The sequence below is a fragment of the Mesoplodon bidens genome, assembly GCF_964165515.1.
Source record: "Mesoplodon bidens genome assembly, chromosome: 4".
NCBI lineage: Eukaryota > Metazoa > Chordata > Mammalia > Artiodactyla > Ziphiidae > Mesoplodon > Mesoplodon bidens.
In genome coordinates this window covers 161,370,255-161,511,677 of record NC_138160.1, presented here as the reverse complement: position 1 = coordinate 161,511,677, position 141,423 = coordinate 161,370,255, and the positions used below count along the sequence as shown (strand labels likewise).

At 45.6% G+C, this 141,423-nt stretch overlaps 2 protein-coding genes across 2 annotated transcripts; one reads left to right on the top strand and one right to left on the bottom strand.

The window, feature by feature from the left end:
• Positions 1-78,941: 78,941 nt before the first annotated feature.
• Positions 78,942-84,209, top strand: LOC308617055 (uncharacterized protein C5orf58; the record flags this gene model as incomplete). Its single annotated transcript, XM_081233717.1, has 3 exons — positions 78,942-79,016; positions 79,796-79,889; positions 84,058-84,209. The coding sequence occupies exons 2-3, from the start codon at positions 79,796-79,798 to the stop codon at positions 84,207-84,209; spliced, it is 246 nt and encodes an 81-aa protein (XP_081089843.1). The 5' UTR covers positions 78,942-79,016.
• Positions 84,210-86,456: 2,247 nt separating this feature from the next.
• LCP2 (lymphocyte cytosolic protein 2) lies at positions 86,457-130,598 on the bottom strand. The gene is made up of 20 exons (XM_081232338.1): positions 130,386-130,598; positions 126,278-126,340; positions 121,355-121,401; positions 113,463-113,528; positions 113,008-113,039; positions 112,368-112,405; positions 109,560-109,755; positions 107,281-107,378; positions 104,819-104,885; positions 104,634-104,717; positions 101,281-101,306; positions 101,145-101,164; positions 100,945-101,052; positions 99,533-99,584; positions 96,563-96,684; positions 94,449-94,498; positions 91,012-91,106; positions 90,325-90,402; positions 88,629-88,784; positions 86,457-87,187 (listed from the first exon to the last, which is right to left on the bottom strand). Exons 1-20 carry the CDS (start codon positions 130,461-130,463, stop codon positions 87,065-87,067), a joined length of 1,599 nt encoding a protein of 532 aa, XP_081088464.1. The 5' UTR covers positions 130,464-130,598; the 3' UTR covers positions 86,457-87,064.
• Positions 130,599-141,423: the final 10,825 nt, after the last annotated feature.

Genomic DNA, 141,423 nt, shown 5'->3' with positions numbered 1-141,423 from the left:
CAGAAAGGGGGACTCCAGCAAAAGCAGAACCGCACCCAGGATGACCTCCTCCGCAACATCAGGCCTATCTTCTCTGCATGATGCTCTGTGGTCCTACCGAGAGGAGGCATGAGGAGGTGGAAAAAGATGACCAGCTGTGGGACGCCTTCACTTCCCCAAGTTCCCAAAAGGTTTTCCACCTTCACGATGATCTCATCCAGCCAATGACAATGAAGCTACCGATGCCGCTGTTGCTCCCCACACCTCCCTGTTCCTCCCTTCAGACAAAGGAGAGAAATCCTGATGGATTTCTGTACCATTTAGTGCTGAGTCACCATGATAGAAATATCTGGTATCAGCTCACACAGAGGAAGCCCCCAACCAGAAGATCTGGTTGATCTAAGTCAACGTTGGCTGATACTTAGCATGCGCCTGCCACTCCGTCCTCCCTCGCCCATGCAGACATCAGAAATCGATCATGGCATTCCTTCCACTGAGCTCTGAGAAGGCCAGTGTATTCATTGCCTAGTGCTGCCTTAACAAATTGCCACACGCTGGGTGGCTTAAAATGGCAGAAATTTATTCTCTCAGAGTTCTGGAGGCCAGAAATCCAAAACTAAGGTGTCAACAGGGCATACTCCCTCTGAAAGTTCTAGGAGAGAATCTTTGCTTGCCCCTTCCAGTTTCTAGCATGTCCAGGCTTCCCTTGGCTTGTGGCTGCATCACTCCAATCTCTGTCTCAGTCTTCTCGTGGCTTTCTCCCCTTCTGTGTGTCTGTGCTTCCGCTCTTCTCCTTCCTATAAGGATACTTGTCAATGATTTTAGGACCCACTGGGTAATCCAGGGTAAACTCATTGCAAGACTCTCAACTTAATTACATCAGCAAATGCAATTTTCCAAATTTTCTAATCCTTATTTTCTAATAAACTCTCATTCACGTGCTCCAGGGGTTAAGTTGTAGAACTTTTGGGGTGGAGGGAGGGAGCCACCATTCAAACCACTACAGTCACAGAATCTTTCCCAGTATAGTGTTCAAATGAATTGACCCACACAAGGTGATGTTGGCCCGTGAAATGAAATCGTTTTACAATCTCTGGTCTAAGTCAAACCTGGTGATTTGATCGAACTATAAATGTTTGTGGAGTGCCATTTATGTAAGAGCCTCAATGCTCTCAGCTGTGCAAGGGGCCATGGTGAAATCTAAGAGAGATACATATCAAAAAACACGTGGCTGGCACAGGATGGGCCTTTAGTAAATGTTCATTGGCCTATCCAGGCACCTTGCTGCATCCCATAAAATATAGTCTCTGCCCTGAGGGAAAAACCCTGGTAGGAACTAAACCTCAGGAGATCCTAAAGGGATGAAGTTTCCCATGAAGTTTCCTTTCCTCCCGCTGCAATCACATTTAACAGCGGTCTTCCCCAGTCCTTACTTTGATTCAACAAATATATTTTAGCTGCTACTCTGGGTCAGCTCTGTGCCAGGTTCGGGAATAAAATGTCTGACGAGCCCTCATGGGACAGAGCCCACTGAAGGGGACAGGCTGGGAGGTGGGCTCTGAAAGACTACTGGGGCTCTACTTTAGACAGGAGGTCAGGGAAGCCTCTCTGAGGAAGAAAGAGGAAAGACAACAGGGTTTAGCCAAGCCATGAACTGAGGAACGATAGACCGAGAACTTGGTGGAGCCGAGGCTGCACCTGTGCTGGTCACCTCTGTACCCCCAGGAGCCCAATAAGGAGGTGTGAAATCACATTTAATAGAAAGGGGATTGTCTAACCCATTTTACAGATGGGAACAGCAAGGCAGAACACCTAAGCTTGCACTGAGGGTATGGATTTCTGTGGATGAGGAAGGCCTGGCACACGCTGACAGCCAGCTTGCAGAGGTGGCCCCTGCTGTCCTACCTGCCCCACCCCCCCGGTATCCCTCAGCTAGGCTCCTCCCCATTGGCTCAGTCTCTCTGAAGGAGCTCCATGCCAAGCCAGGGTGAAGGGAAGAGCGGGAGGAGGACAGGGAGGCCTCATTTCAACCTGGTACAAAGTGAATTCTTTATGGAAAGAACCAGATGAGCAGGTGGCCTGGGATGCTGAAAAGCTGGAAGAAACATGCCCAATTCCCAGCAAGAACGCCAAAGAATCATTCTATTGGGAAATCTCTCCCCTGCTGTACACTGGCCCTACCAGACAGACCCTTTCCCTGGGGCGATTTCTCCCCATCAGCCCTCACTCTGTTCCCTACCTTGATGACTCTTACACATCACTCAGGCTCAGCTCCCCCACTGGGTTAGGCTCTCTTAATACCCTGTGATTACCTCTCCTACACTGCCTTCAAGATGCACTGTCTTGTCATTTTCCTGGTGAAACTCCCCTGGCCAGATGGTGACCTTGTTGAGATCAGGGATTCTAGCCCTCTGTTGTATGAACCCAGCACCTGAATCGGGCTTACAAAGATACCCAACATAAGTTTGATGAATAGGCATGTGAAGAAAAAAAAAAAAAGAATCAATCAACTAATCAATCAATCAAAATTTATTTGTAAACAGGTTACATGTAAATATCAAAACCACAATTCAGTCCCAGGCCCGCTTCCTCCTGAACCACACAACCCGTAAGCACCTCTGTCCTGCAGGGATGTGTGGGCTGCCGGAGTGTCCAGTAGGTCCAGAGGGAGAGGAGGAGAGTAGGGGGTGAAGAGAGATGCACATGACACAGGGATGGGTTCTGGGTGGAAATGCACTCGTTCTTTCATATTTATTGAGCACCTCCTGTGTGCCGGGCACTGTGTTAATGCAGTGGACCCTGATGTAAGACATGGCCTCTGCCCTCAAGGACTTCACAGTCAGACTGGACAGGTACACTGACGGGTGCTGGGAGGGGTGAGGGGGAGTTTTGATGCAGAAGACAAGCCCAGACCAAGGTCAGCTTTGGGTAGAAACTATCCCACAGCTCAGGGGCGTGACCTACCCTAGATCCCCCAGAGGCTTCTGGGTGCCAATCATAGTGTGCAGGTGACGTCTCCCTGCCCAAGACTACAGCACCAACTCCTGCCCGAGTTTCCAGCCTCCCAAGTCTGCAGATTGCAGACTTGCCATGTGAGGCAAGTCCTCAAAATAAAACTTTCTCTACCTCTCTTTGGATATGTATAAATCTTAGGATATATGTATATTATATATACATTATACATATAGATCCAATTAGTTCTATCTCTCTGGAGAACCCTGACTGATACTGATTTTGGTATCCATATCCACACTGCCCCAGAGATCTTTCTAGAACACAAGCTGCGTGGTGTCCCACTCCTGCTTAAACCTGCCTTTAATTCCCCAAGCTCTGGGATAAAATCCAGGCCTTCCCAGGTGACTTCTAAGGGTGGAAACCTGGTTGATTTTCAGCCTCCGTTTTCCCAGTTCCCAGGAACTTCCTCTCCCCTCCCCTCCTGGTACCCTAGTCTTCAGCCAGCTGAGCAGTGGGGAGATACTGTGAGGACAAGAGCCCAGGGAAAGGCTCTCAGAGGCAGACCTCTCTCTCTACACCCCTACCATTCCTCTACCCACCACCAAGCAGGCCTTCTAGAACTTTCTAGGACACAGCCGCAATGAGGGTCTGGGCCTGGACCCTCTGGATCCAGTCTGAGGTCACAAGTGTACAGAGCTCAGGAGAAGGCAGAGGGAGCCCTGTTTCTGCCATTCCCTCCCCGTGGGCAGAGTTGGAGCCAAGTTTGGCAGAGCTCCTTGGCTTGGCTTCCTTGACTCCTGCAGGTGGAAGGCCCCTGAGCAACTGTGGTTCCTTCTGGATGTCTTGACCAACCCAGAACCCCAGCCTCAGTCCCAGTACCGGATGGGCACCCACTGGTGGTGATTGTGAAAAAATAAAACACAGGGATATCACACAGGGCTCAGGCTGGGGCCCGTATAAACCCCACACCCTGGTGCCAGGGAACGTGGCCTTTGGTGACTGCCAGAGGAAACCCCTGTCCCACTGAAGCCCAGCCTCTCACCATGGCTTAGGGGTTGCTGACTTCCCCCAGGGATGTGGATGGCGCCCCAGAGCTCATCCCCAGGTGGGGGTGTTTGGGTAGCAGACTGCTTGAGCACACAGGATTGGCTATGAAAGTCCCTGCAGCATGAGACACACCTCCCAAGAAAAGCCTTTCCCTTTGGAATCTCCTGGCCACGAGCACTCTTGCTGGCGTGGTAGCAAGAGGTACATGAGAGGTGAGAATCCATGCATTCAATCAGTCAGTCCTGATCCCCTGCTATGCCCAGGTACCGTGGACCTCAAAATAAAACACAGCACCTTCCTCAAGTAGACTTCCGAGACAGACGCTGTTGCTCTAGGGCCTCTATCCACAGCACCGTGAAGCTCGCAGGAGACCATCTGCCGCAGTTTTCAGAGCTCCCCAGTGCCTCTGGGGACTCACCACGTACCACATCTGTGATGTCTCCAATTCGCCTTACACACCGCCCAGACGATCTTTCTCTAGCACTGTTTTCTGGATTAAATCAAACTCCTTCAGTGCCCACTAAGGCTGGTCTCTGGACGCCTCTCCCTCCTCCTCACTCGCACCTCCCACCCAGCTCCTCATTTTCCCCTGGGCTTCAGCCAAGCAGGGCTCTGGGCAGACACTTGAACAAGCACACTTGCTTCATACCATGGGGCCTTTGGACTCACAGTGTCCTGCCTGGAATGCCCTTTCCCTGCCTTGCCCACCTGGCAGTTGGAAGTTATCCCCTTGTGAAGTCTTCTCTGATGTCTCAGTCACAAAACCAGTACCCCTAGATGGTAGGTCTCTGTCCATAAAAGCAACTTCCAATTCCTCACCATGTTTGGCTGGTTGGTGAGGCCTTGTAACTGAGCAGGACCCTATGGGGCCTTCCCCGGACAGACATCTCCCCTATATCCTCTGCTGTAGCTCTTCTCTGAAGTACTTAGATAACAGTATCTGATGCACACTTCCTGAGTTGATTTACAGATGCTAAAACCAACACTAAATGGAAGAAATTAGCTACTTGATGATCATGAGCCCCCAGACCTACTGGTGCCTATGGATTGATAACGTCAGCCACCCTGTTACCTCACCATCAACCAATCAGAGAATTGTGCATAAACTGATCACCTACCCTATGAGCACCCTCCCTCACCTGGCTTCTAAAAGTACTTTGCTGCAACCCTTCGGAGAGTTTGGGGTTTTGAGCACAAGCCACACGTTCCCCTTGCTTGGCCCTGCAATAAGCCTTTCTCTGCTCCAAACTCTGACATTTCATTTTGTTTGGCCTCACTGTGTATTGGGCATTTGGTAACAGCCTGGCAAGTCTTGGCCAATGCCCACCCCTCCCCATCACCAACATCTCACCAGTTACCCTGGTCCTTTTTTTTTTTTAGAAGGTTTTTTTGTTGTTCTTCTTTTTAAATTTTTTTAGAAGGTTTTTTTTGTTTTTTGTTTTAATTTTTGGGCTGTGCCACGTGGCTTGCGGGATCTTAGTTCCCCGACCAGGGATCAAACGCGTGCCCCCTGCAGTGGAAGCATGGAGTCTTAACCACTGGACCACCAGGGAAGTCCCACCCTGGTCTTCTTAAATGCCAGCTCTTTGTTATCTCATGGACTCCACATTTTCTGTTTTCTCTGCCTGTAACGTTTTACCCCAGGAGCCACAAACTTTAATTTTTCAGGTTCCAGCTTCCAGACCCGCAAAAGAGAGATTCTCCCCCACCTCCCTATTGAAATGGAGTCTCTTCCTCTTTCTTCTTTATCTTCGCACACTGCTTGGTTTTCTCATAATACAAACACAATTGCAATAATTTTGTGGACTTTTTCCTTTGTCGACCCAGTTATCGCCTTCCTGTCCGCTGGACTTTCGATTTCATGAACGGAGGAGGTCTTGCTGATGATCCTCACCATTGTATACGCAGCCTTCAAAAAATCGTGCTTAATAAATATTCATTGAAGTACTAGTGGTTATGTGAGTGTACACATATGAAGGACTTCACCTAATATGTGTGCATCTTACCATACGTAAATTACACTTTAATAAAATATATACAAAGTGTACTGAATACTTATAAATGCATTAAAAATGATAAGTGAGAATGCACGAATTTGCCTATGTATCTTATTAATTTTATTTGCATCACTGGTGTTTAACACAGAGCCTGGCCCAATATTTCCTCCATTCCCGTGACGTAAAGTGGCCAAATTCAGAGCACATTACATTAATGTGATCTCCCTTTATACTTCCTCTTGGAAAGTCATCATTAAACCAGAGATGCATCTTAAAATAGATGATTTGTCTTAGAACACTGAACATAGAAAACTCAGTTTGTTGAAGTCACTCACTAAATGTTGAACAAATTTGACTTGAAACGCAATGGGATAAACTCTTAAGGGAGTTGAAAAAGAGGTTCATAGGGTACGCCTCTTACCTTATTCACCTGTGTAAGAGAAACAGACCCGTGAAAAGGCTGCAGAGAGTGTACTAGTTAAGGCCTTGGGATTGGATCACCTGCCAATGAATCTGGGCTCCACTGCTTGCCAGCTGTGTGACCTTAAGCATAGTGCTTAACCACTCTGAACCTTGTTTCCCTCATGAAACAGGAAGTGTGATCCCTATGCCACAGAGCCCTGGTAAGGATTCAATGAGATGATGACTGGGAAGCTTGTAGCTCAGTGCCTGGCAGACAGCAAGCCCTTGATAAATAGTGGCAATTATTAGCAGTGTTGTGCTCCAGCCCAGGCCCTACCCTGGTCCTCTGAGCCCACAATCAGTCCCCTGTGAGCGCCACATAATTGTGCGTGTTTGCAGGGAGGGCCCAGAGCACAGGGGAGGAAGAGAAGGTACCTGCCCCCAGGGGGACTCTCATCCTAGAATTCTCTTCCTTCCCAGCCCAGCGAAAGTTGTTTCCTCCACTCTGTAGAACTTCACTCCTCTGGGATCCCAGCTCTGGGCCCCAGGGGTTCTGGGAACAGAGAGGCACAGTCAACAACCTTTTCAGTTGTGCCAACATCTCTTGTACCTTCAAGTCCCTGGACTTCAGAAACCAGGGGAGGATATCAGACTCAAAACTGGAGCCAGCCCACGTGGCAGCCTCAGCTCTCATGAACACCCTCTGTGCATCCCTGTCTGAGCATCGCCGACTCCCTGGAATCCCAAACCAGCCAAGGCCATTCACACTAGTGAGCCTTTGCACACGCTGTCCACAACACCTGACGCTCCCAGTGCATTCCACCAATGGCCCTTGGCTCTGAAGTGGGATTTTATCATTTCCCTTATTTTACAGGTGAACCAGCTGAGTCCCAGAGAGGTTTGGTCACCTGACGCAGGTGACCCAGGGGCTCCTAACTCCCAAGGGCTGCAGGTGACCCCCCTCCCCACATCTTCCACCAAAATAGTAATCAAGTGTCCCCAGAGAGTCCCATGTGCCAGGCTTCACGTTCACCATCTCACTCTGAGGTCAGTTTTATTCTCTCCAGCTTACAGGTAAGGAAGTCCAAGTTTAGTCACTTGCCTGGGAGCACGTGGTGTCAGGTGGCAGAGATGCCCTGCAACCCTAGCCCCTCAGGATCCAACTGACTTGCTAAACTGATTCCTGGGGTGATACCGTGGACTGGCATCCTGAATTGGAGACATGCTCTTTTGGGGTAAAAATATCAAAGAATTAGGACCTCAGGAGGAGCCCCGAGGAAGGTGGACTTCCCTGACCACCCTGGCCAAGTACACTTTCCTCCCTGTCAACACTTCCATTGTCGTTTATAGGGTGTAGTAAGATTCCCAGGGCCCAGGAGACATGGAAGGACTGGGAGTTCTCAGCCTCCTCCAGAGCTCCTCCCATCTCGCCCACCCAGCGGACACTCAAAGCCAAGACCTCCTGTCCCAGTTTTCAGCCCCAGTGACGCCAGACAACTTGGCCACTTTGCCATCCAAGCTCAGTTCCTTAGAGCATCAGCTCTGGAAACGGCTGCCTACATTCAAATCCCAGCAACACCACTTGCCAGCTGTGACCCCCTGGGCAAGGGACTTAATCTCTCTGTACCTCAACACCGTCACCTGTAAAATGGAAATAACAATAGTATCATGGTTGTGATAATACACGAGACAGTAAACCCTCAAAAAATGTTAGTTTGGATGTGGAGGTGTGTTTTGTTTTGTCTCTCCTGAAATGAAGCCAAACACTCATAAGGATTCTTGCTTTCTTCGGGCGGCAGGAGCTGCAGCCAGGCGGCTGGAAGCGGGGATATGGAAACAGGCCCAGGGCCAAGTGGGGACAGCGAATCCCATCCAAGTGTCCCGGCCCAGCAGGGGAGGGCCAGCCCGAGATGGGGAGGCTGCCCGCGCAGACCTCTGTGCCAGGCCAGTGAGTGAGCCAGACACCTATTTTCATTATCAGGCCCACATTCCTGGGATTCCTGGGTGAACCAGGCACTTATTACAAGAGACTCAAAGCGCCAAAGGAAAATACTCATTTGAGGCCCAGACATGGATTTTTCATTTTCATAATTGGCCGTTGGGTCTGCACGTCCCGGGGCGGCAGGCGGAAGCGAGCTGCTGGACAAAGTGTCTCTGTGGGAGCCCAGTCGCCCGTGGGGGAGGGCGGGGCCGGCACCGCCCACAAGGCCCTCCAGAGGTCATGGCATCCATCCCCCTGCCTCTCAGCCTGACTCATCAGCACCCGGGCCAGAGGGACAGGTATCTACTCTGCTTTGCAGAGGGGGCCAGGAGGCTTGTGAGATTCCCTCCAGATGCTCACACACTAGCCGTCTGTCTAACTCAGCGTCTCAACTAGAAGGTGATTTGTGCTCCCAGGGGAGACGTTTTTGTCTGGAGACATTTTTGGTTGTCACAACTGGAGGAGGAGGAAGAACGGATGCTCCTGGCCAAGGATGCTGCCCGGCATCCCACAAGGCACAGGACAGCCCTGTTCCAACAACAAAGAACGACCCAGCAGCCCTGATGACAAGTGTCAATCCATTGCGCTGCAGCTCTTGTCCACTTTTTCCCAATTAGAGTTCACGGAGGTGTAACAAGGGGAGAAGGGGAAGTCACCCAGGTGCGTCTTTTAGGAAGGAGAGACAGGTGTAGGGTGGGGAATAAAGACCAATATACATGGTTGCCTACCCAATGGGTGCAAGGTGGAGATAGACTACAGGGGATTTGGAATCCAGCGGACCTGGATCGGCGCACAGCCTCCATTCCCCAGCTGTGGGGCTCTGGGCAAGTCACTTCGTGAGTTTCATTCAGCCTGACCTGGGAAATGAGGTCAGCATTGCCACCTCACAGGGTGGGTGTGAAAATGAGCGGTGGTGACGTTGGCCGAGTACCTCGTGTCTGCCTGGAGCATGGAAGTTCCCCACATATGCCGACCTCCTCCCCTGACTCTATTTCCCCTTTCCACAGCCTTCCCGTTGGCACCTTCTTTCCCCTGTGGCCTCTGCCTCCCTCTCTCTGCCTCTCCAAACCCTCCCAGTGCCCAGGTCACTGTACGTCTGGAGCACCTATTCCGCCCTCACCCTCTGGCCACCCTCCTAAGCCAGCAGAGATGCCTGCCTTGGCCACGCACTGGCTTCTACGGGTCGTTCCTGGCTCTAGGGTTATGGGGGCATATTTGGGAGTATGTGGTATGTGTGAATGACATGTATCTATAGATTTGCACATGTACTGAGCGTTTTTGTGTGTATGTTGGTGTGTGAGTGTGCGTTTCTGTGTCTTGTGTGGATGCATATGTCCTGGGACTGCCTCTTTCTTCTTTCGTTGTCTCCCAGTCTCTGCAGGATACTTTGCAATATGCTGGACTCATTAGCTGTAGAGGGTCCTTAGGGGAAAGCTGGAGAGATGGATGTCTCCAGATTTCAGAGCAGGCTCTTTATTCCCTCTCCCCTGAGAAGCATGCCCAGAACCCAGGTTGTCATACACCATCCTGCCTTTCCCCACACCTTTCCATCCTCCTTTTCTGAGCACGGACTCCCGGCCAAGCCCTGTCCTGGACACCTGGATGGAGAGATGGTCACACCCAGTCCCTGCTGAAAGTCAGCTCTTGTTCCAGTGGGAGCTCTCAGGGCTGCTGGTCAGCCAGGATGTACCTGGACAGCAGTAACCTACTTTTAAAAGGTTGAAATACTCCTTAACGTTTGGCAAACAGCCTCTGCCCTGAGTCCCAAAGGCCCCCTGATTCCCACGATCCAGGAAGTGACGGGCTAACCCAGGCCCTGCAGGGAGCCTCCAGGGACCCTGCTCCTGGGCTGTGCCAGCCTCCCTCCATCAGCTCTGATCAGTTGGTGCCTCTGCCATACCAGCTGTTAAATATTTTCAGACACTCCCAGGAGACAGAGGCCTCATCATGCTGCAAATCACTAAGAGCACCGAAGCAGATGTTGAGCAGCTCTGAGAACACTGAGGGCAGAGCCACTAACGGCCGGCAGGATTTCAAAGAAATCTTCAGAGGAAAAAAAAAAAAAAAGATTCTTCTCCAGGATCTTGAAGGATGAATAGGAGTCTGCAGGAAGATGAAGAGAGGGAAAGCCTTACTAGGTGCAGGGAACAAGAAGTACGAAGGCAGAGAGGTGTGTGGAAGAATCTCAGGCTAAAGGCAACCAGTTCCTCAGAACGCGGAATGTGCGGATGATTGGAAAAGGCAATGAGGAGACTAAATCGGAAGAGGCCTTGAATGCTGAGCTAAGGAGCTGTAGCTATGCTTGGCAATCTTCAGGCCTAGGACCAGCTACACAGTTTGGGGGTCCAATACACACTGAAAATGGGGGGGCGGGCCTTGTTCAAAAATCATTAAGAATTTCAAGACAGTTACAACTCAACATTAGAGGAGAGTCCTTCTAAGCCCAGGGCACCACATGACTGCCTGTGAAGGTGGCAATGCCCAAGGCCACTGGTCTGAGCTGATGTCCTGCCTGGGATTTAGGAGATGACAGCCTGAGCCCACCAGGCCTGAGACAGGAAGCAGGAAATACCTCTGCAAAATTCTCCTGGCCTCATGGGAGATTAGCCCCTTCCCTTTGCAGAGATCGGGTTACCATTCCAGATGCACTGTTTTCAGAGCCTTAATTAATCAGAGAGGTTTGTGCCGCACTTTTCTCTTTGTGCACTAATTCCTCACCCAGCTGACCCTGCCGCTGTATAAACACACGAGGCGGGTGCCCCCGGAGGACCCAAAAGCCTGCTTCCCATAAGCACTGGCTCCAACCACTGCCCAGCGGCTTGGGGACGTGCCCAGAGTCACCCAGGCTCCATCTCACACAGGGCCCCGCTGGAGGGCTCAGAGGGCCTTCAGTGGCCACCTCACTAGGAACCAAGGAGCCCAGTGACTTGGGGCAAGTCACTGGAACACTTTGCTAACTTCACCTTCCCAGAGATGAAATAAGCCACCAGATGGGAGAAGGAATCAACAGGGGTCTAACTGCACTTTGGATGCAAATAGAGGCCAAAATCAAAAGCTCCTCTTCTTGAAGTTAATAGATTCATTTGGTTAAAAGCTGAGAAGCATTTCACCACAACCTCTGTCCCCAGCAATCTGCCCTCAGTATTTGCATATGTTTTGAATGAAAATTGTCAGGACCATGCAAACTAGACAGCTAAATGCATCTTATCTGATGGCTGTCGGGGAACTTGGGGGGAACAGGCAGGGCTTAAACAGGAATCGGGGCTGAGGCTCTTGTGTGGGTCTGAGCCTCAGTGATAGTATCTGTCTCACCCTGGGCTGGGGCTTATGATAAACTGCCCTCTCCATTTCACCGGCCTCTCAGTGACTAACAAGCCACCTGCTTGTGGTGGGACCTGGGAGAAGGAGAAACGATTCTTTATTGTTCCTTCTGGTTCCACTGAGGTCAAGGGCAAGGAGCAGGGTTAGGGTACCACTGCCCCTAAAGAGGGTTTCCATGCCTTGATCCGTTACTCCATTAATCCTGAAGTACTTCATTCAGCCATTTCATCCTTCACCATGTGAATCTTTCAACTGTATTCACAAATAATACCTATCTTTAGGGGGGGAAATCCGAAAGGAAATATATTCATTTTTTAAATTGATCACATCATATACATCACGTAAGTTCTCTGCAGGAAAAAGAAATTAAAATGCTGATACACAATGTGAAAGCAAGGACATGTGATCCTAAAGCTCCCAACATTCCCCTGCCCAGAGCATCACCACTATTAGCTCCTGGAGGGGTTGTATGTTCTCTCAGACTCACTCTGCGCATTGCTGCACAGAGAACTCTGTCTTCCTGGCACTTGGGTGTCCCTGACCTCCCTAGCTCCCGTCCACTGATTGCCAGTGTCCCACTCAGGTTCTTGTGACAGCCAGAAGCTCCCAGTCCCCACCATTCCTGCACATACCCTAGGCAGGGAAATCGGCAGTCCCAAGCTCAGACGTTTTTACCAAGCATCTCTCTTGCACTGTGCTAGGCCCGGGGCAGGCTGCAATGGGCAAGATGCAGCTGAGAGCCAATACGCTATGTGTCACAGCTTGCTGGGGTTTGGCTGAGAAAGCAGCCACCCTCCCATCTTCCAGTTTCCAGACTGGGATTTGCATTTTGCTTTCTAAAGACCCTTATGTCCCTTAGCATTCCCCACGGCCCTTCTTCTTCTTGCCCACCTGCAGTTCCCAAGTTTATCATCACAAGCGTAAATTGCTTTTGTAACGGGGAAACACAGCACACTTTTTTTTTTGCTGTACGCGGGCCTCTCACTGTTGTGGCCTCTCCCGTTGTGGAGCACAGGCTCAGACGCGCAGGCTCAGCGGCCATAGCTCACGGGCCCAGCCACTCCGCGGCATGTGGGATCTTCCCGGACCGGGGCACGAACCCATGTCCCCTGCATCGGCAGGCATACTCTCAACCACTGCACCACCAGGGAAGCCCAGCACTTATTTTTTAACAAAATTTATTTAGCAGGTATTACATGCCCGGTACTTGGGCAAGCACTATGTGAGAGGTAATAGATGTAAAAGAAACATCTTCACATCTACTTATAAAAAAAAGACTATCTATTTTCATTTCAAGCTGCTTAATACACTCAAGGGTTAGAGGAGAAGGACAAGAAATGCTGCATATATTTTAGAGGATGATTCTCACGTGGCAGGATTGCATAGGGAAGTTTTCCTGGGGCATCGATAATATGATTCAGAGAAGTTACCTCCCGCCCTGGACCAGGAGGTTGTACATGGCCTGTAATAAAAATAATGACAATGAGATAAATGGCACCATTACACTTACCAGGGGCTTACACATATGCAGACAACAATGATGATGGCAAGGCTGTTGAAGTAATGAGGTTAAGTGATATGATCTATGCCTGACACACAGCAAGCGTTCAGCAGTTGGAAGCTGCCATGTTTATCTTCCTTCTTTCTAGTAAGGTATTATATTTCCCCTTTTATCTACGAGAGCCCTGAAACTCAGTGAGGTCCACATCCCTACTTTAGCTCACAGCATCTAGCAAGTGGGGGAGCTGAGATTTGAACCCAGGTCCCCCGAGAACCAAGATGAGTTGGTGATACAGCTTTGCCAGAGTTTCTTGGCTAAATTATAGAGAAGAAGACATCAGCCCAGCTCCTCCTCTTAATTTCCAAATTGCTTTGATAGGCTTGTTTCTATAGACCTGTTACTCAGCATTTTCCAGAAATGATCTGATTGCTATTTCTCACCCCCTTTATTACAGTTTGAGAGGAAAGTCCTCAGATGGTGACCCTATCCTATCTTGCTTTAATCCAACCCTAAACACGGTCAGGCCTGCTAACTTTCCCCTGATTTGTTTTTTTCCCAAGCTCTCCCTGTTCCCATCTAGATCAAAGCCCAAATATTGTAGCCTAAATATTTGTATTTAAGTATGCAGCCTAAATATTGAAAGATGTCACTTGGGTGTATCCAGCATTGCTCAATTTGTTTCAACCGAAATCTTTGAATATTAGTTTAAGAGAAGGAGAAGCCAATATTTACTTTCGTCTGAAGGTCCTTCAATTATTGAGCTCATCATACTCTTCAAGAACTTTCATTTAACTCTCCAGCATAATTCAAAAATCTCTCCTAGTTTTCAGAAGAAGACACCCTAAGGTATGATGGCAGACCCCTGACTGAGTTTGACCCGTGAAGTTCTTTAAATATGGTCAATGAAGTCCCATCACTCAAAAACTGAGACATTTCACGTAACAACGTGCATTTCCTGCTTCCATTTGAAAAAGATCTGGGGAGATTTGGAAGGTCTAGAAATGCTAGGCCAGAATTCTGAGCCTCTGGCTAACAGCTGCCCTCTGTAGACAGACATGTGTTCCCCACAAGGTCTGCTTATGTCATACATGTTACCTCCTAGGCCCTGCTACAGTGGCAGGCCCGGCTCTGCCACCTACCTCACCACGTGACTTAGGACAAGTCACCCAAGCTCCTCATGTGATGCTGCACAGACAACTGAGTCATTTTCTGCTTTCCGGCCCTGAACTTCTAAAAGGAGCTTCAACTGTTTGCATTGAACAACTCATCCAGCTCTCTCTTGGCCAGAACGCAGTGCCCTGAGACCAGACATGTCTGTCCCCTGTGACACTGAGTCCCCTGGAGTGGAGAGAGGGGTGTCACCTGTGACCTCTGTGTTGCCTGGATTCATATTTTCAGGCTTATTTCTTCCTCCTAAACAAGAGGCTCTCGTTTTCTTAGTTGAAAAGCCACCAGAACCAAGCTTTTCCAGACATAGCCCCAGGCTCAGAAGGGTTCTCGGGTTAGTTCCTTGCTTCCAGGCAGGCCACCAGAACCCTTTCAGAGAAGACTTTTGGCTTTGCTCCTATTAAAAAAAAAAAAAGAAAGGAAAGAAAGTAGGAAAGAAAGGTGGGAGGGAGGGAGAAAGGGAGGGATGGGGGAAAAAGGGACTGTTTTGATTTAAAATAAAACATTTTTTGCAACATCGACATAATTTAAATGTTAATAAAAACTACAAAAATGTTTACCTGCAATTCCATCACAACAGCAAATAAACCCTCTTTAATCTTTGTCTGTATACACATAAAATTTCACCATAAAAATAGTTTACTTTTGCTGAATGCCTGTTAGATGGATTGTGCCTTTGGTGTTGCATCTAAAAAGTCAGCACCAACCCCAAGGTCATGTAGATTTTCTCCTATATTATCTTCTAGAAGTATTGTAGCTTTGCATTTTACATTTAGTACTATAATATATTTTGAGTTAATTCTTGTCAAAGATATAAGGCCTGTATCTAGATTCTTTTTTGGCATGTGGTTATTAGGTTTTTCTAGCACCATTTGTTGAAAAGAATTTTTCCATTGTGTTGTCTGGGGTCCTTTGTCAATAAATCAGTTAACTATGTTTATGTGGGTTTATCTCTGGGCTGTCTATTCTGTTCCATGGATTTGTGTGTGTGTGTGTGCGCTTTCATTTGCATTAATGTGTAAAGTTATTTATTTATTTTTAAGTTTTTATTGGGGTATAATTGATTTACAGTTTTGTATTAGTTTCAGGTGTACAGCAAAGTGACTCTGTTATACAAATATATATATTCACTCTTTTTTTAGATTCTTTTCCCATATAGGCCATTACAGAGTATTGAGTAGAGTTCCCCGTGTTTTAAGTAGGTCCTTGTTAGTTATCTATTTTATTTCGTTTTATTTTATTTATTTATTTATTTATTTTTTGCGATACGCGGGCCTCTCACTTTGTGGCCTCTCCCGTTGTGGAGCACAGGCTCCGGACGTGCAGGCTCAGCAGCCATGGTTCACAGGCCCAGCCGCTCCGTGGCATGTGGGATCTTCCCGGACCGGGGCACGAACCCATGTCCCCTGCCTCGGCAGGCGGACTCGCAACCACTGCGCCACCAGGGAAGCCCAGTTATCTATTTTATACATAGTAATGTGTATGTGTCAATCCCAATTTTCTGATTCATCCCTTCCTCCCCAACCCCCTGGTAACTATAAGTTTATTTTTTACATCTGTAACTCTATTTCAGTTTTGTAGATAAATTCATTTGCAGTCTTTTTTTTAGATTCCACATATAAGAGATATCATATGATATTTGTCTTTCTCTGTCTGACTTACTTCACTCAGTATGAGAATCTCTAGGTCCATCCATGTTACTGCACATGGCATTATTTTGTTCCTTTTTAACGGCTGAGCAATATTCCTTTGTATATATATACCACATCTTCTTTATCCATTCCTCTGTTGATAGACATTTAGGTTGCTTCTATGTCCTGGCTATAGTGAATAGAACTGCAATGAACTGTTCAATGTATTTATTTGTCTGTTCATTCACCAGTACCACACTGTCTTGATAACTGTAGCTTTCTAATAATTCTTGGAAACAGATAGTGTCAGCCTCTGACTTTGTTCTTCTCTGATATTGTGTCAGGTATTTTGGGTCTTTTGCTTCTCCATATAACTTTAGAATCAGTTGTTGTTGTTGTTGTTGTTTTTATTTGATATTTACAAAATAACTTGCTGGGATTTTGATGGGGGTGACATTGAATCTACACAGTAAATTGGAAAGAATTGACATCTTGACAATATTGAGTCCTCCTATCCTTGAATATGGAATATCTGTCTATTTATTCAATACTTTTTTTATCCTGAAGAACCAGAATCCAAATTAAAACAAATGCAAACAGAATTGATATGATGCACATGGTTAAGGTGGGGGAAGAAAAGGACTCCACACAAAACTGATCAAGGGTCTCTCCTTGACCAAACTTTAGATGGACTCCTCTGAGCCCTCTTTTTTGACAAGGCCTCATCCTTGGACCTTGTCATTGGCCTGCCTAACAATTCTGCTGAGTCAATTTAGCAAGAATTCCCACACAGATATCTGATCACCTCTGATATCTGATCAAATTCCTCAACTCCCACCCTTGATGTCTAAGTCTTTGGCCTGCCTTCAGTACGAATCCTATGAAGTCCTTTTAGGAGGAATTCTCCTACCCTTGATGTCTTCTCTTAGCAATTTTCCATCCTCTGTCCCCCTACTCTGTTGGTTGGCTATACGTCTCCAGCGGTCTTCATTGTATTCGGAGTAGAGCCCGATCTCCCTCCTCTATTGCAGTAGTCTTGACACCTAACCCAGGAGATACGTGGTGAGCACTGCACAGTCCAGTCTTTGTTAACTTCCAGAAGCCAGCAGGCTCAAAGTCATAAATGTCAGGGTTTGGCGGTGATGGGGGTGGGAGTATTATTGGTACCCAAGGGGTTTTAATTTATGGAGGTGACTGAGTGGCAGCACAGAGAGGTCTATGCCATTGAAAGAAGACTTTTATTATTTACATTTCCTGAAAGGAGGGCCCATGCCATGCCAGCCACATGGGAAGAATCACGTTTAGGTCAGGAGGTAAGCAGGAACAAGGGGAAGGCCTGAACCACAGCCTTTATTGGGGTTTCCACAGAAAAGGCAAGGCAGAGCTAGATAAACAGTTTAAGGTGGGCCAGTGTCAATGATTCGGGTGGGCTTTGGGCTCAAGGGGTGATCTTAGTTGTGATACCTGGCCCTGGGATGATTTAGGGCAGAGGAAATATCAGCTTGGTGTGTGAGAGAGAAGATGGTGGATGAGGACTCAGTCTTGGATCAGCCAGCCTGCAAGAAAGGCCAGTTCCACCCAAAAATATGGCCCCGTGTTGAATGGATGCTGAGTAGACGTACAGAATAAATGCAAGAAAGCACAGAACTGCGGCATGTGGGAGATGGTAGGGAAAGGATTATAAAACAAAAGTAAAAGGCAAGCTAAAATGCCCAAATCAGAGTGACGTCCCCTGTAGGTTCCTTAATTCGCTCATTTGCTGAATGGGAGTAGAAGTAACACCTCCCTCAACGTTTGTGGTGAAGAGTCCGTAAGGCCAAGCGTGTTGAATGTTTGGTACAGCTCCTAGTGCCACAAACAGCTCACCAAATGCAAACTCTGCAACAGGCGTGAGCGTGTTGGATGGACAGCTATGCTTTAGCTTAAGTTCAGTTAATAAGAAAAAAAATACAAACTTCCTAAGGGAAGTTGTGACGCTTCACATCACAAAGCAAGGCATCCATGCTTGTTGTTGTCACTGCTGCTGTTTTGTTTTAACTCGCTAATTCCTTTGGTGGGTTTCCAACAAATGTGCAGAAAAACATTGGACACCAAATATTTCACAGCCCATCCTAATACGTCAACAAGGCCAATTGGCTTTGCTGTAGAATCAATCGCGCGGGCTTATTTCATGCTACACCGTGGCAGGTAACAGTGCGCCTCAGACTTCGATGCGTATAGGAATCACCCCCCTTCCCCCCTCCCGCCCCGGGGTTAAAATATAGATTCTGATTCAGCAGGTGTGGTGCAGGGCCTGAGATTCTGCACTTCTACAAGCTTTTGGGGTGATGCCACTGGTCTAGGGCTCATCCTTTGAGCAGCAAGAGATTGAAACACAGCAACTTTGTCTTACTGGGAGGTCAGGCTTCCCTAGAACCTGAAAAGGCCAAAGGAGGAGGGAAAGACATTGACAAGTACTCCATGGCTGTCGTTAGTTCCTCCATGTTGGTGGGTGCTTTTAGCCCTCAATCAGAGCCAGGGGACTCTTACTTGACACACAATTGGCACCATCAGTGCAGAGGGCTGGCTCTGGATCTTCACCCTGCTCCTAAGTTCTGAACTTTTAAAAAGGCACGGGGAGACCTGTGTTCTTTTCAGCTTTCAGTCAGCACTCCAGGCCCTGCTGGGATTAAACAGTCCAGGCCCCGAGAGACAGAAACCCAGCATTGTTTACTCTGGGTTTACCCTGGGTCCTGGCCTCAGCCACTGACTTGGTGTGCGAAGCCCCTTTCCTCCTCAGTCCTCAGTCACTCCACCCATAAAATACAGAGTTTTGAATGAGGTCCGTTGTCTCCAAATGTGGGGTGTCATGAGAATCACCCGGGAAGTCTGATAAAATCCTGACTCCCACCCCGACCCAGATATAGATCTTTGAATATTGGTGGCAAAGTGGGTAGGGAGAGCTCAGAACAGGGTCTGCTGGAATGCCGGGGGTGGGGGGATGCAAGGGGAAATGCAGGTGCTGGAAGAAACCAGAGTCATGGGGAGGAGGGGCGACAACCCTGGGGATTATGACAGCCCCTCCCTTCTACACGCCTCCACACTCCCCACCCATCACCCCCACCCCTGTTTATACCCGTTCCCTCCCCTCTGAGGTCTGGGGGGCGCTGGGCCACTCATCTTCTGTTTGCTGTAAACACCAGGCACTGCTGCTCAGGCTTCCACTACACCTGTCTTCCACAACTCCCTTCTGCACCCTCCCCTCCCCAACCTGCAGCCTCCCTCTTGCCCTAAATCTCTCTTCTCTGACAGACTCTGGAGGCTGCATTCTAGCCCTTGATCCACAGCAAGAGAAGCCCAGAGGCCTTAGGGTCCGTTGTACCAGAAATGGCACATGCTGCTGTGCACAATCCCTGCACATTGCAGACATACCTCCCTCCCTCCCTCCCTCCCTCTCTCTTTACTTCATCCCCGCTTCTGCATTAGTCAGGATCCTTAGTTACAAGTGATGGATACCCCACGCACACTAGCTTTGGGGGTAAAAAGTAAATAAAAGAGCAAAACAGAAAACCATTGACTCACATATCCAGGAAGTGCCTTCAGGTCTGGCTGGATTCGGGGTCTCAAATGATATTGTCAAGGCTTGCTTTCTCTATCCCTCTGGGTCACAACAATTTTCTCCCATCAGATTGCTTCTGACGATCTACAGCTCCTACTTGATATTTTCTCAGCCTATTTAGCTTGTAGAAAAAGAGGTTCTACCAGGCCAACAGAAACGATGACGCACACACGCCTTCTCTTTTCTCTCCTCCTTCCATCCCTCTCTCCATTGCTTATTCCAAGATGAATAAAACAGGGTTGCTATCCTCTGTCCTCAAAGGCCTTACAATCAGTGGGGAAGAAACTGGCCATATACCAATAGCTTTGACATTTTATTATTAGGACCATGGCAAAAGTATGTACAGATTCTGAATAATTTTATTGGGTGCCTGGTAAATGCCAGTTCTGCATTCCCCACTTCCATTTCTGTAACCTGAGCTGGCTCAATACCGTGTGCAGTGCCCAAAGCAGGAATTGTTGCCAGGATGTAAATCATGACATGGGAATTCAGCCTGGGCCACTTGGGTCCACCCAAGTAGAGTCCCATGAAGTGTCCCAAGCAGGGGACAGGGAAAGGTGGGAAACCGGGGAACCCCAGTGGTTCAACCTTTCAAGCAGGTCCTAGCAAGGGAGAGAAGGGACAGCGAGAGGGGAGGGAGGGTCAGAGGGACTATGGCAAAGCTGGCCATAAACAGGGGTGGGCCAGGACTCACATGCTGCACCCATGCAATATCCGAAAATCAAGAGCCTCCTTTGTGCACAGACCAAGGATATGCAACAGGTTGTATGGGATGGGGTGGGTGCAGTTTGGGGGGAGATGGTTGCCAACTTCCATCAGATTCTCCAAGAAGCTAGCTATAGCTTCATGATAGATCCAGAATCTCACAGCAACACCCCAATGCTGCTAACACCCAAGTTCAAGGTCAGGTCCTGGGTAACAGTCCTACCTCTTCACCTTATCTCCAGGCCTCAAATCCAAATGTCTTCTCTCAGCCCTCACCTGACTCTAAAGCCCCCACCCCAGCCTGAGTTCAATCCAACCCTGCCTCCTAGCTGTGTGATCTTTCTAAGCCTCAGTTTCCTCATCTGTCAAATGGCCTGGTAATAATATCAGTTCACATGTAGGAAATGCTCACGGTGATCTAGGCACCTTTACCCAGCATATCTTATGTCATCCTCACAATGACCCTGTGGGGTGGGTACTTCTGGAACCCAGGTTCACAGCTGAGGAAATTCAGGCCTGGAAAAGTAGCTGTCCTGAGGTCACAGAACAGGATGGGACCAGGGCGAGGTAAGACCTCTGACCCCCACAATCCCCATCTCCGCCCCCCGCACCACCATTTAAGGAGGCCCTCACTCTCAGATGCCAACCCTGCACCTTCACGACCCTGAGAGTGGGAGCCTCCTTAAACGGAGCGCCCCATGTACCTACCTTGCCTCTCCCTAGTGCCGGCCCATCACAGAGCAATACATGCAGGTGTATCTGCTATCACAGTGCACGCTCTCAACTCCTAGGGCTGCTGTATAGCTTGAAGAGGATGCATTTATTAAAGCACCCTGCACAAAACCTGGCAAGAGACAATGCTATGTAGTGTGGAGCTAAACTAGGATTAAAATCCCAGTTTTACCTTCTAGCTCTTTCTCTTCTCATCTGACTCCTATTTTGCAAACTGGGTTTCTGAGTCTTCCAGCCCAGCGGAGCCCATGGAGGTTTTACAGGGAGTCCCTTCCCCCAAACAGGCATTAGACACTGAGGCCCCAGGAGTTGGGGCCAGTGGGAATCACTCCCTTGTTGAGCCAGGTCTCTAACTGCCACCAGCGTTTCCATTAAAACCGGTTCACCTGGCTCCCAATAAGACAAGCAGTCCCTTTCAGGAGCTAGCACTTGGGCAGGATTTCAATTTTAGTTTTCCAAGTTTTTATTACCTTACCTTTAAAACATTTATTGCCTTGCTAGTTTCCGGCCGCAGTGCCCAGGCACAGAGCTATGAGAAATAGGACTGCTGAATCCTTAAATGCTTGGCTGAGGGAAATTTCCACCCTCCCCGCACCCTCCCTGCAGGGTGGGCACCCCCAGGACACACGCACCAGAGGTCTGGGCCTGGACACCACAACTCAGCTGTCGTAGATGCCCCCAGAGGGTCAGGAATAGGTGGTCTGAGGGCTGATGGAGCTAATTCTCAGGAACAGAGCTAAGCCTTGCCTGGTTCTACAAGAAGTCACAGCCCAGAACACTGAGAACCAAGACAGGGCAGAAGAATTGAAGTATACTAAAGGCATCTACAGACCAGACCCTCCGGGAACATTTAAACCCCACTGCCGCTGTGGGTTAGGGATCATCACAGCCATTTTGCACATGAGAAAACCAAGGTTTGTGAAGTGATCACTTTGCAGTCACACAGATGAAGATGGCAGAATCAGGATTTGACCTAAGTCAGCCTACTGGCTGTGCAACCTTGAGCAACGACCTTGCCCTCTCTGGGCTTCAGCTTCCGTATATGTACAATGTGGCATGAATAGTACCTACCTCAGGGAGGTGCTATGAAGCTTAAATGAGATCACCCTGTAAAGCCAGTGGCACAGTGCCAGGCATACAATAAATATCTCTTGAACGAACAAGTGAGGAGAAGAATCAGGGATTGGAGAGCAACTCAGCTCCCGCCCTATTTAAAGCCCTGTTTTTCACCTGTCATTTGTGAGGCTTATATTGAGTCTGGAACATGGCAAGTTTTCCAATTTATCTCCATGATTGGTTGAAAACGTTTGTCCGAGACTGTTTTTCTGCACTGAAAGGGTTTCTCCAACCCTACTTGTGAACATTCTGTCTGGTCAGCGGCCACCACCTGTGAGAGGCCTCTGGGGTCCCCCAGATGGATGTGGAGGCCGCCTGACACTCTCATGTCAGAACATCGCACGTTCTAGTTAGCTGTGCCTGTTCTCCACTCCTCTAGAGAGACTGTCTGTTGCTGGAGACAGGAAACCACACCCCCAGCCATGACAGTGGCCCTGGCAACAGCTTGCATCCCACGTGCCCTTGAGGACAGGCCATATCTGCTTGGCTCACCGCCGGGACATCCATTTACATCCTGACTTTCAGATGCTACTGCCTGGCCTCTTAGAGAATCTCAGTGATATTTGTGGAATAAATGGAACCAAAAACGATTTGGCCATAAACGTGCACCTTACTGGTTGTTCAGTGTGCAGGCAATGACAGGGCTCCAGCTGGTATACTGCCACCCTACAGTAACTGCAGGTACCTCCAGGATCTGTGCCCAGAAGAGGGGACTCCACTGACCTGCATTTTGTCAGGGTGTGAGGTCCCTGGAGCCATTTGATTGGGTTCCATTGAAGGAAACTTGGAAAGGAAACTAGGGAAGACATATGACCCTCCCCTGGGTCTCTGCAGGGAGCCCCTTTTATGCGATGTCCCCTCAGGGTGCCTCTTCCTCTTCCTTGAATACACACGTGCCCACAGCCTCTCTGAGAGAACAGGCTGAGCCTATATTTTCCTGGTCACATCAGTGCAAGTAGATCCTGTCTGGTGAGTAAGAAGTGCCCTCAGGAGGCTGTCTGAGGTCTGGTGGTGCCCTAGGACTGCTCTGCTTTGTCTATTGCTGTCTGGGCTCCATAGGAACAAGCTTCAGGCTGCCGCTGTTCAGGATCCCACCACCTCGAAACTATGAATGGGCTCTTCCCCCAAAGCTGAGCAAGCCCAGGCTGACTGCAGATCACTTGCAAAAGGGTGAAGTTCAAAGGGATGTCTGGGGCAAACGGACAGAGAATGTGGTGGGAACCAGGTGCCAGATATGAGCAGGTGGAACCTATAAACACGGGATCCATCTGAGTGGTTAAGATCTTGAGCTCTGGGGTTAGAAAGACAAGGGCTCCCCCACTTGGCTCCACCACAAACCAACTATAATATTTTGGGTAAGTTCTTTAATAATCTTTCAAAACCTCAGTCCCCAAACTGTAAAATGAGGATAGCAATAATACCTTGCCATGACAAATTTTAAGGTTGAAAGGGCCAAAGCGTGTTAGTACCTGGCACTAGAAAGATGCCAAGTCATATGGATGCTGGTAGATCTGCAGAGCTTGTGTTAGTCTGTCATCTGTCTCACTGATAGACTGGACATATTACGGGGCAGGAACCCAGGTGACTGAGACAAGGCCAGGCTCATGGTAGATGCTCATCAATTAGTTGCTGGATACATGGCAGATGAGGCAGAGTGGAAATTGCACTTTCTGTTGTTTGGTTATAGTGTCGATTTATTCTCCTGTCTCCCTAACTAAACTGAAGTCCTAGAGGTTACAGATAAACCCTATTCCTCTAGTATTCCCAGTGCCTAGCACACAACCTCTCTGAGTCTCAGTTTTCTCACCTGTATAATGGGAATTAAATCCCTACTTGATAGGGTTTTCTGAGGGTGACATGAGCTAATGCATGTAAAACACTTTGCATGGTGCCTGGCATCATGTAAGAGCCCAACTGTGATCATCACCAGCTTACACAAAGGGGTCATAGCCAGTGTCCAGAGCTGAGCAGGTGCAGGAAAAGGTCAGCTCCCTGACACTCCCAGGGTGGCGCCATCTGAGGTGACTGGTGGACAGGCTTAGAGACTACTCCCTTTTTACTAAATGCTCATCTCCTAGACACTAGGCACCATGCAAAATGCCTGACAAGCAGGCGCAGAGCAGCTAAGTAACTTGCCCGTGACCAGAGAGGCACTAAGTGATAGAGCTGAGATTGGAACCTGAGCATCTGGCTCCATGGCTGCCATGATTGAACTTCACTATTCAGCTTCTCCAAGGAGGGGTTTCATGACCTCAACACTATGGGCATATAGGGCCAGATCATTCTTCATTATGGCGCTGCCCTGTGCATTGCATGATGTTTAGCATTATCCCTTCCTCTACCCACTAGATGCCACGTTGGGACAAATGAAATTGTCTCCTGTTATTGATAAATGTCCCTTGGGTTGAGAATACCCATTTGAAACCACTGCTGTAAGGGCACAGCACCTTTCCCCTCTCCTCAGCCCAAAGCAGCCCTCTCCCCTTCGGCACCCCAAGGCCATGTCTCCTGGATGTAGCGCCTTCACCGGAAGCGGAGAGCCGTTCCAGCTCCACAGACCTGTGGGTGACCTGGTGAGTCAGCCCCTCCTCTGAACATTTCTTTGTCATCAGAAAAGACCCCCAGGCTACCCTGGTGGCGCAGTGGTTGAGAGTCCGCCTGCCGATGCAGGAGACACGGGTTCATGCCCTGGTCCAGGAGGATCCCACATCCCACGGAGCGGTTGGGCCCGTGAGCCATGGCCGCTGAGCCTGTGCGTCCGGAGCCTGTGCTCCACAACGGGAGAGGCCACAACAGTGAGAGGCCCGCGTACCGAAAAAAAAAAAAAAAAAAAGACCCCCAACATCCACCCAATTGCCCAGTGCAGAAGTGTGGGCATCACCTTTGACCCTCTCTTCCTCCCCACCGCCGTTTCATCCCTCTTCCAGTCTTAGTGGCACCATCTCTTAACTAGTGTTCAACTGCTTCCCTATCCATCCCTTCCTCTTCCTCTCCACCCCCTCCTCAGCTGCTTCAGGGCCATCCTCTCACCTCTGGGTCAACTTCCCCGCCTGTGTCTGCCTCCTATCCCACCCTCTCAAATCCATGGTGATCTTCCTTAAACATAAATCTGATCACTTCCCGCCTTAAGTGTTTCCTGAGAGCATCTTCTGCTCCTGAAAGAGATGAAGCGAGCACAAAGCCCAGTGAAACTGAGAGCTTTGGGGTGAGGCAGAGATGGGCTCCTATCAAGACATGTAGCTCCCTGCATGTGACCACATCACAGGGGTGACCTGTCCGTCTCCCACACCACACGGTAAGCTCTGCACAGGCAGGACAACTCGCGTTCCCTGGTCCTCAGGACCTGCCACACAGCCGGCACTCAGCAAATGCTTGTTGGATGGACGAGCGAATGGATGGACAGAAACGGGCAGATCCATGTACAGTGCTCTAAGCTGGGGAGCGCAGTGTGAGCCCATGGCAGGGGCTCCAGAAATATTGGTGGGGTGGCCAACTTCCTGCCCCCAAGTAGGACTCCATTGTACAAAGATGAGCGCCCTTCCTATAAAGTCATTGCAGATCCAGAGAAGAAGATGGGAGAGTGAGATGGACAAGATGCAGCAGGTCGTTGGCCATGTGTCTGGCAGTTCTCCCTTGAGCCAGAATTTTCTTACAGGGACTCGTTACAGGAGGGGGTGACTTCCCAAAGAGCCTGGCCCTGGAGACTGGGGGCGTCTGATGGTCTTTATTTTGGGGAAAACGCACGATAAGCTTAACTGTGTTTATCTGGCCGGCACAACCTCACTCTGTCCCGTGGGTTTTCTTGACGGGCTGGGGAACAGGTTTGTTCTAGCAGAGGAGCTGCTGGGGCCGGCAAGGGCGTGTCCATGTGGAGCACACCCGGCACCCTACTCCCTAGTACTCCTGCAGCACCCTCGCCCTCCCCTGCCTTTGCCTGCGCCCCAGGGAGGGGGCCAGCCAGCCAGAACTTGGGCCTGGGGACAGTGACAGCTGCACCTGCCCAGAGCCAACAAGATCTGTTCCCCTGGATTTTCCATGTCAGTGATTCCAAGATCAGGTCTGATTGCCCATGAGCCTTCTGAGGCCTGTCGGGGCAGAGCGGGGGGCTCAGAGTAGCCGTGGGCCTGAGCTGCCTGGAAAGAGGCGCTCCTGAAGGTGGCAGGTAGACGTGACCCTCCCACCCCGCCCATGCACGCACCAAGAAAGTAAGTAGTAGGAGCAAAGGAGCCTGGCAGGAGACAGAACCTAGATTAGGGATCAACTGAGGCCAGGCCAGGTGGGGAAAGGGGGACACTTCCTGCTTGTTCTTAAGCCAGGGAGATGCTAACAGAATGGAAATTCATGCTCCAGCCCATAGCCTCTAGAATTGGAGCCCAGAACCTTTAGGTCAAGGCAATTTAATAATAGTTTCCAAGAGGACAGGTCTGGAGTCAGAGAACTGGGTTCAACTCTAATTTCTTCTCATACCACCTGTGTGACCTTGGACAAGTCCCTTTACCTCAATGAGCCTGCACTTCCTCATCTGTGAAATGGGGATTTCTGTGAGGACAAATGAAACAATAGATTAGGTGCTCAGCACAGAACCTGGCATATTGTGGATGCTCAAGGCAACCGGTTTTTGTAGTAAGAGATTCTCCGTGCTTATGTCCCCCATCCTTACACAGGGAGGGGACATGGATGAAGTACGCAGTCTGGGATGAGGAGAAAGGGGAGAGGCTGGAGAGCAAGCCTCTGCTGGGACAGCGACTGCAGCAGGAGCTTCCCTTGGCTACATGAGTCCATCTCTCACGTGGAAGACAGCTGCAGAACCATATTGGTGGAGTGGTATTCTTCTTTGCCAGTTGTGGCAATTTCTATTGATTACCCTCCCAGCAGACATTCTCCTGAAACCCACACCCATTTCTTCATTGCAGGCAGAGCCACTTTCCGTTGTAGAAACTAGAAATGCTAGACATTGTCTTTCCCAGGCTTCCTTGCATATGAGCATATAATCTGTTCATGGAAGGAAGCATACTTCTTTGGCTGGCCATTGATGTGGGTATCTGTGATGCTGGGAGCTGCAGCTGCCATGTGGCAACCATGTGGGGACAGTCCCAAGACCAATGTGCAAAGGATCAGAAAGATGGGAGGAATTTCTGGAACTCTCATGGCTCCAGAGTTCTTATAATGAGAGAATAAATGAAGTCACTGCTCAAGCCACTTTTGCCAGGTTTTTTATTATTTGAAGCAAAAAACATCCCAGCACCAGACTTTTTAAGCTTGAGAAAAGCATCTGGACCCACAGTGAGTCTGGGACTATACACCAGCTGTTCCTAGGGCCTCCTACTGCCGTTCTCTGGCCTGAATGAAAATGGCAGACACTGAGACATCAAGGAAGGCTGCTGGATCTGAGGCCACACCACAGCCCCGCATCCCAGGCCTCCAGACAGAATTTGGTGAGTTACCAAGATCTCTCGTGTCCCTCAGTGTGCTCACTCCTTCCACCAACAAAGCAGACGCCAGGGCCTACAAAGTGGCCGGCCCTGGAGGAGGTGATGAAGATGCACAGCTGAAAATACATGCCTCTACTCATCTGTTCATTCATGCGTTTAATAAACATATCCAAACCTTCAATATCCCTCAAACGTATTTTTATAAAATTTGGTGTTTGCTTTGCGATTCTTTGGAGTATGCCCCTCAAATTCCAATATTCCAAAGTAGCCCATGAACACGGAAATTTTGGGAACTACCGTATTGCACAAGTCACTGACCCTTCTGGGCTTGTTTCCTTCTCTAAAAGAGAAGCTAATATAACTTTCTCACTGGAAAGAGAAAGTTATATTAGCCTCTCTGGTTCTGACCAAGGATCAATGAGCAGTCGTGATTTTTAGAAGCCTTCAAAGGCAGGAGGGTGTAGATTGCGGTCCAGCTTCATCATTAGATCAGATGCTTCATCATTAAGATCATCATTAAGATCATACTTCATCGTTAAGTATGTTATACTGAGCAGACCTGGTGTAGAATACTGGCTCTGCCAATTACTGATGGTAAAGTCCTGGAAAAATTATTTTACCTCTCCTGGCCTCAGTGTTCACATCTGTAAATGGGGACACACAGTGCCTACCTTACCTCTCAGAATTCATTGCACTTAGCTATGTAAGTTCTTGCCACAAGCAAATGCTCCACAAGTAAGAGCTATTTCTGTTGCCAGTGGTGTTCTTGTTACTGTTAGGAGATCTCCAGCCCTTTTTTTTTTTTTTTTGCGGTACGCGGGCCTCTCACTGTTGTGGCCTCTCCCGTTGCAGAGCACAGGCTCCGGATGCACAGGCTCAGCCACCATGGCTCACGGGCCCAGCCGCTCCACGGCATGTGGGATCCTCCCGGACCGGGGCACGAACCCGTGTCCCCTGCATCGGCAGGCGGACTCTCAACCACTGCGCCACCAGGGAAGCCCTCTCCAGCCCTCTTGAAACCTTTTCCATAAAAGCCTCAGAAAACTCTTCTGATAAAGTTCATTTTAACTTAAGAGTTAGGCACACCTTCAGGTAAGGGAGGAAAGACTATCTCCGCAAACCAAAGAAACTACAGGAGAATTGGAACGTCAGAGCAGAGGATACTGTAAACATCACCCTGATCACCACCTCATGGAGCTCTGGGGAGGATGAAGAGAGGTGATGCAAGTCAGATGGTGGGTGGTTAGTGGCCAGAAGGGGCACATGAGAACTGTGTCAGGAGTACTGGGGATATTCCCCTTCTTGATCTGAGTGCTAATTGCACAGGTATGGTCAGCGTGTGAACATACATTGAGGGGAACATTTATAATTAGCACACTTTTCTGAAAGTATGTTATACTTTCAATGACAGGTTTTCAAGATTTAGTCCAATGCCAGTGTTGAATACTTCTAACTATAATAAATGTTAAATATTGGTGCTCTTGTCCCACTGCCATGCCCTCAGTAGATGCCTCATCAGAATCTTCTGAGTTCATGCATTTGTTGCTTTCCAGAGTTCTGGAAGGGCAGACGCTGATAGGGAAACTGAGGCATCAGGTCCCAGAGGCTCAAGGTCACAGGGCTCCCAAGGAACTGAGTCAGGCAGAGCCCAGCAGCACCTCCCTTCCCACAGCCCCTCCCCTCCTCCTTCCGTGGCTGCCTCCCCGCCCGCCCGGCTCGTGTCTGCACCTAGAGAGGGTGTGGGGACCCATTAATTCCTAGGCAAATGGGCTCTGGGCGTGTGTGTAGGCGGGGGTCCAGGGACAGCTCAAACAGGCCTGGGCCGCCTAGTGCCCTGAGGCAGCCACCCGCTGGCCTCTAAATGACAGTGTGGAGTGTTTGGCTGTTTGCAGGGTAAATAGGAGGGCTGGAGCGATGACTGGGCAGGAGGGTATGCACCTCTGCCAATCCAAAATAGAGAGCGAATGCCGCCGGGTTCCTCCTGCACCCGGGGGGTCGCCGAGGGCCAGCTGGGGGCCAGCCTGGGCCAGGGGCTGCTGTTAGGGTCAGCACCAGTCGTCACGAGAAGGGGAGGCTTGGCTTCATCCGCCTCCACTGCACCCTCCATCCTGGCAGCCTCTGGCTGGGCTGAGACAAGCAGTGTAGGGTTAAGCCTTGCCTTCCCAGGAAAGAAAAGGGGTGGGAGAACCTGCTGAGAGAACCCTGGGGGGTCTCACTCTGCCTCCGTCTGTCTCCCCAGCATCTGGCACAGTTCTTGGCTTTCCGGCTGAGTGGCAACATGAGCAAATAAATACAGGTGCAAAACCAGACTGCGTGGGTTCAAGTCCCGGCTCTCCCATTCATCTTTCTATGGCCTGGGGCTAGTTATTTAACCTCTCTGTGCCTCAGTTTCCTCAACTCTAAACAACAGTTGTGAATATTCACCGCCCAGTAACTTCAATAGCAGGACAGTGCACTGGGATGCCAGACTGTCTCAGGAAAGTCTTCGTTATTATTATTAAACAACATATAAATATTTTCTCATTATTAAAAAAAAAAACAGATGACAAAAAAGATAGAGTTTGTCTCCCCTAATATCACTCCCCTTCTCAGGGGCAGTATTACCTGTTAAAGGTAATGTCACATTTTTCCAGACCTTTTCCTGGGGAGACTCTCAAAGCAGCCCCATGGGCCGGCTGAGGGCCCCAGGCTGGTCTGAGGGACAGAGGTCTTGGGCTGGCCATCACTGTGCAAGACAGATCCTCTGGCCAAGAGCATTTCCCCAGAGGCCGATGAGCATGGAGGTCCTTAGAGCAGTTTTGAAAGCTTCATGGAAAACACCTGGGCATCAAGGAGGACGAGCACATCCAAGGCGATGCTTCCCAGTAGCAGATGGGCCCCCCACCGCCCCCCGAGTCAGAGCCGCCAGCTCCCAGGCACAGGGGGTGGTGCCTCCAGTTCTCCCTCAAGCCTTCACAGGGTGTCAAGGAGAAAGTCTCGGTAGATGCTGGTAGGTCTGACTGTCTCTCCAATGCTTGTTCTGCTTTTATCATCTTCACTTTACAGTAACCTATTTATGGTTAAGCCTTGCTGGTTTACCATATGTAACATACGTGATATAGGTTTACCATACCAAATATAGATTTCCTCTTAAAGTTTGTTTTGCTTTTGGTTTTTTTCTTCTAATTTTAAACAGCAAGAGGATTTTAATTGAAATATTCAATAAATAATGTTTTGGGTGATTGGCAGAAATGGCAAAACTCATTCTGATGGGAAGGAAAGGGTTGAATTCTGGCACACACTGTCTTAGATAAATGAGGATGGCCTTCTCCTGAGCAAAGCCCTGAAGAGAGTTGCCCAGCCACAGTGGAGGCTTGCACCAAGGCCTGGGCAGCCCAGGGCAGGACTTCTGGGGAGTGGGCAGCCTGACATCCACCGGGATGTTGGAACCAAGATGTTCTAAGTTGACCCAGAGAAGGCCCGAGTTAAAGTTAGCCCTGGAAGCCTCACTTAGACCTGTCAGGGTGAGCCAGAGGAAAACCAGAGCAACACCTAGGTTTTCTCTCTTTGAGCAGTGCCTGGGGACTGAGGTCAGCCTGGCTCAGTGGAAGGAGCACGGAAAGCAGAGTTCCAGCATCAGCACCATTGCATCAAATTGCTGTTCCCCCGGGGAGCCAAAGGGGCAGGCTCTAGAATTAGACTGTCTGGGCTCAGATTTCTTCTCTTCACTTTCTGAGTTTGTATCCTTCCACAATTTACTTGTGGCTCAGTTTCCTCATCTGTTAAATGGGAATAATAATGGTTCCTATCGGTCTTTGTGAAGATTGAGATACCTAAAGTCCTTGACAGGGTCTAGCAAGGGTAAAGCTAAAACTCAATAAATGCTAAGTGTCTTACTATTTCTATTCTTATCATTCGTATTGTTTTAAAGCAGAAGTTTCCTAGCGTGTTAGGGCCTTTGGAACCATCCTGCTTTGCCTTGGAGTCAGATGGCCTGCGTTTGCACCCAGCTCAGACTTTGGGGATGTAATCTTAGGCAAGACCATCACAAAGCATTTAAGCTTAGGTTCCTTGTTCATAAAATGAGGTTGATCCCCGCACTGCAGTGTTGTATCTGGATTCAATGAACTGGAGTCTGTGTATGAAGATACCTAGCATGTTGCTGGACACGCAGCAGATGTCTGACAGGTGATACTTTTCTCTCCTCATTCCCCCAGACACACAGGAGCATGCATGCTCACACACACACACACACACACACACACACACACCCTCCTATTTTAGTCTTGGCCTGAGGCTGACAAGCCCCACATTAGTGCTCAGTGACAACTTTGGCTTTATCAGCCCCCTTAGGGGTATTTGCATATGGGTAGAGACATGAAACACTTCCCATTTCCAAAGAGTGAAATGGTAGGATTACCAGACCTCCTTCGAGCATTCATTTCATTCACTGAGGACATGAGTACCTTCTAACAACTTTACTTCATTACAAAATAAATAAATAAATAAATGACACCCGTTTAGAAAAAAGCAAACAATTCAGAGATGAATAGAAGTGAATTTAATAGACTCTTAAGCCTTTTTCCTCCCCCTCAAGTCTCCCTTCTGTACCCCACTTGCAGTGTTGACAGCTGGTGTGCGTTAGGTTCATAGAAGTATGTATGTTCACCCATAGGAGTGAGAGAAAAGGAAGGAGGTTTAAAAAAAATCATACTATACATATGTCCCTGCATACATTTTTCACTGAATGTATCATAGCCATCTCTCCAGACGAACAGAAAGAAAAAAAGTTCATTATTTATCATAGACGCTTAATCCAATACTGTGGATGTACCATAGTTTATTCAGCCTCTCCCCTATGGACGTATATTAGTTTTGTAGGATTTTTCCAGTTTCCTCTCTACAAATTCAACCAATGTAGCAATAATCATCTATGTCCGTGTATCCTTAGGAGTTTTCATTTCTACTGGTTAGAGACCCAGAAGTGCAATTTCTAGTCAAAGTGAAAGTACTACTTGCACCCTTATTTGTGGGCACAGAAATTTGTTGACTAAAAAGCAACAACATTCTAGAAAGCCTGGAGATTTGGTGGGAGGGTAGGGTCCACATCTACTAAATACCAAACACTTGCCTCTATGAAATATCTCAAAGTCCTCCCATTAATCCTCGACTGGGGGAGTATACATAGGGAGTACCCATCACAAGGACATGGAAACAGAGGCTAAGAGAGAAGAAAGCGCTTGCCCAGATTGGGGGCTTCTGAGATCTCAGCCCCACTCCAGGGAGCTGAAGAGCTGTTACCTCCTCTTAGTTGACCCTGTGGGTTGAGCCATAAGCAGAAGTTATCCGGTGCAGGAAGACCTGAAAGTTCCCAAAGGTGAGAGGGGTCTGCTGTTGGGGTATCTTTCTGCTCAGGAACAATCAGTGTTATTAACTGTCTCTGTCTTTCCTTCTCCCTGTTTCCAATCCATCAACCTCCTGGCTAAGCATCACCTTTGACGGAAAGACAGAAGAAATCTGCCTATCTAGAACACCTAAGGATGCTTTTCTTATCTCTGCAGGCTGGGGAGGAAGCTGATGCTTTGCTGATGACCTGTGGGCCCCACCACGTTGAACTGGTAGGAAGTTCAGGTGGCAGAAGGAATGGCTGGATCATAATGGGAACCTTGGCATTTCTGAATCTACGGAAGCCTGAGGGAGGAGAATCCTTCAGGCTGAAGGAGAATCCTTCAGTCTGGGCCATGGGGCCTGGAAAGAAACTTCTGGCTTCTAGACATTCAGATAACTAATTTGAATAGTGAAGAAACGGAGGCAGACAGATTAGAGACAGAATAAGGTGAGGAGACACAAATGACAGAGAGAGACCATCTGATTTACCGGAGCTGGAGTCAAAACGTTTACGGGGTCATCACAGGGATCATTCAAATGGGCTATTTGAATCTTATTTGACTAGTGGGATAGTCAGTGTGGTCAGAGGGTCACCCCACACTGCCCAAGACAGCACACAGCAGTTGTCCTAAGTGATGATTGACGTCTGTACTGCATATTCGGGTTCCCAGAGCCTTCCTCTCATGATCTCATGGAATCCTTGCAAATTTCCAGTGAGGCCACAAGCAGGAGATCCATTTTTCATACAAAGAAACTGAGGTTGAAAATCCAAGGGCAACAGGAAGCAGAGCTGGAAGGACCTGCTTCCAGGAAGCTGGAGGAGTCTGAAAACAGATTGGCAGGGAGCCTCAGACTCAGACCCTCCTCCCACCCTACCCCTTTTCCTGCCAAAATGCACAGAGTTCAAGCTTAGAACCACACGGACTCTGGTCTGATCAGGGGGATGAGCCATCTCTGGCAGAGGCCAGGGTGAAGAAAAGAATGAAAGGCTTAGTTCTCCTGTATCACCAAATGTTTTTAAAAAAAATCTTAAGTGTTTCAGTGTTTGATATAGGCCAGGCCCCGTGGTGCAGAGTCCAAGGCATGCACCCCTCTTGAAGGCCAGGGACATCTTGGCTCCTTTCCTTAACTATGGGCTAGGCACAGACTAATTCCTTCTCCAACACATGCCTGGTTACCTGGAGAGTAAAAGGGCTCATGCTTTAGAACCAGGCAGCTCTGAGTTCTGATTCTGCCTCAGGCACTGGCTGCTGTGTGCCATTGGGCACGTCACTTCACCTCTCTGAGCCTCAGTCTGGGTCATCATCTGTAAAGAACAGACGAAGGAAATATTGTGAAGGGGAAAATACATCGAAAGATATCCCAGAGCGCTTAGCTCAGGGCCTGGCAAGGGGGTGAGCAATAAACAGCTGTATTCATTCTTTCTGTGGCTCTTTTATGAGGTTTTCCTGTTGCCAGCACAGAGCAGAGGCTGTCAGATGTGAGCCTGCACAGAGATCCCCTGGACAGCGGGCCCAAACAGCAGATCTTCTGACTCAGAGGCCTGAGGGAGGCCCAGGAATCTGGCTGTTAGGGGACCCTAGAACTACACACTGATGGCAATTTCCTTAGGCAAAGGCCAGAGGGGTCCAAGCACAGTCCTAAGAAATGTCCTGGGCTCTGCGTAGTCCCTGGTGGCTTGAGAAAGGCTCCTTCTGATGGCCTCCAGCCTGATGCATCCCCAAGCACCCCCGATCCCTGGTCCTGCCACTCCCCAGGCTATACTGGCCTCCCTCACTGCCTGGAGGGCTGAGGTGTGCCACGTTTGATCCCTGTGGCTCGCCGGGAAGAGGGGATCGCAGAAGGAGGCCAAGCATCCTAACTCAGCACCCCTCTGCTTCCCCCTCTCTTGCCCCCCTCAGCCCTCACTCCAGCTCCCAGCACAGGCAGTGTGGGCCTCAGCAGGTCAGCCTCCTCCCCAGGGTCCCCTGGATCGCCTCTTGTGTGCCCTTCCCAGCTGGCCACCAGCACAGTCCAGCCTTGCACCCAGCCTGGGTTTCCACGGCTCCTGCTGCCCCCTTGAGGCCAGTTCCTGCAGCGTTGCTCCTGAGCCCTGACCATACTTTGAAGAGGCTGGGAAAAGTCAGCCAGGGACAGACAATCCCCAAGGAGTGAGGGAGGTCAAGAGGGTAGTTCTGCTCCTGCCCATGGCATCACTCATTGACTGGATACCCAGAGCCCAGCCAGAGCCCACCTGGATGGCCATGGGGTACAAGAGAAAGGATCTACCTCTTGGGGTGGTTCTGCACTCCCCTTGACCTCCCTATCTGTACAATGGGAATAATGATGCTGGTACCCCTACATGGCCTTTGAGAGACCTTGACCAGTAGGAGATAATAATGATTGTGAGTATGGCTAAGTTTTATGCCCTGCCTCCCAGCAAGGTCAAGGTAGCCTCCACCATCACCTCTGCATCTCTCTCCCATCTCTTTCCTTGTTCTTCTCTCTCAGGCTTTCTCGGTTCTCTGTTGCCTTGAGTCGAGTCACTTGTCAGCTTCTCCAGGTCAGCTGTCCAGCATCGTTATCCTGGCACAGGGTGCATCCAGGTCTTTGCACGGAGGAGGTGTGCCGCTCCCCAGATTGAAAAGGACGGGGTGCTGACCCACAGAGAGCTGCTCTGGACCTAGCCAGGGCTAGAACCATAGCCCAGTCTTACAGGCTGCTCCAGACTCTGCGTGAGGCAGAAATAGAATATTTCAGGTTTATGGCTAAAGGAGACTCTTAGAGCCTCACCTGCCAAGTAGCAAGAATGGCAGCTCTCAATTATTAAGCATCTACTGTCTTCCAGGCATCAGACAATGTCTTCTCTCACCAGATCATCTGAAGTAACACTGAGGTAGGGTAGCCTGGTCCCATTTTACAGGTGAGAAAACCAAGGCTTGAAGAGATGAGAAGCCTTGCTCAAGTTCATACAGCTACAAGATGGGAGAATGCGGGTCAGCCTCCCCATCTGCCTGGCTCACAAACTTCTGTGTTCTTGCCCTCATGGGTCATGTGACCCAAACTGCCCAGCTATGGGAGGCCTGTGTTCCGCTGTGGAAGCAGTCACCATGCACAACGCTTAGGAGTCCCTCATGCCTCAGTCCAGGCTTCCTCGATGGCTGGGGTCCTTCTGGATCTTACGTCACCCTCTACAGCTCCTCAGCCACCCCAAATCCTGGAAAGGCCTTCTGGATGGAGTAGGTCCACTCTGTCAGGACCCACAGAGGCAGTCAAGGGCTCTAGGTTCAAAGTGCCTGAGTGCTTGCTCTTCTGGCCTCAGTCAGTTACACAGACTACTGGAGGATCCTTCCCAGCACAGCTCAGGGCCTCCGATTTCCTGGCTCTGCCACTTCCTAGCAGCATGGCCTTCCTGAACACTGGTGCCTGCACTTGGGAAATGGGGATCATAAGGGTACTGACCTCCAAGCGTTGGCAGGGGGATCCAGTGAGCTAAGACCATCAGGTGCTTACCCGGCATAACCTCTGACAGGAGGTGGGTGCCTCCTCAGGGGCAGCTGTCATCAGTACTGTCAATTTGCTGATCATCTCATGCTGATCTGGAGTTTTTGTTTTTGCCAAAGATAGAATGGAGGGACTTCCCTGGTGGCGCTGTGGTTAAGAATCCGCCTGCCAATGCAGGGGACACGGGTTAGAGCCCTGGTCCGGGAAAATCCCACATGCTGCAGAGCAACTAAGCCCGTGCACCACAACTACTGAGCCTGTGCTCTAGAGCCCGTGAGCCACAACCACTGAGCCCACGAGCCACAACTACTGAGTCCGCGCGCCCAGAGCCTGTGCTCCACAATAACAGAAGCCACCGCAGTGAGAAGCCCGCGCACCACAACGAAGAGTAGCCCCCGCTCGCCGCAACTAGAGAAAGCCCGCGCTCAGCAATGAAGACCCAAAAGCAGCCAAAAATAAATAAATAAATTTATTAAAAAACATAGAATGGAAAAAATAATTTGTGATGGAGTAATAAAGATAACTTCGTAGTTAGCCAAGGTTTTTCAAAGCAAAGGGCACGTGAGGTCAAATAGTAAACGAAGTCTTTGCTCTTAGAAAGGGAACTGCTGCTCTGAAGTACCTGGGTCCTAACACAGAAGTGAGGATCTTTCCGAAATGGCTGTTCTGAAATTTGTCCTTGAGTCTGCCAGAGGTCACAGGAAAGGGACAGGGCATTGTGCTATTTGAAGGGTGGTTATGAAACCATCTCTTGTGACTGGTTCCCAGAACTCTGCTCTTTACTTTGAACTCTGCAGACTGCAGGTGATGTGGAAATAGCCTTGCTCCTAATTCTCCATTTCCTTGTTTCTGCAGCAGTCCCCACTCTGCCCTTGGGCACGCTGCAGCCGGGAAAGCTGTCATCTGGGCCTGGGTAACAGCTCCTGTGCACAGCCAGCCAGCCGTATCACCCTGGGCAAGTCAGATCACGTCTCTGGACCTCCTTCTCCTCATCAGTAAAACAAGGCAGTTGAACTAGGTGGTAAGTTACTGACACCTTGAAATTCTTGGATTTCTCTTCAGTAAATATTAAACTATTGCCTTCTCTTCCTAGCCACAAAGAATTCAAGTGTATCTGGATCATCTCTGCCCAATCCAGGACCTATTACAGCAGAAAGGACTTAGTAGCCCCAAGTTGGTAATTAACTGACTGAAAGAACATGGCAAGCCACATCTCACTGACCCTATTTCTCCACCTTAAAATGATCTAAAACCTCCATCATAGGGCTGTTGAGAGTGACAGTACATATAAAGCCCCTAACACATAGTAGGCCCTCAGGAATCCTCTGTTGAAGGACAGGGCCCCTGTAGAGGTGGTTTGAATGAAGCTACTGGCTCACACAATGGAACGCTGCTCCTGCTACCCCAGCAAGTTGGGGACATGTCTGTCCCCATCAAAGATCCAGGTTCCAGCAAGACATGCTTCATAGCACCAGCCAGCACACCCTGAAGGAAGGAGCTCTATTATTTTCTGTGATGAGCTTGGACATAGCTACAGATTTAAGCCTATTGATGCAAAAACACTGGTTTGTTCTTGAAATTAGAGTTGAATTCTTTACCCAGGAAGAGAATCTTCAGAGAAGCCAGTTGTCCTCTAAAAAAAAAAAAACAAAAAAAACCCACATATATTTTTTTTCAAGGCTGGATGATGAGGTAGGCCCTTCCTCTAGTGTTCCAGCACCATCAAATCCAAGAAGGTTCAAGATAGAAGGCACCTTAGAGGACTCAAGCTCAACCCCTCATCTGACGAGTAAAGAAATTGAAGATCCAGAGAGAGAGAGAGAGAGTCCCAGGTAATGCAGACAGTTGTTAATATGGGATGGGATGAAATTAAATGAGCAAATTAACTGTCACTGCACAGTACCATATTTTCTGCTTTGAACAGCACTTTCACGCCCATGTGCACACTTAACGACCCCGTGAGGTAGAGATCAGTATCTCTGTTTGACAAATGAGGAAATTAGACTTCACAGTATTGCAGCGATCTGCTCGTGATCACCTGGCCTTTTCCCCTAAGTCCCTGTGGCTGAACCAGAACTTCTCTCCATGGCTGTGGGAAGTGTTGGAATGATTCTGAAGGGAGGGAGACATGCTTGGGCTCCCAGGGCCCAGCATGTCAGCCTGTAGGATTCGAGGGGAAGGCTGTGTGTGTCGGGGCAACTGTCGAGTGTGGGTACAGAGTGGTTACTCCCATGCCCTGGGTCAGGAAAGACGGACTACGCCACTCCCGAGTTTTGTCCGCAGGCCCAGGCTCATAGCATGTACCAGAGGTGTCAGAGAACGTGGCCTCTGGCTTATCTGAGGAGACAGAGCTAACGCCCATGAACCAACTGGAAAGAGTGTCATTGAGCAATAAAAAGGAACAAACGACTAACACAGCAACGGGGAAGACACTCAGGAACGGTATGTTGAGTAGAAGAAACCAGGCTCAAAAGAATGCTTGTTGTATGATTCCATTTATACGAAACTCTAGAAAACACTCATCTATAGAGACCTGGCACAGAGGGAGCGAATGGAATAGAAAGGAATGAGGTGGGAAGAGATACAGTTGGGTTTACATAGATAGATTCCTTGACCAGAGGGACAGGGAGAGATGATCAGGATTAAGCCTCTCCCAAGGAACTACCCAGTTTTGGAATGAGTGGAGGCCCTTAGGCAGAATTCCTCTGCTCTCCGCTTTGACGTTTCTTGTTCCTCTTCCTGAACTTCCATTGCTTTCCTCTCGGCTCCCCCAGACTTCTGACCTTGGCCTGCAGGCAGTCAGTCTGCCCACACCTCTTGGCTTTCACTGCAGAGGTCCTTGGGCCTCTCCCAGACCCCACTGCCCTGCTCTATGTGTCCTGACCCTCTTCCCTCCAGCCGGAACAAACTAGCCCCCCTCTGTCACACTCACAGCCAGGGAGGAATCCTGCAGCAAGAGACGTGAACTGCAAACTGGTGGACGAAGTTGCAAGATCCTGCACGAAAGGATGAGTCTATGTTTCTCTGATGTTCTTTCAAACAGATTCATTTCTCCTTTGATGTTCTCATGAAAATTCAGATTTTTCTTTCTGGCAAGACCATATGCTGAAGTTTAGAAGAAATTTAGATTAAGCTTAGAAGGGAAATGCAGCGGCTTGTTGGGGTAAGATCATTGGCTTTGAGATGACATAAATGTGAGTTCAAATCCCAACTCGGCCACGTCTGTAAAAGCCTGACTTTCAAATAGCAGCCCTGGCACACAAGAACCGAAGTGATGACCACAGCAATTCATGCCGAGGATGTTTGCAAAGCACCTTCCTGTGCAGGCTTCATTTAATCTTCACAACGACCTTCCTGTGTAGGTTTCATTTAATCTTCACAACGACCCCATGAGGCAGGAAACGTTTACAGAAGAGGAAACTCAGGCTCAGACCCAACATGATTAGAAATGGAGGTGAGTTTCTCCCCAGAGGAGGAGGTGGCTTTAAAGCTAAAATTCACAGCCCCTCTGCCATATCATTGTGTTTTCATTACTTTTGATAGCCTAACCTCTAGGAAATTACTTTGCATCTTGTGTCATGAAGGGTCTATCTCCTCAACTGGGCTGCCATTTATTTGATTAAAGGATTTGCATCTCCTTCACCTCTGTATCATCACCCCCTCCCCACATTTGAGCAGTTCATGAAATAGCAACCGATTGACATGAACAGGCTTTGGAGAGAATTTTTCAACAGCCCAGCTATCTTTCCCTCTCCACCCATTAAAAAAAGTCATCTTAAATATGAATGTTCCATTATAAAAGTAAACATATCAAATGCAGAAAATTCAGAAAACTATAAAAATAAGGAGAAAAAAATAATTTATGATCTAACCACGCAAAAGTATTATTTTGTCCTGTTTCCAATCTCCCTGTGCAGAGATTTTTATTATTGCTCTTTATCTAAGAGACTATTCATTATAAATGTTTAATTTTTTTTACAATAAAAAAGTATATTTGCACATTGGAAAAGGGAAAAGAATCCTGAAAAATAATACAAGTTACTCAAAAGATTACAACCAAGAGATAGTTAATGTTAAAATCTTTGGCATATTTTGGCTTGACTTCTCCACATTTCATTCTGAGGACCCCAAATTGCAGAACGGGGGGCTCCCAGGCCTGGCTGAGGTTCAGATCAGCCAAAGAACATCTCTGCAATCCATGAAACCAGAGTGCATAAAGCAGAGGTGTTTGTTCAGCTGTTTTAATCTAATGTTGAATGTGTAGGATTATATAGGAAAGTATAGGATTTCTTATTTACTATTTTTTTATATATACACAACAGGTTCTTATTAGTGATCCATTTTATACATATTAGTGTATATATGTCAATCCCAATCTCCCATTAATGACTACTTGATAATTCTATCATATGGCTGAACCCAAAGTCATTTAACCAGTTCCGAGTGGTTGGGCATGTTGGTGGTTTTCGACCAGTCATGTTTGGAAGCACCAGTGAAACCAACATCTCTGCTGCCACCTCTGCTAACAGGCTCTCTGGTCATTGACTCAGAGGTAACCAGGACAGCCACATGGGTGCTTGGATTCCAAAGGCTGAGTTTCACCTACCTTCTGTTATTTTCGGTATAAGCCTGAGTGCCCATGGATCTGAAAGAGCCGATGGATTTGATTCATCTGGAGGAGCAAGTTTCTGATGAGGAAATGACTTTGTGGGTTCCCCCTAGGAACCTCCAGCAATTTTTCTAGAGTGTCAGCTTCTGATCTCCCTTATAGATGGATGCACAGGGATAGAGAGGGCAAAAATGTAGAAAAGGAACTTTTAAAAAGGAATATGTTAAATACACTACCATGTGTAAAATAGATAGCTAGTGGGAACATGTGGTATAGCACAGGGAGCTCGGTGCTCGGTGCTGACCTAGATGGGTGGGATGGGGGGGGAGGTTCAAGAGGGAGGGGATATATGTATACGCAGAGCTGATTCACTTCACTGTACAACAGAAACTAACACAACATTGTAAAGCAATTATACTCCAATGAAAAAAATGAATATTTGCACATGAAAAACATTCCAACATTTCAGAGGAAGAAAAGGAAAAAGGCCACAAAAAGTAATCTCTCTCTCACACCCAGATTCCCTATTACTTTTCCATAGGCAAATATTGTCCATGGTTTCTCATGTCTTCAGGAACTGTCTACACTTACACAATCATTTCTCTATCTTTCCACCTATCTATTCACTTGTCCAGCTATCTTTGTTCCATGTACCTATATAGCTAGCTACTCATCCACCCACCCACCCATCCATCCATCCATCCACCCATCCATCCATCTATCCATCCATTCATCCATCCATCCATCCACCCATCCATCCATCTATCCATCCATTCATCTATCCATCCATCCATCCATCCATCTATCCATCCATTCATCAATCCATCCATCCATCCATCCATCTATATAAAAAATCAGGAATCTTTAAATGAATGTTAACCACAAATAGAGCAGTTTAGAATGGACTTTAAGAGGTAGCACCCTGGTTCCCCAGCCCAGCTACCCACCTGCTTTGTAACATTAGCCAAGATACCTTACTTCTCTCTGCCTCGATTTCCTAATATGAAAAGATGAGTTCCCTAATACCTCCCAAGGGGACTGTGAATGTGCCTTGGAATGTGGAGACAGGAAGGCCAATGCCAGAGTGGATGGAGAGTCTTGCTCTCCCAAGACCTGCAGGGAGGAAGGACATCAGTGAGGTTTTCCACCCAAATGAGTGCACAGAAGAAGAAAGGTGAAGCAAGGTGGCCAAGGGGAGTTCACCCTTGGGCACAGGTTGGTCACATTGGCACCCCTGCCTGGTGGAAGGGGACAGAGTGATCTTTCATAAACATTACCTCACCTGCTTTGTGGGAGATAAGGTGTTTGCTAAACTTTGTGGGAAGAGCAGGACCTTCCGCGTGACCACAGCCAGGACGGTTGCCTGCTCAGACCGGCTGCCGGGACCTCCAGCTCAGCTTGCCCAAAATACAGGAACCAGCAAACATCACTGGGTCTATTTAGTGTAAATAGAGGCAAATGCTCGGGAGATAAAGGACAAAGAGGTCACGGCTGGGAGAGGGACAGTGGCCTCCTCATGAGCCAGTGTCTGTGAACACCTTTGCAATGTGGGGTTCAGTCTCCTGATGCGGCATTAGCTCCCTCTGGGGTTTGCATCAGGGCCTCTATGTGGCCTAACCCCGTGAAGGGTGCCCCCTGGAGTTGTGTGTTGGGGCAGACTGGCATGTACACATCAACGTGCTCATTGGTCCTTGACTCTTTGGAAATTCTATTGATTTGAGAAGTCTGCCACTGTCTATGCTGGCACTGGGCCCATCCATGTTTGGCTTTCGCATTCTGTGCTTCCTAATGCCATTTCTTAATTATGATTACACAGCTTTAGTACATAGATTTGATGTTAAGTAATGACCCTAAGTAAGAGTGAATTTTAATTAAGCTTCATTCAGAGCCTGCCTCTGATTGCCAAAGATTTGCAGCCTGAGAAGGGGAAAGCCTGCCTGCGCACAAAACTTTGACCTTTGTGCTCCTGAGCTGTCTCGACCAGATGGGTTTGCTTGATTTTCTGGCCTCAGGAGCACATTTCTTCACCACGCTGCAGGGGATATTAACTACATTCCCACCTTCCCTCCCAGCCAACCGCAAACTCAGAGTCCAGGCAACAAGAAAACAGAACAAAACTATCCCGAGTGTAGGGGGACTGCAATGCCTGAGGCTCAACCCAGAGGTCAGCAACTCTTGGGGGAATATCACCCACTTTGCCCACCTTGTCTGAGGAAATAAAGCTCACTCACTGTTCTCCAATTCTCATGATACCCACTCTACAGATGAGAAAACCAAAGCTCTCAGAGGCTAAGGCTCACGGCTAGTGGGGGTAGAGGGAAGACTAGAAATCAGATCTGGTCTCAACGCCCGTGCCCTCCTCTGGTTAGAACACAGCCTTCCAGTAAATGGCGAACATCTATGAGTTTGGGAGAAACCAACTTCCTTTTATTTCCTATCGGGCCACTTAAACCAGTGTTTCCCAAACTTTAGGGTACGTACGCCATACAGGTGAGTTTTACCACATCCGTAAACACAATCATGTACTTAACAGTGAAAAACAAACTCATTTGTTTAAAAAAAAAAAAAACTTTATGTACTACCATAGAAACTGCTATCAAGCAAAAGTTCTCATAAAAATACAACAATGAAAAATGAAACAATGTTATTAAATCCGAAGCAGAAACTGTTACCTTCTAAAAGTCGAAGACTCAGGCCTGGTTTTTATCTAAAAAAAAAAGATGAGAAAAATGTCAAAGACATGAGCATGAAACGGAGACTTTGTCCTTGAGATAAACAGAAGGCTTGAAAGAGAGTTGGAAAGATAATCGTTATGTCACAATGTGACTCAGTCCTATCCAGGTGCCACCTAAGAAGGACTCAACTGCCCCACACTTTCCAAGACACTGATCTAGGCCTTTAGCACATGGTTCCAGGCTTTGCCTCTGAGTAATATTGCCCCTCAGCTGCTCCACGGATGACAAAATTCTGGCCGGAATTTTCACTCTCCTATGCCCCAGCCCTGGCCCAAGGATGAGGTATGGATATTCCTTTGGTGTTTCAAATGCAAACATAGTGAAATCAAAATGCTCTCCAGGCCGGATGGCGGGGTGGGCTCAGCTGCAGAGGACAAGCCTGACAGCCCTGTCCTGAAGGTCAGCACCAGACCCGTCTCTTTCAGGATACTGAAGTTCCCACCTTATCAAATCACCCACTGAAGCTAAGTTCTAAAACCATTTTGATTTTTCTAGAAGGAAAAGGTAAGTGAAAAATTGGATTCAATTACCTTGAAAAAAAAGGGGGCAATTTCACTCACAAATTACATACTTAGAAGTTCAGTTTGAAAACAGCAATTCAAATGAATCCCAGGCCAAGTTAAAAGGGGGGGGGAAAGGAAATCATTTATTAATCCCCTTCCATCCACTCCTTCTGACTGATTGAATCTTCCTTAGACTCAAAAAAAAAAAAAAAGATAAATGGGCTTGAAACAATTAAATAAGCACTTTATGACTTTAATAATCCAAGCTGCAGAACTTTTCCATTAAAAGTTGGGTATTTAGAAAACCTAACCAGTCTAGTGACCCCCAAACCACCGTGTTTCAGGTGTTCTTCTAAATGGATCTGGAGAAGGACTCTCTGCTCTTCTCCAAGGGATTTGAGGTGAAGTTTCAACCAAACCCTTTAACAGAGCCAAAGACTCTTTTTATTTTTTTTTTTGGTGGTACGCGGGCCTCTCACTGTTGTGGCCTCCCCCGTTGCGGAGCACAGGCTCCGGACGCGCAGGCTCAGCGGCCATGGCTCACGGGCCCAGCCACTCCGCAGCATGTGGGATCCTCCCAGACCGGGGGCACGAACCCGCGTCCCCTGCATCGGCAGGCGGACTCTCAACAACTGCGCCACCAGGGAAGCCCGAGCCAAAGACTCTTAGATAAACCTGCCCCAATCTGTTCCCACTTCCTACACCAGGAAAATTTCACTAGAAAAGAAGATACCTTGCTTGAAGTAGAAAAACAATATGGAAATTAACTTATGCCAGACAACCATCATTCTCCCATGAAAACCACTACCCAATCTTTTTTTCTTTATGTTTTTAATGCCTGGCATTGGAGTGACAGTTGATGGTTTCTTAAGGCATACTTAGCATATTTTCTCCTGCCATGAATAACGACAGCTGGAGCCAGACTGCTCAGGGGTTGAATTTCTCCTCTGCAAGTTACCAGCTGTGGAACTTGGAACCTCAGTTTCCTCATCTGTAAAATGGGGATAATAATAGCACCTACCTCATATCGGATTGTTGTAAGGATTAAATGAGAGCATGCTTAGCACAACGCATGGCACATAGTTAGTGCTCAGTGGACAGTCGACAGTTGACATTAACCCTGGCTCAAGCTTGTGTTGTGGTTTATCTCAGCAACTACTGACTTGCCTGTTGGGAGAAGACGCTCCTACGCTCAGAAGTATTCAGAAGACCTGCAGGAAGGTGGTGAGCGACTCAACTCCTCTGTGAGTCTCTGAGATGCTTCTCTGTCCTCATTTCAGTTTTCTGCCCACCACGTGGGCCAAAAAGCACTGGCCAGAAGCAGGCGCGATCGTTTTCCTGAGGACCTGGCTGGAGGGATGGGGCCATATGTAGCACATGAAAAAGGCATGTGCTCAGACCAGCACTGTCTTGGAAATCCATTTTGACTGTGGATCCAAAGAAAATCCTTCCAGGCTTCGTGCAACACACCAAATCCTGCACACACGTATGCATTTCTCTCTCCCTATGCATATCCCCCGCACATCTGGGCAAACACCCATCCCCGCACATGACATCTCATGCACATAGCTGTCCAGCCCTTAGATAAAATGTGCTGTGTCTCCTCAAGTGAAGCTTAATGTGCCTCAGCCTTGGGATTTATACCAAGCAATAAAATCCGCAGAATAGAGAAATGCAAATAGATTGTATAATATAATATTATCATTGTCAACACAAAAGACTTTTATTTACAGCCCCCCAAAAGAAAATACACTGTAGTGTCATTTGTTTCAGGGAATGCAAAAAAGGTTTCAACAACTAACAGGGCATGTTTCTGAGCAAAATATGCCCCATATATGATGTCGGAACACATATTGTCAGTGGCCGCTCGTGTGTCTGTGTTCTTGCAAACAAACCCGTGGAGTCGAGTTAGAGAAGGTCACTTCCAGCCTCTTTGAACCACAGGCCGCCTGCCTTGTCCACACACAAACCAAGCAGCGCAGATTTATGTGGCGAGAGAGGGCCTCTGAGGCCAGCCACACTCGATGAGCGCATCTCAGGACGAGGTGTCTGAAGCGTTGCTAACTTGGCTTCCTGAGAAACTGAAGGGGGATGTGAGAGAGGCCAAGTGAACGGGGTTCATGCCTTGAGCCAAGGGAGGCGGTAAAGAGGAAATACAGGAGGGCAGACGGAGGCAGTGACTCCATCTCTTCTCTGGGCTGCATCCCTACCAGCTGAATCCCCACAGTCCCAAAAGCTAGAGATCCTTCCATCATCGCTTTTGTTGCACATGTTACTGACCTCTAACGAGACCAGTTTTTTTCATGGATTTGGTTAAAAAATAAATCTGTTATTTTATTTAGGGATTTGGGTGTCCTGTGAGACCTGGTCACAGTGATGGTTTCATTTCTGTCTGAGACGGAAGGGTGTCAATTTATAAAGATTTAAACAGTAATAATTACCTGAAAGGCATTTTATGCAAAAAAATATATATTCTAGCTGTTTCACCCAATAGTGCTAAGAAATATGCAGGTATCATTAGAGCCACTTTATAGATGAGAAAACAGAGGCTTGAGAGAAGTAAAGTGCATTATCCATGGTCACCCAGCTTGTAAGAGGAAGAATTGAGACACACATTCAGGTCTGTTTGACTCCAGAGGTCATGGTCCTGAACTTTACCCTAACCTGCCTGACCACCCATTACGAAAGCCTCAGCCTGTGCTGGGTGCCCCAACAAGGGTACGTCATTCAATCCTCCCAGGTGAGGTAGGCATTATGGTTCCAACACACGGATGAGCAAAGTGAGGCTCCAGAGAGGAAAAGCATTTTCCCAAGTCACGCAAATGTTATGGAGCTTGACTGGGATTCAGACCCTAAGCCCTGATTCCAAATCCTGTGGGATATAAAATGAGAGTTTGAAGGTGTAGTGATTATACCTTCCCAACCCACCATGCTCCCTATCAGTCCTACATGTTGGGTGAGTTTCACGGGTAATCAAATCAGTAACCTCATTTTGCAACCTACGATTCCTATTTTTTTACTTGCAGCTCATTGGACAAGGAAGGTCCCCACGTTTGAGAAGACAGTTCAGTAAAGCGCTCTTGACCATCCCCAGGGTTTCTGCATCCAGGGTGGGTTGGATGGGTCATAACAGCCGACTCTAGTTAAAGAAGGAAGGGAGGAAACCCCACCCCAGAGAGCAAGCTGATCTCCCAGGGGTTAAATGCCACGACCCTTCTAACTCAGTCCTGACCCATCCATCACAGATCCCCTGGTGACCTTCCACCATGTGCCCCAAAGTCAAGACAGAACTCAAAGAATGGTGAGTTCTGTCAACCTGCTTTCAGTGGACCCCATCATCACAGGGAGGCCAGAATAGAGAGGACTCACTTAATCAGGCAACAGATATTGGTGACCATGAAATTGGTGGCACCATGTCATGGGCTGGGGATTTGGTGGAGAGGAGCACAGTCACATTCTCCGGTATCTGGGACTTATATCCTAGTCAGGGAAACAGATAAGAATCAGGGAAACAGATAAACCAGACCAGCTATCAGATGGTGCTAAGTGTAAGAAGACAATAAAACAGGGGGTGTGATACTGGGGAGTTTGGGGGCTAACATTAGATGCAGAGGTCAGAGAAGGCTTCCCTGAGGAGCTAACACTGACTGGGACCTGACTGATGGGAAGGGGCCGCCCTAGGAAGACCTGGGCATCCCGAGCAGCCCTGGGGAACTCTGTTTGGGGCGGTCACCCGTCAGAGTGTCCATGATGACAGGAAGGTCACAAGAATCCCCAGACTCTAATTTCAGTCCACAACGAATCACATCCCTCTGCGAGCACCACGGCCCCAAACCCACACTGCAGCCACACACCCACAGCAGCAGCTTGTTTGACCAACAGAGTAGTGTTCCAAAACACACTCAGCGAAAACCTCCCTGGGGAGGTGAGGTCTCCAGTTTCTTTCTTTCTTTCTTCCTTCCTTCCTTCCTTTCTTCCTCCCTTCTTTCTTTCTTCCTTCCTTCCTTCCATCTCGGCCATGCCTCATGGCTTGCGGAATTTCAGTTCCTGGACCAGGGATTGAACCCGGGCCAAGGCAGTGAAAGTGCCGAGTCCTAACCACTGGACCGCCAGGGAATTCCATCCAGTTTCTCCTTTAAACAGTAAACATTTTGGGAATTCAGAGCTTCTCACAGGATGTCACCTGCTGTAAGGGCCTGCAGTTAATTTCCACACCTGCCTTATTCAGGATTCTGCATGAAATCATAAGGGAAAATGGAGGCATAAGTTTTCATTGCTGATAGAGGCTAGCTGGCATTTGCAAAGGGAAAAGCTACTGGCATTAACTGAACACCTTGAGCACCAGCCTTGAGCTGGATACTTCACCTGTGTTGTCTCCTTCATTCCCAGCAGGAAGATATTAAAAGATGCCCAGGATACTGAGTTCTCTGAGAGGCAAAACAACTTCTTGAAGGTCACGTAGCAAGGAAGTGTCAGAGCCAGAAAAAATTACCCTATATTAGATTAATTACTAATGCGTTACTGATTACATTATGTTAATTGCATTAGTCCAATGTATTGATCATTAATCCAATGTATTGATCAATCATACTAGGTTCCAGGCTCCTTGTTAGATGCCTAGGCTCACAGATGATTTCACTGAAATCTCACCATATGTGATTACTATTCCCATTTGGCAGATGAGAAGATTGAGACTCAGGGAGCTGGAGTAGCTTGCCCGGGTCACTCAGCTCCTAAGTGAAAAGCCAGGATTCAAACCCAGGTATCTCTGATTGACACCCTCTCCCTTTTTTTTTTTTTTTCCCAGAAAGAGAGACTAAAGAGACTCAAGTGAGGGAAAGATAGAAATGTTCCATATTAAAAGAGACCAAAGAGATATGACAACCAAATGCAAAGTCTGATTCTAGACTGGTAACTGTACTGAGGGGAAAGTGTTATTTTGTGGTCAACTGACAAAACTGGAATGTGGATGGTAGATGAGATAAAAATTCGATATTGAATTCATGATGTTGGTGACTCTGCTATAATTATGTAAGAGAATATCTTCATCTTTAGTAAACATACAGTACAGTATTCAAAGGTGAAAGGCCATGATATACGCAACTTGTTTATACGTTTCAGAAAAAAAAATTGTGTATGTGAGTACACGCATGTGTGTGTGTGTGTGCGCACACACGCATACAGAGAGAAAAAGCAAATGAGGCAAAATGTTAACAGTAGATGAATCTAATAGGTTTATTTACTTTTCTGTAAGTTTGAAATAATTTCCAAATAAAAAGTTAAAAAGAGAGAGAAAGAATTGCCAGATGTCATAATGAGTTTGTGGTTTTTTCCTGAGTCCTTCTCCAAGGATTTTCGACCCTTTTCTGTATCCTAATTCTTCGCCTCTGTCTGAAATGCCACCATTACTAATTCATTCCTTCAGCTTTACATGTCCAATTTAAAAATGCACGTATCTTTGAGTTATGTGTCATTCAGATCTTAAGGAGATTGAGCTGGAAATGTTAATACGCACCATCATTTGTTGAGTGTTACATGCCAGGGATGGTGATAAGGACTTTGTCTGTGTTGTCTCACCTAATCAACTTAATAGTCCCAGACGCCATAAAAGGTAGGCACTCTTACTCTCCTCATTTTAGAGACCCAGAAACCTGGGCACAGAGAGTGTTGTAACTGGCCTCAAGCCCCTCAGCAAATAAGCAACAAAGCTGAGGTTTGAACTGAGACATCTTTAAAAGCGCAGTCTTCCAAACAAGTGAACAGTTTGCTTTCACAGCAGAAGAAACTAGATACCAATTAATACAGGAGCTTGCATTCTTCCCAAGATGCACAGCTGCTTTCCTAATCTCTACTCAGTGTCCCAGGCACTGCTCTTATGCGCTGGGACAGTAATCTTCGTTTTCTGGAGAAGCATCTTTAGAAAGGTATCATGAATGGTTCCCTGCCATAGGACATCAGCTGGCTTCTGAGCAACCACAGGGGATTTAGAAATCACTGGCAACTCACCAGGTGGTGTCATTACCATCTCCAGGCATTCTGACTTTCCCAGGGTGGTCTCCTTGTCAAATGGCTGGTCCCACGGTCAGACCACAGCTCTTCATGAGTGAGTTGGGAAAGGCTGACTTCTGCGGCTGATAGCTCAAGAGAATTCCCCTTTGGAAGGCTCTCCACCAACCCAGGAATCAAGTATTAACTCTTACAGAGCGTATAAGTTCCTGAAAAGTCAGTCCTTTACTTTCCAGTTTCATGTCTTACTGTGCCCTCCTTCATTCCCTGTTCAGGTCATACTAAGTTTCTTCCACTTCCCTGAAAGTGTCTGATTTTTCTCACCTTTGGGCAAATGCTCTTTCCTATGTCCAGAATGCCCCTTGTCCTAACTCCAACTTTTCCTACAAAATTCTGGTTTGTTCTTTTTGTCACAGCCTAGATACCACTTCCTCCAGGAAGCCTTCCCTGAATTCTAGACTAGAGTAGGTGCCCCTCCTTTGGGGTCTCCAGGCACCAAGGTATTAGCTTTTTTTTGTTCCCTATGAATCTCTTTGTAAAGGCCCATCTCTCTCCCTATATAGGCTCTTTATCGTCCCATGAAACAGGGGCTATGTTTTGTTCCCCCAATTTATTGTCCATAGCTTAATACAGAGTAATGACTCAGGAAATATTTGGTCCATGAGTAAATAAAGGAAGGAGAACTTTAATCTTAACCTGAATTTCCATATGCATTGATGAGGGTTTTGAGTTAAGGCCATGATTCTCTAATGCGAGAAGTAGTTTGGAAAACTAACTCAGGTCCTGGTCAAGCAGACCTGCTTTTGGGGCCCAGATCTCTGTGCCTTTAAGTGAGTTACCTAACATCTCTAGGTCCATTTCCTCATCTGTAAAATGCACATCAGCTCTGCATCTGCCTCATAGTTCTATTATGAGCATCAAACTTACACCCATGGAGCTTGTCATCACTGTCTCTGACCCTGGCAAACCCTGGGTAAGTGTAGGCCATTAGGATTGTGATTTGTTATGTTATTATAAGTATTATCATGATTATTATTGTTAAAGCCATATTAGAAATAAAAGAAGCAGACATAGACATTCAGCTGGCTGCTACCATGGAAACCTGGATAAACACCCAGAAGTGTAATTGACTCTTCCTCCAGATGTTGGATGTACCGCAGCATTGGGGGGGTCTTGCCTCAAGCAGGATCTACCTCTGCAAACAAGGTTTCTGTTTCCTTTGTCAAACTCAAACCTGATTAGGGAAAAATAAAGCACATCGTTTCAAATTCCCAGTCTCTGGTATCCACAACCAAGACAGATGTGTTTTGCTAAATCTGGTCTGCAACCTTGAGTCAGGCAAGATGATTCTTGGGTCCTGAAAGTACATTTTTTCAGGTACATTTACCAATAAAAACTGGGCTACCAGCTCCAGAGACTTTAGTCCTATGAGCATGAATGTTGCAGCTGGAGAGACTGAGCCTCGAGAGGCAGCAATGCACTGTGGTTAGGCACGCAGACATCAGACCCCAGCCCCACAGCTTACTAACTGCACCATCTGGGGCAAAAATTACTTTACCTCTGTGCCTCAGTTTCTTCATCTGTAAAACTAGGCTAATCAGAATATCTATCTCAGAGGGTTTCGTAAGAGGATTAAATGAGTAGTTATTTGTAAAGGGATTTGACCAAGGTCTCATACTAAGTGTTTGTTAAATAAATGCCAGTACTTTGTGGTCAATTCAAACAAGAGAGAAAATTACAGATTGTAACCTCAGAGCCTTGGAGACTATGGATGTCTGTATTTATTTCTGCATTTTTGTTTCAAAGGTGTCTGCTCAGGAGGGCAGGAAAGAGTCAGGAAGAAAATCCTTTTTGTTCTGCCTGTATAGTTGGCAATTCCTATGGGGGAGAAATCAATGAGAACTTGATAAACAGTGTGCAACCCTCTCTGGCAAATCCCTATAATTGATTCCACTAAGATCCTTGACTTTCAAGTCCTCTATAAAGGAGGCAAAAATAAACACAGACTTTTCTCTAAGCTAGGAGGTAAAATTTTATTTCCAATTAAAAAAAAACTTTAAAAAAAGACCAGTTACATCCAAGTCAAAGGTAATTTATTTTATTACCTTTGGGGTAAAATAAATATTACCTTTGAGGGGTTGTTCAAGTATAGAATAAGATAGCACTACTCATAATAACCAGCAACAAGTGTACATTTAAAGGGCATTTTAAACATCTCAAAACATATTTGCACATCTTACCTGCCCTCCACATAAGCCCCATTCCTTCTGTATTGCAGAGTAAAGAGCACACGGCCCAGAATTACATGACTTACATTATTCTGTATGAGCTTCTATTCATAAGCAAGTGATTTTGTGTTTCTAGGCCTCAGTTTTCCTGTCTATGTAATGAAGATAATGTTCCTTACCTCGTGGTGTGTATTAAGCAAGTTTTAAGTGAGTAAGCTATGTGAAGCCCCTGGCATGGTGACCGGCATATATTGTTAGTATTTATTGCATCACACAATAAAATGTGAAGGTTAGATTATGAGAATAGAATGTAAAAGTTAAGAGAAAGTGCCTCGAAACTTTCACATGAAGGGTATTATTTTAAATGGGATTCATATTTTAAGGAACAATGGTTAAGTTTCTAGGTATGATAGTGACATTAGGGTTATGTTTTTAAAAGAGACCTTTCCAGATTGTAGCCTCTAAATACCACTAACTATTAAAAAGAACCAGGGCTTTGTGGGAAAAATGATAAGGACTGATTCCAGGTCTAGGAGGAAGTGTACAAGATAAGCCTGGGACATCTTGTCAGCCAGGGAGCCGTCAAAGACCACCAGGGCTGTGGCAATAGGACTCAGGAGCCAGCTTGAAGAGGCTCCCACTGGCCAAAAAATGGGACAACTGGAACATCAGTAAAGGCTATAACAGCAAAGGATTGAGAAATATCAACTATGCTCAAAGGTGAGTTTGTAAATGATACTGGGAAAATGACCACTTTGGGAAGATACTAGAGAGCCAACTTTTTTATTTTCAAAACTGATTCACTTTTGAGTGTATTTGGAATTTTTCCAAAATAAAGTTTTTAAAATGGGATTCATAATTCTTTACCTAAGATTATACTTGGCAATATTGAGATCTTTCCAAACAATGACAAGAGGAGGAAGGCTAGAGAATAGCATTGGCAGGTGATGTTTATTATTCTCAAAAGGCTGAAAACATCAGATCTGGATAAATGGGATATGGCAGGTGAGTATGTTTAAGCAATCCTTCCAGAAGAGGAAGGAAGGTAATATTTGATTGGGCCTTGAAGAACGAGTGTAAGTTTGTCAAGCAGATAGGAACAGGAAGGGTGGTCTAGGCAGAGACCCTGGGGAGGGAGAAAGCTTGAAACATTTGAGAGGGTTAAGCAGCTGGGTGTAGGTAGAGCCCAAGAGGCTAGGCAAGAGACAATTAATGATGGCCTTTGAATATCATCCTAAGGATGGACTTTCAAGTAAGCCAGAGTTGAACCCTGATGGCCCATGGACCAATGGAAAGTCTTTGAATTGTTAATGTGTTTTAATTGAGCCAACATTGAAAGAAAAAAATTCAAGAGACTTCACCTAAATGTCTAAATTTCTTGAAAAATTGGAAGATCTGGCAACATCATATCCATATTCTCCCATACAACAGTTGCCTGGCATTGAGGGGTGGTTGCTGTCTTTAAACAGGCCATGCTTTCAAGTACTAAGTCTCTCCCATCCTCTGTCTCATACCCCATAAAAGGCCTATTATCACCGTAGTTTAACTGGAGATTTTTTCCCACAATAGGGACTATTTATCTGTAACTCCTTTTGTCGTCATCAAAAGTGAGAAAGTGAAATGTAGACACAGAGGTCTGTGCATTTCAGTAAAACATCTGAGAGAGTGCATTCCTCTGTGGCAGTGAAGACAACTCTATTCCTGATCTAATATGCAGAGTGTAGCGGTAATGAACGAACATAACTCTGGATGCCAGAGTAACAACAACAATGGCAACAATAATAATAACACCAACTAACACAGTATTATCATGAACACCCACATGCATAAGATGCTCTTCTACTGCTCTTCAGGCATTGCATCATGTCTTCCTTATGAAGACCTTCCATCTCCATTCACAAGGAAGGGAACTGGCCCAAGGTTATAGTGTTTTGTTCAGAGCTGGGAGGTTATTATTCAAGGCAGTCAGACCCCAGAGCTCCAGACCATCATGCCGAGCACTGGCAAGAAACTTATGACTGATAATTCAATAAAATTAGTTCTTGAATGTGAGTTGGAAGGTATTCACCCCCATCCCCTGCCCCTGCACACACTGACATGACCCACTGGGCATTACAGTTTGTTGCCTTGACCTAAAGTCTTCAAGGGTTTTGAGCACAGAAGAGGGAAGAGTAGAGGGGGGTACACTGGGAGGTTGAGGAGAAGCCTGGAAGCAGGGAGAACATGTACAGCTAATTTCTACCCAGTGCAGGAATCTCTCCGAAACCTCCCCTCCTCTCAGCTTTGATTGGATACCTTTGAAATAGTGCTCACCAAGTTTGGAGTCAGCCCAGCTCTGTGCCTTCATTGAAGGCAGTGACACTGTCCTGCTCATTTTATAATAATAATAATTATTATTATTATATATTTTTTTGGCTGAGTTGGGTCTTCTTTGCTGTCTGTGGGCTTTCTCTAGTTGCAGCGAGTGAGGGCTACTCTTCGTTGCGGTGCGTGGGCTTCTTATTGCGGTGGCTTCTCTAGTTGTGGAGCACAGGCTCTAGGCACGCGGGCTTCAGCACTTGTGGCTCACGGACTCTAGAGCGCAGGCTCAGTAGTTGTGGCACACGGGCTTAGTTGCTCCGCGGCATGTGGGATCTTCCTGGACCAGGGCTCTAACCCGTGTCCCCTGCATTGGCAGGAGGATTCTTAACCACTGAGCCACCAGGGAAGCCCTATCCTGCTCATTTTTGTATCGAAGACCCTTCTCCAATGTCTAGCAGAGTGCTTTGTATTACAAAGTGGGTATCCAACAAATACTTGTTTAATTAACGAACTAATTGTTGTGATCAGATCCCCATGGAGTTTTCTCTTCTCCGGGTAAACATCCCTCGCACATTCAACCACTTTCACTTCTCAGAGCTTTCTCGATGATCCCCAGGGTCAGGACCAGCGTGAAGAAGAGAGACGCCCAAGTTGCAATGTTGAAGAAGCCCCAACTCTCATGTGCCCATCCTGCATTTGCACGAGCCTGGGAGTGAGAACTTCTTTATACATTGCACCCTGGGCACCTCTCCTGCCTCATCCTACACCCTCTCCAGAAAGGTAACTCCCTCTTTCATACCCCTGGACTCCAGATGAGGTCAAACCAGAAGACACGGTGGAAAAGGCTGTCATCTTCCAAGCTGTGCACACTGTACTGTTAATTCTAAGATTTCACTTCTTGTCTCTTAACACCTCTCCTCTTCACCCTAGGTCTGCCTCTGCCCCTCCATCCCCTCCCACATACACACAGGGGCTCTGTCAAGCCAGCACTGGCCCATCCTACCCTTGCGCAGTTGATGTCTTAAGACTGGGAGCAGAACTTTACAGTTAATCTGAGTAAATTTTGTCTTGTTTCTTTCAGCAACTCCTCCCGTTGTGTATCATCTTTTCTTAGGTCCTTATTTATTATTCAGCCGATTAGCTATTTTCCTGAGCCTTGTTTCCATTCATTCATTCATTCATTCATTCACTCATCATATATTCCCTGAGCACCTGTTCTGAGTCAAGCTCTGTGCTGAGGGCACAGAAATGAGTGACCTGTCTCTACCCTTGAGAATCTCTGGCAAAGGAGGAAGCATGCAGGTAAATAGCTGATGACAGCTCAATGGGCTGAGTGTGACTGTAGAGAAGAATGGCGGTGCTCAGCTCATAGAGTGGCACTTAGACCAGACAAGAGGGCCAGGGAAGGCTTCTGGAGGAGGTGACATGGCGTGAGATCACAGGGGCTGACCAGATGATTGCATCATTGGATCTGACACATGAGCTGTCCACATCTTCCTCCAAGTTGTTAGTGATCATGGGGACAAGACCAAGGCTAAGCCTTGTTGCAACCAAGAAACCACTCCCATCTGAAAGAGAAAGTCACCCTGATGAATACCTGCGTGCTCGAAAAGACTGCTGAGAGCTCAGGTGGGGCCTTAGTGCAAGTGAAAATTCGAAAAGGGCAGCCCTCAGCAGCCTCAGTACTGCTCCCTCTCTCCACCCACCCCCAGTGTGGTCTGGTGAGAGAAGCACAACCCAAACACAGCGGGAAGGGCCCCTCGAGGTGTGAGGCTCCTAGTCCGCTGCCTCTCTTCCTCTTTCATCCATACGCACTGATGCCTCCCTTTAAGCTGGTGACGGAGGAGAGGGCGTGTGACTAGCCTGCAGTCCCCAAGCCAGCCAAAGATAAAAAGAGGCTGACATTCAGGGCTCTGGGTTTGGGAGTATCGGGCAACAGATTTCTGTTCAGAACCTACACAATTCCTGCCACAAGGAACTTACCCCTCCTCAAGCTTCCAACTAAACTCACTTCTCAAGCTCTGTATCGAAGCTGCAGTTAAGTTGGCCGGCTTTTTATAAAGGAAACAGCAGCCCCTTCTGTCACTCCGGACTACAGGCCGACTAGCTTTAGAGCTTATGACCTGAGCTGTGCTCCGAGCAGGAGGAGGATTTTATTTATACCTCCACCACAACATTTCTGGGAAGGAGTCCAGCCAGACCACTGTCCACTGTCTTTGTTTACTCATCTGCTTTATTTCAAAGGAACTTGGGCTGAGGATTTGGGGATACCATCTGATCTATTATTATTAATTATGATAACAGCAATGACCAATTACTGAACACTTATTATGTGTTAAGCACTTACATGCATTATTATTATTATTTTATTATTATTATTTTTTTGAGGTACGCGGGCCTCTCACTGTTGTGGCCTCTCCCGTTGCAGAGCACAGGCTCCGGATGCGCAGGCTCAGCAGCCATGGCTTACGGGCCCAGCCGCTCCGCGGCGTGTGGGATCCTCCCGGACCGGGGCACGAACCCATGTCCCCTGCATCGGCAGGCGGACTCTCAACCACTGCACCACCAGGGAAGCCCTTACATGCATTATTTTGTTTAATTTTCTCAACAATAAAGGTTATTATTCCCACTTTGCAGATTAAGAAGCTGAAAACATTGATCACTTGGTATAATTATTTTTTTAGTTAACAATTTAATAAGAATAATTTAATAAGTATTTATTCATTTATTCACTCCACACATTTGTATTTAGCATCTATTTAGTACCATGAGGAATAAGGCACTGCCTGTGCCTTCATGAAGTAACGACAGAGTAAGGAGGGGGAACAAGAGGAGAAAAGAACTAATATTGATTGGTCATCCACTCTGTGCCACTCCGCTCAATGTTTTTAATTGCACTATCTCATCAAATCTTCCAACAATCCTGTGAGGTAAGTGTTTATATATCCATTTTACAGATGAGAGAAACTGAGTCTCAGGGAGTTCAAATGACTTGACTATGTCTGTACAGCTGGTTGGTGGAGGAGCTAGGATTTAAACTCATTTCTTCCTGATGCCAAAGCCCTACTTCTTGTGAGTATATATTCAAAGAAATGCTGTTTTTTTTTTTTTTTTTTTTAAAAGTTCATTAAGGCATAAGAAGGGGTCAGGAAGGTGAAATGAACAACTCTGCCCAAAGGGCAGGCAGATAATTCACTAAAACAGTTGGTGATCTTTGAGTTCCATTGAGCATTCATTTCCTCAGTCGTCCAAAGAGCCAGAAAATGTTTACCGAGCACCTAGTTGTGCCAGACATTTTACGGAAACCAGGGAGATGATGGACAAGCTAGTATGATGTTATCTGCCTTCATAGGGATGCAATATCAGGGGATAAGGGAGGTCTAGCATTAAACAATGCAACTCCCAGCAAACTCTCCAGTTGGGATCAGGTGCTAGGAAGAAAGAGAAATAACAGGTGTCACAGAAGTACAAGGGGTGCCCTAAGTGAGACTGAGGTGTGTTGGGAAGCCTGGATGAGGAATTCACATTTGAGCTGCCCCAGAAGGCCATGAGCAGAGGCTAAATAGAGAGAGAGGATGTAAGAGCTGCCAGGCAGAAGGGAGAGCACATGGGAAGATTCAAGGCAGGGAGCAGCTAGGAGCACAAAGTTTGTGAAAAGGAGAGATGGGAAGGAAGGTGAGGCTGGGGAGGGGAGGAGGATCACAGGAAATCAAGCCAAGTTAAGGGTTGGGCACGTATGTCTGGCGCAGGGCTTCTCAAACTAGGTGCAGGAAACAAAAGTTCTGTTTTTGTTTCTCTGGTCTCTCGTATACCAACACTTTTGTAAAGTACAATAAAAATGAAAATTAAAAAAGCAAACATATATAAAATAATAGCATAAACTTATGATTACCAGATTCAATGGACATAAAATGTCTCTGTCAAATTGCTGTTTTTGTACTTATCTCACTGTGGACCAGTTACAGTTTGCAAACTGGCACCTGTTGAGGATCCTTCCCATGAGAAGCACTGCTTAGAGCCTCAGGGAGCCATTGTATCTGTTTCTGGAAGAATAAGTAACATTCAGCCAGGGGATAATGAGAAAGCTACAGGAGAGGAGGGCCTTGAGGGCAGAGGCAGAGCCACGGAGAGCAACCTGACGTGTTTGGGGAACGGCAGAGTATGGGGTAGGTGGGCCAAAGGGGTGAGAGGCGAGGTTGGCAAGCAGGCTCAGGTCTGGGAGGCTTCCTTAGCTCTGGTGAAGAGACGAGCAGTTAGAACTGCACTGAGCAGACCCTAAATAGCAAAAGGAGCTGCCAGGGTCATTGCTCTCTTTTGAGTGGTGTAAAGCAGCCATGGGCAGTTCTATGTGCATGAATCAGCATGGTTTGCGCACCTGATCGCCAACCTCAGCATTCTCCCTCCACACACACACAAAAAAAAGTAAGAAAGAAAAACAAAGCGCCCGATTAGATCAATACTTAAGTCAAAGGCAACCACGTATAATTTGATTAGAATGCTTAGAAATGCCATCACTGAAGATCTTTAACCAGTAGGAGTGGCCTATACTTCATAGTAACTATTTGACTCAATCTCGGGTATTAGAATTATTCATTTAATTATTCCAAAAAAGAAAAAAAGAAAAGAAAATTCTAAGTGTAATAGAAATAGCTTCCATTTCCAAGCCCTGGGTACAAATGTTTTTCACACTATATTCACAAACATAGTGAAGCTCAGGGAAATTCCATAGGGTCCCGAAATTCACACAGCTAAGTAAACGGCAGATGTAGGATTCCAGCCCGGAATGTGCACTTCTTCCCACTGGTTCACACACCCCTGTGCTCAGTCACACTGCCATCCTGGTCAAGTGGGAGACAAGGGACCTGGTGGGTAGGATGGGTGGTTCAAGGGCCCCAGGGTAGGACTGGGAGGGCTGTTGGGGAAATATTCCATATCTTAACACATTTTCCTTTGCTGGGCCACTGGGGTTGGCGGGGGTATTCAAAAGCAATGATAAACAATCTTTTAAAATGTTTGGTTGGAGTAGAAATAGAAAACAACTTAAATGACTGCTTTAGGGAAACACTGAAATGCAAAGGAGATATGATACAGAAGGGGTGTAAGGGCTGCAAAACTGGTTGTTTAAACATTACCCAGCAGACCTTTCAAATGGAAAATCTGATATCTCCTTAAAATTGCTAGAGTGACCCTTCACTGAACATGTGCTCAGTGCCTTACCTGTATTATCTCATTCAATCTTCACCATGACCCTAGGAAGTAGGTTTGAGTACAGTCATCCCTTGGTATCCCGGGAGGACTGGTTCCAGGACCCCCTGCAGATACCAAAAATCCAAAGATGTTCAAGTCCCTTATATAAAAATGTGTAGTACAATCTGCCCTCCGTATCTCCGGGTTCCATGTGTGTAGATTCAGAAGACTGACGGTATTCCCGTTACACAGATCAAAAACCTGAGGTTCAGGGAAGTTAAGGGAGTTGCTCAGAGACCCAGAGCTAGTAAGTGGAAAACCCAGCATTTGAACCAAGTCACCAGACTCCAGAGGCTGAACTCACAAACTCAGTGAGGCCTGTCTCTCATGCTGATGAGAGACTGCAAGCTTTGGCCAGTGAAGTGGAGGTGAGACTATCTTTGGAAGGCAGCTGGAGGATTCCCTGGGACCCCTGATGCTGGGAGTGCTGGTCCCTGTGTGTCTGAAGTGGGGGCCCTCCTTCTGGCACCAAATAAATGGAGGTCCCATGGCTCCTCCTGAATGGCCTTTGATAAATTATCTGGATGGACTCATGGGTGAAGTTTTCATTTCTTTGCACGTGATTCCTCAAACAGTTCTTACCCAGACATTGAATGTCCGAGGACAGCGGCTGAAGGCAGGTCATGTTTTGCACACGTGGGTTTCCCTTTCTAGCGGGTACAGGCCACAGCACCACAGCCCTATTCAGTGCACATAGCAAGTGGAATCCACTTGTTGGTTGAGATGAATATGAACTCAGCACGATGATAATAATACTCCTGATAGACAGCACCATGGCAGTGGGAATCATCCAGGACAAATCCAAAGAAGAAAATAGCAATCAGGGTCAGACAGAGCTGTGAAATGCCACCTCTGCTCTCACCCTAAAAAAAGAGTCTCAGAGGGAACTTTTCAATTGACGTGGCCACCAACATTACACTCAATTGCAATCAATCATTCCAGGGGTCTCTCTGCAAAATTCCTACAGAACTGACAACTGGGCTGAAAAGATGGCCATCCTGACATTAGGAGAAAATGTTTGATAATAAATCAACAAAGTCTTGGTCTTCTTGAAGCTGACATTGTAGAAGGGAGAAAGGCATTAAGAAACCAAATTCATAATAAATAAAACAATTACTGACTGTGGTAAGTTTGGGGAAGGAAATAAACTGGGTGATGAGTCAGAGAATAACTGGGGGAGTGAATCAGTCAGGGTCCCAGAGGGAACATTCAAACTGGGTGACTGGAGAGAGTTTTTAAAGAGACAATTTACAAAGGTGTGGGAAAGATTGGATAAAGAAGAAAGCTATGGGGCAGTAACACCATGGCTAAAAATGGCACCATTTCTATCCATAGCCTGAAGGGGCAAGGGGAGAAAGCAGTTACCAGAACCTGGAACCAGAGGTCATTTGAGAGGATGATCGACAGCAGTTGTGACCTTTGGAAGCAGAAGTGACACCACCACCTTCAATGACCCAGCACACAGGGAGCAGAAGTAATAAATAGGACCTAACATCAGAAATATCATTTGATGAAGCAACTGACAAAGGATTAATCTCCAAAATTTACAAGCAGCCCATGCAGCTCAATATCAAAAAAAACAAACAGCCCAATCCAAAAATAGGCAGAAGACCTAAATAGACATTTCTCCAAAGAAGATATACAGACTGCCAACAAACACATGAAAGGATGCTCAACATCACTGATCATTAGAGAAATGCAAATCAAAACTACAGTGAGGTATCACCTCACACCGGCCAGAATGGCCATCATCAAAAAAATCTAGAAACAATAAATGCTGGAAAGGGTGTGGAGAAAAGGGAACCCTCTTGCACTGTTGGTGGGAATGTAAATTGATACAGCTACTATGGAGAACAGTATGGAGGTTCCTTAAAAAACTAAAAGTAGAACTACCATACGACCCAGCAATCTCACTACTGGGCATATACCCTGAGAAAACCATAATTCAAAAAGACACATGCACCGCAATGTTCATTGCAGCACTATTTACAATAGCCAGGACATGGAAGCAACCTAAGTGTCCACTGACAGATGAATGGATAAAGAAGATGTGACACATATATACAGTGGAATATTACTCAGCCATAAAAAGAAACGAAATTGAGTTATTTGTAGTGAGGTGGATGGACCTAGAGTCTGTCATACAGAGTGAAGTAAGTCAGAAAGAGAAAAACAAATACTTTATGCTAACACATATATATGGAATCTAAAAAACTGGTTCTGAAGAACCTAGGGGCAGGATAGGAATAAAGACTCAGACATAGAGAATGGACTTGAGGACACAGGGAGGGGGAAGGGTAAGCTGGGACGAAGTGAGAGAGTGGCATGGACATGTACACACTACCAAACGTAAAATAGATAGCTAGTGGGAAGCAGCCGCATAGCACAGGGAGATCAGCTCGGTGCTTTGTGACCACCTAGAGGGGTGGGATAGGGAGGGTGGGAGGGAGGGAGACGCAAGAGGGAGGAGATAAGGGGATATATGTGTACGTAGAGCTGATTCACTTTGTTATACAGCAGAAACTAACACAACATTGTAAAACAATTATACTCCAATAAAGATGTTAAAGAAAAAAAAAGAAAGAAATATCATTTGAGGGGACTTCCCTGGCTGTCCAGTGGTTAAGATTTCGCCTTCCAGTGCAGAGGGTGCTGATTTGATCCCTGGTCAAGGAGCTAGGAGCTAAGATCCCACAAGCCTCTTGGCCAAAAAAACATAAAAGAGAAGCAATATTGTAACAAATTCAATAAAGATTAAAAAAAAAAAAGAAATATCATTCGGAGGAAACACTTTGATTCTTCACTTCTAGGATGGATTTCCCTGGATGTGAGGTTTGACAATGGCAGGTCAGGAAGAAGAGATGGCCAAGCACAGAGCAGCAATGGCTCAAGCCCCCACTGTAATCCCACAGTAAATCACACTCTTCAAGTGCAGTTGCTTTGCACACACCCTGGGATTTGGCCATTGAAAAGGGGCTATTTGCATACCAGGTCAGCAAAGGAAATCTTGTCAGCCTGGAGGGAGGTGGTCTCTGGACCTTGAGTGATGACGTTGGGCTAGCCACTTAGTATTTCCAGGCCTCAGTTTCCTCATTTGTATACAGAGGGCAGTAGGCTCAATGATTTCTAGATACCAGGCAAAGCTGTACAGAGGAAGAAGCACAGACTTTGAAGCCCAGCAGCATGAGTTCAAGTCCCTCTATACTACTGGCTGGATGACCTTGGACACACCATATCTCTGGGCCTCGGCTTCGCTACCTGGCAAATGGGGATGACAGTGTCCACCCAGGCCAATCACGACGTTTAAACAATGTATGTAAAACCTCTAGCATTTTGTGCAAAGAATAGGAGCTCCATGCATGTCTATTCCTGTCCTTCAAGGCAACATGTCATAAGTGCCAAGAGAGCAGCCTCTGAGGTAGATCGGGTTTGAATCTGGCTCTACCACTTTCTGGTCAGGGACCTTGGGCAACTCATTTAATCTTTTTATCACCTTTTTTTTTTTTTTTTTTTTTTTGCGGTACGCGGGCCTCTCACTGCTGTGGCCTCTCCCGTTGCAGAGCTCAGCAGCCATGGCTCACGGGCCCAGCCGCTCCATGGCATGTGGGATCTTCCCGGACCGCGGCACGAACCCGTGTCCCCCGCATCGGCAGGCGGACTCTCAACCACTGCGCCACCAGGGAAGCCCTGCATCCTCATCTTTAAAACAGGAAAGAAAAGATACTACCTGCCTTTATAGGGTTGTTGTCAGAATCAAATGAAATAATGTATATTCTGCACTTTGAATATCTTCCCTCATCACCAACCCTCATCCCTTCAGCTGTAATATTCTGCAGCTGTACATAACATTACAAAGAGCTTTCCAGAATGTTCTGTGTGAGATTTTTCTCAGTACTTTTAGTTCAAAAAAGTTACATAGGGTTGGTGGTACTGTCAGAATTTTTGCTATAATTGGATTGAAGCCATATGCTGAAGTCTACCTTGCTTTGCCCTGAGTGACATGCATCCAAGATGATAGTCGGTGTGCCCAGCAAAGATGGCACCAGAAGAAAAGAATCTGCATTTACCGCAGATCCCCAGAAGGCCACCAACCAAAGGGGAGCTGCTGCCAACCCTCCGCATCTCAATTTATTGCCCTAACTGCTTTCTCAGACCCCTGGTGTGGCATGGTATGAAGCAAAAGAAATTGTAGCCACTAAGAAGGGAGCTGCTAATTTAAATGTATAGTTTGGCAAAGTGAGCGCCTCTGAAGAGCTCTGAGGGAGATAATGGCGGCTTCTGTTTGGAGGCTGGAGTCAGGAAGGTTGTTAACTGCACTTTAGGGCCAAGCATTGCTATAGCAACAAAGGACTTAGGGACATTTTTGAACAGACTGTTTATTTGGAAGAGTTTACATGATAAGAATAACTTGGGTTCTTTCTGGAAGGGATAACATAAGGACTTTTTTTCCTCTTAAACATAAGGACATTTGAAGGAAAATTCTTTTTCCAAAGCTGCAGAATAAGTGGGGGGAAAAGATTGGTAGGTTTTGTGCAAAAATATTAGCAGTTATAGTCTCTATGTGGAGAGATTACAGGTGATTTTTTGTTTTACTTTTGGGGCACTTTTCTGAGTCTTCCACAATGGTTTTGGTTTTGTAACTAGGAAAATTTTACATTAAAAATAATACATTGACTATGATAAGACATAAGCCTGGAAATATGAGAAAGCTCAGGATCAAAATGGGAATGGGTGCTCGTGGACGGAAAGAGGGTTGAGCCTGGACTTGGGGGAGGAATGGCCCACAGGGACTTTACAATACTACTGACCCTTGGCCTGGGGTTCCCTGGCTTTGACTCTGGGCAAGCACCCCAGGGGTAAGTGAGTGACAGGTTGACATTTTGCTGAGGGGGGAATTCAAATCCTGCTGTCCTGGGGATGGAATAAGGGAGCCCCGCTCCCCCTTCATCACATTCATCACCGCTTGACTTTGAAGCACTTATGAGGCAATTCTCCTAAGATAAAAACCATATTTCATTGCGAAAAGTGGCCATCAAGTAATGGGGGAAAAAAGTCAGTGGTCAATGTGTGACGTGAGAGTTTACCCAGGAACGTCATGACTGGAGGGAAATGAGATTTGAAAGACATACTGTGCAGATATTTATTTTTATATTGTGAATTAGGCAATTTGTGAAGATCTTGAGACGTTTTTCTCTAAGACTCTTTTTCCAGGGACTGATGTAATTGTTTGTGAGGTGAGAGTGGGGTATTGAGGGGGCAGGGAATTTCAGGGGAGAAAAATCTAAGACAGCAAAACTTTCGGCATGCATTTATTGAGCTCCTTATGTATACCAGGCATTTATTTTAAGGAACTCGTGGTTATGCAGTAAATATTTAAGCAACAATAATATACTATACTATGTTCATAAACAATATAACATGATTGTGAAGGGTAGCAGAATATACCACCCCAAAATATGCCTTTTTGGCATAAGGATTATTTTTATTTTTATTTTTTTTTTCCTTTTTGCGGTATGCGGGCCTCTCACTGTTGTGGCTTCTCCCGTTGCAGAGCACAGGCTCCGGATGCGCAGGCCCAGCGGCCATGGCTCACGGGCCCAGCCGCTCCGCGGCATATGGGATCCTCCCAGACCGGGGCACGAACCCGTATCCCCTGCATCGGCAGGCGGACTCTCAACCACTGCGCCACCAGGGAGGCCCCATAAGGATTATTTTGAGCTGATTATTTTTGAGAAACTGCAGGCACAAGAGAAGCTCTTAAACAGAGTAGAAGTTACCCTTGTGTAAGGGACATTTACATTTATAAAGGTCATATCTATTTGTAGGCATCTCCGACCCTGAACCAGGAAGAGGAGGATAACTCTAAATCAGAAGAAACTGTGGTCAATGGAAAAGACACTGACTTAAATCTGTATGGCAAACCTTACCCCTGTTTGCTGTGTCTTCCCTGGGAACTTCTCATAAACAGCCTCTCCTCCTCTCCCCATCTTTTTTTTGTCTGTAGGGGAAGCTGGTATTTAAGGTGAAGGCTTGGACCATCTCAGGGAGTTACTCAGTTTCTCTGGGTATCATCTCCCATGTATACAAAAGGCACACATGTTAAAAGCAAGACAACAGGCTTAAAATGGAGTTGCTTATGCTAAGCCCTGAGTCCACAAAGCTGAGGCTTGACTTAGTGAAATTACAGTTTCGGCTCTCCCAGAAAAGGAATCTTAAACCAGTCGATCAGGAATCACCTGATCGGCACTAGTGAGGTCATCTGCCCGATAGACCCCTGCCAACTCCTAAAGGAAAGTAACCTTACAGTAACCAACCCACTTCTTTGCCTAGTATAACGTTCTTGTTCCTGCTCCCTTCTGCCTATAAAAGTCTTTCATTTTGTACAGCTACTCAGAGCGCCTTTCTCTCTGCTGGCTTGGAAGCTGCCTGATTCATGAATTGTTGCATAAAGCCAGTAAGATCTTTAAAATTTACTCCGTCAAATTTTGTTTTTTAACAATTTTGATAAACTTCTGTTTGTTTTTCTCTTGTAATAAAATCTGTCTTTTATTACAGGGAGTTGTAGCCAAGAACTTAGAAGGGTAGAGAGAAAAGTATTTTTCCTCTCCCACAGTGAATAAAAACCACAGGTTTGGATTCAGATTTACATCTTAATCTGGTTCTGCAAATAACCAGCTGTGTGACCTTAGCCATTTGCTCAGCTAACAGAAATAAGCCACATGGCCAGGATCTGAACCCATGCATATATGATCCCAGAGTCCTGGGTTCCTTAAATCAAAAGGTTTCAATTGGAAAGACTTGTTGCTTTCTGGCATGTCCTCAGGTTCCTCTGTTCCATCTGGATATCTGTCTGGCTCCAGCTGCAGTTCTGGCTAGGCGACATTCTTCCCGCAGCCTCCTCTGCCCCAGAATCCAGGCTTTGGGACACTGTTTGCTTGGGTTCTCCTACTTGTCTCCATTTTTAATTTTGTCAGAGCCGTGAATTAAGCAGGAACCAGATACGATTTATTAATTCCATTCCTACCCCATGATCATGCCCAGAGGCTTGTAGGCACACACTGTAAATCACAAAGAATAATAATAATAATAATAAAAGAGCTCTCTGTTGAAAGCTGCCTTAGGGGACATCTGTCAGCTTGTCAGGGACCCCCAGAGAGCCAGCTTCCTCTTTCCTTATTCCAGAATAAACCACAGGAAGAGGAGTCTGTAAGCGACAGGAATTTTGAGGCCAAATGGAGAGATATTCCCAGCCCCATCTGCCTTCTTGGCTAGCCATGAAAGCTTGCCCCTTCTTTTCTACAAAAACAGGGAATTATAAACTAATGTGCCAAGCCCTTTGTAAAGATGTTCAGATGCAACCTTCACAACAGCCCAATTAAGTAAATACTTAAATTATCCTCATTTTACATATGAGGACATGAATACTCAGAAAGGATAAGTAACTCTAGGATGTGCAGCTTATAAACTGAGGAGCTAAGATTTAAATTCAAAGACACATGATTCCAAAGCCTATGCTTTTTTAACCACACTAGACCACTAGAAACTTCTAGATCCTTCTTGAATGTCCTTTTGGAGCCTCCCAACAAAAAAACCCAAACTGTGGTCCTAATGCAAGAGAGAATTAGGTCAGTGAGAATGTTGTTTAAAAATACACAGTGACCTCCAGCTGGCTCCCTTCCATGAGAGACTGGTGAAAGTTTCTTATTCACTCAGCAAACTCTCCCTGGTCCCCACTCTGAGCCAGGCACTGGACTAATTACTGACAATACAGGGACAAATAAGGCCCAGGCCTCAACAAGCTAGCAGGAAAGACAGACAAGGAAACAAATACAGTAAGCATTTTAGGGTGTTCTCAACAAGTAGGGGATACATTGAGAGTACATGGGAGAGATGAGTTCCTGGGTAAATATCCCCATGGGCTCTCAGAGACACTGCAGGGGAGTAGTAGGCATATGGCCCTGCCGCTTCCCAGCTGAATGATCTCTAGCCCAAGACTAAACTGCTCTGAGCCCATTTTTTTCCTCATGTGTACAATGGGGACAATGCTATTTTGCAAGGCTCTAACAATAATGAGATAATGCAGGCCATGCTTAATGCTCCTGACCTTCCATCACCATGTATCACTCATCACCAAGTCCATGTTAATTCTATCCCCTAAACATTCTCTGATTTCACTTCCATCTCTCTGCACACCATTTTAAACAAGGTATTGCCAACTTTCACACAGACTATTCAACTAGACTCTTAACTGGACTTCCTGAGCCTATTCTTTCCCTCTTTCAATCTGTTCTCCATCATGAAGCCAGGGCCATCTTTCCAAACCACAAATATGATCTTATCAACCACCACCATTCCCAGTCTTTACCTGTTTAAGAGACCTTAGTAGCTTCCCATGGGTCTCAGGAGCGACTGCATTCCTCCACACAACCTCCATGGTCTGGCCTTTGCCCCTTCTCCCATCTCTTCTTGCCCTAGGCATCCCCTTGCTCCCTGCTCTCTAGCCTTGCTGGACATTCTTTCAAGCCCTCTCATACACTAAGCTGTCTTCTGATGCAGGGCCCATGAACAGGCTGTTTCCTCAGCCTGGAATGTCCTTCTCTCCTGATCTCAGCCTGAATGTCCCTACCTCAGGGACACTCTTCCTGAAAGCTGCCCCCAACACATGGCACGCCCCTAATTAAATTGAGCTGTTTGTGGATTCCAGTCTGTTTCTTCCTCCAGACCAAGAGCTATCCATGTCGACCTGCAGACCAGCAAGAGACCTGTCAGTTTGGGCTCACCCCTATATGCCTAAAACTTGGTGACTGACACACAAGAGATACTCAAGAAAGAATTGTCGCATGAATACATGCATGGTACTCGATAAGTTTACAAAAATGTGTTTCTTTTCCCTTGCCTAGGGCTTCTTATACATGCAGTTCAAAAAAAGTTGCTCTTGTTTTGTGGCTCCTTTAAAGAAATAAACGATTTGTCAAGAGTCCTCAACAGTTGCCGACTCGTAGAATTTCCCTCTGTACAAGAGATGGTCGGCAGAGGGCCCCACAGGAGCAATTACTGAAGTCAGGTCAGTGAAAATAGCTGCTGCTGGGAGACAACAGACCCTGCCCCCAAATCTGTCTCTCCTTGAACCACTCAGACAGAACACCACCATCAGGCTGCATACTGCTGTGGGCTCTGGTCCGCCGTGTCCAAAATCCTTTTGATCTAGCCTCAAGAAACATAGGGCAAGTGATCAGAGGCCAATGTAAATTATTTGAACACAAATTCACTACTTGCTGCTTGATTTGTCGGTTTCACGGTAAAGAATCTGTAATCAAGAGCTTGCCCTGTTGGGTAGAATCATGCATGAGTGTTAGGGGAGATCTGCTTTCTATGGGGGCCACTTTTCACTTGCCAGTCAGTAGTTTTATTTCCATTTTAATTTTCAGAGCATCTGCCCCCCAGCAACAGCCTGAGATTTGGAATTCATGGCTCTGTTGTGTGTTTATGCACTGTGCTTGCTTGTAATTGACAAATTTAAATTCTGGTCATATTTCATTTATTACACAGACCCGGGGAAAAATCTTCCGTGAAAACCTAATTACAGCGAAAGTGCCACAAGGTAATTGCTATGAAAGAACTCCTGCAGCAGCAGGGCTGAATATTTCATCCACCCATAAAATGATTATGCTGACAAGATTCTGAAAAATAATAAAATCTGTTTAATAAAAAAGAAGCAAAATATCAGTGTTTTTACACACAAAGTATTAAAACATCCTTCATTTTGGACAGATTCTAAGTCATTTGATTTTTATTCAAATGACGATCCACAGCCAAGAGAGTTCTTTTATCAGAGTTTCATAATTCTTCCCACACCACACGAGGCTGCTTTGAAGCTTTCAGGCCTGTTGTTGCCTTCTAGGACAGCCATGAGTGTGCTTTTCATCGCTGTCTTGGATCTTTGGTCTGTGTGCCAGGATGAATCAGAAAGCAGAGAAAACTAAAAATATTCAGTGTTTAGATTCTGTGGTTCATCCACTTTCTCCTTGGCCACCATGGGAACTGTCCCTCCATCAGAGGGCTTTAGAAGCCACAAAGGTATGACTTCCACTGTCAGAACTTTGCTGAGGGCCCAGCAGAGTGATGGACGCTGATGCACACCCTGGTTTCTCTGACTCTTCAGGATACTACTGTAGCAGGCCAACCCCTTCATTCAGTCACTGGACCAAGATTTATTGAGCACTAACTATGTTCCATGAATTGTGCTAGGCACAGAGTACAATCATAAGCAATGAGTAGACAAGGGTGAGCACAATGATAGTTTCTTGCCCTTATAAAAGATATGTCGTAATAGTGAAAGAGACCAACCCAAACAACACTAAAAAGTAAAGAGAAACATACATTTTAAAAGTACAATTTAAATCAAGTATTATATGGAAACATAAGGGGCTGGGAGAGAGGATGGGATGATATTAGAGGATGGCCTCTCTGAACCCTAAAGCATAAAAAGAAACCAGTTTGGGAGGGTCAGAAGGAAACAACTGCAAAACAGTTGTCAGCATGTTCTAGGACTGAAAGCTGTGTGAGACAAACAGAAACCAGAGCTCATAAGGCCTTATAGACCAGGGTCAGGAGCTTTGTGCTTCTTCCAAAGTGGACTGTAGGAAACCACTGGAGGATTCTGAGCAGGAGATGACATGATCTAATTTACCTTTTAAAAAGCACATCCAGCTGTAGTGTGCAGAGCAAGCAGCTCATGGGGGCAAGAGCAGCAGTGGGAAGCCAGTAGGGATTCTATAGCAAGCAGCACAGGCCGGGCTGGGGGTCGGGCGGGGGGATGGTTTCCAAGACCAGGGGAATGGCAGCAGGGCTAGCAGTAGGGAGTGTTTTAGCACAAAAAGTTACATATAAAAATGTAAATATTAAAGAAAATCATGTAAAATCTCAGACCTTAGCACTGGAGTTTACATTATGTTGGCAAGTGAAACTGGAAGCAGACAAACAAAAAGCCTAGGAAATAGAAGAAATAAAGACCTGAATTAGGAAGCACCTGAAGCTGGAATATCCATCTCCTTCTTCCCCACTCCCAGAATCAAGCAGACATTGTGAGTCTCTGTTTGCTGCTATGCCCAGGGAGCGGGGGAGCTTCTGCCCCAAACACTTAATTAGAAATTAAGTGGACCTGATATAGGCCTGAAAATTATATACATACATATATACATATAAGATCTTACGGAAAAACCCAAACAAACTTTTTGGCCAACCCAATATATATATATATATATTATTTTATATACATTTATATATACTTTATATACATATATACACATAAAATTTTCAAAAATGACTGAATTCTGGCATCAGTAACCAAAATAAATTTCAACTACAGTCACACATTTAATTTATGTAGAAAATGCTCAATGAAGCCATAAGTCAATATTCCTCAAAATATGGTCCATAGCTCCCCTAGGTTAAACTGGAAGAGGAGGGATTTAAAATGCAGATTCAGGGAGCCCCAGCTTAGATTTACTAAATCCGAGTCATTGGGGTGAGCCTTGGAATCTGCATTTTCACTAGCTCCCTAAGTAATTTTTCTACAGTGTAAAGTCTGAGAAGCTTTGCCTCAAAGTGACTGATAGTTTACCATGGTGAGAAATGCCCTGGAGAGTTTAAACTATAGAGAAGCTGGGTTGGGACTAAAGTTACAGCTAGGCTAAATAAATAAATGCAAAAAAGTGAAATCACCCATAAATCTCACGACCCAGGGATAACCATTAACATTTTGGTGTTTATTCTTCCAAACTTGTTTTTATGCACATACACATTTTTTTCATTTTAAAAAAGGGAGTGTACACTTAGATTCTATTGTAATTGACTTCATGAACATAATACATTTTTTTTTCATAAAGGCACAAATTTTTCATTGCATGGCTGGCTGATGAGAGTGAGGTGTGGGCATGGGGGGCAATGCCCAGAGGGAGAAACACCTGATCAGGATCTATGTCTTTAAAAAACATGGGAAGTATTGTTGGGCGATGGAGGGCTGACATGATAGAATTAGAAACACATTTTATTTAGGGACAGAGAAGATTTTCCCTGATTGATGGATCTCTGAAAATAAACCCAACTTGTGTCATGAATATGCCTTGCTGGATGAAGGCATTTTCTGAAAAGCCAAGTGCAAAGAGTTTTCAGGCAAACAGGCATAGCAAGCAACTGTCAAAAACAGCACCATGTTGAATACTGTCGGCTTTTGTCCATCTGCTTTTTCAAAGACCTAGCTTCTTTCTTGGGTTACAAGAATGTTGAAGGAAGGAGGGAGCCAAATTCTGGCACAGTAAGTGTCTGCATTTTATTATTTTAGACATCAAGTTGGAAAACCTCAATATTTTCTTGGCTTCCATACCTACTGAATCTACAAGCCTTCAGACTGTTTGCTTTTCTTTTCATGGTTGAAGTGTTTTGGGCATAGGATTGCCAGATTGAGCAAATAAAAGTACAGAATTCCCAGTTAAATTTGATGCTTAGATAAACAAATTTTTAATATAATTATGTGCCATACAATATTTATAGTAACAGGACATATTTATAGTAAGTACATATTTATAGTAACACAATTATCTGTCGCTTACTTGCAATTCAGATTTAACTGGATGTCCCATATTTTATTGGCAACTCTATTTGGGTAGCTTCCTATTTCAGAGGGAAATGTTGGCGCAGAACTTAATTTTTTGCCCAGCTTTATTGAGATGTAACTGAAATATAACATAAGCTTAAAGCGTACAGTGTGATGATTTGATACATGGATATATTGTGAGATGTTTACCGCAATAAGGTTAGTTCACCCACCCTTCAGTTCACACAATTACCACGCTGTTGCTGTGATGGGGAGAATAGTAAAACTCTACTCTCTTAGCAACTTTCAAGTATACAATACAGTCTTGTTAACTAGAGTGCCAAGCTGTACATTACATCCTTGGAACTTATTCATCTTATGACTTAAAATTTGTACCGCTTGACCAGATTTTCCCATTTTCCCCACCACTCAGCCGCTGGTAACCACCATTCTACATTCTGTTTCTGTGAGGTCAGTGTTTTTAGGTTCCACATATAAGGGATAACATACGGTATTCATCTTTCTCTGTCTGAAAGGCGAATTACGCTCATTTCACTTAGCATAATATCCTCAAGGTCCATTCCTGCTGTCACAAATGGCAGGATTTTTACATAAAATAATTTCTTAATTAGAAATCAAAATATTTTAGTTAATGCAGTGATCCATGTGGATTTCTGTAAATAACCTCCTTCTAAAGTTCAGAAGTGTTTCTTTCAGAGAAAAAGAAAATGACTCGGTCCAATGTAATCTCAGCTGCTATGGAAGACAGAAGGCAGCTAATCCAACTTCCACTTCAGACCAGAGGCAGAAGCCACGCGCTGTCTTCCTTTATGTGATTGGCTATGGCGAAAGCATTGGCTGTTCTTTTCTTTTTTTTTTTTTTTTTTTGAATTTTTGAATTTTATTTTATTTATTTTTTATACAGCAGGTTCTTATTAGTTATCTATATTATAATATTAGTGTATATATGTCAATCTCAATCTCCCAATCCATTGGCTGTTCTAATGAGCGAGGACACTGGTCATGCTCCTCAGGGAATGATCCAAGCATATGCTCATTACCTCCCAAATCTGTGTACACAGGAGTTGTACAAAGCAATATTCAAAAGGGAGTTGATGCTCCAGCAGGAAGCCAGCCCTAGGCACAGAGACCAGCACTTGTAATTTACAATGAGCTGTGGGAGGATGGGAATGGGAACTCTGAGAACAAGGGGAAGATGTGAGATAATTTACTCAATTTGTTTTCCTGGAAATGAAGACTTTATGTCAAGAATTTGTAATAAGACTAACTGAGACACTCAGCTCCATAAAATGCTTAATCACCTTGTTGTTCTCTAACAGCTTTTTTCTTTATGGGAGAATTTACCAGCTTTTTAATCTCCTTTATTTGATTAACATTAGAATCAACAAAAGCAACCAGTCTTGGGTTTCTGTAGTGTTGTATTTGCAAACTTATTAAGGAAGATAGATTTGTTTTAACATCTTTATAGGAGTATAATTGCTTTACAATGGTGTGTTAGTTTCTGCTTTATAACAAAGTGAATCAGTTATACATATACATATATCCCCATATCTCCTCCCTCTTGCATCTCCCTCCCTCCCACCCTCCTTATGCCACCCCTCTAGGTGGTCACAAAGCACCGAGCTGATCTCCCTGTGCTATGTGGCTGCTTCCCACTAGCTATCTATTTTACATTTGGTAGGAAAACAGATTTTTTTAGGGCCTCATCTATAACAGTCTCAAGCCTTAAGTAGCAGATCATGCTTTTAAAGTTTTATGTTCTTAGGGAAAAAAAGACAGAATCTATAGTAACTTGAGGAGGAAAAGCACTACAATAAGTAGTCATCATTGTTCTAAGACATTTTTATGGAGGAAAATACATTATTACAATCTATCTTTTTCTGACTTCAGATCTCTTTTTCCCTCTTATAACATTAATTTAGAAGAAGCACAAAGTTAATTCTTTTTTTTAAAAGGCTCATTAATGCATTTTTCCCAAGTACAGTAGTTTGAACATACTCATAAGAAGTGATCAGAACTGTGGATGGGTAGAAGGTCTTTAGATTTAATCAAAAATCCTGTGAACAGACTCTCCGCAGGTATTTGAGCTGAAGCAGGTCCTGCAAACACTTGCTGGACCCTGCGGATGAATGGATTCAGTGTTTTGGGGACAATGGGGCCCCAGAGACACCACATCCTACTCAGCCCCAGCCCCCATCGTCACTTGGTTTTCAGAATTCTCAGCCTCAATGCTATCTCAGCCCACCTACCTTTTTCACCCTACTTCTCTTAAACACCTTCTTTTCTCCTGCTGTTATCTATGGGGAGTTTCCAAACACACATCCAGAATCATGCAGATCTGAGGTGAAGTTTTCACTAGTCTGCATCAGTGAAGGAGAGGCAGAGACACATCCAGTAAGATTTTTGTTAAGGTAGTCTTTTATTCCAAAATTATTATGATCTTCATCTTTTCCTGTTTTCCTTCCTTTTCTTTCTTCCTTCCTTTTTGATTTTAAATTATCTCTGCTCATATAAAACAGTAGTGGCAGTTATTTTTGTTTTGTTTATGATATCCTTAATTCAGAGAATAAATGCTGCTCACCCTATGTTGGTCACTCCATATTTATATGCTCCTTTGTATATTAGTGTGTGTGTGTTCAAATTTAATAATCTGTGAATCTCAAATCATTTCAAAGCCATGGTGTACTTGTTTCCATCATGTTTCAAGAGATGGTGTCCTGGACTGGCAGACAACTTGGTAAATTGAAAAGCACAGAAGGTTCTGGAGTCTCACAGACAAGATCTGTGCTTGGAACTGAATCTGGTTCTTGTGGCCCCTGAGCAGGCACTAAGCTCTCTGAGCTCAAGCTTCACTTTCTATACAACTAGGGTGATAACAGCTACCTCAGAGAGTTGTCAGAAGATGAACACTTCTAACTTAATGTATAATATAGTGCATGCTGAAAGAATGTTGATTCCCTGGACTTCTGTGCCTCTTTTTGTCCCCCCTACTCAGCACTTGGAGAAATAGATTAAAAAACGCTCAGTACACAAATCAGAAATAAGAAAATGCAAGACTCTGACACTATCAAGTGTCCACAATTAAAATAGTGAGTGAAGGAAGCATTGGCAGAGAGACTAGTTGGAAATTGCAGAGCTGGGTAGGGTTAATTCTGGAAGACTCTTTCCAGGATTGGGGTGAGTTTTGAAGTCTGTTGAGTATGAAGAAGTCTTTTTTTTTAATGGAAATATAGTTGATTTACAATATTATATTAGTTTCAGGTGTACAACGTAGTGATTCAGATTTGTTATAGATTGTACTCTAATTAATAACTTAAGTTATTACAAAGTAATGGCTATATTTCTCTGTGCTGTATTCTTTTTTTTTTTTTTTTTTTTTTTGCGGTATGCGGGCCTCTCACTGCTGTGGCCTCTCCCGTTGCGGAGCACAGGCTCCGGACGCGCAGGCTCAGCGGCCATGGCTCACGGGCCCAGCTGCTCCGCGGCATGTGGGATCTTCCCAGACTGGGGCACGAACCCGTGTCCCCTGCATCGGCAGGCGGACTCTCAACCACTGCGCCACCAGGGAAGCCCTCTGTGCTGTATTCTTGTTGCTTATTTACTTTATGCATAGTAGTTTGTATCTCTTAATCCCCTACCCCTATCTTACACCACCCCTCCTCCCCTTTCCCCACTGGTAACCACTAATTTGTTCTCTGTTTCTGTGAGTCTCTTTCTGTTTTGTTTTATACATTTGTTTGCTTTCTTTTTTTAGATTCCACAAGCATGAAGAAATCTTACACAGGGATGGTGTATTGGACAGCAGCTAATCCTATGTTCAGCAACATGTGGGACATATCTCACTAAAGATATAAGTGATGTTTTATATGGTACAGAGGCATTAAACAATGTGTAGTCACACTGTTAGAGTTATTCCGCATCCAACTCTTTCAATTCTTCTGACTACATCAAGAAGAAAGTCTCAGTTTGTACTAGACTGTCTTTAACATTACTCTAATACTTAATAACCCATTTTAACAAAGAATTTCAGGCTTCAGGATCACAGCCATTGAGAAGCAAGAAATATCTAAATGATTAAAAATGTTTTATTTTCATAGTCTTTATTTTTCCCAGTCCCTTCTGCTTAAATTTTATTTCATTCACATCAATGATATAAAAAATTTTAAGTATATTTAAATGTTAAAGGGAAGTAAATTTAAAACATTAAGGTAATAATGTAGGTTGTACGCAGCAAGGGCAACCAATCACAACAGTGGCCCAATAATGAGCGAAATTTAGAAAACACTGATCAGGCCCATCTCTCTCATAAGGAAACGGATGAGTAAAATGAGATTCAGAGAAAAGAAGTTACTCTTTTCCAAGATCACATAGCTAGTTATCCTTAGGACTGAAGCTCAGTCCTTCTGTGGCCCTCTTCATTTATCTAACTCTGCATCAGACAACAAATTCTAGTGTTAAACTGAAGGTAATTGGATATGAAATAAAAACAGATTATGTGTTGGAGGTTGTTGGGAAGGGACTGGTTGAAGAGGCTGATGAGTGTTATAAGGGAGACTTAGTGAAGGCAGACTTGTATAGAACCTGATGCTGGAGTTCATCAAGTCTAAGGCAATTCCCGAGGGTGTCATGACAGCGATTCCTCTTGGAATCCAGCAGAGATGGCTTGAATCCCAACTTTTCTACTTGGCAAGAGACCAGTGTACACCTCTCAGCTCATCTGTACAGATTTATAGGAATGATAATAGCTAACATTTATGGGGCACATCATCTGCCAAGCCCAATGTGATGCATTATCTCACTTAACCTTCAAAAGAAGACAGAAAGCAGCTATTATTACCCTCATAAGATAGCTGAGGACATCTACAGCTAAAGCAGCAACGGAGTAGAATTCAAGCCCAAGCAGTTTCAGTCCAGAGTCTGACCTTAACCACAATCCTATTCTGTGAAAATTAAACACAAACAAGGGCTGCAAAGCACCTAGCCCGGTGCCTGGCACATAGGCCGCAAAATGCCTTTCAACCCTCCCTCTCTGCCCACGCAGTAGTGCTAGTCACATCCTGCTTGGCATCCAGAACCTTCCCTGCAGGGGCCTAGCCAGGGACTACAACTCCCAGGATGCACTAGGCGGAGAAACTGGCCAATCAGGAAGCCCGGTCTCACTTCCACTGCCGGGTCTCCCCACTTAGCAGCCAGAACTTCGGTGACGGCTGGCGCGCTGGGAACCGAGAGGGTTAGTGTTGTGGGCTGCCCAGGGTTACCAGATTTTAAATAATCTTAATCCAGTTTTGGTGTGTGGGCTGGAGGTGAAGACCGTTGACATGTCCAGGCTGCCTCAGGTTCCATCTTCAGGCGCCAAGCGGGGCGGGTCGCCAGGTCTCTTAGCCCGTGGCTAAGAGCCCGGTTTCCTCAAAGGCATCGTCATCTGTTGGGTCGAGAAGGAGCGGTTGTCTGGGCGGCTCCAGGGAGGGCCGGTGGTCAAGGCTGCTGAGCACGTTTTGCGTTGTCCTGATCAGGTTTGGGAGCCTGAGGACTGCAGAAACTTCGAGGTTGCCTCTGGCTCCATCTTCAGGCCCCAGCCTGTGGCCGCCGAAGGCCTGGGGCTCCTCACGCGTGTCACGCCAAGGAGGAGGATTTGGCCTTTAGAAGGAAAACTTAAGGGATAATAATCGCTCCTCAGGGGGAGGGCCTGGCCTCTGGCCCCGTGTTAGTGCCTAAGCTGCATTCCTGCCTTCAGTCTGTGGTATCGTGGCGTCCGACCCCCTATTCCCTTGGCCCTCGAGCCTGGTCTCCACTTCCCACCTCCTGGGGAAGCACTGTTTCACCAGCTTCTCCTTTCTCTGAGTGATATCCTGACCGAGCTCCCTGGGGAAGGCTTGACCAGCTCTGGCCTCGCTCTGGTCGACTAGGGTCCCCTTGCCACTCTGGCCTCTGACCCCACCCCACCTACGGGCACCTGAGGGCCCTGGATAACCTGACCCCAGAGTGGAGAGGGTCAACTTTCTTGGGCATTTCTCCATCCATTTCGTTTCTACTTACCTCTTGGTTTTTACTTGTATTTTATTTTTACCTTCTTATCTTTAAGGTTCTTTAATTGTACCATCCCCACCCTACCTCCTTTTTTTTTTTTATCATCTTTGCTTTCTCTTCAAGCCTGGGTCTTTGGCTTTGTCATACCCAAGTAAGAGAGCTGCCATTCCATTTTCACTGCCTAGGGGCTTGTAGGTGGATGCAAAGTGTAGTTTATTCATTGTCTGGAGATGAAACAAATTTATTTCCTTTACAGTGGCTCTGAAGTGAGTGAAATAGGATAAATTCCCCCGACTCAGGAAAAGGCAGAGGCAAGGAATTGATTTCAAGGTTAGTTTGTTTTCAATTTTTGGACAGCAGCCTCACACGTAACTGCCCACCTTCTGGAGCTATGTGCACTAATTGTGGTTTATTCAAGTTATTTTGAGATATTTGAATGGCTAAGGTTAGTTTCTAGTGAATCACCTAGAACACCTCTATATATTTATATCTGACACAATTGGCTAAATATATGTACTTTATATATAACATAGTAACACGTTGATTTACACATTTCAGCTAAATTAAAATGTGTGTTGCCCTAAATCCCAAAGCTAAAATAGAAGTGGCCATGTTGCCATCTTTGTAGTCAAGGACTTATAATCAAATCTTATTTTAAGCTTTACTATGTACTTAAAGAAACCATGTATGGACCCTGTCATTCAAGCATAAGTTAGAAAAAGATGCTGACTTACATAAAATTAGAGAAGATCTTATATGAGATTGCTAAATTGTAAGGTAGTTTATAAGTGCTGAGGCTTTCTGAAACGGGGACATCTGCATTTCCATTGTAAGGGCCCCATCTTGTGGATATGGTTTGATTAAAGAAGACACCTCATCCTAAGAATTCCAGTTACAGGTGTTTTCAGTTGGAAAAATATTAAGTTGATTCCTTCATATGTTGGAATTCTAGCCATTATAGTCTCTCTAAAGAGACTATAATTTCACAAATATTTTAGTTCTGAAATAACAGATTTTTCCTTTCAGAAATGTTGAAAATTTAAGTATTTTTAAAGTATACACAAATACTCCTGATTTATACATTGTTTTTGTTTCTCTTTTAAAATCAGATGTCTGACAATAATGTTACCAACCATAAGCTAAATGTGGAAGCCATAATTAAAAATATTAACACCATTTCTTTGGAGTTGAAGAAAATGAAAGGTAAGTATGGAATCACTGAATTAAAATGTTTGCATGTCATTGTTATAAAATAAATAGTAGAGTCAATTTGTGCTTCTGCTGGGGTGAAACTGAATTTTGCGTACTAGTTAGGATTTTTCTATTTCTTAAGAAATGCTTACACTATAATATGAACTAGATCTCTGAAGATGCATTATGTTTGAGCATTGACCTGGAGGTTAGCAGACTTGAATTTTCATCCCTGAATCCATTAATCATTACTAAGCCCCTAAAGTTCCCTCCAAGTCAAAACTTGTAAGTTTGCTTGATTGTGTGAATTAATGGTTCTAGTAGGATTAGATCTTATAGGTTATGATGTTTAGTCACTCAGCTTAGAGACATATTCTGTAATTTTATCCCAGGCATGTAAAATTTCCGTGATTGAATATTTCACCTATTCTTGACCAAACATTTCCTATGTTGGGAAACTCTCTATATCACCGGTCAATCTATTCCATCTTAGACAGTTCTTCTTCATGGACTAGCTGAAATCTTTTTCCCTATTTCTTTCATCCATTGGTCCTATTTGTAACCATTGAAACCACTGACTGTGTAGTGGTTATTCTTATGAAAACCTTTGGTATTTGAAGACAGTCTCTGTGTCAGTTATGAGACCTTCCTACAAGTAACAAAATACCAATTTAACATGGCTTATACAATATGGAAGATAATAAGAAGATCCAAGGTTTGGCAGCCCTAAAGCTAACTCAGAGTTTTAAAGACTTCATCAGGTACTAGGTTCTTTCCATATTTCTATTCTGTTATGTTCACTCTGTTTGTCACTTCTCATGGTCATTACCTGCAGACATGACCGTATACAGACACTGTCTCTGCCTGTATCTCTCTTTTTTTTTTTTTTGCGGTACGCAGGCCTCTCACTGTTGCGGCCCCTCCCGTTGCGGAGCACAGGCTCCAGACGCGCAGGCTCAGTGGCCATGGCTCACGGGCCCAGCCGCTCCGCGGCATGTGGGATCTTCCCGGACCGGGGCACTAACCCGCGTCCCCTGCATTGGCAGACGGACTCCCAACCACTGCGTCACCAGGAAAGCCCTCTTCTACTTTTTCATATTACCTATCACACTGTATTGTAATTGCATGTCTACTTACTTTTCCTATCCCTGCTCATCTGTAAACTCCTTAAGGGTATTCCTAGCACTTAACACAGTGCCTTCATATAATAGGCTCTTGAAAAACATTGATTAAATGAATAATTGGTTCCGGATGCTTGCACTCATGTAAAACAATTAGAGAAGCTTTAGATTCTTCTCAAACTTTATTATCTAACTGTTCTGGTTTGGGGATTATTCTTTCCTGAAGTAAAATAAAATAATTATGATCAATGTGTTTCTGAAAAGTTGTGGGGTAGGGCAGGCAGTGAAGATACAAGACTTGTAGAGCTAGACTAGGAAGGTAGACTTCTGGTAAACAGGGAAGATTAAACGAACACTGTTACCCCCACTTTCTCCCAAAAGTAATAATATCAATAGCTAACACTTATAGCATTTATCATAATCCAGATACTCTTTCAAGAGCTCTACATAAATGGGCTCAATCGTCATAACAACGTTATGAGGTAGGAAATAATACCATTGGCATTTACAGATACAGAAACAGAGATAGAGAGGTTAACTAACTTTCCCAGAGTTACCCAACTAGTCACTGATAGACCTGAGATTTAAATTTAAAGTCCTACAAGTTGAGGGAAAGAGTAGTACTAAAAACAAGGGTCTTAAATACCGTATGCTAACACATATATACGGAATTTAAAAAAAAAAATGTCATGAAGAACCTAGGGGCAAAACGGGAATGAAGACGCAGACCTACTTGAGAATGGACTTGAGGATATGGGGAGGGGGAAGGGTGGACTGTGACAAGGCGAAAGAGAGGCATGGACGTGTATACACTACCAAACGTAAGGTAGATAGATAGTGGGAAGCAGCCGCAGAGCACAGGGAGATCAGCTCGGTGCTTTGTGACCGCCTGGAGGGGTGGGATGGGGAGGGTGGGAGGGAGGGAGATGCATGAGGGAAGGGATGTGGGAACAGATGTATATGTATGACTGATTCACTTTGTTATAAAGCAGAAACTAATTAAAAAAATAAATAAATAAACTTTAAAAAAAAAAAAAAAAAAAAAAACAAGGGTCTTAAGACAAAGTTTACATATTGAGTTACAAGACCCACAGCGGGGAAACCCACTTGGCTACAAGACATTGGCAGCCAGATTTATACCCTCAAGCAGATTTTTCTTTCAAGAATCTGACCAGCCTAAGAGAAAAGACCTAAAGATACTGATAGCAGAGGTTCCTCCAACAAAATACCCAACCAGATCACCCCACAATATAGACCACCATGGGCAAAGAACTTCCAATTGTCTTTTTAGTACCATAGTCTTAAATATGAGCAGACAAGTATGGAAAACAGATATTTGAGGAAAGCATCTAATGTGAAAAGCAGAGACAAAACCAATAAATAGATTCAATCAATGGGGAAGAAACAGATTAAACTCCAAGAAACTATCATTAATATCCACAGAGAAGTAAGAGAAGATGCTATGTTCCTGAAAAAGGAACAGGATACTATAAAAAATATTTAGAGAACAAAGTTAAAAGTGTGACATAGAAATAAACTCTGGAGAAGGGTTTAAAGATAAAATGAAGAAAATTCGAGTGTGGAGCAAAAACACAGACAAGGAAGTCCAACATCCAATAAATAGGAGTTCTAGAAAGAAAGAACATAGACAATGGCTGGGGAAGAAGTCATTAAAGAAATAATCTGAGAAAATTTTCCAGAGCTGAAGGATATGACTTTTTACAATGAAAGACCCCATCACAGTAGATTGAAAATAGACCCATACTAGAAAACAATACTACAAAATTTCAGAACACTGGAAGAAAAAAAGATTCTTAAATCTTCTAAAGAGAAACAATGATTAAGAATTAGAATTGTATGAAAATTCTCCATAGAAACACTGGAAGCTAAAAGAAAATGCAGCAATGCCTTTGGAAATCTGAAGAAACATGATGTCCAACCTAGATTTCTATAGCCAGTCAATGTATTAAGCATTGGTGTAGAGAGAGAAATTTTCAGACATAAATTTCCCCACCTCAGGAAGTTACCTAGGTTGCATTCCACCAAACAAAGGAGTAAACCAAAGAAAGAGAGACCTGAGGTTCTGGAAAAAAGATATTCCACATAAGGGAGGGGTGAAAGGAGACCCTAGGATAATGGTGAAGGGAGTTCCCAAGATGTGAGCTGTACAGCAGTCCTAGAGAGCTGTCAGTCCAGACTAGAGCTGATCAGACAGCTCTAGGAGAGGAGAGGCTTTCAACAATAGAATAGTCAAGGCACTTGACTATACTGAGAGGAGATTTACCCAACTGCAGAAATTTGGGAGATATCCATGATAATTAAGCAATGAATAAAGGAAACAATTATTAACTGTGGTTGGGTGGTAGCTTGCAGGAAGGGAAACAGCATGTAGGACTCAGCTGTAAAGATTATATAATCAAGAAAAATTTAAACATTAAATATTGAGCTAAGAAAAATTGTCCTCAAGTACCGTGGGGGAATGGGTATAAGTGAAAAGAGCTATATCTTAATCTTCTGTGATCAGAAGCAAATAGATAATACCTAAAATTGAAAAAAAATATGCATGCCATTTAGAGATATGGAGGTTAACTACCACCCCTCCCAAAACAAACAAACAAAAAAACACAGAAGAGAACCACAAAAGCAACAAAAACAAAATGGGCTCCAAAAAAGTTAAAAGTGGTTGCCTCTAGGAGAATAGGAACTGCTATTTTTTGCAACATGCTTTATTTGATTCTTTATACTATGTGCATGTATAACAGATAAAAATAGTAATTTTAAAAATACATAAATTTGCATAAATCAAATTGCAATTTAGTAAGATAACTGACAATTTGAGCTAAAGAGCCCTTCTAGTAAGTTTCTATATCACGCTTATTTTGTAGTATATAAATTTGACTCTAAGTCAAAATTGGGCACATCTAAATTGTGGTTTGAGCAATAATCACTTAAAAGAAAGCTAAATTAAGAATTAGGAAATAGCTCCTTAAAGTAATAATAGTTGCCTATGACATATATGTGCTACGATATAATGTCTTCTATTATTTTGTTTTACACAGAGCTCTCCCAGTTACTGCTTTGTGACCTTACCCTATGTTTTGGTCATCCTATGAAGACGGATGATTTAAAGGAAACAGAAAGAAACAACCCCCTCTTTGAAGAGTCTAAACTGTCAGATGTATGTCTTGCTTCTAACAGTTTTTTAATCTGATTTTTTATGTATTTGTTGTGAATTTATAACTTTTTATTGTTGAATTAACACATACCTAGGAGAATTGAGTTTACTAATATATTTAATATAATAAAAAACAAACTAAAAATATGTTGAGTTGTAAAGAATCATTTCATACTCTTGAAGGCTGTTATTTTCTTGTTTTAATGTTTCAAGGAATGGCTAATTTATTTCATTAATGCCAAGAGTATGACATAGGAAATTGGCCATGAGGCACTGCTTATCCTTTACCCTATGCTTGAATTTGGCTTAGGTTGAAAGAGAGTCACTAAATTATAAATGTACGGTATGAGTTTATATTAATCAGATCTCTCCTGGTAGCAAGTGCCAAAAGCAACTCAAGCTAGCTGAAGCATTTATTGGGTCATGTGACTTGAAAGTCCATGGTTGGGATAGATTTCAGGGCCTCCACTAATTCATCAGATGTCTGTATCCTGGTTCTGTTTCTGTACATCGGCTTCATCCTCTCCTATTAAAAGCTGAATTCCTCCATATGCCAGGTAGAAGGGGGTAGAGGTATGGTAGACAACTCCAGGTGTACAGCATTATCTTTTGCGGATCCCAGAGAAAAGAGATCTTCTCTGTCTCAGTGTTTAACATTCCAGAGAAAGATCCTGATTGGCCCAGCTTTGATTAAGATGGGTCCTGAGCAACTGTGTTTGGTGAGGCTGGTATCATATGCCAGGGTCTGTAGCAAAGGAGAGACCCCACGAAAAGAACAGAGTTGCCATGGCCTGAAGAAGGGGAGAAAGAATGCTAGTCATAAAAGCATCAGATACCACTCATTTCAGTCACTGAAGTGGAATGGGTTTTAGTTTTAGGATACCTTTATTCTAAAACTTCCTAATTTCTGTCCCTTTCCACCAACGAAAACTTAATAAGCGTTTACCTTGTAAACATAATTCACTACTATATAGTTGCTTTGAAATCTACCATGTCCTTCATTTTAGATGTTTTTGAACATAAAGTACAGAATACCATGAAGCGAGACACAAGGTCAGCAGAGCTTGCAGTGTTTTCTATCCTCATTACGCAGCACCTAGCTCAGTGCACAGAATAGGCATGACATCAACGCTTGTTGAATAGCCTGTTGAATAAACAGGTAAATGAATACACGATTTTCAGCTTTAGAATTCCTGAGTTCTGGACCCTAATTTGAGAATTTCCAGTTTCTAAGGATGAAGTTTTGTGAAGCATCCTTTTTATCATCATTGATTAGAAGTCTCCACATGCTCATTATCTTAGCAAATCGTGCCAGTGGTCTTTCTGTTAGCTCAAGATGCAAGATATTCTTTGTGACTCAGAAAACTCGCAGATTAAACAGAGAAGCCAAAAATTTTTGTTAGTAAAAGTTGTGGGGACTTCCCTGGTGGCGCAGTGGTTAAGAATCCTCCTGCCAATGCAGGGGACATGGGTTCAAGCCCTGGTCCGGGAAGATCCCACATGCCGCGGAGCAACTAAGCCCGTGTGCCACAACTACTGAGCCTGTGCTCTAGAGCATTCACGCCACAACTACTGAAGCCTGCGTGACACAGCTACTGAAGCCCGTGTGCCTAGAGCCCATGCTTCACAACAAGAGAAGCCACCGCAATGAGAAGCCCGTGCACCGCAACGAAGAGAAGCCCCCGCTCACCTCAACTAGAGGAAGGTGGCACGCAGCAACGAAGACCCAATGCAGCCAAAAATAAATAAATAAATACATTTAAAAAAAAGTTGTGGAATAACAACCAAGGCCTCAAAGGGGAGAACTTAACTAAATGCGAGGTTTTCATTTTGTGAAATGCCTACTACTTTTTGTTAAATGAGATATGTAGGTTGAAGGAAAGAAGTGAATTGCTTTAAAGAATTTATAAAGCCTTTTGGGGAAGGGTGAAGAGAGGGCTTTATGACAGTTGTCAGGGGGATAAAAATAGAAAAATGGTATCTAATTGGAAAGTCTGATCAAATTTTTCCATGTATATATACATGGCTTTTTCATCTTCCCGGGAAGACTTTGATAAAAATCTACATCACTTGATGATGCTTTTGGAGTTGGGTAGGGGTGGAGGAGGTAGGGTGTGGGTGTCGGTTGTGATGAAATTAAATCCGGGTGTACATGACACCAAAGCCTCATCTCTAAATTTAAAATGTTTTCTTTTGGTATTTGTTGCTTCAATTTGCTTTAAAACAGAAAAATAATAGTGTGAATGAAATAAAGTCAATAAAGTTGTTTTAGGAACCAAAAAGTGAAGCAAAAGGCAAATTAATTTTAATTCCAAGAAGTTATCCCAACTGCATTTATCTTTTTCATTAAAAAAGTATACAAAAATCCCCCCAGCAAAAGCACCAAATAAGTATGAAACACTTTTGAAGCCTCTTAAATTATTGCTCTTGAGAAATTAAATTTTCAAATTATACATATAAAACTGGTGATTGCTTTGAATGGTAAAGGATTGGCTATTTAAAAAATCAGTTTTACGTGTTATCAAAAGCTATTACCATTTCAGCATTTTGAAACTTACCCCAAATTATTTCTGTAGGTATGTAAACTACTGTACTTGGAAATGGGTGTTCAAATACACATCTTTTTAAAATGAATTATTACAGTTCACTACTAGACTTTAGGTGTGAACATTATTACTCATGCACTTTGCACATACTGAAGAAGAATAAATAAATTATGGGATCTTTGACAGTCTTCATTTCAAACACTTTCTTAAGGGAAAGAACAAAACCCTTGTGTTCATGTTGAGGGGTTCAAATCAGTCCTGAGTGTTTGACGGTTTACCAAGATTGATTGATCTTCCCAGGCTGGGACAGAGGCAGGAGGAAGGTTCATTTGCTTGGCTAACTTGCTAGGGATAACCTGCAGAATACGTTAATGTGCACTGGTATCTGGAACCTCGGTTCTTCCCATCAATGAGCAGAAGTGGCATTTTCCTGAAGTAGTCGATAATATCTGACACAGACAGAAAGTCCTGAAAGATTCAAAATAGGGAGATAAATCAACATTGGAATAGGTAGTGTGAATTTCACTCTCAGTTTTTTTTTTATCTGCATAATACCCTACCTCTTGAAGTATGAGGATTATGGGAAAAAAACATGTAAAATTTGGCAAATATTGTAATGATTTCTGCTATAGAACTTTGAAAAAAATAATTCCTCACCAATATCCAGCAAACCTTGGACAAAAGACAAATATGTATTTAGGTATATATATTTTTAACCTCATATAGGGAATTATATATATTATAGAGATAGAGGGAGAGAGGGAGAGTCTAATTATAATAGCCTTACCTTAGGATCGTTCTATCTGTGTGGTTCGGTTTTGGTTTTTGTAGCCCTACTTTACTCTAAACCACGAGCAATGCTAGGAGGTATAAGGTGTCTGAAGATGCATAATAGTTCCTTCATGATCTCCACCGTGTCCCCACTGCCACCTCCACACTCACTTGCTCTGTAGCAAGTCTTTGCATTCATTACCTGGATCACCCTATCCCTGATGGTCAGACTGGGAAACCCCCATCCATCCATCTAGATATGGGTCAGAGGTCATTTGGTACCCCAGACAGAGTTATGCACTTCCTCCAAGACTACTCTGCTAGGTGCCTCCCTCCAGGGCAACTGCAATGAGTGGTTTGTATTTGTGTGTTTCCACACTAGACCAGTAGAAGTCCTGGAGGGCAGACATCTCTGCTTCTATAGGACCTATGCAGCTCTACCCATGCTGAACCAGTGATTCAAACGTGACCAAAATCATGTGGGTTTTTTTTCCTACTGGTTTACATTACCATAATTTAAAAATATTTGGAGTGAAGTGGAAGTTATGGGTAAGTTGTTTCTCATTCTGGAAATGTTTGATTCAGCTGATCCTCCTCCTGGAAATTTGAACTTAAAGAACATGTTTGGGGCATTAAAGCGACTAGCATAAACCTTGGAAAAATAGAGGAAAAGGTCTTTGGCAATCTGGCCACCTTCATTGGCCTTACTTCCATTTTTAGTAAGCAATGACCCAAGTCATTTTTCCAGATATCCATTTAAGATACAGACCTATAAATACACTGTAATCTTACGTTAAAATTATATCATAGAGGTGACTTAATTCACCTCTGTGTCACAGAAGGGACTTGCCTTTGGCACCATCTAACCGGATTTTTAAAAATTTAAATGCTGTATATTTTTTAAGTTACACATGTGACTTTAGACTATTTGGAATAAAAGATATAAGTAGCAGAGGTAGATACTGTTACCATTTTATTTCCTTCCAGTAAATGAAGGGCTTCACTAATGTGACTTAACTCTAAAGTTGCCAGGCAGTATGGACCCCAAAAGAATGCTACAGCAAGGTTCCATGTAGGTAGGTATGCAGAGAGGCATAAATAGAGAATTGGGGGAAATTTTACAACTAGAAGTCCTTACCTCTTTCCCTCGGAGTCCAGTTCCCAACAAGTAAACTTGGCTTTCCTCCTGATAACGGATCTGGATGTTGTAAACTTTATCTTTGTACAACACCATGAGGACGTATGGATTGGTTATTGTTTTTCTAGAGCTGTCTCTAACCAGGAAAGTGCCATCCTAAAAGGATAGATTCTTGTTATTATGGGAGCAGCAAAAGTCAATACTCCTGTTGCCTGTGAGAGCAGTAGACAAGCCTCTAGGGATCTGGGAACCTACCAGTTGACAATTCAGTGAACATTTAGTTCCCCAAACAGCTGCAGTCCCATGTGGCATGGATTTCTTGGTTGTCAAGAAAGAGGCAGCAGAGATTATGGTAGAGCAATTTCCAAATTTCAAAGAGACCTCTTTGAAGTCTCTTGATGAAAAAGGAATCTCTTTTTCAGTAATAACAAATGATAGATGGTTGAGTGGATAAAGGGCCAGCAAAATAAGGACTTTATTGGTTAAGTAAAGATATATCTTCCTACTGCTGAGAGCTATTTCCCTAACTCTTTCTTTCCACAGTCAAAGTCAGAAAACACCCAAATTCCTAAGAAATTTACCCATTTTAAAACCTCATGGTATCCAGGTACAGTGTTTCATCATCAAACACCTGAACAAAATCCAGTGTGGACCATCTGTGTTCTTATCTCCCTTTTTTCTCTGATATTTACCAAAATAGTATTGTGATTTGTCCTGTACTTTAAAATTTCATTCCATAAATTAGCTACATAATATTAATACTATAAAGATGTAATATTAAAATAAAATGAATTAGGAAGGACTCATTTAAATTACTCCCTCCTCTGTGTATTGAATCAGGATGGTTCTGAATAGCCACCAATCTGCAATTATGGCTTTCCTTTGTTCTTTTTATTCCAGGTTGATTGAGTAACTTCTAGTTGGAACATCTCTGTTGAACAAATATACGTGTGGACCAGCGATTCATAGCCCTGGCTTCACTTTAGAATTTCAAGTTCTGAAGACTTCCAGAGCCCACACAGCACCCCTGACTAATTGAATCAGAATCTCTCCAAGTGAGACCAGAATCCGAATTTTTTAAGGCTTCCCAGGTGATTTAAATGTGCAGCCAAGCTTGAGAACTACTGTTGCAGTCTCGAGATGTGAAAGAAAGATGAAGGATCTTTGCTTTCCTGTCTCTGATATATAGATTTAAGGTTAATGTTCAGCACTGGAAGACAGGAAATCTGGTTTAAGACCTTTCATATTAAATGACAGCTAGAAATTTCTAGCGGAAAGGACAAAAAGTTGCTGTTGTCTCTCTCAATACGGGGTCCCTTCACATTGATGTGGATGGCAACTGTGTATCAAGAGGAAGATGGAACTGATAAGACATTGGAAATTTGGGGGAAAGAGAGTCTCCTTTTGATGCTGTGTGATTCCTGTGAAAAGATGAACCATTTTACTTAATAAAATCTCCTAAGATTCTGCCAGCCAAATGACTACCTTAATTTAGATTTTTTTCCCCAGGATCCTAAGAGTCTGGTAGGACACTGGTAGGTGGAAAGCTGGCACTAATTGGCCCCCTTGGTATAACAGCATGAATGGCACCCAGCAGAATTCCTAGCCCATAATTGATACTCAGTAAAAGTCAGTTCCATTTCTTTTCTTCCATTAATATTTATAACTACTTAAAAAATAAACTTTAGCACAGTACCTGGTTTATCTTTCTAAGAGCCGCTTCTGCCTCTAATCGGGTAATATAAGAAACGTACCAGTCTTCATTTAATGAATTCTGAAAATGTAAATTTTTAAAAATGGTATAAATTTTGCAGTTACATATGTAAGTGAAAAGAAAAGCCTCCAAGTAATCATTACCATAAATCACCACCTCAGTTCCATGAAGTTTGAAGCATTTATTTTCTTAATTTGAATATAGAATCATTCAGGTGAGAATAAATAGAAGATATTTTGTGTGAACTGCTTTTTTTCATGACACTAGTTGCAAAGGTAGCAGTGAATAAGCATTTCATATATAATGAAGCCTCTAATCAGGAACGATATAGATGTAATAATTTCTTCAGTGTAGTATAATAATATATTTAATGAAAAAAACTAGGTTAACGAGCAGTTAAGTGACTTATGCAATGTCATAAACCAAGAAACAGATGAAAAACAGGATTATTTTTCTCATTGTTTAATGCAAAACACACATTTGCCATTGGAAGAGGAACACCAAGGAAAAAAGAACATATTATTTTTCATCTGAGTCCTCCTCTTGATTTTTTTCACTAAAAAAATTAAGACTAACAGAAGATAAAAGAACAAGAGAGTATTCATTGGGAGTTTCTGATGATTCATTTACTGGGGTAGAAATAAAATACAAACATATGCTTTATATTACCTCTTCTTCTGAACGGGATGGTAGCTGAGGTTTGTTTGGAGCTGGCGAGGGAAAGCTCCTGCCTTCACCTCTGGGAGGTGGCCTGTTGGTAGGGCCTTCAAAAGTAGAGCATTTTGAAAGTTCATTTACTTTAAGCAATTTTTCACTTGTCATAACACATTTCCCCCCCCAAAATGCCCTTGCAGTTATTCCCAGCAGTTAACATTTCAAGACACCACAGATTCAAATATAATTTTCAGGACTTCCCTGGCAGTCCAGTGGTTAAGACTCGACTCCGTGCCCCCAATGCAGGGGGCATGGGTTCGATCCCTGGTCGGGATCCTGCATGCCACACAGCAAAAAAAAAAAAAAAAAAAAAAAAAAGCCACTTGTTCGAAACCACAAGGGCTGTTCAGGCCCTATCCTGTAGCCAGGCCAGTGAAATTTTGAGACACTACCACACATTTGAGTGATTGCTTCATTGTGCACGTTACATATATACCACCCATGTGATGACAATGTGGTGATAAAATAATTATGTTCTCATTGTTTTCACAAAAAGAAATTTAAGTTACCCAAGATGAGGTGAAGTTACCTTAAGAATATTTTTAGCTTTTAGAACCAGAGTTTACTATCTGCTGTTCTTTACCTAATTTTCTACAGAGTTCAACTTCCATAGAAAGCTCCGCCAACTATCTGATCAACCAGGAAGTCTGTATTGGGTTCTATAAATTACCCAGCACTTGTGCTTCGCCTTCTCTAACACCTTTTTTTCTTGTAGCCAGTTCCCTGAAACTTTCCAAGAGAATGTGTTTCAGGAAAGGTTTGATTTTGTTGATTTATAATTGCCAAGGCTGTCTCCTGTGTGCCAGAACAGCTGTTAAAGGCTGGGAAATTCTGTGAGTTGAATGTTCTCTTAATAATTCATGCATCATTCATTTGTTAATTCAACAGACATTTTTTCAGCACTACTACGTCCAGGCCCTGAGTAAGGCACCCATGTATGCTACCTTTCATTCTCACAGCAACCCCGCAAGGTGGGAAATATCTTCTTTTTTGAATATCAGGAAACAAAGGCTCAGAGAGTCTAAATAAAGCATGTGCTCTTAGTGGCAGCGCCAAGACCTGAACTTTACTGTGCATAAATGAGAATTCCAGGGGGACCCAGTATCACCCAGGCTCAGGAATATGCATTTAACAAGCACTCCAGGTGGTTCTGCACCAGGGCTGTTCCTCCATCTACAATACACCACAAGGGGCAAACTGCCTGCCCCTGGGCCACTGAGAGAGGAGAGTTACTTGGGAAGAGCCAGAGTCTTCCCAGCCATGTCACCTGGATTACTTGAGATGATGTTCCCTGTTTCTAAATAAGCAGATCAGGCTAGCCTGAGCTGCTGATCTTCCTTCTTATGGCTCCAAGTACCTGAACAGACCTTCCCCATGCCCACCTTTGCAGTCCAACACGGCAGGCACTTTTATAATGTTTGTTGAATGAATGAAATCTAGCTATATGGGAAAGTAATATAATCAAGGCTTATAGTGCATGGCTGTTTTAGAGTTGAGGAATTATTCTCTTTCTGCTTCTGCATCTGCAGGCTAGCACGACTAAGTCATTATTCATGACAGACAATATACTACTTTTCATTGCAGTCACCCACCACCCTTAACATCTAGATCCTCAAGGGTTTTGGACAATATACAGCACATCCTTTATCTTCCTGACCTTGGGACAGCCAGTGGAGGATTAGACTGAGGACCAGGTGTCCTGGTACTCTTAGGAGAAAAGGGTTCAATTTTGATGAAGGTAGTAAAGTAAGCCCTCTGCATCCACAGGTTCCACATCTGTGAATTCAACCAACTGCAGATTGGTTCAGCCAGTGGGTTGGTTGAATCTGTGGATGTGGAGCCTGTGGATGTGAAGTTCTGATGGTGCTATGCCATTTTACACAAAGAACTTGAACATCCTTGGATTTTGGTATCTGTGGGGTCCTGAAACCAACCCCCCTCCCATATTAGAGGGATGACTCTATTCCAAAAAAATTAACTGACTGTTTATATTAATAATCCCCATCACCAACTCATAAAAGCAGGAGTCTGTGGAATTCACTTTGTGAGATACTGCTGTAAGTGAAGTGTCTGAAGCTCAGATGCCTGCAGGGGCCAGGCAAGGAACACAAAGTAGGTTCACAAAATCATGAGTTGTGGACACTGGAAAATTGAGGGGTGTGTGTGGAGGAACTGTGGAAGCCATATAGTGAATATGGACACTATATCCTCAAATGCTTAGGAAACATTGAAAACGTAGTGGATTTCATTGGTGTCAGCAGTAGGGTCTCACACATACATGGGATGATGTACCCAATTGAATGTAATAGATGTGCTCCTGAAAAAAGTTCTACTCTTGAGTTATAATTTAAACTTAGTAAAGTAGTTTCCTATTTATAACACATACAGTACTGGTGTTCCTGTATGTGTACCATGAGTGCCAAAAAAAAAAGAGTGTTTTGTTTTTTCCTCACAGGATTTTTAAAAGTCTTAAGTCAACCTTTAAAAATGGGGTAATTTCACATTAAAAGCCATATTTCCAGTTTTTCTTGAAAAAAAATCAGAAAATCTGGTAACACTAGGTGAGTTTCCTAGCATGAGAAAAAAATCTGTTTACTAGAGTTGGGTGACTTTCCATAGTCATCTGTCAGTCATTCAACAAATATTTTTAAAGTGGCTACCATGTGCTAGTTACTTGCAAGTCTTTAAGGATAAAAAATAAACACAGTCTAGTCCTACCTTTTAGGTCTTTGCTTCTATTCAGGGTGGTCCATAGACCAGCAATACCAGCACCACACAGGAACTTGCTAGAAATGCAGAACCTCGGGTCCCATCCAAGACCCACCGAACTAGAATATGCCTTTTAACACAACTCCCAGGTGATTTGTATGCATTTTAAAGTCTGAGGACACTCTCAGCAAATACTTATCATGGACACCCAGAGGAGGTACTACTGAAAATGCAGGTCCTCACCCAGACTTACTGTATCAGAATCTTGGTGCCTGGGGTCTCTTAAACTGTATTTTAAACCTGTTCCTCAACTAGCAACTCCAGGTTAGATTCATTATAGAAACCAAAACTACAGAAAAAGCCAGCACTATCCTAAGCACCATATAAAAACAGCAGGGAGGAAAAGCTCTATGTGGGAAGATGAAGGCCAAGGCTGCCTTCCTGAGGAAGTGTGTGTGTGTGTGTGTGTGTGTGCACGCGCGTGTGTCTGTGGTAGTCTGTGTAGTATCCTATCACTCCAACAGCCTTTGGCACACTGCAGAAACCGAGTTAAGGGCTGAATGATGAAGTCAGATACTTTTAGGAAACAACAAAACCGTTGCCAAAAGGCTTTGGGACAGGTTGGCCGTCCAGTCATGATGGCATATTGGCTGGAGTAAACCACTAGAGCCCAGAGTACAAACCGTGAGAGAAGTATGGCGGCAGGGAGGCACTCTGCGAAAAACCACTGTTGCTGTGGAGACAGAAGAAGAACGGATTTTAAGTTGGGTTAGGTTTAAGGGGCCAGAGGGGGAGCCTGGACTGGGGAAATGCTCCTTCTTTTGCTTGCACTTCCCACTCCCTCCCTGAAACCATGGAAGGCAGGGCAAAGAGAAGGAACTTGTTGGACATACTTCACTGCTGTCCCAAGATGGACCATCCCAAAGTCTAACAAGCTTCGCAAGCCTAAAAGCAAAAGCAACAAAAGAACTGTGTAAAGGGCTTTAAAAGCTACTTTAAAAAGTCAGCTGCACCTAGTTACAATAGCCCGGAGTTGGAAACAACCTAAGTGTCCATCATCGGATGAATGGATAAAGAAGATGTGGCACATATATACAATGGAATATTACTCAGCCATAAAAAGAAACGAAATTGAGTTATTTGTAGTGAGGTGGATGGACCTAGAGTCTGTCATACAGAGTGAAGTAAGTCAGAAATAGAAAGACAAATACCATATGCTAACACATATATATGGAATCTAAGAAAAAAAAATGTCATGAAGAACCTAGGGGTAAGACGGGAATAAAGACGCAGACCTACTTGAGAATGGACTTGAGGATATGGGGAGGGGGAAGGGTAAGCTGTGACAAAGTGAAAGAGCGGCATGGACATATATACACTACCAAACGTAAGGTAGATAGCTAGTGGGAAGCAGCCGCATAGCACAGGGAGATCAGCTCGGTGCTTTGTGACCGCCTGGAGGGGTGGGATAGGGAGGGTGGGAGGGAGACGCAAAAGGGAGGGGATATGGAAACATATGTATATGTATAACTGATTAAATTTGTTATAAAGCAAAAAATTTAAAAAATTAAAAAAAAAAAAAGTCAGCTGCAGTTTGAGGACTTTGAGTTTGGAGCATGACAGAAGTCCTCTGGGGAGAGGACTCCCCTTTCAGTTAGGAAAATATATTAAATGGGCATGTTATTGGGGAATGGTGCATCCCCAGGGCCTAGGGGTTTAGAAGGAGAGGGTAGGGAGGCGAGAAACGCAGAGAGGGCTCGGCGGTGCTGCAGCTGACAGAAGCAGCATCTCTGGGGGCTGGGGTGGTGGTGAGGAAGGCCCGAGGGAGGCCCCGAAATGCTCCACGCTGAGCAGCAATTTCCCTAGCCTTTAGCCCAAACCTTCTGTAAAAGCGTGCTCTGCTCAGAAATCTCGTGTGAGTGTTATTTTGTAAGAATGAAGCATAGGGCTGGGGCCCCAGGTGTGATGAGATGGCATGAGAACACGGCAGACATGGCAGAAGAAGGAAAACAGCTGGAAGAATGAGAGGAAGCAGCAGAAAATCAGAGCAAGAGGCGCCCAGGGAAAATGAAACAAAATTGAGACTCCTTCCAGATATCTGGCAGGGGTGGAGGGGTCTTGCTGGTGGGTGAGTTTTCTCCCATAATGAGGGTGGGGACTGAGCCTCTCCCATTGGATAGTGAAGGAGAAGATGCGCCCAACGTGCTGGTGGATGAACCCTCAGGGGCACTACAAGGCAGCCCGACGGCTTATTTATGAGAAACGACCTGAGTCTTCCTCCTGTCCGTGCCTCTGCCTCTGACAGCCTGCCTAATCATGGACCCTGAGAAACACTCTTGCTACTGAGAAAACAGACCTGCTGGGGACAGAGCCTGTGCAGTGAATTCTCCCCATCTGCTAGGTACAAGCTGCGTTTTCTCAGCCTTCCCATCCAAGATGCAGGGTGAACTCCAGCTAATTAAATTAATTGGGTTTCTTGAGTGTTTGTTTCTTTGTTTTAACTCACAGAGTGAAAACATTCCCTATTTCCCACCCAAGAGTCCATTCTGTCTGGGGCCATGACAGGGCAGTCAATTCTGTACCCCTCTGACCCCAAAGCACAGAGACTCAGAGGACAGCAGTGAGTTAACATATGCGATTCTTTATGCTCAGCTTGGTTTTGTTTCTTAAGACCCAAAATGTTCTGACCCTATGACCAGTGGCTCATTTCTTTCTTTCTCAATCCACCCGACATTCGCTCAGTATCAGTGGCCCCAGACATAATGCTAGGTTAGAACTGAATGATGTCAGCACAAACCTTTCTGAGAAGGCTCCGGGCAGGTGAGCTGATGGGAAGGAGTGCTTGGGCAATGGCTTGGTAGATCTGGAAGGGAAGGTGTTGGAGCTCATGGGGAGCAGTGCTGGCTGGGGCAGAGATCTCTGATGTACTTCGGGGGAAAAGAAAAAAGAAAGCAGATTGTCGGGATCCAAGTGTCACAGGAACATCCCAGAACTGCTCCCCAGTTAGAAATAGCTAGTCTAAAGGGAGATACAAAAATCCAAAAGATCAAATGTCATTAGGAAGTGATAGGTTGGAAGCCCACCCCCCAAGGTTTTTCTAGATGATTTACTGCCATAGAATGAAGTTTCAAATGCTGCCATTCTATATCATTCTCCATAATACACATTTATTTTATGTTTTTTTTCATTTCTGAAATGTTAACTTGGCAGAAAATTGTCAGTTGGAAACCATATGAATTTCAGAAAAGATTCACAAGTTTTGTTTTATGAAAGCCAAATTTTATGCTATGTCATTCATCTGCAGTTAGTGATCCTTTAGCCACATGTCTTAGAGAGCATAAATACTAGAATGTTTTCTATCAAACTGTACATGCAATTTTCAGTTTTGCTGTACTAGTAATTTGCCCTGTTATGCATGAACTTAACAGTTCTCTTTGGTAACCCAGCCAAATAACTCCATTTTATTATAACTATGCAGTATACCAACTGACATACATCTACTTAATACTAATTTTACAATTATAATGGATTCTATGGAGTTTCTGTACTAAATAATTCCATCTGAATGCCTGAGCAGAAAAATGAAGGAATGGGTTATAAGTTGTAAGAAAGTCTTTCTGAACATACCATCATCTTCATCCTGGTAAGGGGAAGAAAAAAAAGACATTAACCTATCATCAAAACACAATTTCTCAAAGACTAACTCTATTTCTGTATTTCTCAATCATAGAAATGTCTCTGTTTTCTTCCTTTAGCAGTTGTGTGTCTCCATAATAAAGATACTGTGGAGAACAGTAAAACTTGCTAAATAATTTATGATTTCTTAATACAAACGATCATTTAAAGACACTCTAATCTGAGACACTCTTTATATATTTAACATAAAATAGCTTCTAAGGTGTCTAAGAGGGCCCAAAGATCCACTCATAATGATGATATCTACTATGTGCCCCAAAGACTCATATACAATATTTCATCCAGTTCTTCAAGCAACCCTTCAAGAATTTAACATTCCCATTTTACAAATGGAAACATTCCTAACTTGCCAAGAGTTACAGAAATTGATCCAAACCTAATCTGCCTGACCCAAAGCTTAACCTTCTTTTGCAATGGTCACTCCTCTTAGAAGCGATGCAACCTTACTGATTCGTAAATAGCTTCCAAGGTGTGTCCGCTTGGTTCAGCACATTTATCTTTAGGACAACCTCCTGAAATAGATAAGGGAGGGGCTCTTCCCTCTACTCCTCAGATAGGAAATGATGTTCAGAGAGGCAAGAATGATTCTGCCATTGACTAGGAGACCAAAATTGCCAACCTGGACTTGTTTTGTTAGGCGAGCACAGTGGTGGTGAAAGAGCACCTTCCTCAAGTGTTGTTGGGAGGGTCAAATTAGTTACTACTTGTGCCTGGTATATGTAGAGTGCTCAGTAAAGTTTGCTGTCCCTAGTCCTACCACTGAGATGAGGCAAGAAGGATCATAGCCAGAATCACTCGTCCCAGTTGGCCAACTGGGAAGGAGTCCCAGCAAAGGGCTGCGTAGATAAATACACATGGACTCAGGGAATCCCCAGAATGAAATTGGTCTTTGACACTTCTGCAATCATGTTTCCTCTGGTCCAAAATATAAGACTTCTGGGTTCTCATGACACCAAGTGTCAATCCTTCCAGAGATAGGGAACCTCAGGAATGTGGCGTTACCCTCATTTTCAACCTTATCTCCTCTTTGTCCCTATGGCTCTGCAGCCAGACTGCTGTCCTCACTGTCCCCACAGGCTCCATGGGCATCGCCACTCACCTGCCTTTGCTGAGGACATTTCTGGGGCTGGAATGCACTGAGCTTTCTCTTGGGGTGTCTATCCTGTGTCCTTCCCAGCATTCAATGGTCACATCTCTAAAACTCACCCTTGTCTCCTCAACCCCCATACATCACTTTCATCCCTTTGCCTCTGTAGCTCATTCTGTGATCATATGCTCCTTAGCATGTGGTCCGTGGGTTTGCCTGTCTCCATCATATCTTAGCACAGCATCTAGCACAGAGCTATGAAACACCAGGCACCTGTGGGCTGAGCCCTTGAACATGGCAGGGGTGTGATGGCCTTCAGACAACTTACGGTATAGAGGAAATCAGACAGACCTGGATTTCGATCCTGGCTATTTACTAGCTGTGCAACTTACAGTGAGTATCTTACTCCTCTAAGCTTCCATTTCCTCTTAGTGAAAGAGAAACGGTGACTGTTCACAGGGACATTAAATGCAAAGCATATGTAAATCTGGGATGACCAACTGTCCTGGTCCTTGTTTGCCTGAAACTGATGGGGTTCCTGGGATGTGAGACTTTCATTGCTAAAACTGGGCAAGTCCCAGGCAAACAGCTTGTCCAAAGTAGCTAGGTTGGTAACATGTGCATAGTAGTAGGCATTCAGTAAATGCTGTTTCCCCTCTTTCTTAGGCCATGGAGGTATTAAAGGGGAAAACAGAGGCCTAGAAAACTTTGCTGTGAGGCCCAGACTCTCCCTTTCTTCTCCCTTCTACCTACTTCCCCTTCATGTCGCTAATTACCACCTGGTAATAGGGCTGAGACTAACCCATCCTCCCTAGGAACCTTCAGAGGGATAGGAGTTAAGCAATGCAGCATGGTGGGCAGGAGGGAAAGATGGAGGCCCCACCAGGCAGCGGTATTCAGGAGCCTACTGTGTGCAGGCCTCAGAGCAGAGGTAGCCTCGACCTCCTCAGAGCCTACACCGGTTTCCCTGTGCCAAGCATTCACCACATGACATTGTGTACTTACATTCTCTCTTCTGTCTGATCCCCATCCATGCCTGAAATGAATCAGGGCAAAGGAAAAGAACTGAGCATAAATACTTTCAAAGAATATAGATAGTTTCACTTAATCTAATAACGAGAAATGAAACCCATGAGCCGTGATAAAATGGGAAGCAAAATCACCAGCAGAAAAGCAAGGGAGAGGGAGGTTTGGTGACTGAATGTTCTGTCATCATTGTGAGCTGAGCTAGACAAACTTTATTCTGTTTAGCTACTGCTGCAAATCATTACATTAAAGAAAAAAATGTTTAATCAACAAACTAACTCTTAGTAGCTATTAAATTTCACTGAGTAGATGTTTCTCCAAGCAAATAAAAACATTTTAGGAAACATTCTCCTTTGCTGATATTTTAAAACAGCCATCTTGGGGCTCACCCTTCTTGTGAAGTGAAGATAATTGGGAAATGCTGCTGCTTTGGGACTTTTCCCTGATGCACGAGCTGGTCAAACAGATTTGATGACAGCGGCCTTAGGCTGTGGTGGGCAATTGTCTGCCTGGGCTGGCTTCATGTTCTCCTTAGAGAGAGGGACACGAGGAGGACGATTTGTTGAACGCCTCCTGTCGGATGCCTCACGTCCTCACATCCTGCGTTTATTTAAAACTTTGATATTTTGTTCATTATGATATTTTTGACATTCACTTTGATTTTTTAGAATATTCCATTAAAATATTAACTCAGTTACTGAGGTTTTATTGATGCACCCTGACCCTGGCCGTGATTTAGTCCTCACACTGGCCAAGCAAGGGCCATAGTTATGAATCCTGACTGCACAGGTGAGGTCAACGGGAGCTTTGCTTTTGTCTTTAGTACGGAGCAGAGTTGGGCCCGACCCCAGATATGTTTGTGCCATTGGCTAAATAGGCCCCAAAAGACTGTATAGTAAAGTTAGAAATATTAGAACTGACTTTGGTATTCTGTCACCATAAAACGTGGTTGAGCAGTGAGGAAGACACTAACAGTGACCTAAAACTTCCCACAGGGATTTCCTCTCTGCTGCCTATATGGAAATACAGAGTGGTAGGTATAGTTCCTACACCTTGTGATGGAAGGAAAATGCAACCAAAAATCTGACTGGTTGAGGAGAAGTTCTCCACAAATGGCAGTCATTCCTGTGCTCCCAAGGAAGCATCTCTCTACGCCTCTCTGTGCTAGATGGCCACGTCCTTCCAAGTGACCCAGGCACTCTACATCCAACCTGAGAAGCCTGAACACTCCTCAAGCCCCAGCAGCAAAATGAGCCCACTCCCACCTGGGAACACCATGGTCTTGGGTCCCTATGCAGAGCTATTTCTACAAGGCAGGAGCTCACGTCACCCCCTCTGCACGACAAGCTCAAGCGAAAGATGACAATTACTTTGGCACAGGTGGCTTCTTCCCTGGCAGGGGGCTGCTTCTGTCGTGCCTTTCCATGGCTGGTGGCAATGGGGGCTTTTGTATCTTGGGTAAATGCTCCCCAAGAGGCCTGCAGAGTTGAGAGAAAGGATGTGTGGGAAACAAACTATAGTCTTACAACACGTGCCACATACCCTCACGCAGGTGTCCAGAACCACTCACCTTCCTGCTGGGGAGGAGAGCTGCAAGGCAGGAGGGAAGATGTGTGAGTGTCCTCAGCACTTTCCACAGGATAAAGACAAGGTACAAAACAGAACAAAAACGAAAACAAATGAAACAAAACAAGGAGAAAGCTTACCTTGTCAGAAATCGCTGGTTTCTTTCCTGTAAGTGACAAACAGCAGGTAAGCCTTGAGTTTAAAAGCTAAGCATTAAAACATTGTTTGATGAACCTGAATCGGAGCCCCTTGGAGGGCTGTTTAGGTTTTAGCATTGAGGAATCATAGACTTTGGACCTGGAGGTGTCCCTTACAGAGCACCTAATTTTAGAGGCTCAGACAAATTAAATGACTTTACCCAAGGGTCACACAGTGTTGTGTACATACAAACAGTACTGTGGGTTCTGTGCTTCTTTCCAATTTTTTTTTTAATATAACTGATGATGAAAAGGATTAATGCCCTCTTGAGATTTTATGCCTCTTTCATTTGTCCAGAACTTCTTTGTACAGCCTAAGTTTATTTTCATATCTGAAATAAACCCATTTGCCGTGGAGGGGTTAATTTTCCTTCAGTCCTCTGGTACATTTGCCATTATGTAAGGTATTACACTTAGTTTCTGGAAAATTTTTTAACTTGGGGTACAGGGTTTCAGGAGATTCTCCTGGTGGGCTGCAAATCATTTTGTTTTGGTTTTTGTTTTTCTTTCTTCCTTCCTTCCTTTCCTTTCCTTTCCTTTCCCTTCCTTTCCTTTCCCTTCCTTTCCTTTCCTTTCCTTTCCTTTCCTTTCCTTTCCTTTCCTTTCCTTTCCTTTCCTTTCCTTTTCTTTTCTTTTCCCCTCTCTCTCTTTCTCTCTCTCTCCCCCTCTCCCCGTCCTTCCTTCTTTCCTTCCTTCCTTTTTTCCTTTTACTTTTCTCTTGGAACAGATTACATGCAGGCTCCCTGAAGAAATACTAGGCCTACCTGAGAACTCTGCATTGCAAAGTTATTCAAAGCAATGTATTTTTTTTATTCTGTCTGAAGTCCCCTTGAGTAGATACCCTATGCCTTCAATGTAATAAAAGCATTAATTAATTGGATTCAACCAGGTTTAGAAGCAAATCCTGAATGATTTTGAGCTAGTTAAAGTCTTTGAGTTTCAATTTCCTCACCAGTAAAATGGGAATTATAGGTTTGCTATAAGAATTATAGTTTAAAACTTCATAGATTTGTTATAAGGATCAGGTGACAATTTATATGCAGGGCCAGGCAATGACCCATGGGTGCTGACAATTGTTAGATAGCTTCTCTTTCTTCCCCTCCCTCCAACCCCAGCTCAGTTAACGCCCTAAGGTGAATGGTGATACATCCATCTGGAGTTGCATTTTTGCAACACGATTTATTCCCTAAAGACTGAATACATCCCTGGCCCATGATAAGCCCTAAGAATCTTGTTCCACTGTGAAGAGCTCACTGCCTAGTGGGAGAGAGTTGGATGGTATAAAAAATGTTCATTATTTATAAAATTTTGGTTTGAGGTGGAAACCCTACTTCAGAGGGGTACCTAGAAAACTTAAATTTATATCATTAGATATAATGATATAAATTATATCATTATAATGAATAGGTTTTCTTTTAAAAACATCTGCTGATTTATGCATATTCCCTGGGCATGTTAGGAGTCTCCCGATAAGAGTCTCAGCATTGTAAGAGGTTAATTCTCCCAAAACATCAGGGATAAGGGAGTAATTCAAGGGTAGAGCTGGTACTGTCAAGAAAAGGTGTCTTTAAAAAAAATAATAAATAAAAATAAAAATATTTTAAAAGGGTAACTTTTGTTTAGGAAGTGACCCTGAAGGTTTTGACATCAGTGCTCCATTTTTCTGATGCTTTGACTCATGGTAGTAAGCAGGGCTGGAGTCTGAAGTCGAATCTCTCAGTCTTCATTTTCACGTAATTTGTCCAGCCCTCTGCAGCAGGCCATTTTAAACTCAGATAGCCAACATAGCTTTGCATGAGTCGGCAGCGTTGTGATATAGTTCAGAGAAACAGCAGCAAGCAGTGGCATCAAATCCAAGAACTGAAAGTTGTTTTGCCAACAAAAGAGGAAACTGAGGCCACAAAGGCTAAATGCCTTGCTCACCGGGAAGCTAAGGAAGGTCTGGGGTGGGCCAGGGGTTCCAGGCTCCTTATCCCTCAAGGCCCAGGGCTCCTTGCCCAGAACTCCCTAGTCCACAGCAAGGAAAATCCAGTGTCTCCCACTGCAGCATTATGTGGTGGAAAAGGGCACCCACTGTGAAGTCGGAAACACTTGGGTTCAAATCCTGCAATTCCCTAATTATGTAAATTTGGGAAATTTATTCAACCTCTCGGAACCTCAGCTTTATCATCTGCAAAGTGAGGATGATAATACTCCCTCTTTGTTGGGCTGGGGTGAGGACTAGAGATAATGTAGAGGTAACTCTCCATATCCATGGGTTCCACACCCATGAATCAACCAACCTCAGATCAACAATATTTGGAAAAATAATTCCAGAAAGTTCTAAAAAGCAACACTTGAATTTGCCATGCACTGGCAACTATGTACATGTATTTATGTTGCATTTACAGCTATTTACTTAGCATTTATATTGTATTAGGTATTATAAGTAATCTAGAGATGATCTAAAGTCCACGGGAGGATGTACGTAAGTTATATGCAAATACGGCACCATTTTTATATAAGAGACTTGAGTATCCTTGGATTTTGATATCCACAGGGATCCTGGATCCAGGGATTCCCCCCTACGTATACTGAGAGACAACTGTAACTTATTTGTGGTAGGTAAAGCACTTGACCCATAGTAGGTGCTCAATAAATAGTAGCTCAGTTTTAGAATTGGATTAAAAATAGCTTTACGTAGAGGTAACTGCAATCCAAGAATACTCTGGGCCAACTCTGGAGGAAAGAACTGTAGTATACCTACAGTTTGGTCAACCACCCATACAACAAAAGACAACTCTGACATTTGAATAGCACCTTAGAGTTTTATAAAGTATTTTCTCATTATGGAGCACCCACCTTACAAATAAGGAGACAGCTCTGAAAAAGCAACATCCCTATGGTCAGTGAGCTGCTAAGTTGGCAGCCAAGGCAGCCGACAACAGCTCTCCCAGGCCTCTTGCCTCTTAGTCCAGATGCTTCCCCATCCTCCTTCAGGAGGACATGGGACGGATGTGTGCACACATATGGCACCCATGGAGAAGCAGGCCCAGCACAGGGCTAAGGACAGGAGTTCTGCATCAGGCTTCTCTCAGTCTGGGTTTCCACCCCCATCACTTGGTAGCTGAGTAAATTTGGTAAGTTACCTCTTCATGCCTCAGCTTCCTCATCTGTACAATGAGGATGATTCTAATAGTCCCCACTTCATAGGATTGTGGGGATGGTTAACGAGATGGTCTCTGTGAAAAGCATGCAGGAGGCACTCTATAAATGTTGGCCACTGTTACTATGCATCAAATATAAAAGATACCAACCTAGTGCGAAGGGATCTCTGTCAAACGGAGCTAAGGAACGATCTAGGGGCGGTTTCGTGCTTCTGTCTATGGAAGGAGCAGGGACTGAAAGGGAAACACTGAAGTCAGTTCAAAGAAGAGAGCAGTTGGCTGGGGGAGGGGTGTGGGTGGACTGGTGGGCAAGAAAGGGCAGCCCCTATACTTACGCTTTGCTGTTTTGTGGTTCCTGCTTCTGCCAGGCTCTTCGTGGTTGGGCTGGGGTGGCGGTAGTGGCTGCTTTAAAAGATATCCACGTATTAGGAAGTATTTCCAACCCATCAGCAAGCCCTGAGGGCTTTATCCCCCTAAATAGGTGTGAAGCTGTTCACTTTTCTCCATCCCCATGTTCCACTCACACATATACCTGTCCATCTCTCACCTGAACTGAGCTCCCTGTTCCACACACTGTGAGAGTGTTTTCTGCATGTCACTCCCCTGCCAAGGTTTTTAGTTGCTCCTATCACATTAGGAACAAAACTAAAACTCACCATGGCCTGCAAAGCTCTGCCTGAGCTGCCCCCTCCCCACCCGTCCAACACCTTTGTACGCTCCTCTCTCCAGTGCCCACCGAACTCTCACCATAAGTATCTTCCTGCAGTTCCTGCAAAATCTCAAGCTTATGCACTCTTTGGCATCTCTGTACTTGTGTTTTCCTCTGCCTGGGACGTTGTTTTCCCAACTCTCGCCACAACTGGCTCATCCTGTCTAGCTCAATGTCACCTCCCCACCTACCATCATGTTCCCTGGTCTTCTGTCTCCCTAACCACACGTTACTACTCAAATTACCTTGTTTATACATCTCTATACTTGTTTATCATCCATCTACCCCTAACCCAAATAAAAATTTTATGAAAGCAGGGATCTTATTTGTCTTGTTCACACTCTATTCCCAGCAGCTAGAACACTGCTGGGCACTGCAGCTCAATAAATGTCTGTAGATTGAATGAATGAATTCTGCATCCCAAGAGTGAGGTGAAGCGCTACAGATTTCAAGAGCAAAATGCATGTGTAGATAAATTCAGCTCCATGAGCCCCCTTTGTAATAAAACTGCAAAAGCAGGAGGAAGCCATCCGTTCTTAGATGAGGTGTCCCAACTGTGGTGTGATCTGGATTTTGAGCTTTGGGGAAAATATGTCCTCTCCCTCCTTCTAGCCCTGACACTTAGCATTCACCACAGCTGCCAAAGTGTTCTGGTCCTTTGTGAAGAGAGCACATTTCCAACTATTGACTTCTGATCCTGAACTTCTCCGGGCCTCTCTGGATACAAGCCTACCTCGGAGATATTGTGGGTTCGGTTCCAGACCACCACAATAAAGCAAAAATCAAAAGAAGCCTAGTGATGAGGAAAAATCATAAATTTCTCTATGACAGGACAATCAAACTAAGTCAGAACTGAAACACATATCATATGCCCCCATTGGTGATGGGCCTTTCCTAATGTGCAATGTGCATTTGTATGATACATTAACCAGACCTCCTCAAGGCAGGAGGATATAAACACACTTCGAGAAAAATGTTACCTTTCTTCTGAAACCACCATTGTGACTTTGAAGGTTAGTATTTCTTTCTCATCCTGTCAGGGAGTCACACTGACCTAAAGGCTCACTCTGTAGGTACACCCCTGACCAAAACATCTCTGATGAACTTTGTGTTTAATACTAACCTGTCAATATGATACATGATTCTTTGTCTCAAAAATGTATGAAACTGAATCTCTAGCTCCTGACCAGTGGAGCAGTTCTCAGAGCTTCTGAGAGTCTGTCTCTCAGGTTATAATCCTCAGTTTGGCTCAAATAAAATTCTCTTTTTTTCTTCTTAGTTCGATTGTTAATTGAATTTTCATTAACACTAGTCACACAAATTTTTTATTGCCCACTGAATATAAAAGTTACATTTACACTATACTGAAGTCTATTAAGTGTGTGATACCATTATGTCTAATAAAACAATGTGCATATCTTACTTTTAAAATATTGCTAAAAATGCTAACCATCATCTGACACGGCAGAGTTGCCACAAATCTTCAATTTGTAAAAAAAATGCCGTACCTGTGAAATGCAATAAAGCAAAATGCAATAAAACTAGGTGTGCCTGTTAGTTAAGCAGAACCACGGGATCTGAGACTGTAAGCTTGAAGAAAGAGGAAAAGGAGTTTGCTGCCTCTCTCTCCCTGGGTTCATGGCATTGCACGTTTTGGTCTCAAACCTTTTGTCCGTGGAATTTCAGATGTTGGCCAGCAGGTGGCGCAAGTCTTTTTGCAGGAGGGAAAGCTGGGGACCCAAATACTAGTAGGTGCCATTAGTTTATTTTACAGTTTTCACTTATTTCAAAAGTCAGAAAAAATAGCACAATGAATACTAGAAGGAGACTTTTTATCATACAAATAGCTTATATTGTTTATGGTAAAGAGAAAATACCGATGATAAAAGCATTATGATGTGTATAAAAATCACTAGTATTTCATCCTCCAAAAAGCCCACTGTGAGTACTTGGGAATGCATTTTCCTGGCCTACATATAACTTTTTCTTACTGGCTAGAATTGGATAAAGATGTCTATAGTTTTTTCTCTCTGCAGAGGAAATCATCGAGTGGACACAAAGTGGCATAACAGAAAGTATGGAGCCTACCGAGTGAGCCCGGCCACCGGAGGGCAAAGGAGGGATGGCGGCCATCGGCCTCTGCGGGGGCACGGGCGGCTGCTGCACTTTCCCGGAGTGGGGCCGGTCTGTGGAAATGCAAAGGCATTAAAATGAAAGGAGAAATGCTACATCTAGGCTAGTGTGGGCCACACCCAGGGCTCTGCAGGAACCCATCCAGCGCCGGCTGGGGGCATCTCTGCATCGCTGGATCCCACAGACTCCCCCCAGCACCAAGGCCAGCCCCAGCCAGCTTGGCAGGGATGTGTCCACACCTGAGTCGTACAGGGTGGGGAGTCCTTGGCCCCTTGCCTTCTCTGTACCTGCCCAGTTTGTCTTACTCTTATACTTCGGAGCAACAGTCACCTGACCTCTGGGGAACAGGTATTCATCAGAGGTTTTGTTGATGAAGGCATGAAAAAAGGCCTCTTAAGTAATTAACTCAGCCAGTACTAAGAGGGTGTGTTTTCAGACAAAATTGTACAGAAGTAAACATGTACAGACACACAAATGCCCATATGCATATGTACACACATGCACACGCAGACACACACAGAGACACTTACACTCAGGCACACCCAGCTGCCTGGGGCAAGGTGAAATCCACGGTCGTGGCGTATGAGGAACCTGTTCTAGGTCCCCTTCCTTCCCCTCACAAATGCTCTGGGTTGTCCTCCCCGCTCCCACTTCCTCCTTTCTTAAAGGGAGGAGCCAGTCACGGACTCCTGTAACCAAACCACAGACTCTTAACAAAAACTCACATTCTTCTGGTCATCACAGAAGTGTCCCCAGGCCAGGTTGATAGTCTGGCAGTGTTCCATCCCTTTGACAGGGAAAGACCAGGCCAGGACTGTGAGGAAGCGACATCATTCTTACATTTTGTGCCCTGGGTGCCTATTTTGCCTCACCGTAGTCCCAATCCTGGGGAAGCAACACTCTTCCGCAGAGAATGGGGCTCAGAACCCAGCAAGCCTGGTCTAATCTCATACCAATGCACCCACTCTGGCCATCTGACAGCTCCTCTGACCTGTCATGCTCCTTTCAGCCTCAGGGCTTTTGCACGGCCATTTCTACTGCTTAGAACGCTCTTTCCTTCCCACATCTATGCTCACTTAGCCAACTCCTGTTCACCCTTTAAGTTTCTGATTAAATCATATCCTCAGGGAAGCAAGTCTAGATCAGGCATATGTCCCAGCCTCATCTCCCGCGCTTGTCTTCCTGAGTATATATCATGGTTTAATTAAGTCATTTTGCGACTCATTTGTTTGATGTTGCCTGGACTATGAATTCTTTAGGGTGAGGACTGTCTACCATCTCGTTCATTCTGTGTGCTCATAACTGGTATGTATGAGGCACTCAGCGACTTAGTTACCTGTTTCTTCTCAGGGTCTTAATTTCCCTATATATGAAACAGGCTTGATCATTGTTGCCTGTATCATGCAGGGTGCTTCAAAACACAAAATTTAATGTCGACAAAGCGTGAAAGGGCTTTAAAATTGCCAAGTGTTATACAGCCTAAAGGATTAGTGGTATTAATTTTTGTGATATGGATCATAAACTTTCTAGCTCACTCCTTGATATTATGCAAGTGTGTATGTGCCTACTTTCTGTTACCACCACTGCTAGAGTGTGAGCCCTGTGAGGCAAGGGCTGTGTCTTCTTTCCAGATGATTTTGAATTTCAGCATTTAGAATGATGCCTGGCTCATAATCGAAGACCAATAATTTTTGTTGAATGGCTGAATGAATAAATGAATGAGGGAGAAATGGGCTGACAGGAGCAGACAGACAATGAAAATCTTGAATGCTGTTTAAAGATTTTAAAGTTATGGCCAAACCACATTCAATATTGTTATATTTACTCGGACAGTCTGTGGGTAGTGGTGCCACCTAATCATGAATTGGTCAAAGATGGGGAGGAGCAGGAAAGTCCTCTTGAGTACCAAAGTCACACTCAAAATAAGCTATTACTTCCAAATACCCTTAACTGGCAGTTCAATATCATCCACCATCAGCAATGATGTGTCTGCAATCATAAATATTTGTCTGCAAATCATAAATATTATGGATCCTCACAGCGAACCTATGTGGTCTGTATTGTTATTGTCTATTTCAAAGATGAGGAAATTGAGGCCCAGAGAGGTGGAGTCACTTGCCCAAAGCCACACAGCTGGTTAGCTGGCATCAGCATGCCAAGCTTTCTGCTACATGGGCGTTGGCCTCCTCCCATACATCGGTGGGGGCTGGGGGCTGGGCTGCCAGGGCCCTTACCTATGTACATGGGGCTGGGGCTGGAGAAAGGCTTGGCAGGCAGGATGGAGTTCTGCAAAGCCTCCTCATCATTGGAGGGTGGCGGCTCATAATCGGCGTCATCTTCCGTGGGAGCCTCTTCTTCTTCATTGGGGGACTCATAGTCACCGTCATCCTCCCCACACTGATCATCATCGGGACTTTCATAGTCATCGTCCTGCCAACACAGTGATGGGGACAACGCGGTGTGTAGAGGTCCCTTGGCAGTAGGCGTGTCCGCATCTACTCTCTCTCTCTGCCAAGCCTCACAGTGGTCCTCTCTTGGGGGCAGTCAACACTAGCATGGCCCTCCCACTACACATGAGGATACTGAGCTCAGGGAGTACAAAATCACAGGGCCAGCAAGATGTAGACTTGGGATCCCCCGTCAAGGTCTTCAGACCACTAGGCAAGTGCATTTTTCTCTACGTTTTTTTTGCATAACAGAGAAAAGCAGAACAAATGAGGAGGATACAGGAACAGAGGGATGGGAGAGCCTGCTCCTTCGAGTCAACACGTTTTTGACTCCAAACCTTGCCAAGAGGAAGACTAAACATCAGGAGTGCTTGTGATGCCCCTAGTTAATTGTCAGTTCTGTTCTTAGGGTGCCTATGCTCAAAACTTTCTTCCCTAATGGGGAAACCAGATAACCAAAGCCTGTTAACTAGAAGGCAGGTTAAATTGTGCCTGAGAGGGGATAGTCAGGGCTGGGCTAGTCCCTTTGCTGAGAGCTGAGTGTATAAAAACAACAGCTTATTATTCGTGACATCTGACACCGAGTGTGAAGCTGCTCTCTTGGAAGAGACTGTTCCTAAATTTTAAATTATTTATTGTATTTTACATATGCTTCTCTGTGGGTCTCAGGGAAATTAAGCCCTAGGGGCTGGGTGATTGCCTTTGAAGCAACCAATGAAAGTGGACAGTTACAGTAATGATTTCCCAGGCAGAAGTGGCACCATCAGCTGCCAAGCAATGACTGGCTTATCACTCTCAGGTCAAGGTCAAGTGGGTCCTAAATGAGCCCAGGGCATTTCTCTAAAGTCAAGGGCAGAGTGGAAAGAAGCAACAGGAGGTTGCAACTTGGCAAGGAAAGGTGCGCGCCGAGAACCTAGAAATCCTGACAACCTTCCTAGGTGTCTTAAGGAAGCCTGTCTAAGGTGCTCAAGTGAAAGAGGCATGTGTTAGTTTTTTGACTTGCGGAATATGTATATTTCTAATATTGGAAGACGAGGTTGAGTACCTTCCTGAACTCCAAAAACAGACTTCATCCTGCCATCAGTGTTCCTATAACTTGAGAACAGAGGATGGAGCCCCTGATGAACGGGAGGGACTTCAGAACCACGGCCTCAGCGCCTCTGCAGCCCTTGCCGACTGCCGCCTAGACCTACAGGGGCTCCCTGCAATCTCTCAGCCTGCACACCCCAGCCCTGTGGCTCCTGACTTTCCACCAGGCCTTTACCCCATAAGCCCTTCTCAACAATAGACTTTTCCTCTCTGCTTCTAGAAAAATTATTTTCTCCCAGTGATTTGGCTTGAATATTTCTATGTGTGTTTTGTTCCTAATCATATTCTGCCCCGTGTATGTGTTATCTAAGCTATAAAATGCTCATAGAATTGGGTTCTTCATCTCCACCACCTCCCAGTGCCCTGTGCAGTGCTGGGCTCTTCATGGAACCCCAAATGTTGTAGCCAGTGGCTAGTGGAGACTCCCTGTTTACAGAGAAGATGGAGGTGGCTAGCCTCAGGCTGAGCTCATGGGAGGGACTGAGTGGCAAGCAGCGGCAAAGATGCAGCTTCTGCCTAAAAATGTAAACATTTGCGGGGAAACTGGTCTATTTTCCCTTTGGAACAGTCAAATTCGTTTGTTCTCATGTAGAAAACACAGACTTAGCTAGCACTTTTTTTTTTTTTTGAAATTCAATGCTTTCTTTTACCAGAATCCCAGCAGGACAAGGGATGTTTAGTGCCTGCTTCCTAAAGGCACTAGAGGCAGCCGCTTACCAGAAAGATCACTGGACGGAGGGTGGGCGACCTGGGTCCTTGGCCTGCCTCTAACTAGACGTGTGGCTCTACATAAGTCACGTTCTCCAGCGGGCTCAGCTGCTTCATCTATAAAATGAGCAGACTGGGCTACGAGCCGTAATGGAGTTCTTAGCCTGAGTCTGGCTTCAAGCGTGGTGACTACATATGCAGTTTCCTGGGGACAAGATGTGCAGAATTCATCAGACTCTCAAAGGCGTCATCATGACCCCTCAAATATAAAACCCAGTTGGGTCGGCCCACCCCTGAGATCTTTCCAGGGCTGATAGTTAATTCTGAACTCCCTTTCCCTCTGGGTCACCGGTGGGGACTTAAGCCTATGAGAAAGGCTACTTTAAATCTACTTTAGTGTAGACCATGTGGAGGAGGGGTTTGGGGGAGGGCCCTGCTGTGGAGGTGTGCACAGTGGATAAAGGCGTGGTCAGCACCCCACAGCCCGTGGCCAAGTCCAGCCCACCGTCTGTTGTTTGTCAGTGAAGGGCTGGTGGCACAAAACCAAGCCCATTCATTCAGGTGTCGTCTACAGCTGCTCTCGTGCTACAAGGGCAGAGGGGAGTAGGTGAGGCCAGAGACCCCATGGATCGCAAAGCCAGAAAGTTACTAGAAGGCTCTGGCCTTCACAGAGCACATCATCTGACTCCTGGGTGGCTCTATCAGGGCTTCGCTCCTTTCAGCATCATGCTGGTTCCTTATGACAAAGGCACTCTGGAAACAGCTGTAAGGTGGAAGAACGGCCCACCCCATACTCACAAAGGATGACCAGCCTCCATTGTCTTCTTCATGGCTTCCTGTGGAAGAGGATAACACCAGCATCGGTACCAAAAGAAGCCGCAAGAAGGAAAGTCAGAGCCGCTCCCCACTCCAGGATCCTTCCCCACCACTGCCCCATTCCAAGCCTTCATGCTACATACCTGGGGGTTAACAATCCAGTATCAGCTCTAGAATTTCTACTTGAGGGGCTCATTCTGCCAGACAGAGGCAGTGGTTCTTAACCTTTCACATGCATAAAAGTCACTTGAGAGTGCTTTAAAATATGCAGATACCCTGGGCCCTATCCCTAGAGCTTCTGACTCAGCAGGACTGAGTGGGACCCAGGAATCTGCATTTTAACAGGATGTGCAATTTAACAACTGAATAATTGCTTTAAAGACTCAGAAGCAGGAGGGCTGGCTCTGCTTAGGTGCTCAGTTCAAAGCCCGGCCAGGGTCATTCCATGCACCCCACAGAGTCCCTCACTGTGTCTCTGCAGAAGGTCCCAGCTGAAAAGGGGCCATAGCCAGGTGCCCCGGCATAGTGACCTCTCTCCCCGCCTCAATCTGGACCAGCAGACAGAAGAACCAAAGCGCCTGTCACCTCCTAAAGCCCTTGCTCTCACCCCTGAGACCTTTACCTGTTTCCTCAGGAAACCGCTGGACTTGGGGTCTGTAAAGACAAACAGCATTGCATTAATGGCCCTCCTGACTCAGCGAGATCTCCTTCTTTCCTCAGTCCAGCCCTGCAAGGGGAGCCCCCCGGGGGAGGGTATGTCTCACCACCCAGGACCGCTGTCCTTGTTGCTCTGAAACCAGGGCCAGCCTACCCGAAAATTCTGGAAACCACCAAAGCCATGTTGGTGGTACAACTGGGAGCTTGTGACTGTCTGACTCTCTAGGGGAAGTTCCCCTGATGTCCCAGACACAGGGTAGGATGCAGGGCAGAGAGGGGGGACCCCAGGACTGAAGGATCACTGCAGATCAGAAATGGGGGCAAAACCAGTCCCGTGACTCCCATTTAAAGTTAGACTTGGGTTTGAAAATTCCATGCATTTCATTAAAGTGACACCAGGCCCTCCGCTGCCCCACTCACTTGCGTGTGAAAATGCTCCTTCTCTCTTCATTCTTGTTGATTTCTTGACTTAACTTACTGAGAATCCTACAAGATAAAGGGACAGGGGAAGTGACAAAACAATCATCTCCCTGCTGCCCCAAACTTCCTCCCACTGAGCCCTGAAGTTCCCTGATCTGTGTGACCTCAGGTACCTGGGCCAGTATCGGCCAGCCTGTTCCTTTGGCCTCCAGCCAGTCCCCTCCCCGTGGGGCCTCTGCTTCTCGCTTCCTGAAGAACTTGTCACCTCCATCCCCCTACCAGTCCCTGCTCAGGAAGCTCTCTGCTGGGGCCTTGGTCTAGCTCAGAGCCCCTCTGTGGAGACTGGTCAGCTCACACCTGGCTCCTCTTCCTCTGAAATCCTGCAGCCTTATGATCTGGATATGACCACTGCGTATTTTATTGCATTAGTATTCCCCGGGGCTGAGGTCCCCTGACTCTGGGTTTGGCATCCCTGTAGTGATATCTAACTTCTAAGAATCTTCAAACCATCTCCGAGACCTGGAGGAATCAGCTGCTTGATGCATAACTCTTGACAAGAGCTCCTCTGACCTGCGGTGTCCCACACCCTGGCCAGGTGCGTCTGTGATGGCTGCAGCAGCCATCCCCATTCAGTCACACCTTCATTCAACAGCACGCACTCAAGGGCTTCTACGTGCCAGGAGTTCTGCTGGGGCTCAAGGTGCCTCAGTGAACAAAACAGAGATCCCTGCTCTCGAGGAGCTTACTTGCTAGCGGAGAGAGACAGACAATAAACGACGAACATTTAAGGAAGTGAAATTCTAGGTGAGAGCTGTGTGTACACACATGCAGCAGAGGCGCTGGCTGGGTGAGGGGGGAAGGAGTGCATAGGTGGGGTGTGGTTGCAATCGAAAATGAGCAAGCCTCTGAGAGGAGGTGACTTTTCAGCAAGACCTGAACTGGGGGATGCTGAGCAGCACGTCCCTGCAGAATGTTGGGGGGGGCGGTTGGGGAGTTGGGGAAGGGGAGGCCCTGAAGGGCTCACACAGCTGCTTTGATCCTGAAAAGACCTCCTGCTCTCTGCAGCTCCTCTGCTTACTGGTATCTTCAACAGCCAGGCTGGAAGCTGCTGGGCTCCTAACTGGTGAAGGAAGGAAATGTCAAACCACAGAACACACAGAGAAGCAGCACAGAGCTGAGAGCAAGCAGAGCCAGAGAGGGGCTGGCAGCCCAGCCTGCAGCAAACACGGGCGCCCAGGGCCTCCTGCTTTGGGGGGCCTCAGGGCAACCTTCCCAGCCAGCTGGGACCACTGCTGGGGGTGAGTGCAGAGGGTAGCGGTGCTGCTGGACAGAGCAGGAGGTTGTTGCCACCTCTGTATGCAAACCTTCAAGGTTGTCCCCGACTCCCACATCCCCAGAGGACCAAGTGACAGTGAGTGGCCAGAGGTGACTCATTCCCCCTCTTCCCCACAAACCCCAGGCCACACTCAGCACCAGAGAGAAAGGCAGAGGGGCCTGAGCAGCTGGTAGACACAGTTCTCTCTGCTTCGTCTGTTTTAGCCCCAGAAGTGGAGCGAAATTTTCCACAGGAAGTCAGGCCATGGCAGGAGACAGAATCCTGTCTGGGTTGCAGTCGGGTTGCAGTCCTGTTGCAGCCCTTAGCTTGCTGTGTGATGGGGGCCGGTCTTTGACTTCTCAGTTGAAGGCCTCTTCTGGTGATGTTAGAAGGTACGGAGGGTGGGATGGTGGGTCCTTGCTGAGTTTGACTGCAGCATCCTGCCCAAGGGCAGTGTGACCTCAGGCAAGGCATTTGCCTCCCACCCCCTTGGCCTGAATTCCTCCTCATCAGCAAAACAAGAGGGTTGGCCCTACTTAGAGAATCCCTGACCGGCCTGACCATAGAGATTACATGTTACAGACACTGAGCCCACTGGTGACTTAACCCATCGGAGCCTCCAGGAGAGATGCCTCGGGGTGCGCGTGGGGTATGGCAGTAACACAAGCACCCTGGTGACATGGGTGATTCCTACCGTCTGCAAAGGTTGTGAAATCACTCCTGTCATTCTGGTATTCTTGGAATTGTTTTTTTTTTTTTTTTTGCGGTACACGGGCCTCTCACTGTTGTGGCCTCTCCCGTTGTGGAGCACAGGCTCCGGACGCGCAGGCTCAGTGGCCATGGCTCACGGGCCCAGCCGCTCCACGGCATGTGGGATCTTCCCGGACCGGGGCACGAACCCGTGTCCCCTGCATCGGCAGGCGGACTCTCAACCACTGCGCCACCAGGGAAGCCCCTGGAATTGTTTTTTAAAAGCAAAAAAACTGGAGGAGGAGGACAAGGAAAAGGAGACGGAGGAAGAGGAGGGGGAGCGGGGTAGGGCAGCAGGAGCAGAACACGGGGGCTCGGTCTGTCTTGACGTGGTCCCTGTAGGATTCTCCCAGGAGACCTGGGGCTCCCTTTCAATGGTCCCTGTACTTCACCAGCTGTGGGTAGAGGGTCTTGAAGTGGGTCTTGAGGTCAACTTTGCTGGTCACACAGAAGTAAGAAGGAAGCTATGAAAGAAAGACAGGCAGGCAGAAAGGAAGTCAGGGAGGAAGGAGGGAGAGAGGAAGGAAACAGAGCAGATAGAAACTATCAGAGACACAGTAAGAGTCGATGTTATTTCACGAACACTCTATTTTTGTTGCCTGTGTTGTCACACGTACCAGCACACAACTTAAATGCATTTATTAGCAAAGCTTGCATAGCCTGAGCTTTAGATGAGCTTCCCCTGTCTCCCACGAGGCCGGGGGCTTTGGGGGAGGCGGGGAGTTGCTCCCCTGACTCTGTTTCAGGGGCACGCTGGTCTCTCCCACGCCCAGAATTGGGCAGAAGTCTGCGTTTGCTCCACGCTGCCCTCTCCAGCTCCTCAAAGCCTCTCTGTCCTCTGGCACCACCTCTGTGACCCCTGGCTCGCCTCCCAGCCCACGTTCTCAGTCCTAAACTTGCTCTCACTCTGCGTGTCACCCTTCTTTAAAGGAACAAAACTCCTCCCTTAAAAGTCAGCCAAAGTGAGAGAGTGGCATGGACATATATACACCACCAAATGTAAAATAGAGAGCTAGTGGGAAGCAGCCGCATAGCACAGGGAGATCAGCTCGGTGCTTTGTGACCACCTAGAGGGGTGGGATAGGGAGAGTGGGAGGGAGACGCAAGAGGGAGGAGATATGAGGATATATGTATACGTATAGCTGATTCACTGCGTTGTACAGCAGCTACTAACACAACAATGTAAAGCAATTACACTCCAATAAAGATGGTAAAAAAAAAAAAAGTCAGCCTCCTTGAACCAAGAGCCAAACCTCCCAAAGGTCTGTCCTGTCACCTGAGAAGCCAGGGAGACGCCAGGACATGGGCCTCAGGACTCAGGCCTCCGTGTAGAGCCAGGCATGTGAGGGGGAAACAAGAATTTGAGGGCACAGCAGGGTCTCCCCGCTTCTCAGGCATGTCCTCCGCCCGACGGCTTTGCAAGTTTTATTTTACTTGTACTTCACAGTCCTTTTGGGTAGTAGCCAAGAAGAATTATCCCCACTTTTACCAACAAGGAAAGCAAGGTGCTGGGGAAGTGTTTGTCAAAGTTACCATGATGGTTTTTACATGGAGCTGAGCCAGAAGTCAAGTGTCCTGGTTTCACACTGGGGAGGAGGAGTGTCAGTCGGTGGAGAGGAAGCACTTTTCATATGGGGAGGACTGGGCAGCTGGACAGGGAGTAGCCAGTGAATGGGAGCGGGGAGGCGTGTGTGAGAGGGACCGTGTCACTGTCTCCATCCTGCTGGGGGCTGGGCACATTCTTTCATGGGCACAAGAATGTCATGTTCAGCCCTGGGGCCCTCCTCCATCCTTCCCCCCACATCATCTGCTGTCTTTCTATGTTAGGTAGGCACTGAGTAGATGAGACAGGAGGCTGTCCCTGAGGTTAGGAGACCGACAGCCTTATCAGAAGACAGACAAATCAACAGGCATGACTGCATTACCTCTCTGATTGGATCTTAGCTTTTCCCAGCCTAACTTCACTATCGGTAAATGGGTACAGTGTGCATTCATGTTATAAACAGAATCATCCAATGCCTATCTGCTGCCTACACCACCACCGCATTGCTGCTCTCTCCTTATTTTTTAAGTTACACTATATTATTTTAAATATAAAACTTATAGCATTTAAAAAAAAACCTCCAAATGGTCATCAGCAGATGTTTTTTTTTTTGCGGCACGCGGGCCTCTCACTGTTGTGGCCTCTCCCGTTGCAGAGCACAGGCTCCGGACACGCAGGCTTAGCGGCCATGGCTCATGGGCCCAGCCGCTCTGCGGCATGTGGGATCTTCCCAGACCGGGGCACGAACCCGCGTCCTCTGCATCGGCAGGTGGACTCTCAACCACTGCGCCACCAGGGAAGCCCCATCAGCAGATTTTATCACGTGTTCTATCGATTTAACCAGAGCACGCTCAGCTATACCATTGGTGTTAGGCTAGGGCCTCTAAAAGGAAGTTAACATTGCTTGATTTTAAAACCCTCCTCCATTACATTGTCCTTGATGTCTGTGGGAGAAACTATGTCCTGAGAGAGTGACTATATCTTCAGACAGAGAATGCTTCCTTGCCTGTAACCTGCCTGCTTACAAAATCTATTTAGTACTGACTTTTTAAGCATCTGGGAAGGAAATGGAGGTATTCAGAGGAGTGTAATCTTGTTTTGGTCTGCTGTACCTAAACACAATTTCTTTTCTATAACCCTTTAGGGTAATGATCCAGGGCCAACGAACCTGTGTACAAGGGAATGGAACAAATAAGCACTGGACGGCGCCAGGCAACTTATGTGGGCTGTCTCCTTCATATACACCGTTCCCTGAGAGTTCCTTCTTTTCTCGTCTATCGATGAGGAAACACAGGCTCAGTGTGTTGAAGCAACTTGGCTGAGTCCCACAGCTGGTAGGAGGCAGAGCCCGCCTTAGAACCTGGATCTCCCTTGCTCCAAAGCCCACCCTCCCCAGTCAGCAGGATAAAATAATTAGTAAACATCTGAAATTGTGCTCATTGGGATTTTGCATAAAATGGTTAGAATAGCTAACACATCTTCAGTACATATTATTTCCCCATTATTTCCTCTAACTTTCCCACTGGCCCTTTGAGATATGTTCTACTATTGTCCCCATTTTACAGATGAGGAAGCTGAGGCTCAGGGAACTCAGATGATTGTCCACAGACTCACAGCTAGTGAATGGAAAAATTTAGTCTCAAGTTGTCTGACCTCAGAGCCTGCATTTTACTCACTAAGCTCTCCTGTCTGCCTGTTCAGATCTTAAATAATATCCTTTAAAAGAATGAGCCCATGCAGTTCATGTAACCCATTCCTTCCTTTTATAGACTTGGAAACTGAGGGTGGTCTAGGACTCATCCCGGGCACAGAGCTCACAGAAGTAGAGATGGAATTGGTATTTATTATACATTTATGCCAGGGACGGTCACTATCAGAGTCACCTAATCAGGGCAGCCCAGACCTTCCCCAGATGCCTTCCCCATCACTCCCCACGTTCACCCTTCGTGTTCCGTGGGCAGACCCCATAGCTTGTCTGGGGCACACATTCAAGGACATCAGAGGGGGATTTTACTGCAGGCCGAGTTGTTTAAGTTTTCAAATAACTGAAGAAATATCCCACACCTCTACCTCACCAATGTGAGTGTTTAGAATCGTTCTTCTGCAGTAACTAGCAGTTGCTTCTCACGCCACCTCCTTCTCCTGGCTCTCAAACATACAGATGTCAGCTGAGCTCAGCCTTAAGATGAAAAAGGATCTTCCCAGTTAAAAGTGCCTGCCTCATCTCTTTTCTTCTACTGCTCTGATTAAATCCCCTCCTTCCAGCATCTTCATAGCCACAGCCTAGGAGAAGCTCCCATCTCATCGTGGGATCATAGCCGTCATCTCCTAACTGGGTTCCATGCCTCCAGCTGAGCCCTCCTCTGGATCATCTTTTACATGCCCCGGGAAGAGTCAAGATGCAGGTTTTACCTAGTGTTCTCCCTGGTGAACTCACTTCACCAAAACTCTCAGACTCCTTAGAACGGCTCAAAGCATCCTTCAGAATTGTGACCAGTCACTGTGGTCTTTTTACTTTTTACTTCCCCATGTATACGCCACAGCTGCTCTGACCTACTTGCAGTTCCAGTAAATGCACGGGTGCCAGGCCTTCGCAATATAGTCCCCGTTTCTAGAATGTCCTTTAACCATTTTTCATCTGATCACACCTAATGCATTTCAAGATCCAAGTTAAGTTCCCTTCTTCCCCAAAGTCTTTCCTAATGCCATTTCTTGATTTTAAAACTCTGTGTGAACCAAACTTAACATGGCTGCAGGCTGACTCTGGCCCACCAGCCACTAATTCTCACTCCTGTACGTTAAGGTCTCTCCTTTACATGGAACTATGGTCTTTTTCTAGAGCATCACATTTCTGTAGTTACAGAAATGTTCTACATCTGTACTCTCCAATATAGTAGTCACCACTATATCTGGCTTTTGAGCCCTTGAAATGTGGCTAGTGCCTCTGAGGAACTGAATTTTTAATTTAATTTAGATTTAAATAGCCATTTGTTGCTAGAAAAAACTCTAGAGAAGAACAAGGATTCTTCAACAATAGTTGCCCCTGGAGCTAGGTGGCACCAAAGGCAAATCCTTATTCCTTTCTTCTTCTTCACCCTTCCTGATGAGGGAAACCGGAGAGTCATATTTTCCTTATTTGAGATACTCTGGCAGTCTACCTACACATGCGACTTTTCAACCTCCTACTTCATTGACCTACTTCCCTTTTATCATTGTGAGCTCTGAGACTTTTAGAGCGAGAGAAAGGACCTCAGACGATGTCTAGAGTAGAGATCTCAAACTGATGGCCCCCAGACAAAATGTAGCCCAGAGATATGTTCACTTTGGCATTTACAATATTTGAAAATATTTGAGCAACATTTAAAAATTGAGATACATTGCATAAAACGGATATTTCTTGCTACTTTAAGTTTGAAGACTGGGCATCACTGGGTCTATGTTGACTGGAGCTGAGTAGCTGCTGCTCCTTTTGGATGGAGACTATGATTCCAATTTGCTACAGTCTCCACCACTCCCTGTTATTCGCCAATAATGAGGCTTTGTGCTGATGACCTCTTTTATCATCATAATCGTGCTACTATTTTTCTTACAGTGGAGAAATAGTTCTCCATATCCATGCTTTATTCAAAGGTGGAAAAATGATAGGGCTTTGTATTTTTCAACCTGACCCATTTCACCCATTTCTATCAGCCGTCGGCTCCTATAAGCATTTACGTGTAGGGGTCCTCCTAGAGGGACAGAAAACACATGGTACAGTAGACACACTGCAGCTTTCCGTTTTAGCACCCATGTCACACATAAGAAATGGCCCCCCTTTCCCCAGAATTCTTCTCAACACGATGCCTGTGACAGCCATTCCAAGCAGTCAGTACTGAGAGACAAAAGGAAATTCATTGCCATCCTTCATCGGGTCCAACTCTCTCATTTTACTGAGGTCCAGAAAACTTGAGCAATGACTGCGTTGGTGATGACACCATGATGAAATCTCAGATCATTGATTCTAGTGCTATTTTCAAAGGCCAACCCACCCCACTGGGAAGAGAGAAAATGAAAACGTGGTCCAGAGTCGGACTTATCTTTGGTAAGAGCAGCCAATATACCAGCTGGGCTAGACCTGTTATTTCTTTTTCTCAAGTCATCTTGTAACTTCTCTTCCCTATACCCTGTCCTTGCCTTCACCCTTCATCCTCATTTTCCTATTTCAAACCAACAGTGGTAGATAACTGACTCAGCTCCCCCTGGACTACTCCCCATTCTACCCAAGGAAAGAGGGGGTGTACTTACGGCACCCGGAGTTTAGGGAACTTCTGGATGTCATTCTCTGCCAGGTTCTGAAATGAAGACAGCAGTAGGTTACAACCCACAGGAAAGGGTTCTGGGCCTGGTGAGTGGAGTATGGTATGAAACAATAGGGAAGAGTGGGGACTGCAGCAAACTGCAGAGTACGCCCCACTCACCCATCCAAAGCGGGCAGCTTCTAGATGGTGCATAAAAGCCTGTGGGCCTGGTGTTGCCAGATCTTTTTCAAAGGGAATCCCGAAACCGGGATCTTATATGAAATGTCCTGAGTTCTAAACATTGACAAATAATTTTAACTGAAGCAAACAGCAAACACTATGAGAGCCAAATGTGTGGGGCCACACAGGACTTGTTCTGTGGGCTGAACTTGGCCATGTCATGACATCTTTCTTAGACTCTCACCCCAGACTTCAGGGCCCCTCTCAGCAGCGGTATGGAGCAGTGATGAGAAGCCAGGCTGGAGAAGGAATCTGTGCCCTTAGGACATCATCACACCCCAACTGCCTCTTTCACCAGGGTTATTAGTAGAATTCTCTAGATGTAAGGATGCAATAAAGAGGCTGTCCAGAGGGAACCAAGAGGGGGAAGGAGAAAGAAACTCATATTTGTGAAGAACTGACTTTGGGCCTCTCCTTACAGCATCTTGATTAATCCTCACATCAACCCTGTGATGTAGAAACTACCAGCATCGTTCCCATTTTAGTGAGAAAGCTGTGGCCCAGGGATGTAAGGGGATTCCAGCTTGTAGGTGACGGAGCTGGCGCTGGGACCCTGCTCTATGGTATCCATTGTCTATTTTCTTCCTGCAAGCTTCACTCTTATCATGTCCAAGCCCTTTGAGGGTCCCAGTGGCCTGTGCTGGGGGCAGGTGGTGAGAGAAGAAGGCACCTGAAAGGGAGGAGGAAGAAAAGAGGGGGGCACACTCTCCATAGAACCAATGCCGAGGCAAAGAAGGGGCCTCCATAACATTCTAATTGAGGCCAGAAGCCCAGTGGTTAGAGTGAGAGCTCTGGAGTCAGACAGCCTGGTTTGGAATCTTGGTTCCTTCCCTTAGCAGCTGTCTGATTTAGGACAGATGCTTAGTCTCTCTAAGCCTCAGTTTCCTTATCTGTATAATGGGAAGCATAATAATATTAATAGCCCCGTTTCAGGGGTTGTGAGGATTGAATGAGATGACGTATGTCCTGTGCTGGGCTCAGTGCCTGACATACATTTTGTGAGTGATAAATGGAGGTTAGGTGAGTAATTTCTGTCCCGGGGGAGGGAGCAGCTGGGGTCTGGCTGTCTCTTGGATGTTAGTGTCTTTGTTTCTACTTCTGCTCTGGGCTGGGAGCTGCCTGGCAGGTTGTTGGCTGCCTTCTGAGATGAGCTGGGCAAGCTTCCTTTTAAGCACAGGGCCTGGGGCATCTTAGCACTGTGCTTCTGGCCTCGTCTGCTCCAGCTCTTAGGAGCAGCGTCCGACCCAGCTCACATATCAGACCCTGCGGCAGGGTTGGGGAGGGAGTTTGCCAAGAGTCCTGAGACAATCAGGCTTTTGGTCAAAATTCTTAACTTCTTTTTTTTTTTTTTTGCATCACTGAGCCATGGCATCCCCTCCCTCCAAAGCCACCTCCTTCTCAGGGAGGATACCAAGACTCTTGTTCAGAATGTGGCATGATGAGTGGAGGGCTTCCTGGGAGTTGCCAGAGGGATGGATGCTGAGAACTGGGCAGTTTCTGTTCTGCTGAGTCAAGGACATAAGCTGAGGGAATTTCAGGAAGCATGTGAAGGAGAAGGTGAGCGTGTGAGCATGGCTGGAGACATAGAGGCAGAGGATATTAGGAAAGAGAAAGGCCTTTAGCAAAGTCTGGAAACTCTGGGTTACTTGTACAATGACTTGGAGTTAGACTTGTGGCCTTGCAGGAGTATGCTTATACGCTGAGTGTGTCCTCAAGAGGGACACGAGAGAAAGGAAAGCGGAGAATTGGACCCCACCTGGAGAGGCAATGTGGCAGGTGCTGCTGCTTGCCTACCCAATATCCACTTTCTTTCTCCCTTACTGATGGGACCTGGATTTTGTTCAGGGCAGTAAATGTGTCCAGTTCAAAATACTTAACACCCTAGACTCCCTTGCATACGGCCAAGGTCACGGGACTCTGTTGCAGCCAGTGAGATATAACCTGAAGTCTAACTGGATAAAGCTTTTGGGAAAATCTCCCCGAAAATAAGGGGGAATGCATTCCCCATGCACTTCTGCATTTTTTATTCTTTGCCCTTCCCCCCTTCCTCCTGCCTGGAATGCAGATGTGATGCCTGGAGATGGAGTAGCCATCTTGTAACCATTAGGACAGAAGCCACCAGCGGTTTCCATTGGCTGGGGGGGGCCTGAGTTCTTGATGACTTCCTTTAGCAGCTCACCAGCCTCGAGTGCGTAACTCTAGATTTCTTATCACTTGAGAAAGACAAGCCCCTATTTGGTTAAGCCACTGTGCTTCAGTTTCTGTTTCACGCAGCCACACACCTTTCTAACTGACACAGCTTCCAAGCACATGGCCTCCTCTTCTTCAACCTTCTGGAAGCACAGCACCCCTATCCCCTCACCAAACTTCTCAATGGAAAACAAAATGGCAGCAAAACAGATTCAAAGGGCCTGCTAGATATTACTGAAGAAAGGAGGAAGGAAGGAAGGGAGGGAGGGAGGGAGGGAGGAGGGGAGGGAGGGAGGAGGGGAGGGAGGGAGGGAGGAGGGGAGGGAGCGAGGGAGGGAATCAAAGAAAGAAAGAGGTAGGGAGGGATAGAGGGAAAAAGACTGGGGTCTTCCACTTCTGCTTCTAATAGCAGAATGGTCCTGGATATTATAAAGCTGGAAAGGGTGAGATATAACCTGAAGTCTAACATCTCATACAGATGAGATATTACAGCTCAGATCAGAGCCCAAGTTGTACCCAGAGCACCTGGGGCGGAGAGTGGTCTCAGCAGAAGCTGCCGGGTCAGGCCTGGGTTCTGCTGCCCACTCTCCTGGCTCCTCGAGCCCCTCTTTCCACTTCTTCCTGTTCACACAGTGATTAGAGCATGCAGCATATTCTCTTAGGGCCTGACAGGTCCCAGATATTGGGGCAGAGGAGGCAAAGCTCCTTAACCAAGGCAACAACCCTGTCCTAACAGGCCTGAAGCTCACAAGGGGCGCACTGGGGGGACTCCCAGAGCTGGGAGGGACTGTCACCCGCTACCACCCAGTCCAATGTGCTCTGTTAACAGAGGAGGGAACAAGGAGAAGCTCAAGGAGGGCAAGTGCTTATTCAAGGTGACCCAGGGCATCAGGACCACAACTGGGACCATCCTCAAGAAAGATGTCTTACTCTCTTTCGACTCAGCCCTGAGAAGTCTCTGTTCTCAGTGCTGAAGGCATCAGAAGGAAATACTCAGATTTAGCAGGAATTTTCAAGAAGAAGAACAACAAAACTCCCAGAACTCTATTGGCTCAAAGCTCAGTATAAAGAAATAACATTGTTAAAAACTTATGCATGGTTAGATTAAATTAAATGTGTGCTTTAGTCCAATTACTAGGTGTGTGACTTAGAATAAGTCACATCACACCTCTCTACATGTTTCTTCAATTGCAACTGAGGTGGTTGGAGCCTTCCTGAAGATAACTTCCTGCTATAAAACAAGCTTCTGGGAGGCAGAAAACACATCTTAATCATCTCTATATTCCCAGGACATGGCATGGTCTGGTATGTAAAAGGAGCTCAGGAACATGCTTGTCAAGTGAATGACTGAATGATTTAGGTGGGACAGTGAATAAACATGTCTTACATGGCACATGAAAACAAAACTCAGACCAAAAGGGGCACAGGTTTGGTCTCGGCATGAGACTTAAGAACTGACCAGAAAGGAACATATGACTATGGGTGGTAGTGAGCTCACCATCACTGAAGGAATTCAAGAAGCTCCTGGTGACAGAGATGCAATACAGGAAATGGATTGGTGTGCTGGGTGGAAAATTAGAACATGCGCCCTCTCTGGCCCCTTCCAACCCTGAAGTCTCATGGTCAGTTCCCTCCCAGCTGCTGACTAGGTCTTACAAGGAAACACAGCTTAACTTGCCCCCCGACTCCAAATCCAATTTGGGAGCATCTACCCCATGAGACCTTTGAAGTCTTTTTCCTACTTCTTTTTTAAATGATGAAGGAACATGACCAGAAGGGATAGATTGGTGCAGTCAGGGTCTCTCTTACCCATTGGCAAAGGTGTCATTTTAGGGGAAATGCTCAGACCACCGCCCCAGCCACTACCCAGTGTCTTTAACTCCACCAATTAGAGCTGCATCCCTTTCTATGTAATGGCTTAGTCCTTAATACACAGCTGCATCTTAGTCTTACACTTGAAGCTTTTCGCAATATAATGGAGTGGAGAAAGCCATGCCACATGTGTGTTTAATTGGCACAAAACCAACTATGTGAATTTAGTAGAGAAAGAGGGACATATTGAAATAAGGAGGGTGATTCTACCCTTTATTCTAGTCAGTGAGTATGTACCCCAGAGTGAGAAATAGAAAAAGAGAATCTTCTATTCTCCCATACGATCTTTTTTCCCCTTGGCCTTCTCAAAGTATGAGTGGTATTTGAATAGATTTTCAAGAGGTGTGTGTGTGTTAACTATAATTGGATTCCTCCTTATACCTTGACTTTAGAATGTACCTTGGTATGAGTGAAAAATCTGGGAGGTATCCTAAATAGAAGGATCCTGAGAGGTGATGAGAGAGGCGTTCATACAAAACTGAAGAAGGCCACGGGCTGTGTGGCCATCCTGAAGACAGGCATTGCCCCTGGGCATCCCCAGGGACAGGGTAGCCCAGTTGGCCCTGCAGCCATTGATTAAAGTACAGGACTGCTTTGGTCTCAATGTGTCGGACTAGCCAGCGCTCACCAAAAACCGCAGCCCGTCGATGTGGTATGTCTTCACAGTCTTCTCACAGTCCTTGTAGTTCAGCTGAAAAAGAGGAGGGGAGGTGCTGTCAGTGAGGGCAGGTTCCCATCCCTTGCCTGCCCCAGAAGCTTAGCAATTTGTGGTACTTGTGGCTAGCCAGGTCCCCCCGTCCCTTCCCCTGTCTAACAGAGGGGCCCCACCCCTACCTCAGCCCTGCTTTCACTAACTAACCCCTTGGGACGCTCTGAAATGCAGAAATTGCCTGTCTAAGGCCTTGGGGCCAACCCCTAAGGGTTGTGGCACAGAAAGAGCGCCTTCAGAGCTTCAGAGGGCTGGCCATACGCTTCTCTGGCAAGCAGAAAAGAGCTGAAAGAAGAAAATATAAATAGCATCCATCACCTCGCTACCCAAAGACAACCTCGGTGAAAATGGCGGGGTCTTTCCTTCAGTGGTTTTTCCTAAGCATCTTTCTAAACATAATTGAGGTTATCATTCGTATGCAATCTTGTTATCTTGACTTTTCCTCCTGAAAAATATAGGCACTGCCTCATGTTATTACAAACTGATTTTGAAGATTATTTGAGTTTGCTCCCTATTGCTGACCATTTAAGTTGTTTCCCAAACTGCTGCTCCAATAATAATAGAAACTTCTAGCAATTACTGAACACTTGTTATATGGCAGGCACTGTTCTAAGTATTTAAACCAATTTTAAGTCATTTAAGCCTTACATTTTTCAAATGGAGAGTCAAAGGCACAAAGGGTCAAGTAATTCGTATAAGGTTCCATGGGTAGGCAGGTGATAGAGGTGACAACGGGGCTTCAGGGTAAGGAATGTTCTCTTTTCGTTAATAACAGTAAAACTTACATACAGTAAGTGAACAGATTTAAGTGCAGCTTAACATACCAGATCAAAAAACATCAGGGATATTCTTTTACATACAGTTTTTTCTTCTATGTTATGTAGTTGAAGTTAGATTCTCAAAATAGAATTATAGAATCAACAGGAATGATCATTTTTAGGGCCTGGTTGCTTTCCTAGAATCACATCAATTGACAATTGAAGCAGGTGTCTGTTTCACCTCGCCCTCAACAACATAAGCATTTCTACCTGAAATATCTCTAAATTTGATGTTTCTAGATAGAGTATTTAAGGTAAAATATTTGTCCTTGAGAATTCTAGCTTCTCCTCTCAAGTATGGGTCTCACAGTTTGTGACAGCCTTCTTTGGGGGCAAACTTAAAATCATGACCTTTTCTTATGGCCAACAAATCTAAAGAATGAGAGCAATTGCTGTTACCTCATGGCCTGACAGGGTAGGATGAATATTAGAAAGCTCAGAAAAAGCGATTTAGCAGTCATATAGAAAGCAAGCAGTCTCTGCAGGGCCCCAAACACCCCTTTTATGCATATGCCATGTGGTGACATGGTCCTTGGAATTTTCAACTGCCTTTAATTCATCATTTTAACTGTCCTCTTTATCAGCTGAATCTCTGATTTTGCAGAGTGCTGACTTGGACTCTAGACAGACAGTCCTGCAGACTGGGGCCTGCCTGGGAGTTTGATTCTGAGCCAGTAATGTCCAGGTCGGAGGGTGAGACTCTGTTCTTTTAGCATATACTTAGACGATTCTTATGAGTGCCCAGCTTTGGTTGGCGCTGGTCTAGAGCAGGTACCTGGTGTTGCAGATGGGACCACTGAGGCCCAGAGAGGAGAAGGGACTGGCCTAAGGTCACACAGTGAGTTGGGGACACAGCTAGGATTAGAATTTATGCCTCTGAGCCAGAGTCTTCTCCACTGCATGGCCCAGGGATGCCTTCTTGCCAAGTCAAAAGGAATTGGAGGAGTTAAAGAAATAGAAAACATGACCTCAGTCCTCAGGGTCTTACATTCCAGACAGAGGATGAGCTGCACGTATTTGAGACAGAAAGACACAAAGGCCCACTGCTCTGCATGGAGTCCCCAGCTAGGGTCTAGTGAATAGAGCAGGAGAAAGGGAAGACTGAGCATGAATTGGCCCCCTGTCTCTGCTGGAGGCCTCACACACGTATTTCCTTTATTTCTCCCAGCAATCCCATGAGGTTAGTCACCGTTACTATCTCTGGTTTACTGACAAGGAAGCCGAGGCACAGAGGTGAAGGAAAAAAAGGAGGGTCACCCAGCTAGCAGGTGGCAGAGCCAGGATTCAAACCAAGGTGTGTCTGACTCCAGAGCTGGCTGGGGAAGTGCCTCCAAGGGGGACCTGGCCCCAGTGCTTCATTAGAAATTACACCTGCTAATAGGACTTTTGCTGGCTAAGATCCATCCCCAAATGACTCTGCGGTCAGTCCTCTGTGTTTTCTCTCTGGGGGAATTGAGATGCTCAGGTTTGAGGGATGTCTACCTGGGTCTGTGTGTTCCTGGATCCCAGGTGCCCCTCAGTCTCCTCGTTCCTGCTTTCAGTCCCTTCATGCTGGGAAGGGAAAGCTGTCCAGGTTCTGTGGACTTGACCTGGAGTCTGGGCTCTCCAAGAAGAAAATTCTCCCTTCCTCCAACTCAGGCAGAGAGCCGTCCTCCTGAATCATCCCTGACCTATAGTCCAGCTCTCTCTACTAAAGGGAACTTTACCCTTGGATTCTGCAGCTGCTGTACTATTTGTGTAATTCTCCTTCCCACATTGGAGATGGGGCCTATCTGTGCCTCTCAGCCCATCCCCAGGTATGCCTTGTTAATTCTCAATTCTTTTCTCCTTTCTTTATTGAGGTAATATGCTGCTTTATAGCATCTTAGCAAATTTCACTTGTGGCCCTAATTTAGTTGGTCTACATTTAAGAAAAGTATTTAGAAACCTCTTTCAAAAGTCAGTTACCTCAATGATCTTTGCGCCCACCGTGCTGAAACCTAAGTTTATTATGACCTTTTCAGGAGGGAAAAATAAGAGAAAAGAGATGTACAGAAAGCAGAAAATAACAGGATCTGTGGGCTGTGCCTCTATCATGCCACACCCAATTCAACATTTTCACATTTTTCTTAGGGAAGAACAGTTGTGACAGGAAATACCTTGGTACCATATGGACCCCAAGTTAGACTAGGTGTCCCTGGGAGCCTACTCCACCCCAGGAAAAACAAGAAGTTGACTTAGATAACCTCTAAGGTCTTAACCTAAAATCTTATGCTTGTGATAATCTGGAGTAACAACTGAATCTGATGCCAGCCTCCAGAGGTGGGAGTGTTAGAAGCTCAATTGTCCTTCACAAGACATTTTATCCCTTGGACAGGGATAGAGGGTCCCTGAGTCATGTGACTTGGGATCTGCCCAAGCAGACATGTGACCTGTGGTCCCACCAGCAGATGAACAAACACAGGGATCCTTGAGCACCTTCAAGGCTGAAAGGCAGGACAGCAACACTCAGCTCTGCCACAGCTCGGCCCCTGACCCTTCCTGGCCAACCTTCTCCTCTTCAGGGGCCTCAGTTTCGCCAGCTATAGTCTGAGGCTCATGTCAGTTTCCCAGCCTGCCTCATAAGACCCTCATAAAGCTCCAGTGACACTCTGTCCAGGTAAGGGCTTGAACAGCCCTCTTTCAAGGTCATGAGCAATGACTTGCCCTGACGCCATCTCCAGCATCATTCATCACAGCCTCCAACCTTTCCTTTATTCTCTCCTACCCCCAGGACTCCATGTCTCCCCTTTCTAACAAGTAGCCTTGATCTCACTAGTTGTTACAGCAGTTCTGAGTCTCAGAGCAAGGACTTTGAAACCAGACAGGTGTGACTAGAATCCCATCTCTGTCACATGTAGTCCCTGGGGCTTTGGGCCAGTTAGCCTCCTTGAGCTTATGTTGCAGCTGAGCCGGGAGGACAGCAATCTTGGAGAGGGTTAGATGGGACTGTGCTTGAAGAACACAAACTCGAGCCCTGGCACATAGTAGATATTTGTCCCTTTGAGGGCCTCCCATCTCCCCAGAACGCATTGCCGGAGCACTCAGTGGTGCTCACTCAACTGGCGAGGTTGCACGGGGTTGCAAGTTCCACTGCTATCTTTCACACCTCTCATGTTTCACATATTCTGCCCGGACTCCATGTTCAAGCCTCTGCCCAGCCCTACCACCCACAAAACAGCAAGGCTCACCTTCTTGAAATAGTCTGCAAGCATGTCAGGGTCCCAGGCCAGGACCTCAGAGCGAAAGGGCACGTTTCTGAATGCCATGGTTGCTCTCCTCGGATGAAGCTCACAAACTGAGCATGGGTGTTGCACCCATGGACAGAGAACCCCAAATCCAGAGCGTGGGGGTGCCTTCAGCTCTTCCAACTCCCAGGTACCCTCTAGAAAAGCTCTGCTGGAGCCGATGTCCTTTCTGCTATAGCCAGATCCCAGAAAGCAACAGCTTCCTCTGTGAACAAATATGGTCTCTTCTCAGAAAACGACTCAGCAAGTTTCCTTTACCACTTCCTCTACTGGGCTCTAAATAAGTAAACAAGGAAGCCCAGCTCTGGGGGCTTGAGAGGCAGAGAGAGCTACAGGCTGGTACTTCCCCACTGGCCCCATCTATCCCAGCCCAGTGGGAGGGGTGATGAAGAGAACTTAGACTCCAATGGGAGTCCAACTATGTTTCAATTAAAATCCCTGGCATCCATATGTCTAAACCACATTCCTTCTTGGCTGGGTCTTTGCAGATGAAAATCTAATTTGATGGTTGACCTAAAATATAGACAATCTCCCACATCAGTGAAGGGGAAGGAGCATGACCTTTTAGTGCTTTCCAACCACCCCTCAGTTTCTCTCAAATGGATAAACTTGAGCTTCTTTCGCTGCTTCCTTATAGTTATTACAAACTCTGTGAGCCAGTGAGTTGGGCACCCAGGACCGAGAAAGGGGATCCACTGGGCAGAGCCAGGCTTAATTTCTGCTATGACTCTTTCCATGCTGGGCAACCTCATGCAAGGGCTGAAACTCTAGGAGGCTCAGTTTCCACATCTGAAATACAGGAACAGAAGAATTGCTTCGTATGTACATAAAACTTAGATGCATTAACTAGACAAACTTAAGGGAAAAAAGCTAAAAGAAAAAAATACTGATTGCTATTGATGCTGCCGTATATTCTAGTCACTGTTGTTCCCACAGTATATTCTACTCACTATTTATTCCTCCACATATTCTATCTAAAGAGCATAACCCTGGAGACAGGAGATGGGAATCTGGGTTCTCTCAGTCGGTTTCTTAGACCCTGTGCGCTGCCTATATCTGAGCATCTCCTTGACTGAGGGTGATTCCAGTGTCAAAAGCAAACTTATTCGTACAACTTCACAGCCTCCAAACACAAGTTCACCACTCATCTAGTGCTGCATGCACAGGCACACACAGATGACCGTCTGTCCCAATGCTTAAAGAAAGAACAAAGCTCTGTTGCACTTACCAAGTGATGTTAGGTTGGTCCCTGAGGTGATGCCTTCCTGATGCTTTTTCAAGGATAGCTTTGGCCATGCAGTTTCCATCTTACGCACAATCTAAGGACCCTCACTGTAATGTACCAGCCTCGCAAGGTCGTTGTGTAAATGAGATCTGCACGTTGTCCCAGGCCAAGCACCTTTATGGAAGTGGTTCATGAACCTGAGCTGATGTCATCCTCACCTCAGAGGGTGCCAGGGGCATCGACTGAGGCAGCCTAGGCCGAGCACTCCTCAATGGGCTGGTACCTAAGAGCTCTCAGCAACTGACTGTGCTCTAGAAAGCATGGCCTGCTGTTCAAAACTCCGCCGCTGGTGGGAGAGGTCACTTCACTTTTCCAATCCCCAGAAGAGCAGCAAATGATAAAAAACCATTTGAAAAGATAGGAAGAGAGAGTAATCACCTCCAAGTAGGGCAATCAAAGAAAATATGGAATTAGCTGGAATTTAAGCAGGACCTTGGAAGATGCAGCTGAGGGGGGGCATTCTGAACCTGTGTGTGATATATGGTGTGTGTGTGTGTGTGTGTATGTGTGTGTTGGGTTGTACCTCATGAGCAAAAAAACACACCACGCCTGTGGAAAGGAACATTCAAGATCATCCTTGGAAGGAGAAGCAATTTCTTTTAATGATGTTCACCCACACTCACAAGAATGCAAATCTAGGGGCTTCCCTGGTGGCGCAGTGGTTGAGAATCTGCCTGCTAATGCAGGGGACACGGGTTCGAGCCCTGGTCTGGCAGGATCCCACATGCCGCGGAGCAACTAGGCCCATGAGCCACAACTACTGAGCCTGCGCGTCTGGAGCCTGTGCTCCGCAACAAGAGAGGCCGCCATAGCGAGAGGCCTGCGCACCGTGATGAAGAGTGGCCCCCGCTTGCCACAACTAGAGAAAGTCCTCGCACAGAAACGAAGACCCAACACAGCAAAAATAATAAATTAATTAATAAAACTCACTCCAAATTTCATACACAATAAAAACTACTATTAAAAAAAGAAGAATGCAAATCTATAGAAAAGCAGAAGTTGGAATTAAGGTATAGTTAAATATGAGGCTCTTTTGGAAGAATCATCCAATAAATGTGGCCAAGATGGACAATTTGTAGAGCCCATTTGGAAGAGAGACACAGCAGTTAAGAAACCTGGATGACAGTGATGATGACTATGAGAACATCACGAATCAATGTGTGGAATCCTTCACGTGTGCCAAGGAGTGGGCTAAGGACTCTGCACTAATTGACATTTAATTGTTGGCACTATTATCACTCCTACTTTACAGAAGAGAAAACTGAGGCTCAGAGAGGTGAAGCTCCTTGCCCCCCTTGCACCCAGCAAGTAGGTTGTGCGGCCAGGTCTTGTCTGGAACTCTGAGTCTAGAGCCCCTGTCCTTCACCTCTCTGCCACCTCGGGGCTCTGAGATGTTAACGTAAGTTGCACAAGGTGGAGCAGGGGTTCAAACCCAGCTCTGTCTCCAGTCTGTGTCATTTCCTCTCTATCAGTCTGTCTTCCACAAAGAGCAGGTGAGACTGGCGATTAGGAGCAGTTAAGAAGAGGATACAGCCGGGAGACCAGGTGGCACAAGGGGAAGCAGCTCGCTTCAGCTTAGAACCTTTACGTTTCCCCAGTCCTCGGTTATTTCCCAACACTCACGAGTTTCACATCTCCTGTCTCCAGCTGGAGGGTTCCAGAAGTTCCAGGGGCAGGGCTAATTGACCCCCAAGAGAGGCTCAGGACACCAGAGTGACCCTCGACAGGCTGGCTCACTTGGCCCAGCCTCAGTCTCCACACCTGTAAAATGGGCGGTCATGAGAGCAGCCTCGGGGAATGGCCCACAGCAGAGGGTATGCCATGGCGAGGAAGGCTGGGGCCAACTCACAACGATCCTCCAAAGAGCATCGGTCTTGGCTTCAAGCACAAGGCAGAGCAGAGAGTGGGGAGCAGGTAAGGCACAGTGATGTAGAGCCATGGCCTCGGGGGCGGATACCCTCTCTCATCTCTGTCTCCCCCAGGCAGGTGGGGAAACCCAGAACTCATGAAGAAGTAAATTAAAGGGTTTAGTGGAGGTCTTCTCAGGCTTTGTAATCTCTGTCTGCAGGTTAGGAAGGGGGCAGTTTGTGCACAGTAAGAACAATGTCGTATCAGTACACGGGGACAGGGGCTCGTGGCGTAGAGAATCTTAAATGTGCATCCAACAGAGCCTGTGGGTAAGAGAGCAAATCTTGCAGGGAGTAACATGTCAGATTTTTTGATCTTAGAGACAAAGGATGGATATGGGAACAGCACACTGCACCCCAGAGTTGGGGAGGAGGATCTCCCAATATCCCCCCTGCCGCACCCCATACCGTCCAGACTTGAAGCTCTCTCTTTTTCCTGCTAACCCGCAGAAGAGTTAGATGAGAAGATAACTGCTTTTCTTCACAGCTAATCGTAGAGCTGAGAAAAATATGCAATTTATTAGAGGAGTCTTGTGGGTTGCAGCCTCTGGGGGCAGGGGAAGGAGATGTCACTTAGAGACCAGGAGAGAATGGCAAGTAGGGACTTTGGAGGAGAGACTGTGTTGACCTTCTCAGGAGAGGTACCTACAAAGCTAAAAGGTGGAAGGCAGGATGTGCTTATTTGGATGTGATCTGGACAGAGGGTGTTGCCTGGGGGAGAGAGACAAGGGTGGTGGCATGTGGTTCACAGAAGGTGGCATCTAGGGACACCGCGAACCATGGAGAGAATGCCCTCATGTGGGTTCACTCCAGTCTCACCTCCACCAAACTTATATCACCTGAGGCCGAGATGAATCTCTACTGGAACTTTCCTTAGGGCCTCTGTGGGTTTGTCTATAGTGGGGACCAGAGCTGCAGCCGTCACCTTCGCAGGGAGGGGACCATTTCCCCCTCCGCTCTCAGAGGCTGGCAGTGGAACCACCATCTGTGTGGAATCCTTCTGGATGACCAACGGCTCCACCCACACAGGAGGGTCCAGCCAGGAGAGCCAGGAAGGGGCCCTGACCGCTCAGCTGAGCGGGGACAGCTCCATGCACCTGGCAGCCATACACTAAGACAGAATTTGGGGACCCTGCCTGGGAATGCATGTGTCAGGAGGGACCGGCCTGCCACACAGCCATCCCAGATGTGCAGGGGCCATCCTCACCATCACTCCTGGAGGCTGGGGGAGGGGGGGAGGGACAGGGGGAGGGACTCAGGCAAGCCCCGGGCAACCCTTCTCCAGACTGCAATGCACTCTGTGTCCTGAGAGCCACCCCAGTCTGGACACGGTCCCCACCCCCCCACACACGCAGCCTGGGATATGCAGGAGGAAAGCATGAACCAGCTGCTGCATGTGAGACAACGAAGAGCAATATTTTCCACTTCCTCAGACCTGACAATTTCATTCGTTTCAAAAATACATATATATTTTTTTCATCCACTCTCTGTGTCTCTCTTTCTCTGCCGTTTGGGCTGAGGTGCGTCAGAAGTTCGAAGGTGGGTGGGAGGAACTGCTTACTGGGACTTCCTGTCAAGCCTCTCTTCCTTGTCTGGCCGATTGTTCACTCGGGCAGCCTATCCCCAGATAGCTCCGCTGTGAAGAGAAACTCCCCAGGTGCCCGCAAGGGTGAGTGGGTTGTGGGCAGGGGACCAGAGAGGGGAAGATAAGCTTCTCTGCTTGATAGAGGAGAAAAAACCTTGCCCCCCTCCCCCTCTCCCCCTCCCCCTCCCCCTCTTCCTTGGGCAAACTGGAGAAAGGCAGTGGAGGAGTGGGTGGAGTGGGTGCCAGAAAGGCAAAAGCAATTTTACCCATAGCCCAGCAAAGGTGACCGTGGCCTACTCCGGCTGCACTCTCCCAGGGAGAGCTGTGGGCCCAGGAAGCCCATACCTGCCCCTAAGAGGAAGAGAAAATTTGTGACCAACAAGGCCAGCAGCCCAGCATGGCTCAAATCCATTATAGCTCTCAGCTCATTTCACTCTCTCTCACAAGAGACCTATGAGTAAGTAGATGGCAATTTTATAGAAGCTGAGAGACCAGAATTCACTTGCCCAAGTTCCCATGGCGAGTCAGTATGGAGCAGGAATGCCAACTCAGGGCCAGGTGGGTTTCCATCTGTTCTACTTTCACCACTTTTCCCTCAGTCTTGGCAAGTCACTTAGCTGTTGACTTTCAGTCTGGACGTTCCTGCCTCAACTGTGGCCCTGGTGCTTGTGGCTGCCACACTATTTCTGGAGCCCCTGATGTTGGCTGCATTACCTGTCTTAATAATATCAGTGCCCTGACCACCAGTTTATATATCACCTTCCAGATTTTTGATGCAGACAGAGTGCATCTTCCAATACTCTGTCCTGGGAGAGTCACCTTGTTTGGCCTCTTCAGTCCTTTACACCTTCCTGGGAGTGAGTGTCAGAGCTTTCCTGTGAGCATGTTCCTGGAACAGAGGATGGATCCCTTAGAAAGAGGGGGTTAGGGATTTGGGGAAAAGAGGATGCATCTAGAAAACTGGTAGTTTGTCTATCTAGCCCTTCCGTGAGACCTCAAGGGTTTGGAGAAAAGAAATGCTAGAATCTTATATGTATAATATCATGTGATCCTTATGACTGCTCTTTGTGAAAGGGAGATAGGGGCATATACACCCATTTTACAGATTGCAGAGAAAGAACAAATGTTTGTCCAAGGCCTCACAGATAACTGGAGGGATTTGAAACCAAACCTGCCTGATGCTAAGACTGTTTCCACTGAGAGATGTCGTTTCCATAGATGGAAACTTTACTAGGTGAATAACCAATATTTACCTAGAACAGTTTGTACCAACCATATTTATTAGGCTTTGAAAGAAAGGGTATTTTGTCTTTGAGTTCTTCTAAAATAACGATTCTTGGTTTGCCTACACTTTTTTCTAATTAAAAATAAAACAGGCCTTCCCTGGTGGCGCAGTGGTTGGGAGTCCGCCTGCTGATGCAGGGGACACAGGTTCGTGCCCCGGTCCGGGAAGATCCCACATGCCGCGAAGTGGCTGGGCCCGTGAGCCATGGCCGCTGAGCCTGCGCGTCTGGAGACTGTGCTCCGCAACGGGAGAGGCCACAACAGTGAGAGGCCCGCGAACCGCAAAAAAAAAATAAATAAATAATAATAATAATAATAATAATAATAATAATAATAATAAAATAAAATAAAACAGGCTTAGCAATGTGAATGCTGAGTTAGTGGTTCGGGCTCATCGAATCCCCTGACTGTACCCTGCAGGTAAGGAGACATTTACTTGGGGTGACAGGCTTGGCTGTCTCAGGCTGTGTAGTGATGGGAGAGGGGGGTGGCCAAGGAGAAGAGTAAAGTAAGGGAGGGAAATGACCGGCCCTCATTCATTTCATCCTTGGACCCTGAAGAAGTCTGCATCGCTCTGCTGTGGAGACCCCTGGAGTTGTCTGGCATCTTCGTGTTCAAGTGTGGTTCTTAAAGCATCCTTTTGAATAATGTAAGTTCCCCTGTACTCTGTTGCTCAGGTAGCACAAAGTTGGGTTGTGTTGCTTGTAACCTGTGTTAGTTCAGGCTGCTAAAACAAAACACTGCAGACTGAGTGGCTTAAAACAACAGAAATTTTCTCTCACAGTTCTGGAGGCTGGAAGTCCAAGATCAAGGCGCCAGCATGGTTGTGTTCTGGTGAACAGAACCTTCCCGGCTCATAGCCAGCACCTTCTCACTGTGTCCTCATGTGGTAGAAGGGGCAAGGGAGCTTTCTGAAGTCTCTTTTATCAGGGCACTAATCCCATTCGCAAGGGCTCCACCCCATGATCTAAGCCTCTCCTAAAGGCCTCACCTCCTAATACCATAACACTGGGGGTTAGGATTTGAATACATCAACTTTGGGGGGGACACAAACATTCAGACCACAGTACAACAAAAAAATCCGTTAACTCTCTCTCTCTCTAAAGGCAGAGTTTATAGGAATCGAGATTCAGACTCTGGAGTCAGAATAACATGTTTGAATTCCAGCTTTGTTACACACCAGCTGTGTGACCTTGGCCCACTTACTTAACTTCTCTGTGCCACAATTTCCAGAGGGGGATGGGGAAAGCTAAATAATAACATTGAGCTCATTAAGTGGTTGTGAGGATTCAATGAAATAAAATTTCAGGCAATGACTACAGCCCCTGGCACACCATAGATGGTGGTTCTCGCTGGCATTGTTCACTGTTGTGAACATATCTGACTCATTCGTTCTTCCCCAGAGACCCGCAGTTAGCTCTATATTTCTATGGGTTCCTGGGCTGCATACAACATTGAGCTCCCCTTTCCTGTATCATATGTGGGTAGGGTCCATTACATACACTACTGTGTGATTCTTCTGATGTAGACAGATAGCAAGAGTGGTAGAGTTGAGATTTCCTAAGAATTAAGAAGAGATGCCGCAAGCTCAAAGGCCGATGAGGCCAGGGGGAAATGCAGGTGAGAGAAGCTATCTTGGTAGGAAAAATGATAACCCAATGCAATGACAAATGGCAACTTAATCTGGGCATTAGTCAGGAAGATAATAAGGAGGGGTGGGGACTAGGGCAAACAAGGAGCAGCTCAGTCCAAGCCCATTGCTTGCTGTATTGTAAGGAGAGCCTGCTAGTGTAAGAAAGGGGCCCAGTGTTGCCAGATCCTTGATTAAGAAAATCTAGAAACATGTTACAAAAAGAAAAAGGAAATGCAATCTACTGTGCTAGGCAGAATATAATCAACTACCCTTAAGACAGTGAGATTACCCTGGAAACTTGGGTGGGCCCACAGGGGTCCTTACAAGTGGAAGAGGGAGGCAGAAGAGGAAAGAATCAGTGGGACATGTGATTATAGGAGAAAGACACAGAGAGATGAGACACTACTAGTTTTGAAAATGGAGGAAGGTAGCCACAAACCAAGGAATGTGAGTGGCCTCTAGCTACAGGGAAAGGTGAGGAAAAAGAATTCTCTCCTAGACCCTTCAAGAAGGAACAAAGCCCCAAAGTTTAGCCCAGTGAGACCTATGTCAGGCTTTCAACCTCCAGACTGTAAGATAATGAATTTATGTTGTTTTGAGTCACTAAATTTGTGGTAATTTGTTATCGCAGCAGTAGAAAAGTAATACATCAACTAACTTAAAAAAAAAAAAAAAACACGTGGGCCCAGCAAATCACACCTGGTATCTGTTCCTGCAAGCCACTTCTGATTTACTGAATGACACAGAATTCATTGGAATAACTCATTGACCTAATCATTGCTCAGAGGTGCCCCAGATCATACAGCTGTGACTCACACTAGGGATGCTGATTCTTAGGGCAAACTCATGTCACTACCCAGGGCATTGACGGAAAGCAAACGGAGGTGAGCTAATGTCTATAAAGTCCCGGCCGTCGTGACATTCACATCATGTGCGCTGTGCCTTATGTAAATACACCTGTACATGGCTGGGAAGAGAGCAAGAAATAGCAGTTTCAATGGTGTGGGTCACTTGGCCTACTGATCTCTTTAAGAAAACAAATGAATGGACCAGGGTGAGCTCACAAAGTCTGACTACAGGCTCTGTCTTCAGAACACGAATCGTCTCTAAGAAATGACTTCCTTCTAGACACAGGGCATTGTGCGGGGCCCTTTCCCTGTCACTGCTGTCAACGCAGCTACAACTTCGTAGACTAATGTTCCTGTGTCTCAAGCCAGTCACATTTTATTCTTTTTGTGTGTGTGTGCATGTAATTTCTGAGGCACCATTCCGTTTCCCCGGAGAGGTCTGCACTGAGTGGCAGCATGAATGACTATGTGTTCATTCAGCACCAGCAGCATCTATGGCACTGGTTTTCTAAGCTCTGGGTCCTGTGATGCTTTACACACAGAGGACGCCTATCAGGGCTGTGGAATGTCTAAAGTTGAACTTCTGGAAAATGGAACCAGAGACTGGTAATTATAGAGCAATAAAGTCCCCCAAAGTGGCCGCCCGTGGGTGTCTTTTAGCTATGTGAGTAATCTGCTTGGACCACAGTGCTTCTCCCCACTGCCCCACTCCCAGAAAAGGACTTTGAATACTTTTACCTGGGACGTGTTCTCTTCAGTCTGCTGTAGCCCCGAATCCTCCCCATTTATCTTATACCATCACCCTTCACTCATTCACATTCCCTGCCAAGCCTCCAAAAGAGTTTGAGTTTGGGACAGTTGATGCTTATCCAAGTCCCACATTCAATTCAATTCACTTATTTATTCATCCAAGAAATATTTGTTGAGCACCTACTACATGCCAAAATGTTCCAGGTAATGGGGATTCACCAGAGAACAAAGTCTTTTGTCTTATGGGGCCTTATAATGAAAATAGCAATGGCAAGATGGCGATGATGATGATGATGATGGTAATTAACAAGCACTGAGTATTTACTTTGTGCCAGGCTATGTTCTAAGCCATATATGTATATATATATATTTGCTCAGTGCATATATATATATATATATATATATATATATATATATATATATATATGTTTATTTCCTCCTCACAACAGCCCTATAAACTATTTCCCTCACTATAAGATAAGGAAACTGAGGCCCAGAGAAATTCCCTGTGTATGTGGGAGATAAACATTAACAAGGAACAAATAAGAGACTCTAGGGTTCTACTCTCCAATATGGTAGCCGCTAGCCACATCTGGCTGTTTAAATTAAAAGTAATTAACATGAAATGAAATAAAATTAAAATTTCAGTTCCTCAGCTACATGCATTTCAAGCACTCAACAGTCACCTGTGGCCAGTGGCTACCATTTTGGACACAGAGCATTTCCATCATTGCCAAGTTCTTTTGGGCAGTGCTAGTCTAGAGTATTGTCATCAATAATGGAAGCTCCAGGGACTGAATCTTCTCTGACACTCACCAGTTGGGAGGCCTTGAACAAATGTCTTAAGCTCTCTGAATCTCAGGTTATTGATCTATAAAATGTAGTTAATAATAACACCATTCTCAAGGAGTTTGGGGGAATATGAATTATTTCTTGGCTGTTTAGAACACTGTTCAGCACCTAGTAAACATCTGATCCATTATAGCTATTATTATAAATATATAAAACGATGCGAGGGAGTGATAAATATTATGAAGACAAATAAAGCAGAGGCAGGGGACAGAAGGTGAGGGGCACTTGCTTGGACAGGTCAGTCAAGGAGGTCCTCCTGAGGAGGTGGCATCTGCATGAAGTCAGGAAGCCAGACTTGAGTAAGCAGGAAGGACATCCAGGCAGAGGCTGTGGATGAAGACTGTGAGGCTGCAACTTGCTTGGTGTGGTCCAGAAACAGCATCCTGGCAGAGAAGCTGGGAAGGAGTGAGCCAGGGAGAGAGGAGAGAGAGCGGGGCTCGGGAGATACCGAAGGACCATGGGGAGAACTTTGGCGCTTGTTCTGAGAGTGGTAGGGGCACCCGGTGGGTTTGGAGCAGGGAAGTGATGGGATCTGACTTTTATTTTAAAAAGTCAGCCTAGCCATGTATGGAGGGAGGGCCAAGGGGGCAGGAGTAGGGGCAGGCAGCTGGTGGCATGGAAAAGAGTGAAGATGAGAAGGTTTCATATTCAGAGCAGCCCTTCACACTGATGTCCCCTCCGTCTGGAACGCTCTTTGCCCTGATGTCCTCCTGGCTCGCTCCCTCACCTCCTCAGGTCTTGACTCAGAAGTCACCCTTTCAGAAGAGGCTCCTTGTCCCCTTTCCCCCACCCCTTTTACTCCTTACCACTTATCCTGATCTAAGATACAGCATATTT

Excerpts from the sequence above, each read along its gene's own strand:
- LCP2 (XM_081232338.1), bottom strand. The coding sequence starts at position 130,463 with ATGGCATTCAGAAACGTGCCCTTTCGCTCTGAGGTCCTGGCCTGGGAC. Across the intron at positions 121,402-126,277 it reads TCGACGGGCTGCGGTTTTTG|AACCTGGCAGAGAATGACAT; the intron begins GTGAGCGCTGGC and ends TCTTCATTTCAG. Across the intron at positions 96,685-99,532 it reads TAAGTACACAATGTCATGTG|AGATCTCTGCCCCAGCCAGC; the intron begins GTGAATGCTTGG and ends GAAGTACATCAG.